Below are 144,179 nucleotides of genomic sequence, written 5' to 3' on the forward strand. Positions count from 1 at the left end.
TTCCTCTAATGGCAAAGCTGAATTTTCAGCATCAAGCTTCAGTGTCGCATAATCCTTCAGAAATAATTGTAATATGCTGATTTGGTGCTCATTAAACATTTGTTATTATTATCAGTGTTGAAAACTTTCATAAATTAATTTAAAGATACAGTAAACCCATGTATAATATTACAAAATATTTCTATTTCAAATAAATTGATAATAATTTACAATTTCAAATACAACCCGAATTCCGGAAATGTTGGGACTTTTTAAAAATTTGAATAAAATTAAAACTAAAAGACTTTCAAATAACATGAGCCAATATTTTGTTCACAATAGAACATAACAAATGTTTAAACTAATTTTACACTTTTATCCACTAACTGAGCTCATTTCAAATTTGATGCCTGCTACAGGTTTCAAAATAGTTGGCATGGGGGCTGAAAAATTAAGAAATTTTGAAAAGATTCAGCTGGGAGAACATCTAGCAACTAATTAAGTTAATTGACATCAGTTCTGTAACATGATTATCTATAAAAGGGATGTCTTAGAGAGGCAGAGTCTCTCAGAAGTAAAGATGGGAAGAGGCTCTCCAATCTGTGAAAGAGTGCGTAAAAAGATTGTGGAATACTTTAAAAACAACGTTCCTCAACGTCAAATTGCAAAGGCTTTACAAATCTCATCATCTATAGTGCATAACATCATCAAAAGATTCAGAGAGACTGGAGAAATCTCTGTGCGTGAAGGACAAGGCCGAAGACCTTTGTTGGATGCCTGTGGTCTTCGGGCCCTCAGACGACACTGCATCACTCATCGACATGATTCTGTCATTGACATTACTAAATGGGCCCAGGAATACTTCCAGAAACCATTGTCGGTAAACACAATCCGCCGTGCCATCTGCAGATGCCAACTAAAGCTCTATCATGCAAAAAGGAAGCCATATGTGAACATGGTCCAGAAGCACCGTCGTGTCCTGTGGGCCAAGGCTCATTTAAAATGGACTGATTCAAAGTGGAAAAGTGTTCTATGGTCAGACGAGTCCAAATGTGACTTTCTTGTTGGAAATCACGGACGCCGTGTCCTCCGGGCTAAAGAGGAGGGAGACCTTCCAGCGTGTTATCAGTGTTCAGTTCAAAAGCCAGCATCTCTGATGGTATGGGGGTGCATAAGTGCATATGGTATGGACAGCTTGTATGTTTTGGAAGACACTACAAATGCTGAAAGGTATATAAAGGTTTTAGAGCAACATATGCTCCCCTCCAGATGACTTCTACTTCAGGGAAGGCCTTGTGTATTTCAGCAGGACAATGCAAAACCACATACTGCAGCTATTACAACAGCATGGCTTCGTAGTAGAAGAGTCCGGGTGCTGAATTGGCCTGCCTGCAGTCCAGATCTTTCACCTTGTAGCATATTTGCTCAAAAGGGAAATGTATATAAATAATTACAATTAATTATGATTAATTACAATTATTTATATCGGCTGACAGTAATAACTGTAGCAAAATTAAATTGCCAACTGATCTGTTCGTCCAGCGAACATTCAATGTAAGATCATATCAAATCTAAGAAAGGATATTTCCGTGGCCACAGAAAATATTTTCCTATTAATGCATTAGAGCATGTAGCGAGGGTCAAAATCGTAAAGAGACATTAATTTGTAAGGCAGAAACAGAAACTCATGTAATTTGCACACACAACTTTTATTAACTAAACGCTAACACACATAACTAATCTAAACAAACAAACGAATAAACATACACTCATGCGTATATACAAAGGGGAGCTAAAGTGGATGAATGAAGCCATTAGAGAAACCAGAGAATGCAGTTATGGAAAGAGTCAGTTAACCACCTGAGTAAAAGCATCAGTGCCATTTATAACGGGGTCTATAGCTTATACTAAACCTCTGTTTCGTTTAGTTAAATGTACAATACTTGCATTGCCTTTGTCGTTGACGAGTGTCCGGATGAAGTCTCGGATGAAAATCTTGATGATTTCAAGGTTTTGGACTCGCGATCACGTTCTTCCGGGTTGAAGAGTGATGAATTCCAAAGATGTCCTGACTCGATGGTGATTGGGAGATTCTTCCCAGGCAGAAAGTGAAAAAGAGCTAAGAAACATCCAAGGATTTTTTGTTTAGTGGAAAGTCAAGACCGCAAGGCCTAGCGCAAAAACTTAAGGGTTGCTGAGGAGCTCACATCCTCCTCATCCTCTTGGGATCTAAAAGAACCGCAGACTGAGAGCGGGTCACTGATGTGAGAGCTTTATCTGATATAGAGGTCACTCTTTTCTGGTGTCAAAGTGCCAATGGTGTCTTGAACTTTTGGAGGGAAAGTTTACGAATCTTTGTCTCCTAGCATGGTAATTTGCATATGTAACTGGATCAGAAGTTGACATGCAAACTAGTAAAGATTCTTAGGACACTAATATGTTGCATAGGTATCAACATGTAATATTCACTCTCAATTAGATCATTCGAAGACGAATTGATAGTAAAGATGATATAAGTGAGGTGATATTAACTAGTGATCTATCATAAGCATGTATAAAACAGTATACAATACGCAACATATACAATAACAGTAATAATATACACAATGACCTGAAGGATATGTGTGTTCATTCAAAGAAATTTTTTTCTATGAATTAATTAGAGAAGAGTGCATTTTATGGGCATTATGTGTCTTTCCTAAGGGGAAATGAAGTGAGTGTTGCTCTGCCCGCATTCCTTTGAGCAATAAAACTAGTGTTATCAGATTGGTTGCCATGGGACCGGGGGCCTGGAGTCATTGACAGACATGCTGTCACCCAGTATGTGTATTGGGTGAGGGGTCTGTGGTTATTTGTTAATCTAATGACTAATTGATTTGTTAAATCTAATGAACAATTGTGTGTCTGATTGGTCCAAATGCTACAACCTATAGAGAACATTTGGCGCATCATTAAACAAAAAATACGTCAAAGACAACCACGAACTCTTCAACAGCTGCAAAGATATATCAGGCAAGAATGGGACCAAATTCCAAAACCAAAACTCCAGAAACTCATAACCTCAATGCCCAGACGTCTTCAAATTGTTTTGAAAAGAAGAGGAGATCCTACACCATGGTAAACATGCCCCCATCCCAACTATTTTGAGACCTGCAGCAGGCATCAAATTTGAAACGAGCACATTTTGTGCATATAATTGTAAAATTTCTCAGTTTAAACATTTGTTATGTTATCTATGTTCTATTGTGAATAAAATATTGTCTTGTGTGATTTGAAATTTCTTTCCTATGGCTGTCCTGTAGCTCAAATAGTAGAGCATGGCGCTAGCAACGCCAAGATCATGGGTTTGATTCCCAGGGAAAGCAAGAGCTGATAAACTGTAACTTGAATGCAATGTAAGTTGCTTTGGATAAAAGCGTCTGCTAAATGCGTAAATGTAAATTCTTTTAGTTTTCATTTTATTCAAAGTTTAAAAACATCCCAACATTTCCGGAATTCGGGTTGTAAATTCATAGTAATTGAGCACCAAATCAACATATTAGAATCATGTGACACTGAAGAATGGAGTAATGATGCTAAAATTTCAACTTTGCCATCACAGAATAAATTACATTTTTAAAATATATTAAATTAGAAAAACGTTATTTTAAATGACAAAAATATTTCACATTATTGCTGTTTTTTTTTTTTTTTTACTAATGCAGTCTTAGTGAGCATAAGAGACTTATTTAAAACCTTTTCACGGTACACACTCGTGTAACACATGTGGCGTAAATGTATTTAATGCAGTTGTTTCTGATGCTCTTTTTAAATCTGAGAATGTGGTTGTTTTACACTGCTTCATTCAGAATACATTGGTGTTTGATTTGCTGTATGCTAGGATATGTAGCTTTTCCAGGAGCTTATCATGTGACAGACGGGATGCTTTTGATGCAAGATGCTTCATAATGAGGGATGCAGTCAAAAGACAGGAGCTGTCACAAGTGTAGCTGTTAGAAAAAGGCAAAGGAAAAAAACAACAACAACAAAAAACCCTTTCCCTCCAGAGAAGTCGCTTCTAACACTGCTTTGTGTGATTTTGTGAGGCTATCTAAAATGGTTGATGGAACTTTGTGTTGTCTCTCACCGCCTGAAAAACACTGGTGACCTTTCATTCATACAGCATGATGACTACTGAAGCCCCTTTTTATAAGCGGGGGTGTACCTTTGCTGACAAAACTCCCATTTTCCCAATGCATTCTCTTTGTACCAGTATATTTTATTGCTCACAGGCTGATTGGTGGCAGGTAATCAGGCAGTTTGCGTTGGTCCCAGAGCTGCTAATATTGCTGACCACTAATGCTTTATTTTAAAGTTTCAAGCAGCTGAATAAAAACAAAGGCAGGAAAGGTTAATGTATTCAATTTTCTTACATTGTCCGTTTTAAGGGGAGTGTGTGGTGCAGGGGTTTACTCATCTCACACTCACCTCTACGGCGCATTTGCATTAAAATACAATGGACTGTTAAACAGTTTCATTATTATACAAATGAAATCTGGTCCACAACAAATTATCGAAATCCAAATAGCACTGGATATACAATGCAGTCCTGTTGGACAATCTCAGAGGACTGTCCGTGTTTCATTCAGCTCTCCGTACCAGATTGTCAATGCATTTGTGCTGTCCATTTTTATTTTATAGAAAAAATGTACAATGTAGCCATAAACAGATGCTTTAATGATGCCATATAGTCTTCAGGATATATATATTCGAAAAAGTAAAGACAAAAACATATTCTTTGTTTTTTGTCAGCAGAAATCTTAATGCTTCAGCAGTAAATCTTCAGAGCAACTGCAACATTCTCATTATATAAAAATATTAAATGTAACTATTCCATAAACAGTTGCTTTAAAGATATAACATTGTGTCAGGATATGGATATCCAAATAAGATAAGAGAATATACCCGCTTCAGCTATTCAAAACAATAACATCTGTTAAATTGATCATATTTGTGGTTTAAATCCTTGAACCAGTCATTCCATGGCAGTTCCACAAACATTTTGAGGGATGCTCCCTGTTTTTGTCAGCATAAATCTTAATGCTTCAGCAGTAAATCTTCAGAGCAACTGCAACAATTCCAGCTGACTCAATAGACCAATTTAGCATCTACAACAACACAATCAACTGCAACAGCAACAACAACATATCATACAATTAAAGCACTATTGTGATGTGCTCAGCTGTCATTGCTGATGAACTATTAATATGTTTTGAAAATGAATCATGCATGCATGGACTCAGGGACGCGGTAACGGGGGTGGGTGGGTTTGGGGATGCATTGTAAATGAACAGGGACATGCAGAGAGTTCCTCAGGGGCAGGGGCTCAAATGTAAAAAGGGGCAATATGAGGGGAAAAATATAAATATAGTCATCAAGCCTGCATTTATTTGATCAAAACTGTAATATACTTTATTAATTTACTTTATTTACTTAATACATTTTATGCAATACTGATTTATTAGCAATGTTGAAAAGCTGTGATACTTTTTTCAGGATTCTTTGATGAATAAAAAGTTAAATAAGAACAGCGTTTATTTAAAATATAACTTTTGTAACAATATATAGCCTACATTACCGTTCAAAAGCTTGAGGCCAGTATTTTTTTTACATTTTTTTTAAAGAAATGAGTTTTTATTCAGCAAGGATTTGTTAAATTGATTGAAACAGTGATAGTAAAGATTGATATTGTTAGAAAACATCTCTATTTTGAATAAATGCTGTTCTTTTTAACTTTTTATTCATCAATGAACCCCAAAAAAGTACCACAGGTTCCAATAAATAAATAAAATAAATAAAAATACAACACAATTAAGCAGCACAACTGTTTCCAACATTGATAATAAATCAGCATATTAGAATGATTTCTGAAGGACCATGCATTGAAGACTGGAGTAATGATGCTGAAAATTCAGCTTTGAATAACAGAAATAAATTATATTTTATTAAAATAGTATAAATGTATATTAAAATAGAAAAACATTCTTTTAAATTGTAATAATATTTCACAATATTAGGCTACAGTTTTTTTCTGTATCAAATAAATGCAGGCTTGATGAGCATAAGACACATTCATAATGCTGCATAATTATCAAAAATGGTAACATCATAAAGTCATTTCATGTCACCAGCCTACAGGGCTTAAATAACTATGATAGTTTCATCAAATAGTAAACGGTGTACGCCTATATCATACATAAATATAAGTGAATTGAATACTGATTACCATTATTGCGACTTTTGGCGCTGCACGGTTTTGTGCAGTGCTTTTGTAGTCGTTTAGCATCCATTTTCCCAGCGATGTTTTGATTTATAAAATGAGACAAACCGCAGACCCAGATCGCTCCACAAATAAGCTTATCTGTCTCATGTCATTTTCAACCGCTTTATGAATAAGAACAGAAAATAACCGCTCCGCTTCACATATTGTCCAATGAAATTTGAACTTCTTGAGCCAGATCATGATTGGTTGGTGTATTATACACGACAAACGGGCATAGATGAATTATGTAATATTCTAAAATACATAGGCCTAATATGTGGATTTTTAATTAAATCGACACAGCTTTGATTATTCATGAAAAATGTTTAAAATATTGTTTGGTTTATTTTTTCCTTCCGTCGACCCACTCACTGAAAGAACCATATATGGCTCGAGAGCCTCGGTTTCCGAACAGACTGGAATCAGTCAGACGAGCAAAACCATACAGTCTATGAGCAAAACGCACGAAACCCATAGCAACGCCTCAGATTGACAGATATGTAAACATAAACAGGAATTTCCCGACTTTTGAGCAATTAGTTACTATTTTGTACAAATTGTCATGTTAATTAGAATTTGTACAAAATAGTAACTATTGAGCAAACTATTAGTAACTATTAAATAGACTTTTGAGCAATTAGTTACTATTAGAATTCAAATGCATTTTGTTTTATTGACCGAGAGGTGCACTTTTGAATAATTTTTTTGTTCTTTCTGCCATTTTGATGTTTTTCTCTGTGCTTGTTTGTGTTCACAGCAAAGCAGACTATAGTAGGTGAGAACAGTGAGAAATGTAACACTATTTGTTAATTTATTCATAATCTGTTTAGCCTCAGACATCTTGACATTAAAAGTCATTACCCTTTAAATTTAAAGGCTGTTAAATTAAATATAGATTACTTCTAACCTAATAATATAATTCTAACCACTATAATTGTACTGATTGTATGTGATAAATGTAACAGTAAATGAAAAAGGTCTGTAATGCAATTAGTTATATTTTATGTGTACATACTCATGTTAGTCAATACAAAACACATGCTCAAACACAAGGCATATTTTAATAATAACAAGGACACCTGCTGTGTTTACTACAGTATATGTAAACACACAGCAAGACAAACAAGCCAATATGGAAATACATGTTTTAATCAAATTCAGCCCTCAAAGAGACACTTTATGTAAATGGAAAGCAACAGAATTAGTTACCCCTCATCCACAATGTAATGTGAACAGTTATGCCAAATGTATGTTTAGTGCATTGTTTCCATTGAATTGTACATGCTCGACGACCATGCCTTTAACTAAATATATAGTTTTGTGCATATTATCTGTAGTGGATGGAGTAGTAAAGTAGTTTTGTGGCCACAGGAGATCTACAAAGTGCCTCTGAGCTGTGTGCAATATTCCCCTTGGAAATTACAGTGCATAGACTGCCTTTAATTGTGTGTTTTAGTTCATTTTAAACTCCATCTGAGAGGATCTCCAGCACCCTCACTGCTCTAATTAGTGTACAGTGAATGATAATTTACTGTTAATTTAAAAAAAAAAAAAAAAAACATTCATTTTTGGTTTTTCTCCCTTTTCCTTTTGATTTTCCTTCCATTCCTTTTGACATGTTTCAGTGGCAAAGGATCATGAAAAACAATGCAATAGTGTTTTTTTTAATTTATTTATATGTACCATTTATTTTATTTTGCTTCTTGTGATAAACCCAAACCACCGCATTTTTAACGTAATTGCAGACACGGCAATTTTGACCTTGAATGTACAAAGCTGTCACCCGCTTCCATTTATTTTAGTTGTACAATAACAGTCTGTTATGCTGCTTGATGTTGCAATCTGGTACTTGTTATCATATTAATTCATTATGGTAATCATAAACACATTGGTTTGTAGCACAAATAATAGTTTTACCATTTACTACATTTTGCTATTCCTCTAGTTATCGCTAATGAATAAGAAGTCGCAGACATTCACAGAAAATAGCTTTTGCCAGCAGTACTCTGTGTGATTTTTTTCCATCAAAAGAAATTGTGTCAATCATTGACACTCATTTGGTCACAGCTCGCATCATGTGAGAGGATTTATGAGCTGAGTTCCTTACAAGCTAAATTTTTTAACAGTATGAAAAAATGTCGAATTTGACCACTCTCCACTATTCCCAAATCATACACAAATACATTGCATAAGCCACTAGCATCTCTATACAGAAAAAGGTCAAATCATCTTTTTTTCTTTTTTTTTTCGTTTCTCTATAGCAGCAACATTGAAAATGCCAATGTCTACTGGCTTGCCATGCAATATAGTTGTCACAAACAGAGACGTGAACCAAGAGTGAGAGGTGAACAGAGATGTTTATTTGCAGAAGGTATGATCAGGATAATAATGAACGTGAGTGCAGAGAGAGTTATGTCCATAAAGGGGATGAACTGGGTCTTCGGGTAACAGATGATATTCCAATAGATATCCAAGGGGCTTAGTAGTCCGTCGCGGGAATCGCTGGAGAGACAAGGGAGAATCACTGCTGAGTAGATGGAGAGTAAACACGCATAGATTAGCGTGAGGGAGAGCCAGGTTACTGCTCCGCATGTGAACCGTAGACCGGACGATGACTGTGAGAGAGCGTGGGTGCTTTATGGGAGTACTGATGAGGGTGAGCAGGTGCAGGTGATTAGAAGTCAGGTGACTGTGATCTGGTGATTGCTGGTGACGACGGTGACAGTGACTCTGACAATAGTCTTGCTATGTACCAGTTACTTTGACATGAATATCTTGTAATGTGTGCAAGGGTTCACGACCTCCTGAGTGTCCAAACTTGCACAGTCTTTGCCCATCTGTACATCCATGTTGCAAAATAAGGTGGATACCCAACTCAAACTCGTGTGCCCCTGCCCTTTTTCAATTATAACGAATAATATTGTGGTCAGTAATATTATTAAAATGTATTTGAATTATAATTGCATAAAAAAATGTGTACAAAAATCTCTCAAATGTTGGAAAATTCCCCTTTATTTTCATGTATCTGTCAGTCTGAGACGTTGTTGCCATAGGTTGCGTGTCTTACTTTGAACTTGACTGACTGACAGGCATCTGACACCACAACCTTGCTTTCTAACATTATGTCCCATAGTTTTTTCTTTTCTGCTATAAAACAAAATACAATACATTTATATCAGTATTTCCATATTTATAATTATTACCACACTGTCTATTTACAACAGCAGATGGGAACCTAGGCACATAAGCCATATGGCTCTTTCAGTGGTTGCCTATGGCTCGACAGCAGGAAAAAATAAAGCGAACAATCACAATTTTTCATCAGTACCTTCAATTTCTCATCACATCTTTTTTCATCAATAATCAAAGCTAGTATTTCAATTGACCCTTTACTGGGTCAGATTGACAGGTTGTCTGACAAACAAACCAGACAGGAGAGTAGATTAAAGTCGGTGGACTGTAAAAATGGTGTGTATTGATGTCTTTCTGCGGTTGAAACAAGACACCTTTTGATGTTCATTCATGTTTATTTATTGCTATAACTTGTAAAGAAGAAGAGATGACCGGTTCACGTGCCGCTTAAACTGAGGCACTAAAGCGATCTGTCACGACACATTAAAGAGCCACAAAATGGTATTTATTGTTTGAATTTCTTAAAAAATGACAAAATTTGAAAGCTTTCATATCAAAAGTAACCTGCTACATCTTGTCTGTCGACGTATCAGTTTCCTCTTTGCTCCGCGATGTATTTTTCAGAACATGAGAACATGATGTGTGGCGTGAGAGCGGTATGGCTTGTCAGACGTAGAGACATAGTAACTAAGGAGGGAGGGTCTTTGTGAAGGGTCAGTTCAATTAAAAATCCACAAATTAGATATTTTGAATTGTTACATAATTAATCAATGCCCGTTTGTGATGTATACACCAACCAAACAAGCTCAAATGTCATAAGACAATGAGAAGTGAAACGGTAAATTCCCTGCCTTATTCATAAATCCATACAGTTCCTACTGTCTGGTTTCATTTTTTTACAAACATAAAATGGCTAAAAGAAAAAGATGACGAGCATCGCTCTTTACAGTCAGACTGGACAGGCGAATTTGCATTCGTGGAGCGATCTGTATCTGCGGTTTGTCTTTTTTACATTTGAACCCCTGCCCCTGAAGAACTCTCTGCACATCACTGCTCAAACTATCATCTGTCATAAATCCCAGACACCCTGACTACTGCTTTTTGGCACATTCAGACAATCCCAACAAAAGTGTTGGTGATTGCTCTTGTAGAAAGTCACAGCAGCTGGCATTTTGGTATCGTAGTCCTCCTAATCATACCCAAGCTGGCATCAGAGGCCTGTCATCTCCGTATGCAGCACAGACACAGCTGGCAGCACCTATCAGAGAGGAAAAGCATATGAATTACTTGATTACTTACTGCTGTTAGCCACATGGGAGCGGTTCCATTAATTCATATTTCGCCTCCTCACTTAGTACTCTGCAATGGTTAAATGCCACTTCAGCATGTTGATGGTTGGCAGTATCTCACCCTGTAATCTAATATAAGTGCCAATGTGCCACCTGTCTCCACTGGTCAATCGGGATGAAAACTGCTCTGCACTCAAGAATATAAGCACACTGAAAGTGCATTTGATGGAAATTATGGCCAGTGCATTACTGTGGAATGAGCTGTGTGATTCAAAAGTCTGTTCCAGTGAGGTGACATTAGGGCTTCACACTGTGACAATAGGCTAATCTAAAAATCTAAAGTTTGTGTGCATCCATATCCAAATGCGGATGTACAGATATCATCTCACGAGGTGGTGTTAGTTAATTACTGTAGAGTGCACTTTTTGCACACAACTGTGAATGTAGTGCAAACTGTGAAGGCCAATTACTCACTGCAAGCATTTTTGTTATGTCCAATTTAAAATAACCTGCGTGACGTAGTATTAAGGTTCGATTGTAACATAATAAATTATATGGGAAACATTGTACGAGAGTAAAACTGAGATTTATGTATTTATTTACAAAAATGCAAAAATCTTCTTGGTTGAACTTCATTTTAATAGTCTACTTTAGACATTTTACTAATAAGTAACTACATGTTAACTAATTTATTGAGGTTAGGAATAGTGGAATAAGTTGACGTAATTGCAAAGTTACTTACAGTCCGTAGAATATCTTTTGGGGGACCATCGTATAAAGTGTTAACAATATTACAGACAGTAAATACTCTGATGACTGGTAGTTGACATTAGCAGAGTTACTAGTTAGTAATTGGACTATCAAAATAAAGTGTTACCATATTCTTAAAAAAAACCAGAGTGACATTTATGTGATTAATACAATGAGGATCACTACAATGAGAGCTTTTGTCTCTTAAGGCGTTCCTGACTGTAAAGTATTATGTAAAGAGAATGTACGGGGAAGTGAGCCCATGTGGTGAGCCTGTGAGACCCTGATGAGTGCCATCCTCCTCCATCACACAGACGCTTTGTGTCATTGGCTCTCAGCAGTGGCCAATCTGCCTGTAATTACTCTCCTCTGCTGCAGGGCTCTCTTCCTGCTTCACCATGGCTAAACTGATTAGTAATCTAAGAGCTAAGTTTGATCGGTGAAGTTAATTGAAAAGAAATGATCATGCGTCATTATTGAATACAACGGCTGTATAGAGAGTTTACACTGGGGGCTTAGCTCTAAAAGACACCAAACAGTGCAACGTCCATTATGTGACTCGTAGGTAATGCCTCAAGAAAAGTAACACCATTGTGCCCTTATGTTATTTAAGAGATGGCAGCTTCTGGCTGTTTGCGAACATTACAGAATTACTCCACTTGATCCCAGCAGAGCAGCTGCATTACAAATAAAACTATTCTGTGAGTGAGCCATTCTCCTGGCTGCTTTATGCATGAAGAGCAAGACCACAATGCCAGAATAATTCACTCTCCATATATATACTCTTCCAAGGTTGATTTATTCTGTTAGCTGCTCAAAGAAGTGAATAGCGACAGAAAATCACACTGTCATTCCGTAATCTATATGTTTTGGCTGAGCTTTATCTGATATTATGTCTTTATAATAGTTCATGCAGCATCCCTTCTACAGTTTATTATGATTTCTTGAGATGTAGTAAACACTTAATGGTAGCCTACAATGTTTTATTGTGCTGTATGCTGTTGCTCGGTGACTGCATGCCAACAGTTAAACAGACTGAAAAAAAAAAGCCTAATTTAAAATGACCTTGACCAACACCTCCATATTTGATAAATGCATATTGCTGATAGCCTAGAATGAAGAGAGGAAAGCCTGCTCATGAGTGAAATGCCAAGCATTTTTATATTTTAAACTGTAAAAAAATTTAATTTTTGAATGAGCTTTTTTATTTTTTATTTTATTGTAATCTTTAAAGTTTAAGTTTAGACAACTTTGCAATGATCGAATTGCAACTTAATTTAAACAGTCTTCTGTTTATCTTATTTTTTACCTTCATGTCATCATCTATAAGTCATAAACAATCTATATGAATATATCAGTGGCACACAGTGGCACTATCAACCACAACATTATTTTGAATAGACTAGAAAATTATGTTGGCATTAGTGGAATTGCATTGGCATGGTTCAAATCATACTTATCTGACTGTCATCAGTTCGTAGCAGTGAATGAAGAGGTATCATATCAATCACAAGTGCAGTATGGAGTACCACAAGGCTCAGTACTAGGACCGTTGCAACATGGTGTTAGCTTTCACTGTTATGCTGATGATACTCAGCCCTATATTTCATCTCGGCCCGACGAAACATACCAATTTGAAAAATTAACAGAATGCATAGTTGATATAAATAACTGTATGATTATTAATTTCCTGCTGCTAAATTCTGAAATGTTCATTTTCAGACAAAAAAAAACCTCTGCATGTAATAACCTAGAGCACTGTCTAACACTTGATGGCTGCTCTGTCAATTCTTTGTCATCAGTTAGGAATCTAGGTGTGCTATTTGATAGCCATCTTTCCTTTGAAAGCCATGTTTCTAGCATTTGTAAAACCGCATTTTTCCATCCTAAAAATATCTAAATTAAGACCTATGCTTTCAATGTCAAATGCAGCAACATTAATTCATGCATTCATATACCATAAAGATTCAACTTGCTATGTGTATGTAAAAACCATTAAAGGAGAATGCTATAATTTAATTCGAGAAGGTTACTTTTAACCTTATAAGAAATTACATATTCCCACCTCAGGCCCAAAGTATTTAATATTATACTTTTTTCTTCAATGGACAATTCTTAAATACAAGGAAGTAGTAGCTCCCTAAAACAATAATGCATTGTTACTGTCTTACCCCTAAGCTCTACATTATTTCAGTCCCATCACAGAACTGCAGAATTTATGTACTTAGGTAGTAGGAAATATCACTCTGTGTTTATCACACTGAATCACACATTGAAAAACAGAAATTAATAACCCATGACATTTCCCTTTCAAAACATGTTTTGTGCAACACCATTTAACCTTGTTACAGAAATAGAGGTTGAAGGTGACCAAAAAACTGAATAATGTTGGGCCTTAACAGTAAATATCATTGCACATTATTCACAGTCAATAGTTCTGTATCTTTTTGTGCAAAAACTGATTTCTGGTGTGAGGTTGAAAAGACAATAGAAAGACAAATTCTGCATTTTCTCAGAAAATGTCTGTTATATTTTATAGAAAAATCCATTAGGAAAATAACAGCAAGTCTAGTATATAAAAGATCTTCATATGTGTTACTAACTCAAATGTGTTACCCACTTTTTAACAAATCATGTCATGATGCTTCAAACATTATACGAACAGATGAACAAGTTCTTTATAAGTCAGAGGCTAAATACACTCCTCAAGATGAATGAAGTGGCATAATCTGACATAATTAAAGACTGGGCAGTTCACTTCCACTGTATAACAGAAACACTTACCTCACAGACGTCACAGCTAATCAGTGTTAGTTTATCCATATAGCCTGTAGGATTAACAAACTGCATGACCATTTTGTGTAACAGTAATCTACAAATTACAGTGGCAGAAAGATTCATTATGATTAATTACAGTCAGACATGCACATTTGTTTTAAAATATGTTGGTGTCTAAGACTATTAATTCAATAACTACTATACACTATAAAAATTATTGAAGCTCTAAATAAAATAAAGAGTACATTTTACAGGAAAATACTATTTCAGTCTTTCTACTTGAAAAATGTTATGTTTAATTTAGTGTATTACTTGCCATTTATTTGTAAAAAAACAAAAACAAACAAAAAACAAAAACAAAATGTAAACGTGAAAACTTAATTAATTAATCGTACAACATTTTTTTTTTTTTAATTCCGAAAATGGAACTAAAACCTCCAGACGCAAGGCCAAGGAGGCAGAACATATGAATAGCAAAAATACAAAATAGTACTTAAAGCAATCCAACAGAGAGGAAATATGCCTCCTCATCTTTTACACTTAAATTCATATTGTAGTTGCTGATAGTTACTAAATATTTTAGCCAACTTTGTATTAACCTGAATAAATCATTTTCGAATAACACAGCCTCTATTACCAGATATTGGCTTTGTTTTTAATGGTCTTACCTCACTAAATATTAATCATCTCTATTCTTTCATTTTTGCCTTTCTTCTCTCTGGCATCTGGATGCTCCACTTCCTCTCTCATTAATGTTCACCACTCCCTCCCTTGCTGTTGTATTTGCTCAGTATTAAAGAGCTGTGCGGGTTTGCCAACTGTTTGTGAGTCATCTCAGTAGAAAAAGGGCAGAAAGACAATCTTACACAACCATCACTTCCCATTTAAACATGAGGTCTCTGTGCTTAGACTCCAGCTGACACGTTTTCCATTATGCCCCTGTGAGAGATGATGGGTTGTCAGATTGGTCCTATCCTGATATGCGCGGTGGCTTTGTCCCTGGTAGCTTTGTCTAAACGAGTGCATTCAAAAACTAAAGGATCTCTGAATATTTGGGGATTTGTTACAGCATGTTATGGATTACTTTAGAAGGCAAAACTGTGAGTGTGTGTGAGTATTGGGAGTTGCATAGAGCTCAAAACTACTGAAGAGCAAATAAAATGCATAACAGTCTACTGTTGTAAACTAGTCCGAGTAGATCATGCAATTATCCGTAATGACTGCTTCTATTTTTATCATTTTAACTGCAGATTGACATTTTTCAGACATAATGGCACATAGTAAACCAGTGTACAGAGCTATAATATTACTAAAAGCTGCTATTTATCACCCCTATTGTAGAGATTCAATCTCTTAGAATAATGTGACATAAGGACTTTTAATAATTTTTCCCCATTGCTTAATTTTCTTTATGATCAAAAAAAAGAAGAAGAGTCAAGCATATAGGGACTCCACACAACCTATAATCTTAGGTTGATTTAACACTTCAAATCCATTTTCACTAACGTTATGATGTGATCTACCCACTAACACTGAAATGTGTATTTACAGAGAAAAGATGTTTTTCAGAAAATGTTGAATAGTAAAATGAGGGACAGCGAGGGTTTTAGCAGTACATTAGCGCAGCGTCTCTATCTTCCTGTGTACCTCACCAGCTCTCAAGGTTTAATTCACGGAGCAGAGCAAAAGAAATGAGCAAAGACATTGAAGTATAAAAGCTTGTCATTTTAATATGTTTTACAGCCATCCATTGTCCCAAAATCAGCACTGTAATTGTTTCAAGGGTTGTAGAACACATTTACCTACCGAGCAACACCTGCCTCGTGAGAGTGGTAGAAAATGCATCATAGCATGGCAAATTGACGACATTTTGATGACTAAATCAATAAAATTGTAAACTTTTCACCGGTAGGTGAATAAAAACAGATCTGTCAGATGGAATAGTACTTTAGTGTGAGTACAACCACAGGTCCAATAGTTTTGTCACATGTTCAGTCAAAGCAAATGGCTTTAAATTCAAAGCTACATCTGGCTTTATGATACTATGTAAGGTGTCAAAATTGAAATTGCACCATCAAACCATATTTAATGATTAATACTTGACCTTTGTGATATTGATGATTGTCAAGCCTAATCAATAAATCATTTTAAACAAATTGATCTCTTATAAAGAGTTGGTAATGGACATTTACAGTGATTTAATTAGACCTATACACTTTGCATGTATCTAGATATAGCACATGCACTCCAGTAGGCTCAACAACCCATAACCTCTGATTGGCTGCATTCAACCACTGTATTGCCCAATGTACATCGAAATAGTTATGTACAGAAAAGAAGACAAAGAGGACAGGTATGAATTCCTACCGGTCCTCCTGATTCTGGCTTTCGCACAAATTTCAACAGGACTATGTTTTCAACACTTACCCGAACAAGTACACATATTTTTGAAACCCTCAAATGACCTGTCTGCTTCCCCTTTGAGGACACAATCCCTGTGTGATTGATCTGTACAGTCTGTAAAAAAATGTAAAAGGCTTTTTTTCCGGAACATTGTTCTTTTCACAATTCCGCAAGGGGTGCAAAGATTACTCCCTTATTCCTCCCTCAAGGTAAGTCTGTTGTCAAGAACACCTATTCACGTAATTCACACACAATGGCGATTAGTCTTTTAAATCATCTTCATACTGATCTTGTGAGATCCCTCGTTCGGGCTGCTTTCTCCATCTACTTTCCGTGGCACATACTCAATCTCGATGTTTGGCTTGGCATTGCCTTTCCCTCGGCTCCAGAGGAACAAGAGCACCAGGCAGAACAGCACCACTCCCAGGAAAGAGATAAACCCCATGGTGGTAGCGATAATGAGAGTCTTCATATCAAAGGGAAAGGGATTCGTTGCACCAGTTCCATTGGCACCGTTATCATTGGGCTGGTTCGAGATGAAGGCAAAGGTCTTATTGGGCTGATGGGGCCAATTGGGAGAGTAGCTATGAACGTGTAGGTGAGCCAAACGGGTGTCGTTTCCTCCTGCATTGGCGGCAATGCAGGTGTATGTGCCATTGTCTTGTATTTGGGCGTATCTAACCTCTAGGGTGCCATCCGGAGACACTGACAGCCGTCCGATGCTTTTAGTAGTGATGAATTGCTTTTTTGGAGACTGCCACATAATCATGGGAGCGGGGTCTCCATCTGCTTGGCAAGGGAATTGGACAGTGGTCCCCTCATCCACAAATCTATGAATGGCTTTGTGATCCCGGATCTTGGATTTCTGACAGGTGAAATAATTTGGTGGGAGAACATCCGGGAAGTCTTTGAATTCTTTACCCTGCAAAAACTCTGGTGATTCACAAGATGGCTGCTGGCGGTTGAAGTTAAGACGCCATCGACGGCGAAAGACCCAGAGGAGACGACAGTCGCATGCCAGGGGGTTGTCGTGAAGAGCCAGTGTCTCCAGGTTGCCGACCGAGTGGAAGGCAGACTCCTCTAAAGTGCTTAGACTATTGCTGGATACATTGAGAACCCGAAGGTAGTTGAGTCCTCTGAAGGAATAAGGCTCAATGCTGACTAGCCGGCCCCCTACCAAGTGAAATGCCTGGAGCCTCAGCAAATTGTGCATTTTGTTGCCCTCCACAACCTCGATCGGATTGAAGGACAGGTTGAAAAATCGAAGGTACACCAGGTGCTGAATGGCCTCGTAAGGGACAGCAGTGAGATTGCAGTTTGTGATGCTCAAGGTTGTGATATTAAGTCCATGGAGGGACTTTATGGTCAAGGTTTCTAAAAGAGGCCAGTTTGCTATCTCTAATACTTTGAGTCGATAGAGCCTCCTGAAGGAAAAGTCTCGAATGATGTTGATGTTGAGATGCCGCAGCCTGAGGGTCAGCAGGTTGTGAAGATGACTGAATGCCTCTGTTGGCACAGAGGTCAAGTTGCATCTTTCCATAGTGAGTTGCTCTAGGCTGCTGAGGCCATGAAAAGCTCTGTGAGAGATGAACACCAGGTCATTGTCCCCCACCTCCAGTTCTTTCAGGTTGTAGAGATCTTGAAACATGTAGTCCAACAAAATGACAATTTTATTCTCACTAATATCTAATCGAGTGAGGTTACTGAGGCCAGTGAAAACACCCAGCTGAATCAACTTCAGCTTGTTGTTGCGTAGCCCCAGTATTCGCAAGCCAAGGAGGTTGCTGAAGGCCCCTGGTTCAATGACGGAAATGATGTTCTCGTTGAGCTGTAGCTCCTCCAGGTGTTGATAGTTGAGGAATTCTTCCGGGTTGATGGCTTTCAGGCGGTTCTTGCTGAGATCTAACAGTCGCGTGTCAGTGGGAATTCCCTCGGGGAGGGCGATCAGCTTCCGCCGATGGCACACGACCGAGCGCTCTTGGGCACTGCACTCGCAGCGAGAGGGGCAGCCAGTGGCAGAGCCAGACAGCACGGTACCCAGCATCAGGATGAGAATGGGCTGCCAGCACGCCACCAGGTAGCTGTGCCCACTTGCCTCTCTGGCCACCATTTTGATGGTAACCTGCTGAGAAAAAGGATAGAGAGAGATTGGGTTTCATTCCACGGCAGAAGAAAGGCAAAAGAACTGAGAGACAATCATATTGCTCCTGTTCTTAAAATAGCAAGAGATGGTCTTGGAGAAAATGCTGACACTTGAAAAACGTAACAGACTACCGCACTGGAACATGCTGTGTAAAGGCAACTCAGAGCTTTGATTAATGATATAACAGAGACATTAAAAAGTAAAAGACTGTATGACAAAAAGAAAACAACCATAAACAATGCTGGCCATGAAGAAGTATATCCAAGTTATAAGTCTTATATAGCCTATACTCTGCAGGATCTTTTTGAAATATAAAAACATATCTTGGATGTTTATCTTTTAACAAAGGAAATGTATTTTCAATAATGACCAAATCAGTAATGATTTAAGCATGCCAAAACAAAATATTTTTTTCTTTAAACTACATAAATCATAGATGATATATACACTATACTATTGCAAAAACTGAGAGCAAGGGGCATATAAATCAGGAACATGACCCTACAATGACTTGCACTAACTAAAAAAATTTAAAATCCTTTACAAACCCTAACCCTTTTATATTATAATAATTATATTATTATAATATTATGTTATTTTGTATTATTATTATTATTATTATTATTATTACTTTGATCATGATTTATGGCTACGTTTTAGAGTAGAACAATTTAGCTCTTAAGGGGTTATATCCAAATCAACTTTGACTCGCACTATTTTACTGTGCAAAAGCCCTGAACCTTCAAACTTTACTTCCCAAATTGATCGAGCAAGTTCAATTTCAATCTCACAGCCACTTTCAGCTGTGTGCTTTGATGGAGATCTTGGTTTAGGGCTTGTGAAAAGACTTGTGAAAAATTGACATGAAGGAATTCAAGACACACAAAAATGACACATGAGTTACATTCCATGAGACACGAGGTTGCTAATTGGACTAGTCAAATACAAATCATGTTAAGTAGACAGGCCAGCTTTAATAATTGATTAGGTAAACTTTAAGTAGCTCCCATTTGTAAAGCAAGTGAAAGTGACCCAGAATTAAATACTTCTTGCATCAGTGAATTCAAATACATTTATGCAAACTCAGAGGATGCATTATGATATTATGTAGGTTCAAGAGTACAGTGCGCATTTTAACACAACTTGTATTTACACATTCATATCTCAAGGGTAGCTATGATTTTCGACTATATTTTACTTAAAAATATAATTTCTCCAAACTCAAAACCTACGAGATGCAGAAAGAGTGTTCTCTCAGAGAAAAGTACAACACAACTCAAAGCAAATGTGAAGCTGGGGGGACTTTTGAGGTCTGGTACAAATATGATATACAATAATACATGCTGTAAGCTCACATGAATGCATGATCAATCATTAAAAGATCATGATTCCGATTCAGAAACAATCTTATTCCTAATTTACGATGATTCCGCTATGTCTTAACCTTTGAAATCACAATCAAATTGGAATATTTATACCTGATCCAGAGAGAGCAGTGCTCATCGTATAGCCTAAGCTTTATATTTGAAACAGCTTTACAAACAGTCTACACCAGGGGTTGGCAAGTAAGTTTGGCATCAGGCCCAAAAAAAAATTTCACCACTGGATGGCGGGCCAGAACATAGTCAAAGGATAATTTAAGAAATTACTTGATGAAAAATGCAACTAGAATTGCCTGTGACAGACGGTTACAGTGTCTTTTGTAACTGGTAGTGAGCTGTTACTCTGTGTTAAATCCTGTAGTAGGACAGTCATTAACAAAAAGCCACATTTATGTGGCGGTGTCCGGCAGAGTATGTGAGCGGAGTGGAGCGTCAGCAATTTCCCCTCCACGCTCCAGCTCCGCTCCGGGTTCATCATTTCCTGCTCCCGCTCCACTCCTCGCTCGCTGATATCAGAATCACCGCTCCGCGGTTACCTATTTCAGTAGTTTTGAAATATCACTTCTGTTCATAACGTATAGCCTATTAAAAAATAAAATAAATAAAATAGGACACTCTCAAAGTGGCTTATTGGAACACTAGTGTGTAAACTTTTTTCCTACCACATGACAAGCTAATAACATGGTTGTCAGCATTAAAAGGTATAACTGCTGTTTTTTGCGGTGCAAATTTTGCTTATGATGAAAATAACAGTACGTGTTCCTCAGTTATTTTTACCTACGGATTGATCCATTTCTTACAGATTTCTGCTCATTCAAAATCGGATACAGATGAAGTAGCCTAGCACTGTAAGATTACATTTGTTTGAATGCATTATTGAGAGAGCGATTGCGTGTGAATAAGTGTTGTACTTGTTTAAATCATGCTTTCAGCTGAAAATATTCAGTATCTAGAAGGAACAAACAAATTCCTTGAGAACTATCGTAGCCTTCACATTCTTTCTGATTTGAGTGATCCTTCTCTATCAAACTAGCTAAATATGTTTAACGTGAATTCTTGCTAAATATGCAGTTATGTTATGGGCTGTTGGCATGAATTGTACTCGTGATGGAGCGGTGGTGAAGAGTGGAGAGAGTGAAAACCACTACGCTCCTACTTTTAAAAAATCCAGTCAAAATCACACTGGTCCACTCACATATTCTGATTGTGAGTAACTGTTGCTGTCATGACAGATGTATTTCAGAACCAGCCGCTATCAAAATAATCTGGCTGCGGGTGCGGGCCAGATATTATTCCGACCACTGGCCTACACAGTAGGCCACATTTCTGCACTGCAAACCTTAAATAATAATGAAAGGATTGCGATAAAAGTTTATAATTCGGATAATTTTCATTTAAATTAATAAATATTTTTAAATAGACTTATTTATAGCATTGAATAAAACATCTTGTCAGAAGAAAATTAGCCTACATATTATTTTGTTTGGTTGTATGTCTTGTTTTCAAAATCATGGGAGAACTATGATCTCTATTCTAAAAATAAATGATTCAGAGTCATAGCTTAAATTATAATGCATTATTAATTATTCTCACCCAGTGTGCCAAGTTCTGCAAACCACACCCCTCTAGCACCAATCGCCACCTCCATACCCACACACACACCCGGGCCCCCCTTTCTTTTGGTCCGTTCCGCGATCCATGGCCCAGACTATTATGATCGAATGAAACTGCAAAGAGAGGTGAAAGAAAAGGCCAACATGCATGCAGCCATCTGTTCAATGCATAGATTTGCCGATTCCATTTCCGAGTGTCTTCAGGTGTGTCAGAAATGTGTAACAAAAGAAAATATTCTTTTGAGTTCTGGCGTGAAATAAGGTGAGTAGTTTCAGCGATAACAATTTCATATTAGTGCTCCTCAGCTAGATCAAAAGGGCCGTTATTGTCAAGGGTGCTTATCCCTCGTTTATCTATCGAGTGTGATCTGCATACAGTCGGGGAGCAGAGCGATCAGGGTACTGTGAGAATTACTACATCGATTAAACGACTCGTGTGGCATGAGGAGGTGTGAGGGTGAAGGTCATGACGTAAACAGAGCTGCCAAGAATGGGATGTTTTAATCACGCTGAATCTATCACGATCTTCCCCGGCTGAGCAAGCATCAAGCCTCCGGAGACATAGCAGGGTTGTTTAAACTGTTATTATGTGTGACATCTCCTGCGATGCAAATTTCTGTTCAATATGCATGTCTCCCAAATATCTGCCAAACAACCACCTTTGACCTTTAACTATAATTGGGAGAATTTGTCTGAAGAGAGAACAGGTCAAAGGTGTTGGCTCATTAAAATTATTGACAAATTTGCTTGGTGGTTTTAAACAAGCAAAGAAAAGCAGATGGAAATCACTTTAAAATTACAGTAGGTCTACATGGTGTGATCACAGTTTCCCTAATTAAACATGGCCGTTGCTTCCAATATCAAAAAATCGTATTTTGTTCACTGTTGTGGTGTCGCATAGTACTCCCACAGGAAGAAAATAGCTCGGCGCAATAGCAGAAATTTGTACCTGTTTTACCACTGATAAAAAGCGAACTGTAAACATTTATGCTGTTATTTCTTGGCCTGCAACTTGCAAATGCTTGCCAATGGGCAAAGTGAAAATTATGATAGTTTAAATAAAAAAGAAAAGCCAAAAAGCCTAATTATCATTTAGCACAAATGGTTTGGCTGATTTTTTTTCTTCTTCCAGATCTAAATGATGGATTGCATATATACACACACACACACACACTTCCATCTTTGTTCCTAATAACTGTAACCTTTGTTTTAGCCCAAATGCTAAGGTATGCAAATGCTTTAAAACTAATTTGGCCTCGGTGGTCAACTGATGGCAATTGAAAAGCCACTACACAAAGTGTTGGATTTATTATCCAATTAAATGATTAAATCATCGCTCAGGAAGCCCCCATTCTGTAAACATACAAATCAAAGTCTGTCAGGCGACTATGAATAATGTATGAAGGAGGAAAAAACTGCTTCTCTCTGTTGCATTGCCAGAATATTGCATTGACGGAGTAATTCTCAATATAGTGAACTCACTCACATGGTCAATAGCTCATCTTATTAGTCAACACCCCCGCATGCATTTCCATGCTGAGAATTGTGTCTTTAAAGGCATATCTACCTCAGGGCACTTTAGTGTAACCAGCCGTTACTGGCATGCAATATATTCCGACAGAAATGCACTCCTTTAGCCTGATTGATTTGAAGAAATATACTGTAGTCAATGAGATCTGCATATGGGAGGAGGTAGCAGTGCACTTGTATTAGATTCTTACATTCGAGCCAGTTCTGTAACAAGCAAGCACGTCGCTATTAAAAGGCCATCTATTGTCATAAATTTTCCGTTCCCTCAAAAAGCGAGTTAAATGTGCAGTTGTTTATATTAAAAGCGTGACGTGTTGAGTATGCATCAACATTCCCGTTTTAGAACGGCACTAAGCATTCTCTTTGTTTAATAATTACTACCCAACATTCAGTCACACGACAGGTTGCGTGCCGTCTAAAGCAACTTGCTCTCCCAAGATTTTTGCGGTGGAAATTACATTTTCTCCTCTGTTCTTTTCCCTCAGTAACAAGGGAAGGTCATACCCATTCAACCCTGCCCGCTAGCTCGAAGGTAAGAAATAAAGTGTCAACCACAAGTTTATTTTAATATAGTGCTCCTCTGAGAGCGGGACCCTCAAATGTAATGCCCTATTTTGCCATATTGCAACATCCACTGTAACTCAAACTCAACATGGCATGGGCTCGCAGAGGAGAAATTCAGAAGACTGTTGATCAGTCGAGTTTAATCAGGCAATGAAATATGAGCAAGTTAATTGACAAGTCCATATCCGGTTCATACTCAAAGGGTCTGCAGACTCGCTTCTCAATTATCTGTTGTCAGCAGGTGGGAGGAATTAGCAAGGCTTCTTTTTCAAAAGGTGTCTGCCGGCTGATGCCTACTTCCTCTCCTAATGGAGGACTAGATCTCTTTTAGATTACTGCACCTTCCCAACACTCATGAAGTTAATAAGTGTTGCGCTTCAAAGATTTGTTCTCTTCTTTGCTATTTGTTACTTTCAGGGCTATCTGTCAAGCTAGAGGGCAGAATCAATTCTGCCTCCAACGTTGGAAAACCGAGCTATTTATCTGTTTAAGCTAGAGACCCTCACGGAGAAATGAATGTTTAAGGTTGAAGCTCTTAACAAATATGAGGATTTACCTTTGTCAACAAAAAAACAATTGTTTTTCACGGATGTTTTGTGTCGAGGCAAATTACACAGACGAAACCAACCACGCCCGTCACAGCGGTATCGAGATTCATTGTCATCTGAAACCACAGAGGACGGCTATCATTTGAATTGATTTTATATTTTCATGTTACACCGCTCATGTGTTTGAGTGCTCACTGGATGATATTCTGTCTCTCCCACTCATGTACAAATGTAATTCAACCCAAAGGTCCATCTTCCTGCTCTCTCTCCCACTCCATCCCCTCCGTTTCATCCTGGCGATAACCTTGAGAAAAAATATCACGTCGGACCATCTACGCAGTCTCCTTATTTTCTCTCCCTGTTCACCATCATACTCCTGACCTTGCCGGTGAGCCTCGGCTTGACCAAACAAGACAAATAAGCAAAGCTCGGGAGTGACCCACTTGCACATTCTTGTTTATTTGGGTTTTACAGGCTCAAATAAGGGTTTCAATTGACAAAAGATATATTAAATTGTACTCTTTGCTCAATACATTCAAATCACAACAGTGTTTAACTAGAGAATATAACTCCTTCCTACATTTGTGCTTATGTGTTTAAAGTGCACTGGGTTTACTGTGTATTCCAGTTGGAACTGTTTTCTCTCTATATGCACATTAAACACACTCCTGCAAATGTGTGCTTCAGTCAGGGATTTAACTTCAAGTTTAGATAAAACAGTCATGAAACAACATGTTTTACATAGTAATTAATAACCCGTTTTGATCTCCAGAGAGTTATACTTTTGGGAAGAAAAACCATTTATAGTAAACAGCAGGGCTTTTGTGCTTTTTATTAACAATATTATATCAAAGAAAGACTAATTTGTTAATGGTGGGGTGATTCATCATTGTGTAATTTTTCAAATAAAAAGCGTTATTTATTGTACCATAGTGAATGAAAACAGATTAAATACTTTTACTCTGTTTTGGAGTGCTGAAAACCGTTTCTAGGCTTTATAAACTTTAATTAAATACAAATTCATGAATCATAAATCATAACACCAAATTACAATCATATTTCTAATATTTCACAAAGGAAGATTTTTTTTTTTTTTTTTGAGTAATATTGAAAATGAGCATCGTTTTGAGGATAGTCTAATGTTAACCACAAGTAAAAACTATTTGCAGTCACAATTAGAAAATGTTTCATTTTACTTTGATTTTTATTACAGTCTTTCAGAGAAGGATTAAATAATGATTAATTTGTGCCGGAAAATGATACCACTAAGCATAATGTTTTATAATAGGCACAACAGTCTAATAGAAAGCTACTGTGAGTTGAAAGTAAAGCGAATATAGAGTGCAGCAACTAATTGGCTATACTGGCCTGAGGGAGTTCATTTTGTTCCTTCTTCCAATCTATTTATTCATCATCCCGTTCCTTCTGCCTGTCGCTCTCTCTTTTTCTCCCTCTCTGGCATCCCTGATCACACTGCACACATTTCACAGTATGAAGCGAATCAGTGGTTAACAGCTATCTAAATATTCCCAATACATAAATAGTTATCTGCTAAATTGCTGGTAATTGGCTGTCTGCTCTCATGCAGTCTGGTTGTGAAATGGCATGGGTCACCCATTCACTCTGTGTCTGTAATGTTCAATTCATTTATACCCTGATCATTAAAATTTTTTATGTAAAGAAATGTTTTATGGATACAGTTGTGACAGCTGGAGTCACATTCATGGGATCATTGTGTTGTTTTATTTGCTTCAAACTATATGTTGATCAGTAATTGCTATAGGTACAACCGATAAGCAAAGCGGAGTGAAAATGAGATGTTTACAAATATATCTGGATGCTAGGTCATTGAAAATAGTGTAAAGGCCGCCCAAGTTGTGGGTGGCAAATCAAGCTGCTACCATTCATCACAACATAAGCAGGTGTCTTTATCGGTATTTACAACAGCAGTTAATCAGTGAGGACCTGAGCCAAATCAATAATCAGCCCTGCTTGCCCCATACATTTGTCTTTTTCCTACCCCACACAAACAACTTTGTATACCAAATCAGCTTGGGTTTTAAGCCTACGGATGCAGCATTCAGAGCAGAGACATTTCTTCCAACTGTTTGCTTCCATTTGACTCCTCTCTTTTGATCTTGTTTTTTTGATGACAGTAAGATTTAGATCAAAGCCCAAGGTTTGGAAAGCTACATTCCACTAAAGGAAAAACTAACATGAACCTTGATGTCGAAACATAGGGAACTCTAGACTTATCGAAGCGAAAATGTCAAGCACTGCACTGAAATTTATACCATTCAAACAAAAGCTATGACTAAACTGTCAAAGTGAGGCTTTTGCATGAAGAGGAGTATTATATGGACACTATATGGAATTGAGAGTAGCATGATGAAACAAGACTATAGCTTGTCTTTTTTATCTGAATACATATTCCCCATGATTTCCCCTCACAGCTTGCCACACTTGTACTCTAAATGCATTTAAATCCAAAGAGAAAATTAAAATCGGCATTAAAAGAAGACTGGGAGCAACACCCTTCTTTGTGCCGACTGGTGGCCTAGAAGTTTCATGCTATCATAAATTGAGTAAACGACATGAATGTTTCAACTCCAAGCATGGTTGAGATTGAAATTAGTTACGACCTGTCACCCGAATATTGGTCTTCTGACTAACTGCCGATGGAGCAATATGTGATGCTTGCAGTTTAAATAAGCTTCCTTCAAGGGCTGGAAATGAAACAGATGCACTGCATTTCTGTCTCTTACTCTTGACAATAAAACACATCCATTCCTTGTAAGCGGCATTAAGCACGTGCCCACCCATCAGCCAGCTGAAGCATTATGGGTTATTTCAGCCCATGGTCTGGCTAAATTTGCAAAGCTACGGCTTCTGTCAGGTTCCTTGTCAAGGCGCAAAGTCTAATTGGGCCCAGTCCCATGTCAATCCTCCCCTCAGCTTTCCGGCAATGGTTAATAATAATTCCATAAAGTGTTTTTCATTCCTCATTAATGCTCTTGAGATTCACTTTAAATTCACCGCTACCAGCAGGCAAAGCTGGTAATTACTCCAACCGCTCTTCCTCTTTTAAACACAGGGCTCTTTGTTTTGGGTTTAATTGAAACAAAAGAAGAGAGAAAATGTGGAGAGAATATAGGACGACCGTAATCCCAAAAGCAATCTAGCTCAAACCGAGCTCCTTGGAGTTCTTTATCAATAGTTCTATTAGGAAGGAGCTTATCTCACGAAATTAGCCACGGGATAATCACTCTCGAGCTTCCTGAATTATGCTAGCATTGTTCCTCTGACCAGCACTCCATCCGAAGCTAATAATTTGATTAGTCTGACTGATACAATCAATGATATCTTCCTCTCGTCTTTCACAAGGCGCAAATTTAGCCATCAGCAGCCACCCAGATGATCGGTGGAGATACGGCGCCAAGTTCTCCGAAACGACAGAAAGCGTCACTTCAAACACATAAACATCAATTTCATTCACGTAACCCTTAGAAACGGGATAGCAAGAAAGTAAGGCATAGGCCCGGTCTCGTATTTTTGACTTTTTACATAAAGCTGTTATGATTAAATTTTAATGGGAGAGTCTGCTGCAGTGAAGCGACTCTGTGACCTTCTGAATACATTTGTGGGAGGCTGGAGTGAGTGTGCGCTGTCTGATATGGCACTTGGTCGCCTCTCACAGCAGCCCCTCGCTGGCTTTCCTGCTATGTACAGCCCATTTCAATAGTCCCTCATTTTGTGTGACAGAAACGAGCCGCTGCGCTGATGGCGTCCGATTCTCGCATCCCTCCACAATGAGGACAAACGCACGCCTGGTCTATCTATCTATGCCACCGCGGCCAAAAGCAGGCCCTCACTGACTGCTTTAAAAAGCTAATAGAAGAGAATGAATAGGGAGGCAGAGAGGGATGTGGCGGGTTTGCAATCGGAAAGGATCTGAATTTCAATGATTTTTGGGATTTGGTCCCTTTTTTGTGCTCAGGCTGCATCATTCACAAAAGCTGTGAAAACACGAGGTCTGACAGGCACAGGCTCTAATCTATGTGTGAACGCACGGCACAAGAGCGTGAGGTGATGCAGTTCTCCTGTAGCACTGCCTTATCTTGTTTCATCTGCTGTTTGTTATCAGACTGCAGCATTATCATAATGGCTATTACCACCAGCTGAAAATCTGCTCAATGAGGAGATTGCCTTTTAACACAATCGTCAGCATACCGAAACATATCTCAATTTATAAGCTGTTTTATTTGTATCACTATTCGGTGCTAGATTTTCAGCCACGGCTCTTGTGTTTTGGCCTGGATTTCTCCGCTGGCAGCCACATCATCTTCAGAATGTGGCCAGGATACTGTTGCCATGCAGTTGTTTCATGTTCCCATCTTCCTACCCAACACAAGCCTATATGCATATTGCAGATGCATTGTGTTTTGATGGATAACCCTGTGTTCAGGAGGGAGAAAAAACAGCAGAAGGAGGTTTTTGCAGAGCACATGGTGTCTTGGATTTGAATCTGAGAATTAGCTCACACCTCATGTGAATATTATTGGCCTGTGTATATATGATGGTGGTGAAAAAAAAAAAAAAAAGATTCTTGGTTTTATAGATGTGTACTGACAATGCACCTTTACATAAGAAACTATGGATCTGACAGCTGTAAAGGATGTACCATTGAGAACACTGAGATAGCATGAATCTTTGATGTATCCAGTAAGACTCCTCTTAATGTATTTTTGACAGCCTGCCAAGATTAAGAAATGAAGTGTAATGTTGTTATTCCTTTAAACGCCACATTAGCTGCGGAGGAAGTTGCTTCCAAGCAGTAAAACAGGGAGAGAGGAAAAAGAGAGCAAGAAAGAGAGAAAATGAGTGAGTGAGTGAGTGAGTGTGTGTGAGAGAGAGAGTGAGTGAGAGGGAGAGAGAGAGAGAGGAAAAAAAGCAGAGAAAAGAGGCTCTATAATGAGGACTGTGAATTAAAGACTCAAACACGTCAAAAGCAATACATTATTTTCTTCCATAATGCATCTTGCAAAAAATAAAAAAGCCTTGAGCAATAAACCATGACAACAGCACCAAAAATACACTTAGAAGTCTCGCCGATATTCAAACCTGCACCATAGACAGCATGTATCCTAACCTGGCCATAGAGAAATACTCAGAAAAAGAAGAGAAGGGGGGTGGGGTGAAATTTTCCTTCTTTCTTTTTTTTTTTTTTAGAAACATAGTGCAGGTGAAAACATTCATGAAAGCCCACACAGCCAGATATTCATTTGTAGCAAATGACCCCTTCCCTGTGCAATGACAGTCCACAGTATTAGGTCCCGTGTCCGGTTCAGAAGCATTATTCAGCATCTTTCCCTCCTGAGCCTGTGCCCTATCCCTCTCGGACACATTTCCCCCTGAAAATCCCAGTCTCGTCTCCCCCCCTTCAGACCTTTGCAGAATCTCAGAGTTCTCGAAACGCTTATCTGGCACTGAATGCAAACTACTCTTACCAGAAACGTCATGCGGTGGTGTCTAAATTTGGCAATTCCATTCTGCCGGGGTGCAGCTTAGATCCGAATCGCTCCAGAGTGGCAGGGTGGCACACAGGAGGCCTTTGAAGAATTTCATGAGTGAGAGGGAAAACAAAAACGCCACACAATTCCTCAAAGCAAGCAAGGGGTCCAGAAATTTCTTAGAGTGTGAAGCACGAGCAGCTACAGTCCACAGAATGCATGAAAGTCTGTCCCAGATGCAGGCATGCATGTAAACAGGAGTGCACCCGCTCACATACATGCCATACCCAGCAGAGCGAGAGCGAGAGCGGGAGCGCGAGTGAGGGAAGAAAGATGGAGAGGGAGGAGTCGACGCTGTGCAAGGTGGAGGGAGGAGCTGTGGCGCATTGAGATGGAGAGATGGAGGAGACGGAGGGAGCGAGGGAGGGGGAGAGAAAGCCTAAGACTGGCAGGCAGAGAGGGAAAAGAAGTGAGAAGGAGGGGGGGAGGAAAAGAGAAGCGGCACAAAGCTCAAAACAGGGACAATGTAACTAATGAAATTCAATTCTGCTGTTCATCAGACCGACTGCAGCGGGAAACAGGAGCAGGGACAGAGGGATGCCGGTATGTGGGGTGGGGGGTTGTCCCAGAAATTTGAGTATACCTTTGTGAAATCTGTCTCTACCTCTCCGTCATCCTGTCAGAACACAGCGATTAATGCCGGGCTTTTATGCAAAAGGCAGCGTTCGTCAAAAGCAGCCGGGAGCTGCAATGTGACAAATGGATGACTCATGGAGGTAAACAGGCAGGGTGGATAAACAACAGCCAATGGAGAGAGAGTGAGCGAGAGCCGGAGACAAAAAACGGAGAGAGAGAGAGAGAGAGAGAGAGAGATGAGGAATTTGGCCGAATGGGCTGAGTCTGCTTAGCCAATCGCAATAGTGAACTGCAAGGTCAGTCTATGGGGGATTCGCCCTGCGGGATATAATCAGGTGTAAATCCTTGTAAGTCCCCACACCATTATACTAAACAATAAGCGAGAGGCGGTGGCGCGGCAGGTAGAGAGACGAGCGAGATTACCGAGGGGGGGATAATCAAATGCAGATTTGATGGGGGTGGAGGGGAAGGGTGAGCACGAGGCGCAGGGGTTGTTAAGCTGCACAAACAGACTGAAGAGGTGCCTCGATATTCCTCTGAGTTAGAGGGCAGAGGAGGAAGACGGAGAGCAGCAGAACCGGCCCTATACGTGTGTGAGGGATTTATCTCAGCACAGTACAACCAGATCAAGGCACGATGTGGGAGAGGGAGTGTGTGCATGTGTGTGTGTGATCCGTTGTGGATCTGTCCTAGACGTTTTGTTAACGCTCTAATCTTCCCATGGAACACCAACGCAGAGCTGGCGATGGTGTGACTTATTAGATGAGCTGTTTTGTGGTATATGGCACCAGTCGAGGTTCTTGTGATAGAATTATCACTACATATTACAGAGCTGTGCATTACATCAATGGCACTTCCAAAGTGGCTCTTTGCATGGATCCTCTGAGCAAGCTGCTTTTTCAAGCAGACAGACAATAAAAGAGTCTAAAAAGAATGAAAATCGGATAATCATACCACAAAAGCATTAGTACTTTGTGGGTGTGATGCTGCAAGCTGCAGAGCAAAATCTCAATAATGGTGTAAGTGTAAGTAGACTTTTGTATAACTAACTCCATTTCTGCTTTATGCTTTTTTACACAATTAGTTCACAGAAATAACCTGATTTGACCTGGCAAGACAAATCTCAAGAGCCCGAATCCCAAAGAAAGTCTCAAGAGCCAGAATCTCTCCTGTGTTGTCGTGTTTTCTATTTAGAGCAGGAAGTTCCGACGGGACCTCTTGAATAGCCTTTGAACCATGATTTGCTAGATAGATGCGTGGTATTAGCGGGAGGGAGAGCATTGATCTGAAAAACATTATACACCCTTTAAAGCGGTCATGAACTGAGAAATAAGAATTCCCTTGATCTTTTGATACATAAGAGGTCATTGTATAGAAGCCCGCTTCCGGCATACAAAAATAAAAAAGGTTGCGACTTTGCGAAATTGCGACTTTTTGTTTCACAATTCTGACTTTTTTTCACAATTGCGAGTTTACATCTCAGAATTGCATCATATAAACTCGCAATTCTGACTTTTTTCTCAGAATAGTTCAGAATAGTTCCATAACTAACTCATAATTGCGAGTTATAAAGTCAGAATTGCAAGATATAAAGTCAGAATTGCGAGATATAAACTTGCAATTCTGACTTTTTTTTCTCGCAATTGCGAGTTAGTAAAGTCAGAATTGCAAATTATAATATCCAGTTCTAAGGAGAAAAAAAAAGACTGATATATTCTCAGAATTGTTTATATCTCACAATTCTGACGACATTTCTCAGAATTGCAAGTTTATATCTCAAAATTCTGGCTTTATAACTGGCAATTGCGAGTTTACATCTCAGAATTGCATCATATAAACTCGCAATTCTGACTTTTTCTCAGAATAGTTCAGAATAGTTCCATAACTAACTCATAATTGCGAGTTATAAAGTCAGAATTGCAAGATATAAAGTCAGAATTGCGAGATATAAACTCGCAATTCTGACTTTTTCTCGCAATTGCGAGTTAGTAAAGTCAGAATTGCAAATTATAATATCCAGTTCTAAGGAGAAAAAAGACTGATATATTCTCAGAATTGTTTACATCTCACAATTCTGACGACATTTCTCAGAATTGCAAGTTTATATCTCAAAATTCTGGCTTTATAACTGGCAATTGCGAGTTTACATCTCAGAATTGCATCATATAAACTCGCAATTCTGACTTTTTTCTCAGAATAGTTCAGAATAGTTCCATAACTAACTCATAATTGCGAGTTATAAAGTCAGAATTGCAAGATATAAAGTCAGAATTGCGAGATATAAACTCGCAATTCTGACTTTTTTTTCTCGCAATTGCGAGTTAGTAAAGTCAGAATTGCAAATTATAATATCCAGTTCTAAGGAGAAAAAAAAAGACTGATATATTCTCAGAATTGTTTACATCTCACAATTCTGACGACATTTCTCAGAATTGCAAGTTTATATCTCAAAATTCTGGCTTTATAACTGGCAATTGCGAGTTTATATCACGCAATTCTGAGAAGAAAAACATTTCAGAATTGGCCATTTATATCTCGCAATTCTGACTTCATTTCTCACAATTGCGAGAAAAAAAGTCAGAATTGCGAGTTTGTATCAGGCAATTGTGAGATGTAAACTCACAATTGTGGGGGAAAAAAGTCAGAATTGTGAGATAAAAAGTCGCTATTACCTTTTTTTTTTTTTCAGTGTTGGAAATGGGCTTCCATAACATTGTACTATAAAAGCATCCTGAAAGTTTAAGAACTCAAAAACTTTCTTGTTATTCTAAAATAAGCCTATATTGAAGCCAATCTGCCAAAATGACAGGTTTTGGAATGTGCCACTTTATGATGTATTAGTGTGGCTAAACACTGCCTCCACAGAAGATCAACGCCTGCTTCTACATCAGTACCTGTTTAGCCCCGCCCACCGATTTACACATGTAGTAGGTAAATGACAAGAGTGGCAAATGCAGGTCTACGCAGAAACCAAACGATAAACTTTATTTGATGAACTTTATTTTTAATGAAGTGCCAGACCACATCAGTAAGAACTTGGACTTGTGTTAACTTAATTTTACCACAGATTTGTTTACAAACAAGGCACAATTTGATTCAGGATTTTTTGAAAGACCGAAATTAAAAGACGATGCTGTGCCGACTATATTGGATCTGACAGTAATGTCACATCACCCAAGTGTGAGTAACTTTTTATTACGTGGTCACTATTGTTTTGTCTGTTATTGCAGATTGTTTGATATGTACTGAGTATTTATGCATTTTTTAATCACAGCAGCGTCCATCTGTGAAGGATGTAGGCTGTCAAACATAGGAACTGTTAGCCAATCAAAACAGTGGGCGTTTATTTCAGAGTCTACAATCCACCATGCCTATTCAAACAAAGCGTTCAGATAAGGTGGGTTAAAAACAGGACAGAAAATAGCTTATTACTTCTAAATTATGATGTTTTTTGATGTAAAAATCTTGATAACATTATAAGTGGACCTCAGAGAACAGTACAAAATAAAAAACAAAGGCAGTTCATGACCCCTTTAATGCAAGATGAATCATGTGTTTTGCTCCATATTCCCTAAAACAGCAAGACTCGCAGTGGTGGATCTCAAATAGTTTTGCTGCAGGATCCAGATTTTACATCTGACAGCGATTCATGGCCCAACCCAGCACCAAAATATTTAACAGGTAAACAAATTTATAAGTATATAACATATAACAATTTATTATATATATATATATTACTTTGCTTTTTTTATGCCCTTCCCTCTGTCTCATTAGCCAGGTTTCCATCCAAAGTTGCGGATTTAACTTATGCGCAAAATTGGAATATCCCATAAAACATTTGCGAACGAGCACCGTTTCCATCCAACGAGTCAAAGAGAACAAAATCGTCACTTCCTGGTAAAATGGCACTAAATAGCCTATAGAAAACTAGGATAAACTATTGAATATATATGAAAAATTAATTGCGCCTCAGAGCGAGCAGACGAAACACAATAAATGCTGTCATTGCTTTCGGAGGTGAATGCTGCTGTTTGGGAGCACAGTCGTGTAATACAATTATACAGAAATACTTTGATGACAGACTTTGCTCAGGCATATCAGAACGACCATAACAACATTTCAGATGCTGTGGAACGAGATTGGTCCGCTGCTAGTCAAGTTATCCCATCTCATAGCGCAAAGTCACATGACTTTTTTGATGTGCTTGGAGGAATTTATTCGCAAAATGCATTTCCATCTCCCATTATTCGCATTAACCCTTTTTCGCACAAGTCGAAAACCAAGGGTGCAATAGGTTGAATTGTAATGTCCTCCAGATCACTTGGAATCTGCTGTGGAGCTGATTTATTATTTGTTTAAATTTTTTTGATGCCTATAGGTATTCTTGGGTTGTTGGATAAAATATATACAATGACACAAACAAATAAAATATTGATACAATAAACTATGACTGTGTTACAAATAGCCAGCAACAAGTATTATGTTGTCAAATCTCAAAATAATTAATATATCATACACAAGAGTTATGGGGTGGTGGAAAATTAAATGTGATCTGCTGTGACATCACAATCGTTGTATTGTGGTACATGGAGCTGCCTGAAGTCTACATATGAGTAGACTCCCTCAGTCTCTGTCCACATAAATTTCCCTCATCCAGTTGATGAAGTTTAACACATTTTAAAATGGTGGCAGAAGTTCACCTGAGGGGAAGTGCTTAGCAAAGTTAGCGAATGTCTCTAAAAGCCATGATCTCCAGTCTGGTATAATACACAGTTTAAAGAGTTTAATTTAAAAGCTTAATTTAATGGCTGCAACTGTGATCTCCTAAAAACTTGTGTTTAACTTCAGAGTGGCTCGGAAGTAGAGGCGGACCACTGAGAATCTCTCTTTTTTTCTGCAATATTTCTCAGTGTCCCTCTCTTTTAAATAATGCAGGGAACAGAAATCAGATGAATGGCATTATGGATGTCAGTAGTGCAGTAGAGGCCATTTTGACATAGGACATTTTGACATTTAAGGAATAAGCTCATTCTCCTGAGAGTCCCTGGAATGCTGTATACCCTGCAAATGTGTAATAAGAACAAAAAAGTCCTGCAGCTGAAAATGTCCTGAAGTATTCACACCTGACAGTGAAAGTGATGGAAGAAAATAGGCTTACTTTGGGGATGTGGTCGGTACAGATGTGCTTCAAAGGGAAATGCCATCTTCCTTGCCGCTCTCTCAATTGTCTCCTGAACCTCTCGGGTAGGGACACACAACCACAGGTGGCAAATGACTACATCAAAGTCTGGCTTTAATCAAACTTGGCTTTTTGATCCTGCCATTTATTTTAATGAGTCTTGGCTGAAGAAAAGGAAATCAATTTCTCTCGTTCTTGATGTCTCTAAGAAACAGTCTTCATGATGCTCATGGGTTCATTTTGGGTGTATTTGTTCTATTTTGCGTGCACTCCAAAGAATTCCTATTTTCAGAGCAGCTGTTTCATGGTTTGGGGCAATCTAATTTTAAAATACATAACGCTTGCGGTGTATGTAATACCCAGCGCCATCATAAAACAAATCTACTCTGTCTACAGGGGCATCAGGTGATGACAAGCATATGAAAACATTACGTATGCTATTTTTAGCTTTCCACAGTTCAGAAACACAATGTAAACCCATTTTAGACCATGAAATATAAACAAGCATCACTACCTTCATATCTTACAAAAATCTGTATGTGTCATCAGCGTTAGATACGCAACACAGTTCTATCAGTACTTGAGGCTGATAAAGCACAAACGCATCAAGTATGTGCCAGCTAAATAGATGTGTAAGTATTTTCCCCAGTGTCTTTTACAAGTGGAACATGCCATGTGGGATCATCATGGTTTTGAAAAAAAAAAATGGCTTGCAAATCCTAAAAATAGATTTGAGCATGTTTCGATTAATTAAAAACATCTATTAACACATAAGAATTAAGAACTAAAAAAAGTGTTTTTATGTACAGTATTAGTAATTCATGTTCTTTATAAGACTAAATCATATTCATTTATATAATCCTGAAATTAACATTAACCTAGATTAATAAAAAATAATGCATTAAAGGAATAGTTCACCCCAAAATTTTGTCATCATTTACTCACCCTCATGTCGTTCCAAACCTGTATAAGTTTCTTTCTTATGTTGAACACAAAAGACGATATTTTGAAGAACCAAACAGTTGTCGGTCCCCATTGACTTCCATAGTAGGGAAATAAATACTATGGACATCAATAGGGACCATCAACTGTTTGATTACAAGCATTCTTCAAAATTTCTTTTATGTTCAGCATAAGAAAGAAACTCATACAGGTTTGGAACGACATGAGGGTGAGTAAATGATGACAATATTTTCATTTTTGGGAGAACTATCCCTTTAACTAAAGCTAACACACTTAACTGTAAAGTGTCACATAGGATTCAAACAATCAGACATTTAGCCAGATCACAGACTCACATTTTGCCCCGGTTCCATGTGTTTAGTCTTTTAACACCCCAGTGTTTATAAAAACAGATGGATTTTTACCACGCAGCAAAATCTCTTCCAACTTGTAGGGAGTTTCACAAGTCCATGAATTATTAAACACCACCTGCAGCAAATTCTGTTCTTTTGTCCAAGTGTCCGAGAGTCACAAGTACTGCTCTTCAGGCTTTATTTATGCCCATAATGAAGTTGTATGCAGCGCAGGGCTATTCTCTGAAAGCGTCATATCCCACTGGTCAAACACGACAACAGTTGTTATACCCAATTGAGTCCTTGGCCAGTGAAGCATATGCCTGACAGTCTGTGGGAGCTGTGAGCATGATCTTCAGGCCAGACGGATGATTTACTATTCAGTAGCCTGACTTCTGTATGTGATCTATAAACATTTTCACTCAAAAGTGTCATATAATCAACAAAGACATTATTTTTCATTTGAATACTTAAAGCGTCTCTTACTCTAAACTGGGGCTCTGTAATATTTCAGTTAAGATTATTAAAAATGGAAAGGTTTGAGTAAAAAAAAAAAGAGTAAATGAGTAAAACGGTAAATGTTGTCTCAAACTGCCAGAAACCTTCCGGCTTGCCTGGCGGGCGTGCTTCGTTTTACATTAGAATTTCATTTCAGGAAATCAGAACAAAATAACAGTGGTGTCTACAAAATTACAGAAGAGAAAAGAGATGCTCTAGCATATGTCACACTCAGTCATTCACATTCTGGTAGGTAAAAAAGCAAAACAACAACATGTGATCCATCAGAAATGCATTCAGCACTTCATCATGCAGACAAACTGCTCAGGGACAAAACCAGTAAAATAGAGCTGCAGAAATCATCAGAATCATGACAGGCTGCCATTAGCCGAGACGACTCTGTCTGTTCTGTCATTATGAGTCAGGTTTGCCGCCAGCCACCTTTTGTTCCCAGGCCGCCCAGCTCTACTGCATCAAAGGACGATGAATGACCTCATTACACACAGACTGCAATATCAGTATCACCAAACAAAGGTTGCTTCCAACATCCCGGCTTCTTACATCACCGGTAATTTATGGATGATACAGGTAAGTGGGGCTTCTGGTTGGTTTGATTTTAAAAAGCGAATGTAGGACAGGATTTGGAAATGTTGATCCAGAGGCCAAAATTTACATTTCAATGAAAAGACGTATTGCTAGATATCGCTGTTTTCCTCTGGCCTAGATCCAACTGCCCCCCAAAGCGGCCCTCAGTAGATCTCCCAGTCTCTAGAAGTCTACATTAAGGACAGCTAAATGTTGCAGAACATTAATATTTTTAACCGCACATACACTGTGGGTTTGAGAAACATGTCAGGGGAAAACAAGACTAGACTAACATAAAAGCAATGCAGGTCACCTTAGGCAAAACTTAGTCATTTTCTCCTGAAAAGATTTTAAGTGCACTAATAGAATAAAATAAAGACATGTTGGTATAACTAGAGAGAAATGCCCATGGCAGAGCACAGTGGAAACAGTTTTAAAGTTGGCCAATTGGTATGCTTAAGACTGAGATGGTTTGTAACTTTGTGCGAGACCCAAGGGGCATATGAAAACTAGAGCTCCGCTGTCACAGATGTTGTGTGTTTAGGGCACTATTAAACCTGCAGGGGAATAGATTTGCATAGATGGAAAGATAAATAATAATGTATAGCCTATTACCTGTCCTTTTTGGGGGAGATTGTAAATGTTAGTACATACAATAGTAGCATTTGGCACACAGCTCTCCAGAAAACTTGTCAGATATTTCCTAATATTCATTGTCAGTGGCAACTCTGTATCAGACCACACATTTTGGTAACTAAAACCAGCACTACTTTCATGTCTCTCATATCACATCACATATCATTTCAAATGCAACTGCGTCTATCTTGTATCTCAGTAGTGAAAATGACCTTGGAGGACTTATAATATTACTCCATGTATTCTTCTTGTTGCTAGGCCAGTTGCTTTCTACACTGTAGTGGTGTATTTTTTTTTTCTGAGAGGAATAAGGCAAAATTTTAAGATCAGTATTTCATTCCCACTTATTTGGTGAGCAGCTATGTAACAAGCAGGGCAATGTACAGTTAGCAGGTCATTACTGCAAAATAAACCTTTTCAGGCTGATACAAGACCCTTGTGCTCAACGCTAGGTTCCTGACCACGTCCAGGGCCGGTGTTCTGACGATTTGTGCTACCTCCCATTAAAAAGATAGGTAGCACAAATCGATAGCGAAAAATGCTATCTATCAGATTGTGCTACCAGCATCTTATTCATGTGGTTTGAGGCTTTTTAAAATGTCCATACCCCTACCCTAAACCTACCGGTTCACACCTACCTTTACCCTAAACATACCCTTAAAACAATGCAAATATATTATTGGTAGCACAATCTGACAGGTAGCATGTTTTGTCAGTACACCGGCGCTACTATAGGCAGAGCAGGCGATTGTCTAGGGCCTCGGGCTTTGAGGAGGGGCCTCCAAACCGTAACATCCCCTATACTGCAGTTCATGGACAGCAAAATACTAGCCTCATTGTTCATTGGATATTGTTGAATTGTCACTCACCTGCAATTAAACCAGTTAATGTTGCCGTTTCAAAGCGGGTCCCACCTTCTGAATGTTTGCCGTAACGAACGCATCCTTCAGGTGCTGAAGGAAAAGGCTAAATAGGCTCGCAAAGAAGCACAGCTCCTAATGCAGGTGTGTGAGTTGTCATCATTGCAATGCATTCTAAATATAAACTTGTTCTTTCTATCAGCGTCGTTTCTGGACCGATCATTCACCAATTTATTACGAGTTTAAAAGAGCGCGAGCCTCGCTGCGCTGACGCGCCCAAAGGCGACGCTTTGAATTTGCGCGTACAGTAAATGACAAAGCGTCGGGACCTGACTAGCAAAATAGCTACAAAAGTAAAAACAAATAACTTTGTATTCAAATTCAAAAAGCAAACACACTAGACCATTTTTTAATGTTTCAAAAAAAAAGTAGGCTACCTCAGATGTGTGTAACTTCTCAATTGTGCTGATGTATAGCCTTAAGGTAGCAATACAATACGTAGGCTAAAATCATATTTATTAATATTAATAATATGGCAATAGCATAGTTAATATTGGTTAAATGGGAGGGAGAAACCTTGTCCATACCCAGCTAGAAAAAAAAAAAAAAAATATATATATATATATATATATATATATATATATATATATATATATATAAGCACTGATGTTCATTTACTGAAGTGGTATTCAGGGACTGTGAATAAATTACTGAAAAAAAAAATACTGAAAAATAATCATAATTTTATCATGGCTATAATAACATCCTCAACAAACAAAAAATAAATTACCTTAGATAAAGTTTGATTAATATGAACGTACAGTACCGGTCAAAAGTTTGGACACATTACGGTTTTTAATGTTTTTGAAATAAGTCTCTTATGCTTATCAAGCTATACATTTATTTGATCAAAAATGCAGAAAAAAAGAAGAGAAAAGTAAAAAAAAAAAGAAAATAAATAAATAAATATCATTTATTGTAGAATTTATAGCATTTATTTAAAATAGAAATCCTTTGTAACAATACCGTTCAAAAGTTTGCAATTCAATGGGTCAGTATTTGTTCTTAAAAATAAATTAATACTTTTATTCACAAGGATGTGTTAAAATGATGCTGAAAATTCAGCTATGACTCACAGAAATAGATATTTTAAAGTATGGTAAAAATAGAACTCCATTATTTAAAATTTCACAATATTATATTTCTTTCTGTATTTCTGATCAAATAAATGCAGACTTGATGATCATAAGTGACTTCTTTCGAAAACATAAAAAATAGTAATGTGTCCAAACTTTTGACTGTTACTAAGTAAAAATATACAAATTTAAAATGAAATGTTGTATAAATAAAAAGGTTTGGAATCACATTTGTTTTTATTGGGGGTGGGGGGCCTCCAACATGAATTTTGCCTAGGGCCTCTAAATGTCTAGAACCGGCCACGACCGCGTCACAGTTTATTTTGGAACAATACTCGACAGTGTGTACCGTACATACCCTATATTGCAGGAATATCTGCACTGTTGCTTTTCTATTGGTGTATGATTAAGGGTTAAGGTCAGATCCATTCCGTGTCACCTCATTTAGCTGTATAGCGTCAAACTAATGACCTCCATGACACTTGATAAGTACTGAATCAAATTCAGCTACTAAATTAAATTTCTTCCTTTATTGACTGAGTTGTAACAGAATTAACCTCAATGGAAAGGACCCATGACAAGGTATATAGCCTTTTACTGACAAAGTAGTCATGATTAACTGGCAATGTGCAACTTAGTGTGACCTACACAAGACCGCAAATATACAAAGGCCTAAATGTTCGGAATCTCTCTTCACTGTGAGAGAACACAGCAAGCCGTCAAAGCTCAATGCAAACCTCAGGAGGAAAGGACTAATATGTGTCAAGCAGCAGCAGCCACTCACCCATGCCCTCCTCCAGAAGTAAACAGCATGATGCCAAATAGCATGGCAAGCTGGAAGACAGCACTGAGTGAGTCAAAACAAATGAGGTGTTTCACTCCATGAGACCATGGGAGGATGAAGATAAGCCTAGGCAATTCAAACATAGCCATCTGGAAAGCTTTCTTGTCATTTGAGTATTTTGGCTGTAATAAATTACTCATTAGTGCTTTAATCCATCACCTTGTTTCACTGAATGCAAATTGATGGTTTATTTTCAGGAGTCAACAAGCTCTGCATTGTGAAGAATCCAAATTGTTAAAAATCTTCCCAACAAAAGGAAGCTGAGCAAAGGTGAAACTCCCAACTAATAACAGTTGTGCTTATTACATGCAATATCATGTAAGGTACTTCATCTTACTACTGCTGGCTCAGACAGCAGGGTCGTTTGTAGCTTTTCATCATTACTGGGGCACAAGCCCTCGATCAAAAATGTATGCCTATATTTTGATACTATTTATCTGATACTATTATGGATATAAATTGTCATTGACTGCAGTAGAGTCATTCACAAGCTGCATGTGCAATAAAGAGCTGCTTCATCATTTACAACCAATAGAAGACATTAGCAAGTATTGTTTCCTGGATTGCGGTCCACCTCATTCTGCGCTCTTTTTGTATTCTGTTACCATTTCGGTGTGAGAAGCCTCTGCAAATGATTCAGTGCATGAGTAAACTGCCTGAATGCATCAACTGGAAAAGTGAACAATTTTAGACCATTTAGCAAACCTGTTTGACCAATTACATCAGTAGTGTTGTCACAGTACCAACATTTCTGGAGAAAATTCATATAAAAAAGCACCAACGGCAGTTTAATACCATATAGTAAAAACTATTGGAACCCTCTAATTTTAGCGATATCAGTTTTTGAAACATATATAAATGTATTAACTACTTACTTAAGCACTTATTAGAATTCTAAGTAAATAATTTGCACATTAGCATATAGCTTTCAAGTATTTATCAATTAAGTAAGCATCGGTATATAAGAGTCAGTAATAAAATGAAGAACATAAACACATTACAAGTAATAGAACAATGAGTTTTAATAGTATTTTACTGTAGAGGCTTTGCGGTTTTGAAAGCATTTGTCAATCCCAACACTTTTCAGTGTGTATGTGGCCGTTGGTCATCTTAGCAACATATAAAACAAAACTGATTCATATTACATACAGAAAGTGATCAAAATAGCGCTCTCTTAAGGAAAATGACTCTCAGGTCAGTAAACGGTAATCTCTTCATCAAGTATTTATCAGTCATTTTTTACTGGGGGATTTCACAGGGGATCTTGCTCCAGTAAAAGGGTCAAGCAACACCCCTGTCAGACGGTAAGTACTTTCGAGAACTTCAACCTATAAAGCAGCAGCATAGAGAAATCATTAGTGTTTCTGAAGAATTTTCTCCATTCTCCGTGTCAGTGCTGTCTCTGACATATCAGCACTGCACAACAATTGTTCACCAGGAGATTCAGCTTATTGAGGCATCTCGATGGATATGTCCATCCTCAGATCTGACTGCCTCAGCAAAGGCAGAGGAACAATAAAGGAAAACACAATCTCATTCAGAGCTGTCTGACAGCGCTGGGCACCATTATACATCACATTTAGAATGGGCACATTTACAGGAAGAGCCTGAAGAGGGGGAAATGGGGAGTCGGGCCTGATGCACAGGGCCATTTGTCAAATCCCTGTGATGCTGGCAGAAATCTGATTACCCGAGATAATAATGGAGGTATCATGCTTGGACCAAAGTGCACAGAACAGAGAAAGGTCTCGGACTGTAAGTTGCTAAATGTGTGTTGTGGATGACGCTTGCCCAGAGGCATTGCTGCTCGGCTGGACTTCTGTTCTCGCACCTTGCTGAGCCGTCGAACAGGTCTTGTTTCTGTTGTCAGAGGTCTCCAGTCTGAAGCATAGACACAGCACAGGGGACCTGAGGGGAGTCTGATTTGCCAAGTGGACACGGAATGGGGACAAGCCACGGAAAATCACCACAGGAACTCTCAGCTTGAAAGGAGAATGAGACACAGCATGTGTCATTGAAAGGACAGAATAAATTGAAATCTCCCACCTCTGAAGGTTTCGCAATCGGGCGATTAAGAAACAGTTTTGAGGATACCTTTGCTGGGGTTTTTAAACCTGATTTTGATCTTAGAGGGGTCCTCCTTGTTAATTGCAGACTTTAATGATAACTTTTCCTTTTTCCACATGCCTCATTGATACAAGTGGTTGTCTCTCTTTTAAAGGATTGTGGCTTTACGATAAAATCAGATTTTTCTTTGTGCAATTTACAGATCTCGTGAGATTGTTAATGGAGCTTCAAAAGACACGCTGACAGAGTCTGAAATGGAGATCAAGATGTGACAACCATATGTATGGGTCATCACCACAGCTGAGGGCTCATTTGACCTCCACCACGTTAAATGGATATTAAGCAGAACGACTACTTGAATTTGCATTAATCTGTCGTTTCTGATCATCATGCAATTTCTGAAGCCCTCATGGGCATATGTCACGCTGAGGGTGAAGTCGCAATGAGACAGAGAAACGTTTGAGCTACTGAAATCACATTACCATATGTAGAATATTGCCTACATATTGCAGCATTGCAAAAGCAATCCGACTAAATGCTTTAGAAATACTTCAAAGCTGTTTTCTTAACATCGTGCCACAATATTTAGTCAATACATAAAAGGAAGAGGTCACAATGGCAAAAATTACAGAGAACCAGAGTTACTGGACTGTTGCAAAGCATCTGTTGTGTGGCCATAAATAATTTATGCACCATTCAGTAAATCTACTCTGTCATCTTTATTTTCATGCAATCTTTCACTTATGTATTCACTTTACGCCTGCAGCCTTTCAAATTGCCTTACTTTCACATAATGTTCACATGTAACACCTGCAACCTCTGCCTAAACTGTTTAATAAAATGTGTGTTGCTGTTATATTTCACCTATTTTGATACAGTCACACAAGAGAGGATTTTCAAGGCTTATAATGCTTCATTTTTATGGAGTATCATGCCCAATTTAAGATCTATCACAAGGAGTCATCATGAAGGGCAATAAAGTAATTGACATGGGGGATTCATTGCTATAGATGTCTGTGGGTTATGTTCATATTTTAATGAATTTTGTCAAGAAAGTGCAAAGAGTACGGACACAAAACACTGACAATATACAGAAAAAAAACACAAATGCATAATAATAGAACACATTTTATGGAGAATCATGCACAATTTAAGATCTATCACAGCATTATGTTTACTGCTCGCAAAAAAAAGGTACTAAATTGCTCTGAAGGCACTAAAGTCTAGATGTATTTGTGTTATTATATATGCTGCCTGTACACTAACAACAATAAAAATAGCCTCCACTTTCTTTGGAACTTTGGAATACTTCCCAGCTGAAGTATATAACCTGCCCACCCTTAGACCAAGTTAAGAAATAATTGGAATATTTGACAGCACATGTCTTTTTTTGTGTGCAATACTAATCAGACAACCCTTTAGAGAATATTCAAAACATTAGTTGCTTTCATAGAACCACCCTGATATGGGAATCAAGTCAATATCATTCCTGAACAAATTGTGAATTGATTGTGCTGGCCTGCCTGACAGCATCCAATAAGCATGATGCCATAACACTTTCAAGTCCACATCAGGGCCATTGCCAGTTCATTCAAGTAGTCTATCTCAGGTAATCAGATATCTTGAGATGAGCCAGCATCCATCCCTCACACTGCTTGGCTTAACGTAATCAAGACAACTTGTTTCCCTCAACCACAGAAAGCTGTGCAGCACCTCTTGCTTTACATTTGTATGTGCTATATGTACCTCGCCATTGCATCTACTCAATACGGCCAACATCTATTCAACAAGCAAAGACCAGAGGGAAGCACAAAAAAGCACATTTAATTCAGACGGTCAGAGGCAGGCTGAAACAAACATTATATACATTCATAATCAAAAAACAAACAGAAAATCCCACAACAATACATCTAAATTAGTAGGCTTTTTATTTCCAGGAAGCAGTGAGTATTGTGGCTCACTAATTACCTCTGAATATACAAGGTCAATGGCCCTCTACAGACCACAGAATTTCTTCATTACAAACTTCTAGAACAGTGGATTGGGACTTGTCCCAAATAAATCTGTGCCAGTCTCACCTAGAAGACCCTCAGTGAACTGACCTCTCAGAATCAACATCTCATTAGCTAAACCCCCTTAAAAACAGAGCTGAAGTAATGTGTGAAGATAATTACAGGAGTTTTAGTCTTTTCAAGAGTAAAAATCCACAATGACTTTGTTTAATTGTGCCACTGCTCCAAAATAACCCTGACTACAATTTGCTGAAGAATAGTTTACCAAAAATCTTGTGAATGGAGGTTTGGGACAATGTGAGGCTGAGGTAATAACAAAATGCTAAATGTTAGGAAGAAATATTTCTTCAAGGTGATGGAAAAAGGTCAATAGACTGCACTGGGTCTAGAAGATCCTCTCAAAAGTGACTCTTCTTGGATGAAAACATTGCTAGGGCAAAATCAAACCCAACTGTTCTGCTGACCTCCCATCTGATGGTTTCCCTAAAGGCCATGATATCATTCCTCCATCTGCCAGTCTTCTAAATTTGCCTCAGTGATTGTTTTTAAAATTTTAAAACACAATAGTTAAATTCTTAATGTCTAAAAACATGTTTTAATAACAGCTTCTTGAGGGTGCAAATGTCACTTCTGGAGCAGAATGTTTCTCTCACAGTCAGCAACTGTTGTCTTTGGTGCTCTGGAACAGCACCAACACTCACACGCCAACAACTGTTCCTGCACCAGACTGGCCGCTATAACCGGCTTCACTCGCTTGCCCTAGAAACTTCCACAGTGCCATATTGCACTCACTGCTGAAACCTCTCAGCTCACCACTAATTAAAAATGACAATGTATTTTGGTACCCCTGTTTTTTTGAGGATGAAGCATTTGTGATTTTACAATTTTAAACCAAATTGTAAAGATGACATAAGGAAGGGCCAAGACAACAAAAACAACAAAAAAGGCAACACAAAGCAACAGAACTAGAAATAATATGGTGACTAATAATGATAAATTTAGCAGCAATTACCAATGTCATTGTAAGTATATTCGTTCATTGTTTGGTTATAGCATAGAATTTATTACACTTCATTTACTAAAATGAAAAGGCGGCACTATTGCCACAGTGATATGATAATGTAAGGATAATGTAATGACACATTAATGACACTTAAAGTCACTATGAAATAAAAATGGACCTTTACTTTTTTGATGGAATATTGCAGTATCCATGCACAATTATTTGTTTTAAATGTATGTACCCTATACGTTACCCCTCTCGTTTATACTCACGACAATATTCTCTTCCCTCCAACAACCTGTAAGTCACAGAAATTCAACAATCCAATCGATTCCAGGACAAAAAGTCCTGTCTTACATTTTTGTTTTACAATTTCCGCTTTGTGCCCACTTTAAGTTCTCTGTAAATACGCCAAACTATTGCGAAAATACATCCTCACATTCAGTTTGGCAAATTATTACCATAGACTCTAAGCCAGACAAGAAATAAAAAAGAAATACACACCACATGCTGGTTGCCTACACATTGTGTTTGGCCTCAAAATAATGTGACAGTGAGCGTACCATAAGTAAATAAAAATATAAAAGTACATTCACATAACCCACTAGATACACCATGCATAATATATGAGTGTCTGGTGCAATAGTAGAAATATTTTTTTAAAGGAAAGTTGACTTATTCCGAAGTAGCATTTTTTTTTTTTTACAGAGCATTTATTATGTGTGGAGTAATATTAATTGTAAAATTGTTAAATGTAATTAATAAACACTGTTGACGTCTTTGCAGTTTATGCTGGACCAGATCTTCTTACTTAGAAAGGGACCCAAGCAACCATCCACAGATTGTTTCGTATTTTATGTAGTTATATTTCATCTAAATGAAATTTTAACTTCAAAAGGCTTACAATGCCATCCACACACACTTTATCATAAAAAGTGTTAAAATATTACTTAAAAATATTACTCAAAAAAAAAAAAAAAAGCAAAATGAGAAAAAAAAAGACTGTATAAGAATGTGACATCTCAGTTATCCCGAATCAGCATTTTGTCTGTGCCACATCAGAGAATCTCATCTACACCACAGTAAATGTTACAGCACTGTAGCTATAGCAGTGGTGGGAAGTAGCCTCGCTAGGCCTTATAAACTTCAGCAAGACTCCAATGTAACATTCTTCTGAACAACCTCTATTACTTGCAAAATGATTTCCTGCTCATTCAGATTTCTGTCATATACCTTGCAATCTTACACAGAGAAGGACATGGTCAACTAGCACAAATCTCGTCAGAGACAAAATGTTCTCATTGCCTTTCCTGCTGCTCACCCGCCTCCTCTCCCTTGAGCATATTTTCCATTGTTTGTGTAATTCCAAGAACTCACCTGTGACACTAGATCTTGAGGTCCTGAGTGGTGTGTGAAAAATTGAGCTTTTCTGACGTTCCCATGGTGAGAATTGTGATGATTAATGCATGCTAGAGCTTTCTACAATAGCTGAATGTGTAATTATAATTGTAATAAAAAAAAAGTAAAAAAAAAAAAACCTTGCAGTTTGACTTAATCAGGAATAGTGTTTATAGTTTTGAGAAATTAGTCCTGGTGTTAGAAAATGAAATTATGGTTTGTTTGACTAACACAATGAGTTTAGTGTGTGAGCAATTGAGAAAAATTGCCAGAGCTGATTGTGAACAAGTATAAATTTAGACCTACTGCACCAGTTGAAAATGCCCCTTTGTGCAAATCATTATTGTTGATTCAATAACATGGAAGGAAGCTCATTTTATTTACTCCGTCCTTAAAGAGAGATTAACAACACAGAAATTACTCTGTCTCCCTCTGCTGTTGTGGGTCCCCCCGTACAGCACTGTTCATCACAACTTTACCAGAATCACCACTGTTCTCTGTCATGTCAAAATAAAATCATAATATATATATATATATATATATATATATATATATATATTTTTTTTTACAATGGCAAATATTTCATTGTACAATACTAAATTCTATGTTTTAACAGTGAGAGGGCAAGAAATATGTTAAGAAAATAATTCTAGTCTACAACTTTTGAATTTTGTGCAGTAAACATTGAATGTGTACAATGTATATGCATATGTACACTGCATAAGTGAAACTAGGTGTTATACCACAATAAATGTCACTTGAGTCATGACCTTTTATCATGCCTTTTGTCATATCATCCTATCACATATGTAAAGATGTCTAGGATATAATAATTGGAGAAATCTATTTGTTGGCACACATTAATCTCATTACTCTCACAATGCCTATAGAGTGAAAACTAATGAGCATGCGGACGTTGTCACCGTTTTCACAACTTTTCAATGATTTCGATGAAATCGTAGAATAAAATCTGAAATCAGCCTTCTTTGCTCATGACGGCTCATAGTTCTGCTGCCAGGTTGTTCTGAGTCAATCACCTTGAGCCATAAATGCCATGTGACTAATTACATTGGAGCCACACAAAGCCATGATGGGACCGCAAAAATGTGCACAGTCCCAAAACCTTCACAAGCAACTATTCTGAGAATTGGAAACTATTGTAAAACATCTACTATAATATCATGAAATAATTTTTTTTCAGATGTTGCAGAACACCATCGATGTTAAAAATGCTTCTGAGTCCAGATGGTGTAGTTGTGTCATCTTCGAACCTGAGCTAAGAGAGTCATGCTAACCAGGCAAATCTTTCACCCCTTGGTTTAATTCAGCAAGTTGCATCCATTTTTCATCTTCGTAATAAAATGTTTGTTTTGCATTTTTATGGCCTAGTTTATGTAAAAATGTCTTCACATTTAGCAGTCAGATCAAATGATGACTCGAAGAATACATTTAAAATGACTTCTGGCTCATCCATCATAATGAAAATGCAGAGTCAAGTCAAGTGGACTGTATTGTTGGATACAGTGCCCCATGCATACAGACAAACTGCATAATGTACATACTGTAGCAATAGTATGTATGGCAGTATGCTATTCCAAATAGAGCCTTGTATTTCTCAATGTCTGCTGTATTGTTTACACTGATCAGTCACAACACTAAAACCACCTACCTAATATCATGCAGGTCCCCCTCATGTTGCCAAAACAGCTCTGATGTATTGAGACGTGGCCTTCACAAGACCTTTAAACATGTCATGTGGTGTCTGACACCAAGACAGCAGATCCTTTGAGTCCTGCATGTTGGAGAATGGGGCCTCAATGGATTGGATATGTTGGTCCAGCACATCCCATAGTTTTCGGCTGTGGAAAGGGGTCTGAATGGGCACTCTAATCAGTCTGCGGCTACACAGCCCAATACACAGCAAACTGCAATGCACTGCATTGGTGTTCTAACACCTTTCTATCATGGCCAGCATTATGTTTTTCAGCAATTTGAGCAACATTAGCTCTTCTGTGTGATTGGAAAGGGCTAGCCCAGGGGCGCAACTGCACATGTGCTAAGGGGTATGCATGATCAGTATTTTTTTCAGTCAAAACATATATATTGCTTACATTTTAGTTAAGCAGTTTTGGAGGAATTTATGGTATTTTTAAATTTTGTTTGCCTTATGCATATTTTTGTAAAATTCACTATAAAGAAGATAATTCATGCAAAATTTGCCAAGTTTAAGTGGAAGATTTCTGCCGCCTGGTGGAAAACAAAAACTTTAAAAAAAAAATTACGATAATGAAAATCACTTTTTGTCAAAGTTTAGCACTGTTTTCAAAAACTCATTGCATCTACACGAATCACATAAATTACTCATTTTGAATTCAAAATTTGTACATGTACATCAGTGAGCCTTGGGCACCCATGACCCTGAGGTTGGTTCACCGATTGTCCTTCCTTGCATCATGTAAGGAAGCACAGCACCTTCTGTTTTTGGTAAGTCCTAACCACTGCATACCTGAAACACCCCACAAGACTTACAGTTTTGGAGATGCTCTGACCCAGTCGTCTAACCATCACTATGTGGCCCTCATCAAAATCACTTGCCCATTTTTCCTGCTTCCAACGTGTTTTGTTTTCCCATTTTTAAAAAAAAAAATTTTAGAAACCATGGACCCCCGCTAAATAGATTATCCTAGTGCGCATATAGATTCTTCTACAAATACCCAATTTATACTGTGATAAATTGTTATATTAAATTATAAATTAATATCATAAATGTCTAAAAAATACTTTAGAGTACTGTGTTTATTTAATGGTTTGATTAATCATTTTTAACTTATGTTTGTTTATTTATTTATACATTTTTACACTTTTTCAAACGTTTCTAAAGACTCTTCTTGAAAACTCCTGGTTTATAAGAGCCTGAGATTGTTGACCATTTATAAAATAAAACTAAACCGCTTCGTTATTGTTATGTGTTTCTGCTAGAAGCCCTAGTTCTACTACTAGCTAGAATTTCGCAATGAATTCTCAGAAACAGATATTTTTAATTCACTAAGTTCTTTCCCATTTTCGTCACGTGACTGTTTTTCTGCTTTGAGTTTGAAAAGTAGCTGCAGCACAAGTAAACAGGATTCGTCCTCGGTCTGTTATGGAGCATTTCATTGGTTGGACATAGTGAATGAATACGCCCACTTCACCAAATGAGTCTGAAAGAGACTTAGAGCAGAACAGAAGAGGTGTAACATTCCTTCTGTTCAACATGTGAAAATTCTCGTTTACAAAAAGTCCAATAAACTGATGGGAATTTGTAAAAAATGTTGTAAGGGCATTGTTTTAACTCTTAATTTAGCCATTTAAAATAGTTATAACAGACAGCTGACAAAATGACTAAGGCTGATGACACACGGGGCAACTTTTTTGGAGCAATGCTGCTTGGGCACTTTTCCATTGAGAGTGGGTAACAAATTTCTATATGGATAATTTAGATCAGTCTTGGGCCTGTGTCTCACATGGTGGCCCGTTGACAGCAACATTGCCCAAAAAGTTGCCCGGTGCATCATCAGCCTCAAATGATTCAATGACTCACTCTGAACACACAGAATACTTATTGTGGCCGCATTACCATGATTTAACATTCAATTCTAACCGTCTGCAAATAAAAAGGAAATGTTTGTTAAATGTTTGTAGACAAAAGATGCTTTCCAGGTGAAGAGCTATTTAACAGGTCACCCATCTGACTTCTCGGCCCTTGTTGAAGTGAGTTTTTCATATCACTGAACGTATTTCTTGCATACTACATGGCAGTGTTTGGGAAGGTTACTTTGGAAATGTAATGGGTTACAGATTACAAGTTACCTTATTTAAAATGTTATAAGTAGTGTAACTATTTTAATTACTTTATTAAAGTAATGTAACTGATTACATTTTATTACATTTCTAAATTTCTAATGAATGTTTTCAACTGTTAATCATTTTGAAACATTTAAACCAGGCAGGGTTAACCTTACAGACAGTAGCCTAGTACTCAACACTGATTAAGTTACTGCCAGACTTTCAAAATCCTTCATGACTTTAATTAAGATTATTTAATTTTAGACTACGGGGGTCGCTGAATGCTTGAATCTGATTGGCTGACGAACGTTCTAATCTAAGGTGTGCAATTATTTTCAGGGAAACACACGGCGAACGTAGTTCCAGGCAGCTCTTGACCGCATTACATTACCATATCACTTCGCCAAATGATTTCTGTTATTTCAAAGGTCTTACAACATCAAAATAACTAAAACCCACAACAACACTGGCAAGGCTTAATTTGTGCGGAACAAGCCGGATCCGGGATCCCCCTCCTCACGCACCAATATGAAAGAAGTTTGTGCTGACCTATAGTGTGCCTATATGAAAAATCCTTTATAATGACCGCGCTTGCGGCACATCTACATTTGAAATAAAGAACCTGAGCGCGCAAAAGACACGACATGTGAACTGCTCTGCTCTCACAAGACATAATGCACGTCTGCATAATGCATTTCTCAACTGTTCACATTTACTTAAGAAAAAACCTGGATATTCGCCAGAACGGCCATTTTTTATGTTTATTTGGCCACTTAGGCTCAACAACAAACTACGAAAAATAACTTAATATGATACTCGCTATAGGCTTTGGATGTAACTGTGAGCACTGTGAGCGCTCAGACCGCCTCTGGAGCGCGCGAGTACCGATAGTTTTAAAAGACGTGCATTTTTGTGACGATGCAACAATGACCCGATTAAGCAAGTGACAATTCTGCCAACTGTCCCGAAATGCGAGCGAAAGTCTTGGATCAGCGACAGCGTGCAGCAGCTCGTTGTATTGCAGACGAGATGCGCTGATGTCGCTTTGAGAGAGTCAAAGCTGAATCACTCACGCTGTTTAAATGACTGATTTAATCTGCTAGTTTGTGTGGAGTTATTTACTCATATAACCTACTTGCTATATTGAATAAATGTTTGCAGGAATTTCCCTCATTATAAATTTGAAAGCTGCGGGGATGAGTAAAACTATGTGATATAACACAATCCCCCACGAAATTGGACAGGATTAATTATAACTCTATTACAGAGATTTGTGAAATAAAATTCCATTATCATTATTATTATTATTATTATTTTTTTTTCATGTGCGAACCCTAATAAAAGCAACGGATGCACGCTGTTAATCACTTAAAATGGCCCACCAATGTGATCTGCTGAACGCTCAGTTACCTCTGCCTCCTCTAATCACATGCCGGATCCGTTGTACCGACAAAACATGCTACCTATCAGATTGTGCTACCAATAATATATTTGCATTAATGTTGTTAGCGCTACTCTGACGATTTTATCAGTAGTTTAACAACTTAAAAAGTACATGACTTCTCACAAGCGAGGTAACAACAACGGCGCTGTTCGTGAACAAAAGGAACTAAGTTTAACTATAATTAGAGACATTGCTGCTGAACACTATATAGAGAATGAGGATTACGTCACAGTCTTTTCACTCCGCGTTGCATTTCGGGAAGGCGCCGCCATATTAGCAGGATACGCTGTCCGTTCCCATGGTTACTTCTCATTCTTATCTTTTGTTTTGGTTTTGCCTTTAAGTTAAACAATAATTCATTCTTCATTGTATCGTTTGCAGGGAAGAGAAGCTCATTTATCGCATTGCATGATAATTAGATTTTTTTTTCTCTTAGGTTTTGTAGAATTTCATTTACAATGTTGATCTGATTACCGTGAAAACAGTGTCACCCGCTGGACGCTCGCTGCTGCTTCAGCCGTCATATTAAATTATCCAAATAAAGTGTTTGTTCAACAAGCTGACAGAAGTCGATCCATTTCTTTGTTGGAAACTTTTTTTTTAAATGATAAAGTATAATTGTTGTCATTATAAATATTCATTTTTCCACACCACGGAGGAGAATCAGAGATTATGGGTCACATTCAGCGAACAGTCACAAACTCACTGTACTTTGTATATTTATTTCAGCAAATGACAAGCAAAATCAAATCCCTAGGAGCTTGTGAACAGTTTTGTAGCATTTTTAAATGCTGGTTTAATGTACTAAGACAGTGATGCAAAAAGACATGCAGGTGAGCCAGAATATGAACGCGACATGTTTAAACATTAAGCGTTTCCCTCAGAAAACCGTAATGTAGAAAGCGCTTATTAAGACAGTGATATTTAATGTTCATATTTTGGGGCTCATCTGTTTTTCTGCACATATTATGATTTATTAGTAACAAGGTGTGTACAGAAAGTTTTCTTTTACTATCACTGTCTCAGTGCATTTGTTCTTATGAGAGGAAAATGCTTAACGCAAATAAAGGCGTTGCGTTCACATTTGAGCTTATATGCGTATCTGCATATAGTATATGCTTTACAATTTTGTCTTTATCACTGTTTTGGTACATTAAGCCACTTTAAGCAGTTTAGAAAGACCCCTGTTCAAGTTCTGCTAATTCACAAGCTACTTGCAAAGAAGGTAACGTAGCGTTAATTATTAAACCAACAAAATCAAATCTTTCAAAAACACACATAAATGTGATTATTTTATTGAGTGGGTTTAATCAGTGACATTAACAGCTTTACCATTAGGCGTCTTCTCTGCGACCTGCTTCCTTTGGTATTTTTACACATAGAAAAAAGGCGAAAACTATACTGTTTTATCCAGTTTTCTCTCAGAACGATGATCTGAGTTACTATTGCAATTCTCGATGCAGCATGAATGACATACAATGGTGACATTTTTCACAATCACGACAAAATAAAATAAAATACTGCCCTAAACTCAATAGCGGAAACGCAGCGCTGTCCTGCAAATATGGCGGATAAACAAAGCAGTTTCCCAGAACTCTACGCGGCGTTACGTCACATTCTCATACAAGGTAATCTCTCTCTCTCTCTCTCTCATAATTTACTTATTAACTGTATTAACTGCATTAGTCTGCTATCAACGGCTGAAGCCTCCGTTACTAGGTTTAAAATCACGTTTTGGAATTAACGTTAGCAACGGAGGCGGAAGAAATAATCCTACTCACAATAGCGATTTAAGTAGAAAAACCGGACGAATGCCTTGAAATATATAATCTGATCGATGTCTCGAGGTGTGGCAACCGTAGTATAAACGGAATAATTGACTTCGGTGCGTCGTGGCCGCATCACCACCTCGGGTGTGGATTATTTTTCTAATAATTCAACGGCCCGTCGTCAATTATTCCTTAGTTAAAGCAGACACCACTGCCTTTGTAATAGTTAACATTACCATATGGAACTGTAATTTAATTACAATTTTTGTAGTTTACATAATGTTTTATAGTTACATTGATATTGTAATTAAATTACGTAATTCCGTTACATGTAACTAGTTACTCCAAAACACTGCTACATAGTAGAGAAGAATGCAATTGCAAGGAACCATTAGCCATGTAACCTGCAAAAGAAATCAATGAATGCTACAGCGAACAGATCAGTATGAATCTTTAGTGAACGGATTCAAAAGAATCGAGTCCTTAAAATGAATCAAAATCGCCATTACTATTCCTTTTGTCAGAGGAGGCGGGAGGGTAAATCCTGCAGAAACCTGATATATTCGAATTTTACCAGCGCTCCACCAATCGCTGTTTTCGGTTGGAGTTTGTTGGTACCGCCTCCTGCAAGACCACGCCCCCGACAGAGAGGATCCTCCTGCTGAGGTTGTTTTCCCATGTTAGCCAATTAGCAACCTAGCATGCAATTTGAGGTCTGGCGCCTTGACTGAATGGTGCTTACGTGTATTTTAATTTGCCATTCAAATCCGAACCTTACACGATTCAACGTTTGAGAGCGCTGTTACCAGGCTTCATAGGCTTTGATTTCTCGGCGGAGCAGAAAGAAGTGATCCGGAGTCTGTTGCGGGGTGAGTTGGCTCTGCGTGCTAGCGGACGCTCGCTAGCTGTCGTCGTCGCAGTGCTTCATTCAGGCTAAAAGTAGCTAACTCTCACAGTTAATGACGCTTAAACCGCTATCCTCTCCAAATGGCCAGTAAATCACCCGGGTGACGTGAAATTCAAAGATAGCGACATTAAATCATGTATTTTTTTTTTAAAGTGATGCATGTCAAGCTAGTGATTATATAAGAGTATTTGTCGAGGCGCTAGCTAGCCGCACTTAGCCTGAATGGCTACACAAGGTTTTTAAGCTCTGCTCTGTTGATCAACTGCTCATCCTGAAGGTCTAACTATCATTCTCTGCGTTTGACCTGTCAGCAATCAGTACTGGCTTATTGGTGTCTTCTGAACTAACGTTACCGTATAACAGTGCTGCTTTGATCACTGAGCAGTTGTATGTTTACCGGTAGAAACCATTCAGTAGGACTTCCTGATTTGTAGCTAGAAACAGTTGGCAACATCGAGTGCTAACCAAACTGCCTTATCGCATGTCCTCGTTGTTTGGTGGGTTATTAGATGTTATTTGCCGTTTTTCATCGATTAGGGACGCGATAGTGGTCGGATCGTGTTTTTATTGTATTGTGATCAGTTTGTGTTGGTCTGAACTCTGCATCGGACAGAGGCGGTTACTGCTCGCCGCCTCTTTTTACGCCTCGTAGAGGTTCAAGAAGGTTTACTGGTTTGATCAAGCGCGTTTTGATGTCCAGAACACTAGTAAGCATGCATACGTACATATTTAAATGCACAATAACTTACGTGTATCCGAGCATGTTTTACGATGCATTACAGTTTGTTGTGAAGTGTGTGGGTCATATAGTCTCAGGCCTGACACACACACACACACACATTCAGACGACGCGAAACTGTCCGGTTGGATAAAACAGATTTTAGCCATTCAAATAAAAGTGAGACAGCGCACATGCCCTAGCATGTTTTCCTTACAGTGTAACTGTTTACACACCACTCTCCGCCTACACAGGTTCATAGAAAACTGTAACATTGTTTAAAGTTTTGTTGCAGTCTCATGTGAGTAATGGCAACGCTCATAACATCGCGGTAGCTGTTAGCCGATCAGCCGATCAGCCGATCTGGGGGGGGGGCGGGGGAATGACCAGTTTAAAACCAAGTCGATCAGACATCGAGTGAGCGTCGTTATTTGGCAGTCGAGTGCATCTGACAGGTGTCACTATAACTTTACACGAAGCTATAAAGTGGAGCTTCACTCACCAGGCTGCTGATACGTTGCGTTTTTCAAGACATTGTGGGTTAAACGCTTTCGGGTTATTATGCATCAATAAACGGTACTAAATGTCATTAGCCAAACCAGTTATAAACTGATTTGTAGACAAAAAAATGAAAAAAACTTTGGACACGCCTGTAGTAGTAAGGAATGAATAAGCCTTATTCATCCAAAAAATGAGTATGTCCATTATTTATGCAGTCATTGTGGGCACATTTCGGAATATTAGTGAAGTCATTGAAACTATGAAATTGCACACATGGAAGTTTGAAAATTGTCCAGTGACAAAATAGTGAACAAATTAAAACTATCCTGTTTTAGAGTCTGCATAGTAACGCTCAGGGCTTTTCTCAACCAAACTTCATGAAGTGCCACCTGACACTTTGTTTGATTTCACTATCCAGTCCAATTCACACATTAAAATAATTCTTATTGGTTTTGTCGATTTTATATATGACTACATGTATTTGTCAAAAATTTTTGGTTTTTAAAGGAATAGTTAACCCAGACCTTTGGTATTTTGTTGTTCCAAACTGTTTAAGATCATAAGAAACTGTCTAACTTTTTGTCTGGTAGTGTATGTACACTGTAAAAAAAAAAAAAAAAAAGTTGAGCCAACTTAAAATTTTAAGGCAACCAGCTTCAGCAGATTTTTGAGTTTTCTCAACTTGTTGTTTTAAGGTTATACAACAAAAAGTTGAGACAATTCAAAAATCTCCTACAAAAATAAGTTGAGAACTCAAAAATCAGCTGAAGCTGGTTGCCTTAATTTTAAGTTGGCTCAACTTTTTATTTTTATTTTTTTTTACTGTGTATTTTTAGCGTTAACTTTCATATGAATATTTGCTGGGGTTTTTTTTTTTTGTAGGTTCCGCCGCAGTGAGGAGCATGAGTACATAATGAAGCGGCGCTTGGAGGATCAGGACACAGTGATCGGCTCTCAGCGGCGGCTCCCCGGGGGTGTGGACAGCTTTCAGCACCGCGTCCTCAACTCTGCTTCCTCCCTCTACGAGACTGCACCAGACAACATGCAGCCATCGTCCAGCATGCAGTACTCTGTCTCACAGACCTATCAGGTACAAAAGTATTTTTATGTATTAAATATTATAAATAAACATAAATATAAAATAGTAGAGTGTTAACTTTATTTACAGAATATGTATATACAGAATATATATATATATATATATATATATTACATGCATGCATGCGCACACACACACACACACACACACACACACAGTAGACGAAATTCTAAGAACACTTGGAATATTTAAAAGATTTCAGTTGTTTTTGTTGAATTGCCCATTACAATGCCCATAAAACAAACTATTGCCGGAACTACCTGCGATGGAAGGACTCTGCTGGAACATTGAAAATGACGATCTGTCCAGACCTCAACCCCATCGAGCAAATTTGGGGCGAGTTGGAAAATAAACTGGACAGCTCTATTGTACATTCAAAGGAAAGCCTTTGGCTTGAGTTGCAGAAGGCAAATTACATTAGTGTTGAAGTTCTCAGGAAATATATTGACACTATGCCAGAGAGATGTGCTGCTGTAATTGCTGAAAAAGGTGGACATACCAAATATTTAAGTTAAAAGTGGATAAAAAAAATAACTTTATCTGATATTTGTTGTGCTCAGAGCAACCATCTGCATGTTTCATGAACATTATGAAAATAAATCATATTTTCAGATCTGTCAGGTGTTCTAACAATTTTTGCCACCACTGTATGTGTGTGTGTGTTTGTTTTCGAGTTCCACTCTGCTTTTTAAAGATTTAACTGGCAAGACATTGTGGTTTGAGTGCAACTTCTGTAAAGAAATAGTAAAATCACTTATCCAGTAATTATGAATGACTGGAAGCCTTGCTATGAGTGAGTGAGGTTTTTTTTTTTTTTTTTTTTTTATATATAAAGTGTTCCTTTGGCCCAAAAGCTGGCAAAACTATGTGCATTTCATTTATTTAAAGCACATTCTGGGATATATTGAAATTTGTAAGAATGAGAATTCATCACATATTGTTAAAGGGAAATGACATTTCACTTTATGTAAGCAGGCCTGATAATTAACCATTTCTCCTTCTGCTCTAACAGTTGTCAATGACCCAGAGTTCTGGTGGACATGGACATACCAGCAATTCAACTGTGCATAGTGGGCCTCATCACCATGGGCCAGCTGTCCAGCCTGTGGGCCAGGGTCACTCTCATGCTACCCCTAACCCTGCCCCTGCTCCTGCCCCTGTCCCTGCCCCTGCCCCAACACTGGGTCAGCAGCAGTTTCAAAGGCTCAAGGTAAGAGATCTGTTTAGAAGAGCATGGGAATTATATGCGTTAGTTGAGATGAATTGCTGGAGAGCTGAGATGTATGTAATTTCAGGTAGAAGATGCTCTTTCCTATTTGGATCAAGTTAAGCTTCAGTTTGGCAATCAGCCGCAGGTCTACAATGACTTCCTGGATATCATGAAGGAGTTCAAATCTCAAAGGTCAGTTTGAGTTTTGTTTTTGTTAGATTTTTTTGTTTTGTTTTTCTTGTTTTGTTTCTGTCCCTGCTAGTTCTGTCTAGCTCCACACCTCGAATGGGTTGGTCTAGTTTTGGTGAGCGCCCTTGGACCTTTATCCTCGGCCAAGGTAGCTGAGATGATACGAGTATCGATACAGCTGGCCCTGTATCGATATTGTGGCACGTAGTGTTGTCACGGTACCAAAATTTCAGTATTCGGTACCGATACCAGTCAAAATCCACGGTTCTCGGTACCAATTTCGGTACCACATGCTAATGAAAAAAACACACTATTTTTAATAAAGTCAAACAAAAATAAAAATGTACAAAAATCAATGCCATTCTTTATACTTTATTTAAATTGTGTTTCAAGTTTTTCCGCAAGTAATAAAAGTATGAAAAACAGTAAACAAGTTTCACCCAAATTTAATTTGTCTTTTAATTAATTAAATTTAAACGCATTGTATTATTTTGGTAAATAAAGGGGATTTACTATTAAAATTTAAATATGGAAGAAATATTGTGACTTCTTTAAAAAAAAAAAAAAAATTATATATATATAAAATTATATTTCTGGCACAATGTCTTTAAGATGAACTTTTTTTTTGACGGGTTGCCGTGAATACCTTTACATTTCTGTGTAGCTATATGATATGACGCTGGTTTTACTCAATGAAACGGTAAAATGCTCGCGAGGGGACTCTCAGAGCAGTTCTGTAGATATTGTTTATGTATTTATGTCCTCATTGAGACGGCAGATGATGAATCACCGCGAGCGTCACGCGCTTCAGTGTATGTAGTAAAAAAAAAAAGAAAAAACCACGCGTCTCTGCCATTCATTCACTCACACAGAGACTCGCAGAACATGCGGGATTCATATCTGAATCGACTTTTGCAGCTTAATATTTACAGATACTAGTCCACGTCGCGATTTGATTTAAGTGCAATGACCTACTTTTGATTAATTCATCCAAACTTTGACAAATTCCGTGACATTCCGTGCTAAACTGTAAATTCCGTTTTTATAACTGGATTCCGAGATTCCGTCCGCGTTTTCTGCATCGCGAAATCATCGGGCCGTCTGGCGTCAAGAACCGGGTTGACGGGTACTCGGTACCACCGGTACTTAAAAAAACCTGGTACCGTGACGTTTTCACTTTTTTAGTACCGACTTGGTACCGAAGTACCGGGTCTTTTGACAACACTAGTGGCACATGTGCAGCAGTGGACCACGCTTAATTTGAATTCAAGAACACCGTTTATAATGGAGTAGAAAAGTATGAGGTTTCTAAAAAATAATGAATAGAGCATAATATATAGGCCACAACAAGGTTTAACCTGGGTTTCACAACTGGGTTGCCTGATACAAAGAGATGAAATCCCCAAAACAGAGCTTCCCACTTGAGCAATACGGAAATATCTGCTAAGTGTGCTACTTATCTTTGTCAACCTGGCAACCATGTGCACAAGCTCTCTCTCCACTGTGGATAAACGCACTTGCTTTCTGAAAACACTGGTTAGCTTTTAGTTTAGCTATCTTCGCTTTGATATTCAACAACTGTTCATTTACGAGAGAGAGGGAGAGGCTGTGTATGTATAAATTACGATGGTTTTGCCGTGTTTCTTGAAACAGTGAAGCTGTGGCTTAAATTCCTTTAGAAACAATGATGTTACCAGCTCCTTGTTGAGAAAGATAATGTAGCTCTTGAGCGATTAAGCTATATTACTGATAAAATTGTAGGGCAGCGCTAAAAAGTTTGTGTTGCTGAATGTCTGTGTGGGGCCGCAATGTGATCTGTTTGAGTGCACGTGTGTGAGAGATACAGTGAAGACAGCGCATTAGTTTAGAACTCTTCTAATTCTTATATTTATTTTTTTAAATGTAGAGAGTGCGTTAATTTGTGCAATGATAACCTACCAGCTATGTTAAGTAGAGGTCGACCGATTCATCGGTTTTGCCGATTAATCGGCACCGATAGTTGATTGCCACAACTATTGGTTATCGGCAAAAATCCATGCCGATAGTTTTCCGGTTTGCAACCGTTGCTGGAGTGGCTGAGAAGGGTCCGCTGCCATTATACAGTACGAGAGCAGCCTCGAGAGGCGGAAATCACTGACAGCACGTGTTGTTTACTGACACTGTGACCAACTGCGCGCTGCACAGAGCGGGAAACTCCAGACTCGCATTTAAATACAGCCGACAGAAAAGCCTACCGCTAACAGAGCGTCATTCACATAGTTTTCTATTAAATTACATTATATTTGTCCCAAATCGTTGTGAATGTACATAATGACTTCACCCTAGGCTATAAATTATGTATTGTGCATTTTTCAGCAAAACGTTTGTCTTTCTGTGGCTCTAATAAAGCCTTTATGCTTCATGTAGAAAGCTGTAATACAGATCGCGCGTTCTCTTTCCGCTTGCTGGTTTTTTTTTTTTTTTAAACACCAAACTTCAAACTCATTTATGCCACATTGTTCATTCTTGAAGCAAACTTATGTCCGTTTGGTTATTAAATAAATAGTTTTAGACCGCCACTTGATTTGAACGCAAAGCGTCTGGTGTGTGTGTGATACCTCTGAGTTCTCCTAGACGCAGCGCTGCGCTTTTTTTTTTTTTTGATTAGATAATTATCAAGTGTTAAAAAATAGAAGCAAATAAAGCGTGTGAGTACACATACAATATCCATATGTATGTAATTTTAATGCTATGGCCTTGTGTAGGTATTTAAAGATGGCCATCTTTAAGCATGACTGTTGAAATTAAATGGTAACACTTAACAATAAGAGTCAATTTGTAGCATTAGTGAAAACTGTAGAACTATTGTTCCTTGTTAGTGTTTTCATTTCAACATTTACTATTAGCTACTAATAGGCTACATTTTAAAATTTTAAAGTTTCTTCTTTTAACATTAGCAAACTATGAAGTAACTTTAATGATCAATATAGTAAATAATATTAATATTTTTATTCTACAACAAAGCACAACAGTTTTTTGAGACAGTGATGAGAAACTCTGCAGAGCTGTGGCCCTCCAGGAATTGAGTTTGAGACCACTGCGCCATGCACTTCTCATCCGTGCTTGTTTACATCAGAGTGTGCACACGCAGCAGTGTTGTGAATTGTGACCAGTTGATGGGAAAAATTATTCTTAAAATGCATTCAAAAAATCGGAATAATTTGTAATAAATAATTATTCATGGTATTTTTAATTGCCCACGATAACAATATCGTTCATATTCATTACCGTGATATCACATTACCGAATATTGGCACATGTCTACTGAAGACACGTTATAAAGACTGTGAACTGTGTAGATTGTAGAGTTAGACTATTAAACAATTTTTCACCATTTTATTTTATTTTATTTTATTTAATTTTGTCTTTTTTTGGGAGGGCCTGAAATCACGTCTCTGTGCATGGCCCTCCTCTAATACTATAAGTAACTGGAGCGCATTAGCATCAGTGGTTTGCCCGCTCAGTTGTGAGTTACTGTCATTACTGTTAGTTACTACAGCCTACAGTTTGCTAGCTAGCTGTGCCTTCATCATATAAACGTCAGTGTTTCCCACAGGATTTTGTGAGACTTGTGGCGGCAGGTGATGTCACACATTATAATTTGCATATTTGTGACGTCATTGCGTCAAGTTTGCGTTCAGACAAGTTTTGGCACTTCAGATCTGTTCTACTCTATGAACTGTCACATACTGTAAAACAGCTGAATGCCCAATAAAGCTTTTCACATTTACATTTTCTGTTGTCATACATAAAACAAGTATAGTAACTAAACGTCACGGCCCATTTGTAAATGTTAACCAGGAATCACTCACTATACTCCTTAAATCCTGATTTATTTTTGATTTATCGCGATCAAAAAATCAACATACATCTACACTAACAAGCGACTATATATGGTGGTTTTGGCTATATTACTGTTTTGCCTCATTCAGCGCACTGCCTGCGTCTGAGTAACAAATTATGAGCATATTAACAGACTAATTATGTTCATATTTAAAAGTCCAAACAGTCATTAAGCGACAAGCGTGCTTTAAGCGACATTAAGCGTGCTTGGAAACGCTGTTTTGTAATCATTTATTGACGAGTCTGCTGCATTACGGCCAACTGAAATCGCTGCTTCACTGCACAGAACAGACGCCGAGAGAGGTGAAACTGTGCCGGGAGAGTCAAACCTCGCGCTCGCGAGGCAACATCTTCCAACTGAATGAAAGCTAAGGTTTTTTTTTTCAAAAAAGTCACTAGGTTTGTCAGTATGTAACCTTTATGGGAAAAAAAGCCGCTAAAATGGTCTGAAAGTTGCTAAATATTGTGCTAAAGTCGCGCTCGAGTGTGTGTGAGACGCGGGAAATGATGGCAGGGGGGGGCGGTGGGTATTTGTGGCGGTCGATGTGGATATTGTGGCGGTCCGCCACAAATAAATCAACGTGTGGGAAACACTGAATGTATATTATAAACATTTATGGCTGTGTAAATCCAATTGAGCTACTAGAGGGAGTCTGCATTCAGGTTGTAGCGGTATTTGACAGTTGAGAGAGGTGGCAAATTTCCCGCAAGTGGGCGTGGTTTCTGTGCAGACAGTGGACATAATGGAGAATGTCACGGAATTTGTCAAAGCTTGGATGAATTAATCAAAAGTAGGTCATTACACTTAAATCAAATCGCGATATGGACTAGTATCTGTAAATTTTAAGCCACAAAAAGAATATGAATATGAATCCTACATGTTCTGCATGCCTCTGTGTGAATGAATGGTGCAGATGAGAGGTTTTGTTTACTAAGCAAATACTGAAGCTTCTGCCGTCTCTACTACAAAAATTAAAACTTTTTTTAAAGGGCACCTATTACGCAAAATCCACTTTGCACATAAATGTGTATTGGCAGTGTGTGAACACAACCACCCTACGATGATAAAATCCCACCCACTCCTCATTTTTTAATCCCCTTTAAACCAAATCAGTCTCACTAGGCCTGCCATTTTGATTCTCTATGCAATGTGACATCACATTGCATAGGGCCAGGCCACTGAGGACTTCTGAGGGTTACTTCTATTTTTCAAGGTAATGCGCCTTAAAATCTACCTAAAATACGTTTATCGCTCCAGACTCCTTTGTGAATGTCATGTCGTTATAGTGCTTAGCATTTTAACCGTTATTGTGTGCATACGTTATCGAAGTATTTTAATTAATCAGCACCGCACTTGTGAGAAACAGCTCTTTTTTTAGACACACCCCAAAAATGACATTTTCTAGTAGTTATAATAAATGATCTGTGGGGTAGTTTGGAAACTTCACAGACACATTCTGGGGACACCAAAGACCAATTTTAAAGGAAAGGACGTGACGTGTGGCCAAGTGTCCCATACTTGGAATTTGTGCTCTGCATTTAACCCATCCAAGTGCACACTCACAGCAGTGAGTAGTGAACAAACACACACTCACCATGAACACACACCAGGAGCAGTGGGCAGCCAATGCTGCGACACGCGGGGAGCAGTTGGGGGTTCGGTGCCTTGCTCAAGGGTCTCACCTCAGTCGTTGTATTGAGGGTGGAGAGAGCGCTGGACATTCACTCCCCCCACCTACAATCCCTGCCGGACCTGAGACTCGAACTCGGGTTACAAGTCCGACTCTCTAACCATTAGGCCACCATTAGGTGCCCTTTAAAAGAATAACAATAGGCCATTTCGTCCGTGTTTTAATTTAAATAGTAAAACCCTTTGTCGCCAAAAAAATAAAGAATTTGTTTAACTTTAATTTGATTAAAAGATCAATTAAATAAATGTTTTATGCCTTCATTTGATAACCAGAAAAATCTAAATATACACAAAACATTTTTTAATAGGGCTATTGTAAAAATACACTTTTATAAATTGAGTTGTTTTTATGCATTCAAATAGTGCTTAAACAGATATTGATAACAAATAACGTGAGGAAAAAATAAAAAATTGCATAGGCCTCTAAAAAAATGTTTTTTTTGTTAAGTTTCAATAAATTGATGTTAAATTGTATAAGTTTCCTGATTTGTAATTGATTAGGCATGCTTTTTGATTAATACAACTTAATTTAACCATTAAAAACTGGTTCAAGAAAATTAAAACAGAATCCAGAAAAATTAAAACAGAATCAGAATTTGGAAAAAAATAAAACAGAATTTGGGGAAAAAATAAAAGCGATTTCATAGGGTCCTAAAATAGGTCCAAGGAAATCTAATCAATATGCACAAAGATGTAAGAGAGTCACAAATCGCTATGCATGCCATCGCTGCTGTTGGTTAGATTTGAATGGCCAGTAATCGTTCTGTGTTAGTAAATGGGAGATTTTGTAATTTTCAGCATTAAATTTCTATAGTATAAAGTATAAAAAACTAAACTTATCATGTTAAAATTAAATAATAACATGATTACAAATGTTTTAATGGAGTGGTTTTAATTGCAGATCTTTAATGCTTGGTGTTAAGAATTTAGGAGAAAGGACTATCCATACAGTGCTTTTCTTGCAAGCACTTTTATGATCACGTGTTCTTGGACTCAAGGATACTGCAGATCAAATACCATAAATGTTCCGTCCTTGTGTTGTCAGCATTGATACACCAGGTGTGATCAGCAGAGTCTCCCAGCTCTTCAAGGGCCATCCAGACCTCATCATGGGCTTCAACACCTTCCTGCCTCCTGGCTACAAGATTGAGGTTCAGACCAATGATCTGGTTAATGTGACCACTCCCGGTCAGATCCACCACATCACCCCGCATGGTATCTCTGTTCAAAACCTTCCCATAACACAGCCAGCGCAGCACCAGACCCAAACAGCAGCTCCCACCAGCACTGCAGCCTTGGTCATCCCTAGCCAGCCAACCCCTGCCAAGATCAGCAAGGTAAAACGTTGTTTTAACCCTCTGCACTTGGGTTGTACATTTGCAAAGTTGTCTAAATTAATTTTTTTTTCTACAGCCAATGCAGTCTCCTGCACTTACCCCAACCAGCCAGCCTAATCCGTCCATTCCCTCGTACGCCTCCCCGCGCTCGCCCTCAGTCCAGTCCCACACTCCCATCAGCAGCAGCACTGCCGGTTCAACCCCGCTGCAGAACAACCAGCCTGTGGAGTTCAACCATGCTATCAACTACGTGAACAAAATCAAGAACCGCTTTCAGGGCCAGCCAGAGGTCTACAAATCCTTCTTGGAAATTCTGCACACATACCAGGTGAGAGCTGAGGCACTGAGGACAATATCTGTATGTCAGAATGCTCTGTACCGCTGTGTAGTACAACCAACCTTTTTATTCACCCAAGTATGCTATCAAAATTTTGAGCCAGAAAGACTAATACCATTACTGTTTTTACTGTATTTTTGTTCAAAAACATTTAATAAATCTTACCGACTTCAAATTTTGAAACGGTAGTGTGTAGGGATGCACCGAAATGAACATTTTTGGCCGAAGCCGAACAAAGTAAAACACGGGGCCGAAGTCCAAATACCGAACACGGTTTTTCACCAATGTATTTTGCCAGTTTTTTCACCATTGCATAAATTAAATAGCCAAAACATGCGTTTTACTGTTTTGTCTGCTTTTCAAAGAAAAAAAAAAAATCAATAACAAAACAACAATTTAAAAATATTTACTTAACACTAAACATTTTTCATTCTAGTAGACATTATACCAACAAAGCACAATTTAACTTAAAATTATAGATTAGTAAAATAATATTTGGCCATATTTGAGACCCCCTTCTTGAATCAGGCTTGTATTTTTTACTGGACAAATAAATGCAGCCTTGCTGAGCAGAAGAGACTTCTTTTAAAACTAAAAATATTACAGATCCCAATTTGAACACTATGTGTGAATGTATAATGTATTATAATAAATGTAGTAATAGAGCTGTTGTAATTACTATCATTAGGGCTGTTCGATAAATTGAAATAAAATTGCAAAAGCTGCGATTGTCATGCACATTTTGTCAGTGAAGCAAGGTTCTGAGCAGTAAATCTCCATCCGAAGGCCAAAGGGCGCTCTCGCACGGAAACTCCAAATACACCCCACAGACGATATCTATAATGCTAGCTGAATAAACAAAAGATTTAACTGCTTTCATTGATTCAACGTGACTAATAAACACATGACTACGACAATATATGGTTTATCTTATTAGTTCTTCCTTTTTTATAATTATCCTTATTATAAAGTATATAATAATGCAATGCCTTTATCACTGCTTAGAATACTATGAAATATGTTGCGTGTCTTATTCTGTGTAAGAAGCCACATCATCTCACAGAAGGATTTATTGCAAACACTCAACTGGCGTTATGTAGTGAGTAAAAACATGTTATTAAATGTGGTATTTTCACATGCTTTCAGATGTAGCAGCATTTACTACACAGAGCCGTAGTTCACTGAGAAGCTACGCAAACAGCTGTCATTATCGCAGAACGATATCTTCGATTTCATTATTGCGCGATTTAGGGATGCAACGAAATCTTTTTTTTTTACCACAAATCTGTGCGTTCATTTAGTTCTAAACAGTTCTAAACCTCAGTTACTGTGTGGTCTTGAAGAGAGTTTGACTGTCGTAACCGAAGGCAATGCACAGTTTGGATGCTGAATGGAGGATGACAGACAGCCGCAGCGGAGAGAAGAGTTTATGTGAACTTGAATTTAACGACTTAAATATTAATCTGTACCTCAGATTAAACTATGGAACAGCTTTGGAACTTGAAATATAGGACTTTATGGTGCTTTATAATGTTCTGTGCCTTTCGTGTGGCTCAACAATAGTATACGCACAATATCGGATTTGGATCGGTCTCGTCTGACCGATACCCGATCCGGCAGGAAATGCCAGTATCGGAGCTGATACCGATACTGAGTATCAGATTGATGCATCCCTAGCACGGTTAAATCGTCTTTGATAATGAACACGACATTGTGTAGCTTGTCAGTGAACTAAGGCTCTGTGTAGTAAATGCTGCTCAATCTGAAAGCACATGCTGGAGATTTGCTACTGATTACAGAACCGGTATTTTTCCGAATTCTGACCCCCCGCCAGATTATTACCCTCCTAGTATTGGTAGGTTTAGGGTTAGGTGTGGGGGAGGGGTTAGGATTAGGCAATCAGGTAGCGATTTCAACGAGGGGGTAATAATTTGGCAGGGAGTCGAAAATGGGCACAACACCGGCTTTACCGACAAAATGCACATGACAATCGCCTGTGATTAATCATGCAGCCCCAATTATTATTATCATTAATATTGTCTTACTTTATTTTATTTTACAGAACAACAGTAATATTACAATACTAACATTTATGAATGTTGATGGAATTCTTGCTTTTTCTCAGCTATTATTTTGGCAGAAACCCACAGGAAGAGTTCTTGTTTTTGTTGACAACCGGAGATTTATAAATGATGTTTGTCGCACATATCACAGTCACATGCCTTTTAAAAAAAACTCATAAAAATGTTACTGAGCAACTGACGAGTAACACTTTCAGCGCAATTGAACTTTAACTTGGACTTTAAACCCTGGCTAGCAAGCAAATAGCGCTGTGAGCTCGTGCCGTGCTGTCAGAATAGATGCAATTTGTGCATGGATTACAAAACATAACATTCTGCAGTCTATTTATTCATTTGTATAAGGCCATTTCGCGATTTCAGTCATCGTACAGTAACCAGCAACAACCACCCCTTCTCATCAGAAACATGAGATGCAGCACTAAGCAGTCTCTCGCTGTCGGTGCTTGTAATGATTTTTGCATCTTTCTCAGACAGTTTTAAATGCTTCCACGCTGCCGACTTGTTAGCTGCGTTAGTGTGCACGTCTATTTGATCGCGTCATGTTATTGTTCGGTACAATTTATTCGGTCTTTTCACACCGAAAGAGCTTTTTTGCTATTTTCGGCCAAACAATTTCAGTTACCAAGCATTCGGTGCATCGCAAGTAGTGTGTATTTATAGCCCTTTATGCTGCATGCTTACTGTAAATTCGTGTTTTGTTTGTTGTATAGAAGGAGCAGCGTAATGCTAAGGAGGCAGGGGGAAACTACACACCCACTCTCACAGAGCAGCAGGTCTATGCTCAGGTGGCCCAGCTCTTTAAAAATCAAGAGGACCTTCTTTCAGAATTCGGCCAGTTCCTGCCAGATGCTAACAATTCAGTGGTAGGTTTTGAGATCTGGTCTGTTGAGATCTGTGGTAATATCTAAAAATCATGGAGCTGAACTCACTTTGCTTTTTTCTCTTATCCTCAGTTATTGAGTAAGACTACAGCTGAGAAGGCTGAATCTGTGCGTATTGATCATGGGGTGACAGTAAAGAGACCCCAACTGAACAGTAAGCAGAGGTTTAATCAGAATGGCTGTCAAATCCGCAGACACCCAGGGCCACCCACTACGCCCCCTGTTAAGGTCATTTTGAATAAAACTTTAAATTAAAACATTAAAAATTGCTGTTTGTTTTTTTTGTTGTTGTTTTAACATTGTATTATCAACCAGCATTATTCATCCTCTTTTAACTCTTCAACAGAAAAAGCAAAAATTTATGGGAAAAGACCATTCAATGGCTGAAGCCAGCAAACTTGGAATTGGTGCTGAATCTCTCTTTTTTGAAAAGGTGATTGCTTTTAATATAGACTTGCGGTAATTACAATGGAATACAAAAATAATTGCATGAAGTTTGTACAGTAAATATTACAAGGATTATAGTGAGTTATGTGGCTTATACACTGTGTTCCCTTTTCAGGTGCGGAAAGCTCTGCGGAGTTCAGAGGCTTATGACAATTTCTTACGCTGTTTGGTCATCTTCAATCAAGAAGTAATCTCACGGGCTGAACTTGTGCAGCTGGTCTTACCATTTTTGGGGTGAGTGGAATTCAAGTTAATTTCATACTGACATACTTTCAGTCTGATTTAAAGGCTTTTATGTAGCCATTATTTCATTTAATTAATTATAAATCAGAAATCAATAAAACTATTAGTTTCATTAGTTCTGACATTTTGTTATTGCTTTTTGTCATTATCAGGAAATTCCCTGAGCTTTTTACATGGTTCAAGAACTTCCTCGGCTATAGAGAGTGTGCCCATATTGAGAGCTTTCCCAAAGAGCGAGCCACCGAAGGCATTGCAATGGAAATTGATTATGCGTCCTGCAAAAGATTAGGCTCCAGTTACAGAGCCCTTCCCAAGAGCTTCCAGCAGCCTCGATGTACAGGCAGGACTCCACTGTGCAAAGAGGTGAGTTCACCATCCTTTCACGCCTAGTACAACTTTAATTGATTTCTTTTGCACACTTAACACTCAAGCTAAAGATTTTGCAGCTTCTGTTGGTTGATGGTATACTGGTACTATGGGGTACCCATTTTATTAGGGTGTGATGTTTTTACACAATTTCAGCTCTTTGAATTTAGTTTTCAGTTGTTAGGAATTATGCTGTAGGGAGAGTTTTGTTTCTCTTTTTCATTGATACATATAGTGTTATTAAAGAATGATTGACGGCTCATTTGGCACTGATATTAATTCTGTTACAAGAATACACCATGCTAAAGCAGATTAATGCAATTAAATGGGGAATAGTAGCAAAGGTTCTAATGTAGGGGTATACTAATATACTGGCATTGATGATAATTGTGATTTAAAAAATTAAATATTTATATAATGTTAAAGGGATAGTTCACCCAAAAAAGAAAATCATGTCATTTAATCACCACACCTGTATGATTTTCTTTCTTCTGTTGAACACAAAAGAAGAGATTTTGAAGAATGCTGGTAATCAAACATTTGCTGACATTGACTTCCATAGTATCCATAGTACCATTGACTTCCATAGTACCTCAATGGTTACCAGCAACTGTTTAAATGAGTAAATGATTACAAAATTTTCATTTTTGGGTCAACTATCCCTTTAATACTATGCAAATAATAATACTGTACACAATCCATCAGGTTGGCAGTACAACCTAGTATTGTACCTTCCATCACAAAACAGAAAAAAAATGCAATTGTAGCTGCTTTGTCTGCAATCATGTTGGATTTTTCACAACCAAAAATAAAAAAAATGTAGGTTTCCAATGTGGGAGAAGTTTGGCTCACAATAATCATGTAGTGAAAATATAATGTTGTGACAGACCTATGCTAATGTTAAATAATTTTTCAGGTGTTAAATGATACGTGGGTGTCATTTCCATCCTGGTCTGAGGACTCAACCTTCGTCAGCTCCAAAAAGACCCAGTATGAAGAGCATATATATAGATGTGAAGATGAGCGCTTTGAGGTAAGCAAAAAAGAGATATGACATGTTTCTATTATTTTAGTTTACCAAAGCTTCATTGTCTTCAGTGTAATAGGATATTCAGTTCAGTGTTTGATCAAACATGTTGTGTCGTGCAGCTTGATGTGGTTCTGGAGACAAACCTCGCCACCATCCGTGTTCTGGAGGCTGTTCAAAAGAGGCTCTCGCGCATGTCTGCTGAGGAACAGGCCAAGTTCCGGCTGGACAACACCATCGGAGGCTCCTCTGAGGTCATCCACCGTAAAGCTATTCAGAGGATATATGGTGATAAAGCTCCAGACATCATAGATGGACTTAAGACGAACCCTGCTGTCTCTGTACCTATTGTACTCAAAAGGTCAGCATAAATGTTATTGTCTGAAGGTGACTCCTTCCTAGCAAATTCATAAAACTATAAAAATGTCATGCACTGTGGTGAGAAAAGGCTTTAAAACTTTTTTCTTTTTTGTATTCTTTGTAGGACAATTTAAATAGCATAGTACATGGTTATGGAAATGATTCAAAAGCATATAGGGCTGCACAGTTTTTCAAATTAAAATCAAAATTGTGATTTGGCCTAAAGCAATTTTTAAAACACAAACTTCTCCAGGTTCACTTTCAGGGTTTCTGTGGGTCCATAAAAAGTCTTAAATGGTACAAGAAAGTCTTAAGTATGATTTCAAGATTTCTTAAATTTGGGGGCGGTAAGAAAATTTCAGAACTTCAAAAGACTTTTTAAGGACCCGCAGAGAATAAATGTGCATTTTCTGTCAGCTTTTTTTGTTCAGACCATTGTGAAAATCAACCCATATTTTTATGCAGTAAACACTGGATTTACAAGAAACGGATACATTATACAAATCTAAACCGTTGAGACACTAAGCTATATAATTTTATGTTAGGCTATTTGATTAATATAATGAATGATAATTGTTTAAATTAATATAATAATTGATACTAGGGCTGCACGATTAATAGAATATGATTAATCGAATGCGATTGTCATGCAAATCTCGTCAGTAAAGCCAGTTCTGTGATTAGTAGTAAATCTCCATCACCTGCTTTCAGATGGAGCAGCATTTACTACAAAGAGCCGTAGTTCTCTGACAAGCTACGTAAAAAAATCGCAGACGATATAATCATACGATTATGAAATCGTTCACGATAATGACAGCTGTTTGCTTAGCTTCTCAGTGAACTATGGCTCTGTGTAGTAAATGCTGCTCCATGTGAAAACACCACATTTAATAACATGTTTTTGCTCCAAACTCACTTCATAACGTCAGCCGAGTGTTTGAAATAAATCCTTCTGTGAGATGATGTGGCTTCTTACACAGAATAAGACACGCAATATATTTCATAGTATTCTAAGCAGTGATAAATGCTATGTCGATTAGCATTGCATTATAGATGTACTTTATTATAATGAAAATTATATTAATAAGAACTCAGAGAAACCATATATTGCCGTAGTCGTGTGTTTATTTGTCAGGTTGAATCAATGAAAGCATTTAAATCTGTTTATTTAGCTGAAGCGATAGGCATTTCCTGGATTTCTTCTGCGGGTGTTTCCGCACGAGAGCGCCCTTTGGCCTTCGGATGGAGATTTACTGCTGATCACAGAACCGTTCTTCACTGAAAGATACGCATGACAATCGCAGCTTCTGTCTAATCGCGATTTCAATTTATCGTGCAGCCCTAATTTACAGTCCGTATGTTATCATAGATATTGTCCTACCCTGCTCATATGGAAATAATTTTATTTGTGCAGGTCTTAAAAAGGCCTTAAAGAGTCTTAAATTAGATTTTTAAAAGTCTGCAGATACCCTGACTTTATTTGAAGGAAGAACTGATAGCTATAAAAATATTTTAGTTTCTGACCACAGTAAAAACTAGAGACTTTAATGTGAATGCAAAGAGAACCATATTATGTCTCACATTTGGGTCAACTAAAGGATGTCTGAATTTTGCTCTCTTAAAGAAAACAAAACATGAATGCCCTTATAGAGTAACTTTTCCTCTTCCCTTCCACTTTGTTAAACATAGAATGTGTGATTTCTATGTGATTTTTATGACTCTTGTTATTTAATCACTAACATCTAATCAGCCTAAGTTAAATTGCAAACAAAAAAAACAAATGCAGTCCTAATACCCAAATAATTTACCATATTATTGCTATCCAATAGCATCATTGTGTTTTCTAATAATCTCAAATATTTTTATTTTCTTTTTTTCAGATAGAGAGAGCTCTATCTTAAACAGTTCTTTTCATGTCAAGTTTTCTTCACAGAATTCATTATGTTTGTCTTCTTAGGCTGAAAACTAAAGAAGAAGAGTGGCGAGAGGCTCAGCGTGGCTTCAATAAGATCTGGAGGGAACAGAATGAGAAGTATTACCTGAAGTCTTTAGATCACCAAGGTATTAACTTCAAACAGAACGACACAAAGGTGTTTCGCTCCAAGATGTTGCTCAATGAAATCGAGACTCTTTATGATGAGGTATGAAATGTTCAAAATGTTCTTTTTGCATCCAGAAATTAAAGATATTTTAAATGTTGTCTGGTTGCACATAATGGCCTTTTCATCCACTTAGCGGCAAGAGCAGGCTTCAGAAGACAATGCCGCCCCTCCCTCCGGCCCTCACATGACCCTCATGTACGAGGACAGCCAGATCCAGGAAGACGCGGCCGCTCTCATCATCCACCACGTCAAGAGGCAGTCTGGTATCCACAAAGACGACAAGTACAAAATCAAACAGATCATATACCATTTCATTTCCGACATGCTGTTCGCCCGACGCGGTGAGCTTTCTGATGTGGAGGAGGAGGAAGAAGAGGAGACCGAACCAGATGAAGACGGGACTAAAAAGCACAATGGGACGACGTCAACAAAGTCTAAGCTCCTCTTCAGCCATACAGCAGCTACCCAGCAGAAGCTGAGTAACTGTGACGATGCCTACAACCTCTTCTATGTCAACAATAACTGGTACATCTTTCTACGGCTGCATCAGATCCTGTGCTCCCGACTGCTACGGATCTACACGCAGGCGGAAAAACAGATAGAGGAAGATTCCAGAGAGAGAGAGTGGGAAAGAAACATGTTGGGACTGAAAAGAGAGAAGAACGACAGCCCTGCCATCCAGCTGCGTTTGAAGGAACCCAGTAAGTTTCAGATTTCACTCAGGTTTTAAGCAGGTAGTCATTGTGTCTGCACGGTTCACACCAAAGATGAGAACTTGAGTGAGTGACGTCCTAAATTTGTGAAGACAAGTGGATGTTTTACCACCAGTCGCTCTCAAGGGTCTTAACACATGTTAGAGCTAATGTTATTTCTCTCAGATTTAGCTGCAACCCTTAAGGCGCTGTTACCATGGAAACTACTTTAGCGACTCGTAGATTAAGGCTGTAATTTGCTTATTTATAATGCTGTCGTTGGAGATTGATGAATTAAAAATGCCCTGTTTATTTTTGCAGTGGACATCGATGTTGAAGACTACTACTCTGCCTTCTTAGAGATGGTGCGAAACATCCTGGATGGCAACATGGAGACATCCCAATATGAGGACCAGCTGAGGGAAATGTTTACCATCCATGCCTACATTGCCTTCACCATGGACAAACTCATCCAGAGTATAGTGAGACAGGTAGGGATTTTTTATTAGATTCAGCGAGCATATTCAGTGTTTCGGAAACTCTTCTTACAATTTGATCTTTCTTTTCTTTTTTTCTTTCCCACAGCTGCAGCATATAGTAAGCGATGAGATCTGTGTGCAAGTGACTGATCTTTACCTTAGCGAGTTTGCCAACAAAGCCACCGGTGGGTCCCTGTCCACCCAAGCTTCTAGAGGAAGTGCCGAATCAGCCTACCAGCGCAAAGCTGAGCAGCTGATGTCCGACGAGAACTGTTTTAAGGTACGGCTATCTCTTTTAATTTCCCAAGACACACTTGCTACTTCTGAAATCGCATACTGACTGAGTAGGTACTACATTTGAATTTGAACTTGCTTTGCGACCATTTAAAAACTAAGGTTCTATATAGTATGAATATGAAATTTGGACATAATACATCTGCCATGTTACTGTCACGTGACTTACTAGTGTTGCTTCACTGCCATTCATAATCTCTCTCATGGCCTTGTGGGATAGTAAAGTTTCCATCAAAATTTTCACTGGAAGTAGAAGGTCATATGTGCACTTTACACCTACTGTTTTTCAAATACCCTAAATTTGGATACATTGCTATCTTGGCGTACTGGTTTTCCACATACTATAGTGGGGAAGTATTCGATTTCAGATTCGGCAACTGTGTACTTCTCTCTTTATAATAGAATAGGTATGGTATGGATAAAACTACTAAAGATGTACATTTAAAGCTGAAAGTTTACTGTAGTTTTTATGCATATTCTAGATCAATATCGTCATCAACATAGTGTTGTACACACGTAGCCTGATTTTCCTTACCTGTACAAACGGAGTGTACAGAGTGTATGCGCCTTGAGTTTTTTTTTTTTCACAAGGTGGCAACGCTGGCCTAGACCACTGTTTCAAGTCCAAAAAAAGATGGCGGACACAGAACAACAACTAGAGGGTACTAGAAGTACTAGAGACGGCGGCAACAGCAATGGATGTCTTTGTTGACGAGTACTAGTATGAGGGTGTTAAGAGTTCTAGTTTAAATGAGTACAAAGACATGTTTATAACTTCAGGAGATAAATAGCGCAGACATTAGACAAGGACAATACTTTATAGTGTGCATTAAACTATAATATTTAGTCAGTATGCTTTGAGGTTTCACATTTGTTTGTATGGATACACTAAACATTTGTGTCAAAACTGAAGCATACTTTGGCCTTGAAGTTTTACACATTCCCTTATGGAAAGCAGTTTACAAAAAAGTGTTGAAGTAGTATCAGTGGTATAACATGGTTATGTATATATTGTGCCATTCCTGTCAAATATCTTTCAATAAAAATCTGTTTGCAAAGCTTGTCAAATTGCAAACAATTCTGTTTGGAGACATTTACATACATTTACAATAAAAAGCTGTTTTCCTAATATTAGGGTTCTTTGGAAGGTAATGTTATTTTTAGTCCAGTGATCCTGTTGTAGTATTTCTTCTGTCTGTATAACAAATGAGTGGGTGGGGCTTAATAGGCAATGATGAAGTAGTAGGCGTTGATCTGTTTGTGCAGATAGTCTTGTGCTGATGTTTTCATCTCAATTATGTAATAATAACCTGGAAGCAGAAAACGAGTCATTTTGGCAGCTTGGATTCAATATACTTGTGTATACGTGTTCAGGTGTATGCATATGCCAAGTGTTCACATCAAAACTGAAGTTTACTTTTGGACTTACATTTTTAGGCTGTCACTTTTGAGAAAAGTAAAAAGGATTAGAGCTTTATCAGTAGTGTAGAGGAGATATTATGGTGTGTTAAAAGAAATAATGTGCTTTTTTTTGTACTACAATTGCGTTCACAGTTACAAAGTTGAAGTCACAGTAAAGGATGGTTGTATAGGAAATGCTGATAAGACTTTTCTGTTGGTTTTTCAAGCAAACCAATTGACCATCCATCAAGCTATCGGTCAAAGTGGCTTAATCGGCTAAAATCACTGCTTTTTGTTTTAATGACCACATTTTTCAATGTCACGCTGTTATCTGCTAACTCTTTTCACCTCCTTCTCTTTATTTAACTGCTTTGTTTAACCACAGTTTCATCTGTGTAGATAGATAACGTATCTAGTGTCTTTTTTTTTCTCAACATTTTAGGTTAAATCCTGTGAATTTGTAAGGGAAAATGTACAGCTTAGATTGTATACCTATCATGACTCCTTAACTATTTTTTACAAATGAAAATGTTGTTCAGATTCCATTTAGTCTCTCTATTTATATGAGACCATAGGAGCTGAATGTATAAGTATTATAGTTAGTAAAATGCAGTCTACAGATAGTTTTAGAGTATGGGTCTGCTACCCATGCATATTTAAACAGGACTTTTTTTTTTGTTATTTTCTTTGCAGTTATTGTTCCAGAAGTCTAAAGGGACTGTGCAGCTGGCTGTGGAGCTGTTGGACACAGAGGAGGAGAACTCGGATGGACCTGTGGATACTGAGGTACATGCCTGAAACTTGGCTAAAAATTCTTGAGTGTTAACCTTTTAATCCAACCTGCACTGCTGGCGAAGTGATGCGGCAACTTTTGACTTTGGGCTTATTCAGCCCAAGAACCCACTCACAGTGTCAGAATGCTGCATAACAGTGAAAATTGTTCATCTACGCGTAGACCAACAATTACAAAAAATAGCACTGTGAAATGCAAGGACGCATCCGGTTTCAATCCAAGGCTGAGACTGTTGGTGGCGGGACAGTAGTGTGATTGTCTTCAGTTGATTTTGACAAACCAAGTATGTTGTTTTAAAGCTCAAAGTCTGAAAACTGGTTTAAAATCAGGATGTTAGTGCTAATCCTACTTTTTTCTGGGAGCGGCATGGGCCACATAGAGTATGACATCAAAACCAGAATCATTAAACCCACCTGCAATGCACAGCCCAGTTATGCTAACTTCATTATAGCTGTCTCTGCAAATTTAGTACTTGCGCTATTCCATTGCGCTACTTTCTGTGCTGTGCAATAGGCCTTCTGCTGACTCGTTTCTTGAAGGCTGAGATCCATCCTTCAGAGGAACAGATTTTGTCATTCTGCTGCATCGCTGTATCCAACAACATCTGCTACATCTGTGCCACCTGCTACTGCAAGACTTGTTGAGGGGAAATGAAGAAAATGGTGTAGTTTCCTTATTGCTCTTTCCTGTAGTACCTCAGAAGAGAGGTGACAATGTTCATGAACCAGATATTAAGCCACCAGATGTTTCTGACCTGTAAGAACAGCTGGGAACACACTAATGTCTAAATGGCCCAAATATCAGAAAGAAATTATGTGCCACGGCAAGACTTTGCATTGAGCCAGTTCTACTCAACTAAGCATGGTATGGGATTCTGACGGTATGATAACCTTAGATAAAAATATCACGGTATTGCGATTACAGCTCTAAAATATGTTATTTTTAAATGTCTGGGTAAAAAACAACAAAATTTTTCCACTGAACACAATATATTTTATTTTTAAGAAACGTATAGAACATTTTGGAACATGTAAGGCTAAATTATTAAAATAAATAATTGAATTCTTGTTAATTAAATTAAGTGCAGTCACTTAAGTGAGCCTAAACCTGCAGCTCAACAATAATCAGAACATAAATAAATGTTGTTTAAACAAATAAAAAAATCTTTCTAAATGGGAAAAAAAAAAAAATGCAGTCAATTAACCTAAACCTACAGCTCAATAATCAAAAACATAAATCAAAACATAATTTCTGTTAAAAAAAAAATGCAATCATTAAGCCTGCAGCTCAACAAGGTTTTTGGAGATATGCTCACTTTCTACACATTCATCTTTCGGTCCAAGTTATGAGCGGTGAGGTACAAAGATGTATGCACATACACATAAGGAGAACACGCGAGTGTGTCTCACACACACACACACACACACACACACACACACACACACGGTCTCTCCAAACAGTGGCAAAGACACCTGAGAGCCAGCAGTTTTTTTGAAATGATGAGATTTTGAACAGATGTAAACAATGGTAGGAGGCTTAAAATTATAGACGTGATACCAGCTAAATTTAATTAGATAGATATTAGAATCTTTAAATAGATTCCCATACGGCAGACTTCGTGTTTTTCGACGGGGGGAAAAGTTCCAGGGATTCACCTCCTTCGGCCATCATCCTACACACAGGTTACTCTCACTGACCGCTCGCACCAGCCTGAGGAGGAGGGGTCCTGTGACTCCTCCTCTCTTCACTGCTCACAACTGAGGGAGTCCTGCACTTTCCATGACACGTAAAAAACAGCGCATACTGCAGGAACGGGAAATTTGAGTGGTTTTGAAACCGTGAATCTTCCAAACTGCGGTATACCTTGAAGCCGGTTATCGTCCCATGCCTATACTCAACAGACTATTGTAAGTGAAGTGATGTGTGGCCAAGTATGGTGACCCATACTCGGAATTTGTGCTCTGCATTTAAAGGTGCCATAGAATGCATTGATACGATATTTTAAATTGTTCTCTGATATCTACATAGAAGGTATGTGGCTTAGGTAAGGGCAAAAATTCTCCAGAAACGGTTATACATGTGCATTTACAACCTTAGGATTTCTCCCTAGAATGAAATGGTCTATTATTGGCTTATTTGGAAGGGTCATGAATATTAATGTTGAGCTCTGCGCTGATTGGCTGTTTCACAGTGCGGCTCATTTCAGTAGCTCACAGCAGGAAGGAAACACAGGGAGGAAAATATTTCAATACTTTCTCTCGCGGTTATATCATCAGGTAATTATTCTGTAAATAAAATGCGGGCATTAGGGAGCCGCTATTAATATGATGGGCACTGAAACTGCTTTCGAATGCACGATCGCTTTTTACTTTCGCTTTTGAGATTCGCGATCACACGAACTCTATTTATACTATGTAGCGGCAGTACTTACCACACATTTTACAAGATCAGATGCTTGTCAGTGGTGCTCAGGATCTGTAAATCATTCGCCATCATCCTCGATCATCTCTCCTTACTCTGTTTATGTGGTAAGTGAAATCTTATGTACTGTACTGTAACAGGCTACAGCTAGCAAGGAGCTAACCATGTCCCTTTAGTGGCTCGCGTTATTTTATTAGAACGCATAATTTACTTTCCGTGCCTTTCTGAATACAGACACCAACCCATCCCTGCACTTCACATCCCCTGCACAGCCTGGAACATAACATTTATTTCCATGATCTGCCATTTTCACTGTTGTCCTCGCTTGTTTCTTCACAATACCTGCAGAACTTCTGATGGTTCGGCTGGCGGCTGGCCTAGAACATGGGCAGGTATATGCAAATGTTGGGCACGTAACTATTAGTGATCCCGACTGTTATGTCACAGTCGGTGTTACTGTATGTTCTGATTCACCTATTTTTCAGTGGTCTTTTTTTATTCACGAGATTTACATAAGGAGGAGAAAACAATGGTGTTTGAGGCGCACGGTATGTCATGTACAGAACTCTTATTATTCAATTATGCCAAGGTAAATACAGTTTTCCATTCTATGGCACCTTTAACCCATCCAAGTGCACACATACAGTAGTGAGAACACACACACACCCGGAGTAGTGTGCAGCCAATGCTGCGGCGTCTGGGGAGCAGTTGGGGGTTTGGTGCCTTGCTCAAGGTCTCACCTCAGTCGTGGTATTGAAGGTGGAGAAGAGCGCTGGTTAATCACTCCCCCCACCGACAATTCCTGTTAAAGTCTGGTGGCGGGACAGTAGTGTGATTTGTCTTCAGTTGAAGTTTAATGTAGGTCTCTTATAGCACAAATCATGTCCTGCACAAAATTCCTGTCTGGTTTTGTTATGGTCTATATATCAGTATTCTGAAGATGGACTCCATGAGGAATGTAGGGATGCCTGCAAGACGACTTTGTGCTTTACAGATCATTGCTGTTGATGAATAAATGGTCGAGAGCTGTACTTCAACCAGCATCTGAAAAAAAAAACACAAAAGCGAACAAAAAACATTTGTCCTGGCAGACTCTATTTGTGCTTGGGATTTTGAAAGGAACATATCTTTGAGAACAGTCCATTTTGAGTTATTACTCTGTTACAGCCCTTGTGGATGAAAAATTGTTGGACACTGACTACAAGCTTTTTGTTGACGACTCTTACACCAGTTCTTCACTCTTCAGGGACTTCCTTCATAAATTGATTCGGGCTTGTGGCACTGTTTGGCATGCAGGATAAGTGTGTCCCGAACAGCTGAACATATTGCCAAGGAACATTCCCTGCGGCAATATCTGCTGGATCAGAAACAGCAAGGTGCTGTTTGATGAATGGAGGAATATGTGGGAAATACTGATCCTTCCATAAAGCCTACAGACAGTGGACCTTTATGGATTGGATGCTGTGAAGTTCTACATGAAATCCATTATGGATGCCACAGTATTCTAGGGGACACTGGTTGTGGGTCCTGCAGAAATATGTTGTCAAAGTACATCCGCTTCTGCTTCAGCTCCCACAGTTCCTCAGGACTTCTCTATATTCTGAAGCCCATCAGTCAGTAGCACCACTGGAAGGCAAAGGTGCAGTCTCTCAACCACCAGAAAAAAACAATTGTGTGTGTGTGCTCTCAGCCAAAGTAGCACTGTGTAACATTTGATTTATCTGTACATGTTGTTGAAAAAAGACGTTTGACTTGATTGTAAAAATTGTATTGTAAAAAAACCAAAAAACAAATTGGTGACTTTTGTTGAACCAATTTTTAGTTTCTGCAATTTATGTTGCTTTTTCAAATATGTAAAGTACGGTAATTATAAACACCTATTCTGGCCTATTATTGTGTGTTTAGTATATATTTTTTTAATAATATTTAATGTTTTATTATTTTTGCTATTGTTGTTAACCTAATGAATTAAACAATAACAAAAATATTTTATGCAAATTATGAAGACATTTCTACTTCATGATTTATTTGCTCTTTCTGCAGTACTATAATTTAATTCTGTTCTTTATTCTGCTCATTTTACATTTGACTGTCGATTTTGGTCTTGTGCTCCAAAAAGAGACCATTTTTCAAGAGGTAAAATACACGAACAGCGCTTCTGCATTATATATGAGATTCATATAAAACAACACATTAAACTGCCATGCAGAGCATATCCTGAAGGTGATATTCATGTATTCAGTAGTTCCAGACAGTAATGCTATTAACAGTGACTCTTAATTCTGTAAAAGTAACCTTGAATGTCTGCCTGTGTGTTTCAGCGCTGGCCCGACTACGTGGAGCGATATCTGAACACCAGCTCGGCCTCTCCAGAGCTGCGAGAGCACCTCTCCCAGAAGCCTGTGTTTCTACCCAGGTGAGGCTCAGCCAAGTACACCCATCTTTAGAGCCGTGAGTCCTTTAAACTTCCCATGAAGCATCAGCTCAAGACAGGAACATCCCAGGAATGCTTTCGGTAGTCTTTGGAAATGTCTGGGAGTCACACTGTACAAGTGCTGCCTGTTTGTAATCACCTGTTTTTTATTTCTACCCAAACACACAAGCTCTCTGCTTGCTTGCATTTGCACTTTATTGAGAATTTATTTAATGAAAACTCATTGTTAGGCTGTTTATCTTTGCTCAGATGTGGCCACAGTACAGGCATATTGGTTCTTTTACGCTTATTTATAAACTGTTAGTATGGTGTGTTTGTGGGGAATGTGTGCAGAGGTGTTATCTAAAATTATGTGCACCATTTTTTATTTTTTTTTATTTTAGGGAAAAATCGCGGTTGAGACTTATAACACGTTTAATGAGGTGGAAATTTCATTTCATTTTTAATATTTGTTTTTCATCTAAGAATATGGAGGATGTTTTTATATGCCTGCTCTTAACAGGGTTCGGTTGAGTCACCATGTCCTTTGGAAGGGCAACTTTCTAAAGAGGCTGAAGACTGTGCATTTAGATAAGATGAGCCTGTTTTCAAAAAAAAAAAGAAGAAAAATGAAAAAAAAAAAAAAAAAAAAAGCAGAGTGCTTTGTTCAGATCTGTACTTTCTTTTGAATAGATTTTCATAATCTTTTTAAAGTAGCCCACTTTTGGGTTTCAGAAAACTTCTTTGCTTTCTCACATAAAGTGTGCTGTGGTCTGTTTGTGTAATTCTATTCACAGATACATTTCTGTATGTGACTTGATTTCATGATTGTGTATAAATGTTTTTATAGTCTGTAAGATTTGAGTGAGTAGACCTTGTACGCTGAGATCTCAGAGACAATGTGTCCTCCCATTGCTGACTCTCTCTTGAGTTTGATTGGGGATGTCAGTTTACAAAGTGGTGTTATGACTCGAACTTGAACTTAAACTCACCGCGGTCTGACGGCTGTATTTCAGAGAGGGGCTTGTCAATAAAACTCTGGTCTGAATTTTATCCTCAAATGTGCGTGTATTTCTTTCCAACTGACGTTTGAGCTCTAGCATGGGAGGATGATTGATTTGCTTGTTCTTTCAGTTTTCGTAATGCATGTTTTATGTGCAGTGCTGGAGAGATGCTCTTGATGTCTCCATGTTCATCCACAAACTGACAGTCAAATTATGATTTATTTTTGGATTGATTCATTTCTGTTTATGTGCAGTGTGAGGTTGAGTAGCTGACATTTGCACCACTGTTTTTGTTTAGAAAATTAATGCAACAAACACTTCTAGTGCATGGTCATGCAATGCATAATGCACAATGTCAACCCATATCCTGGCCATTTAACCTTATTCCCTACCTGGTTTCTTTTTTTTGTGACGATTGGCTAGTTTCTTTAAGTGAAGTCCTGAATTCAAAATAAGAGTCATGGTTTCTATGCCCATTCACATCTGTAACCTTTGGTAAGTACACTTCTAATTTTAGTCTTTAATTGAAGCAGGGAAATTACATCTTTGTTTTTGTTTTTTTTGTTTTTTTTGTTGTTTTTTTTCCATCCAGTACCTTGATTTGGCACTTGATCAATACGGTTTTGCCATGGATATGAGTTTTCAGTGGAGATTATAAATTTTGTTGATAATTTATCATATCTGTTGAGACCCAGGTGCACTGTAGACAGTTGCATTGGTGCATAATTTTTCTTTTTGATTAGGATGTTCCTCTCCTTAGGCTGTCAGATGCTGAGCCTTAACATGTTTGATAGCATTTGTACAAAATTTAAGAAAGATTTAGGTTTTTTGGAAATTAAACAATGTGCATTTTTTCTTTTGAAGGAACCTAAGGCGAATCAGGAAGTGCCAGAGAGGTCAGGAGATGCAAGTGAGAGAGGCCAAAGAAACAGCCAAGAAATCCTCGGAGGGTGGCGAGGACTCAAAAATGGAGTGCATGTTTAAGCTCAACTCCTACAAGATGGTGTACGTCTTCAAGTCGGAGGACTACATGTACCGACGCACTGCACAGCTGAGAGCGCATCAGGTATATAGACGATAGATCAATGGTTCTCAAACGTTTTGATTCAAGAGCCACCTGTTGTCCGACACAATATTTGAAGCCCCACCCTCTACTGATATTTCTACTGTAATTATTATGGTTTAAATTAAATAATTATTTTTTATGAACAGAAACCCAGGAGTGTTGATATATTGAAGGGATAGTCCACACAAAAATGAAAATTATTTCAGTATTTATTCATACTCAAGTCATTCCAAACCTGTATGACCTGTAATTTCTATTGAAGAAACTTAAGATATTTTGAAGAATATTGATAAATTGTAAATTAAATTTTTTTTTATTACCAATATTTTTCAAAACATGATCTTTTATGTTCCACAGTAGAAAGTAAGATAGTTTGAAGAATACTTGTAATAAAACCGTTTTGGTCCCCATTGACTTTCCTCGTATGGACAAAATACCAAATGGCAATTGGAAATGTTTGGTTGCCAATATTCTTCAAAATATCATTTTATGCTCCACTGAAGAATGTAAGCCATAGAAGAGGGTGAGTAAATGATGACAGAATAAATTTTTTATTATTAACAATCCACAATTAATTTTGTGAACCAGAATATTCATGATTCTACTTCTCATCAGTAACAATATTTTTTTTTTTTAAGGGGAAAGTGTGATTTCAGCTTGCATCTTTTTTTTTTTTTTTTTTTTTTGCATGTATTAGCATTTTAATAAAAATTATTTACCCCACTTATTAACTTACTAAATAATACGTCACCACTGTGATAGAGGAATATGTTTTGAGATCAAGATGCTTCACAATTGATTGATTTTCTGTTTATCTTGATGATTTTCAGTCACACCAGCGAGTGAGCACTCGTCTGCATCAGCGCTTTCAGTCGTGGCTAGACAGGTGGCGGAAAGAGCATGTGACCAGCGACATGGCAGCCACCACTCACAAGTGGCTGATGGGAGAGGGCCAGGAGGAGCTACTGCCCTGCAGGACCATCCGTGAGCCCAAGATCGTCCACTTCCAGAATATCAACAAATACAAAGTTACCTACAGCACTACGTTGTAAAGCTCAAGTTTTCAAGAGAAGGGAGGGCTTTTCCCTCCATTTTATGTTGTTTTTACGATGACTGAAGTAGCACTGAAATTAAAATCTGACCGCCATTCAGTTCTCTGAAGATTGCTCACTTTTTTTTTATTTTTACCTTTTTAAATTTTTAGATTGGAGTCTTTTTTCCCCCCACTGGACTTTATACTCAGTTGGTTAGTGACCTTCAATCATGAGGGCAAGAAAACACTTCTTGCAAATGCTGCAGCTCTAGTCAGACTTTTATTCGATTTTCAAGACAATAAGAATTGGTCTTTTTGTGAAAAGGATGGTTTACAAATACAGGTCAAGTTCATGCCCATTTGTATATCGTTTTTTTTTTTTTTTTTTCATCTCTTCGAGGTGAATAGTAGGTTATTAGCAATATGTCTTTTGTGGTTCACTACAACCACACGTTCAGAAAATGAGAGAAAATCTCGAATCGGTTTTTAAAAAAGCCTCCATGTTTGGGGCTATGCAGCTAAACCAGGACTGATGATGTGAATTTCCCAAGTGTATTGTTCGCAATATACATGAAATGTAATCAAGGTCTCTTTTCACAGGTTAATTACAGCACCATTAATGAAGGCATTACCGTTAATTAATAGACATCTAAGATACCAGATACCAGCCACAATGTGTCAATCAGGAACACCAGAATGAGTACAGTCACAAAAGCTCTTGTAATGTAAATACGATGTATATATGCCAGACTGTTTATATTCTGACAACCTTCACTGTTACGTAGTTCAGTTCTTAGGCTTCCTTATCAGCTTAGTGGAGGAGGCTAATGCTGGGAGGTTTAAGAAAACACTTTATGACTATTCTTACCAAAGGGAGTACTTGTTTAAAGTGTTTTGTCTGGTCAGTCTGTCTCCTCTCGTTATGTAGTCATGAAAATGTTCATTTTCGACAGCTTCAAGTTTGTCCAGAACCTGAGATGTTGAATAGGATGGTTTTTCATGACGCTATATTTGGCCCCTATCTGAACTTGTATTCAAATTTGTGATATCACTGCCTGTGTTCTGAGTAGAACTTAGAAACAATCCTGTTTGGTCCCATTTTGCCCTCTTGTACCGAGAAGTCTGGAAATGTAACTTGGGGCACATTTGTATGTGCTTTAAGGCTTTGGTTTATGCTGACAAATATGTAAAACATATTTAAAGAAGGCAATGACAGCATGTTTCTATGTTCTCATGTACAGCCCTTTTATATTATTCATTATTGTTTTAAAGATTGAAATAAAACAGAATTGTAGTAGATTACCCTGCTGTGTGTCGAGCTGCCTGGAACTATAAGGATCAATAATGCATGCGTGTTTTCTCACTGAATTGCGCTCATGTACTCTGAATACTGAGAATGCATAATTCATGTGCGCTGAAACCCACTGTGTAGTTTTTCCACACTGGCAGCAGAGGGAGTGTTTGGACATTCTCCTGGGGCGTAGTGTAATGTTTTACACTCAAATGTGACTATAGAGTTAACGTAAAACATTAGTCAAACTCTCATGATCACATTGAGGCATGCAGTTATTAATTTGCAACGCTGAAGTTCTTACACTAATTCTCTACCATTTTTTATTAGGAAATGCAATTAACTCTTTTAACAGTCTTTACAGTTTAAATAGTTTGTGTACCTTTTTTTTTTTTTTTAAGAAATATTTTTTTTTTTATTCTATGAACAAATTTTTCTAGTTTTTTGCCCAAAAAAGGCAAGAGCGTTTAAACACCAAAGAGTAATAAAAGTGTACAGTGACATTTAACTCACCAGAAGAAAAAAAGGTGTTGGTTCGATATGGCTCATTATTTAATTAGGATTTGGCCCCATATTATTGTTAAGCAGTCCCTGGAGAAATGGGTCATTAAAAGGCTCTCCAAGTCCATAACTCACAGAGCATAAAATGGAGACGGATGACGGCTTTTACTCACAGATGGAGAGAAGAATGCCAACACTTTCTTTTGACCCTGTTGATTCTTTTACAACACGTACAGATATTTATCTTTTTTGCATAATGGCTGCTTAAAATTCAGTTTTGCCACTACAGGAATAAATTGCATTTTAAAATGTATAAAAATAGAAAACCGTTGTTTTAAGTTGTAAAAATATTTCAATTATTTTTTTTATTTTTTTGACCAAATAAAAGCAGCCTTGGTGAGCTTATCTTTAAAAAAAAAAAAAAAACATTACTGACCCTCAAATATTTGTCTTCTGGAAAACAACTTCTGGTAAGTATTTTATGCATCTTCTGGGCAGTACCAAATAATACATGTATAAGATAAAATACTTGCATGTATTGCATATATACATACGTGTGTGTATGTATGTATATATATATATATATATATATACGTACATATGTATATATGATCATTAAACAAAATAAAAGCTTTTAATACATTGTGTTGCTTTTTTAAGCATCAGTAAATGTTTTCACCTTTTATAACAGTTGCATATGAGTCCCCCTGACCTCATTGTGAAAAGGTGGATTTCAAAATCATACAGTCATTGCAGGACTTTTCCTAAGAACAGTGAATTGGAATATTCTATGGTGTGTTTCTCAAAAGCATCGTTAGCTAACTATGGTCGCAAGCTCTATTGAACTCTATTGGTAACGACGGAACTTGCGACCATAGATGCTTTTGGGAAACACCCCAGGACAAACAAGGGTCTCTTGAACAATGTATAAAATATAAAAACAGGGTAACACTTTAGTATAAGGACCAGTTCTCACTGTTAACTAGTTGCTTATTAGCATGCCTATTATTAACATATAGGCTGTTTATTAGTGCTTATAAAGCGCATATTCTGCATGACCGTATTCTACATCCCTAATCCTACCCAATAATCAACTTAACAACTACCTTACTATTTATAATCAGTAAATTAAGAGTTTATTATGAAATAAAGTGTGACCAAAAACAGTTGTGGAACATTCAACAACATACAATATTAAGATTCAAGGGTATATAAACTTATGAATGGGATCAACGGGGTGTTCCAGTGAAATATGCTGGTTAAAGAGATTTAAAAATGTACAATCATATCATTAACAATTGTATGTCTTTATTATTTCATGCACAGTCAATGACTACAAAAAAAAAGTTAATAAAGATCATTAGATACGGCTGCAGTAAACCAGAGGGTTTGTCAGATATAACCGTGAATATAACTAACACCAGGCCTGCACAATTCCCCAAATGTCCAGCCCACCCTGAGAGTCCTGCGGCCCTCCTTAAATCATCTTAGAGCTTGAGCCAGGCCCGACTAACACTGTACATTAAACACATTATAAAAGTGAATCTAATGATTAAATTGAACAAACATAAATGGTGATGAAGTCAGAACAGAAGAAAGTATCAACGAACACGCAACAGTGCAAGTTAATCACAGACGAAATGTTATTCCTCCAAAGCTGCAAGTGCTGGAATATCCCTCCATCCAGTGCTCATTCCCGTACATAAATCCGTGTGCACACCACATCATCGGCCCCAAAGGTCTGAGCAATGAAAATAAATAGAGAGAGAACTCCATTAACTCATTCATTCTTTCAGTGTTATTCACAGTTCATTTTGTTCACCATGCTTTATTTGCAGTCATAGATCGATTATACATGACACTCCTGAAATGAAGACATTTTGCTCTGATGTAAACAATTTGTTTGTAGCTCCTTGGAATTGTTTATGACTGAAGTGCTTTGACTGATGTATTGATGGGATTGAGAGGAAGTGCCTCTGACTTCTCAACGCCGAGTTTGGAAATCACATCAAAACAGAACTAGAGCAGCTGACAACACCACAGACCATCTGTGCTCCATGCAGAGCAGGACCACCTCACGCACTCCTTTAAAAACTGGTATTAGCACGGGCCATCTGCTGTGTGCGCCGGTGCCGTGGGACACATTAGAGAGAGGAGTGTCAGGCCCTTACACACCGCCAGCATTCCTACATGTAACATGATCAATTAGACCCATTTGCAAAGTGTTTTCTGGGTCACTGCCAGTAACTTTGCTCTGTGATGCCAGCTTTATGGAAATGTGGCCATTTTCACACAAAGCCACACACATTAATCACTAGAATGAAAAAAACAGGTAAAAATGAAGTAAACTTTATGTAAACCATTTATAATGAAGAGTGCTGCAAAGCACAAGACAAATGGTTTCAAGTGGTTCATAAGAATAATACATTCATTTCAATAAACAAAAATACAGAAAGCAGTTGCCATTATATTAATATGCAATGAGGCAATTTTTTTAAATTAGCTGCAGTTGGTCATGATTATTCAGCTCATGATAAAACAGCTGGTCATGAATGGAGAGACATGCATCACCATCATGCATTCAGAAGTCTCTCCTCCTCGTGAGCCTGAAGGAGTTTCGATGTGAGCCAGCTGCATTACCAGTTCACTGTGATGCATCACATTTTCTGCTGTGCCTAATAAGGCACAGATGTGACTTCAGCATGTCTTGTCCGGCATGCTGTAATGCCACCAACTGTGTCAAGGTCCATGAACACATTAATGTGGACCAAAAATACCACTGAATGCAAGTTGTGCTGTGTTAATGGTTCAGCGTATTTCCCTGTTGAGCTCATTTATTTAGCAATAACTTTCCACGAATAGAGCACATCGGGTCTGAAATGGCCTCATAAATAGCTTTTTCAATGCAACATAAAAGAATAAATAAATAATGAAAAACATAAAATCATGGAAAAAAATATTTCAAAGAACTGCAATTTAAAAATAAAGGCGCTTAAAAGGTTCTTCACAGAGATGCCATAGAAGAAAGAACCATCTCTTACCTTTTTATAATCTGAAGAACCTTCTTTTCTCCTTTTGTGAAACAGAAAGGTTCTTCGGATGTTAAAGGTTCTTTATGGAACCATTCGACAAAAAGGTTCTTTATTTTTAAGAGTGTAGCTATCACTCAGTAGCAGCTAATGCTAATTTGGAACCAAATGTTGGTTTGTTATCATTGATGTAGTTATATTTCCCAAAAAAAGAAGATGAATATTTGTTTGGTCAAAAACTTGAGTAACCAGGTTGAATGTTTGATGATGATGGATGCCATCAGTGAAAATGAAACAGAATAATATGTATTTATTTCCTGTCAATGTGTATAAAGTGTCGACCTAAGAAAAACGACCTAAGAAAAAGTCTGACAGGGCTCTGGGTTGCACACAAAATTGGTAATAGAAACTTGTTAATTAATATATATATATATATATATATATATTTAATTTTATTTATTTAATCAAGTATATCAGTTTAATAGATAATATCAAATTAATGTTATTTGTTGTACATAGATGTAGCTACACAAGTAACATCATCTCCACACGGATACGTCTTCTACGTTTATTTACGCTTTGATTTGAACGAAAACAGCGTATCTGTGTGGCGCGGCTGACACAGAACAGCGTATGCTATTTGCGTCCAGTGGATATTCTCCAAAATGGCGCTGCGGTAACGCAGATGAGACGAATTGTTCACTAAATTCGTTAGTTTTATTTTATTTGCGTAAAAAAAGTATTCGCCGCTTCATAACAGTCAGATTGAACCACTGATGGCAGATGGACTATTTTGATGATGCCTTTCATACTTTTCTGGGCCTTGACAGTGGAATTTACTCGGCAGTCAATGGGACAGTCACAAGCCTCCCGGTTTTCATCCAAAATATCTTAAATTGTGTTCCGAAGACGAACAAAGCTTTTACGGGTTTGGAACGACATGGGAATAAGTGATTAATGACAAAATTTTCATTTTGGGGTGGAGTAACCCTTTACGTCTTCTCAAGTGGGCAAGTCCAAAATGGGACAGTTGAATGCGTTTGCTATTTCTTTTGAACTAGTGACATTTCATGCTAGGCCAATTTCATGCAAGATAACGCTTAGTTCTTATAGTAAAAAAACATGGTGTTTGTGTTTCCAATGCTTTAAAAAAAAAAAAAAAAAAAAAGTGCATTTTGCACAAGTGGTTACTGAACACTGCAGGGCAAGCAATTTCAGAATTGGACCTTGGTTTTAACTTGTGTTATATAGAGCCTCTATAAACTTTTACATACAGCCTACACATCATGCTATTTATAAAGAGCATGAACTTTATCAGGATGCATGCGATCTACAAATGAGTGTCACACAACGTTAGGTGCTACTGTAGGTTGTATTCGCTTGTTATGCACCAGTTACCTTCACTGAATGCTCATAAACTACTTTTTATGGCACATATTTTCAGTGACCCATGTGAAGAATGGTGAAAATCATTTCACTGCGTGAGTTTCACCATTATAAGTCTTTCCCAAATCCGCTTTAAAGATTACAACAGATACTTGAACGAGAGAGGAAGACATTTGATGTCCCTCAGGGGCAGCAAAGCCAGTGAATAAAGCCAGTAATAAAACCTCCTCAGTTATAAGGCCAGTTTACTGTTGTCCATCTGGCCTATAAAACGGAGCAGGCCAGATGTTTTTCTAAAAATTCCAAACAAATCCAAGCGATCAGTTTCTCATGGGAGTTAGCAATCACAAAGCAGACTGAAACATGTCACACTCAGGGAAATTCAGCACAAAACACACAATGACAGACACAAAAATGTTTTTAAAAGGACCTATCAAGTGATGGACAAGCTCCTCACCAGAATGAGTTCGTTCCCTTTCAGCTCTCGTGTCCAGTATGTCTTAGGGCCGTTACCATCCAGAAGGGTTTGCCTGCAGGTCATCTTATTCTCTGTCTCCCATGTGACCAGGCTCTGTGGACAATTACAGGCAATCTCACAACAGCCTTTTGAAGATGAACATCTGTATCTACATGTACTGCACACTAGAAGAACATTTATATTTTCTCAGAGGAATTCTTCTGTCCATTTGCACTTGAATTATGATGTCCATTGAATGGTAAAGCTTTTAGGACATTGATTTGAGTGAATAAATCAAAAGTAATGGACTGAGGACAGATGACCACCTCAGGTGACCTGCTATACGTCATGCCGATGAGTCACAGCTATATATTTTACCACCCTTTCATATATTTCATCACCCTCTCTGCTTAATCTTTTGTGCTGCATTTAACTGAACGACTAAATATACAGGTTTCATTTCGTGATCATTTAATGTTTCCCCTGCCAAATAACTAAATAGCAAAATGAAAAATGCTTGGGTGTCCATTTATGTCAAAAACAGATGTTTATTTTGTGCTAGGCCTGTGGTTGCTTTTATTTGCTTGTAAAAAGGCCGCAGTCATAAAGGTTAGCTTGTTAAAAAGGCTTTCTAGCACATGACAGTTTGGCCTGTCGCCGCCCATTGCCCTTTCAGCAGCCTCTGATGGGTTGACAGGCTCAGAATGAAAACACATCCTGCCATATCAGTGCTCATCAGTTCTTTAGTATGCACACATTATCTTGCACAGTGCTGGATGTGATGAGAGCAGCCGTTTGAGCCGGAATCCCCTCAGATCCATTCAAATCCAGGAGATTAAAGGTGGAAGACTGTAGCTAGTTTAGATAAGCCTGTAGTGTTGCTTTGATGCACTTGTGTGTCATATAATCTAATTTACCAAACCGTCTGTGACCTGGCTTTGAGGTGAAAAAGAGATTAGCACAGTCACAAACTGTCTATGTAGCTTTAGTGATATTCTTCCATTTCGTATTGTGCTCAAACTCAGTTTTTGTTATCATACGACTTAAGAAAACACATTGACAAAATTTTAAAACATCTTGTAATTTCATTAATTTTGCACACCCCTGTGCTGTTACACACACCCACCCACCCCGGCATGTTTTATGGGGACATTCCACAGATGTAATGATTTTTATTATGTACAAAAAAGTATTTATCTCCTTACCCTAAACCTACCCTATCACACAAACTTTCAAAAAAAAAAAAAACATAATTCTGCATGACTTTTTCAAGCTGTTTTTCTCATGGGGACCAAAAATGTTCTCACAAGGTCAAAAATTACTGGTGATACTATCCTTGTGGGGACATTTGGTATACTGTATAGGAAATACAAGGTACACACACACACAAACACGTTCAAAAATTTAGGGTTGGTAAGACTTTTAAAATATTTCTGAAACAAGTCTCTTTTGCTCAGCATTGTGGAATTTAAAATTAAAATAAAGCAAAATTACTAATATTGTGAAATATTACTAAAAACGAAATAACAGTTTTCTATTTTAATGTTGTAAAAAAGTATTTATTCTTGTGATGTTAAAGCAGAATTTTCCGCAGGCATTTCTCCAGTCCTCAATGTCATTTTATTTTTATTTTATTATTATAATTATTATTATGTATTTTTTATTTCTTTTTCACTTTCTTTCTTTTTTTTTTTTTTTGTAGAAGCTATGATACATTTTTTTAGGATTCTTTGATGAACAGACTGCAACTTGTAATCAATTTATTGAGTCCTTTCTGAATAAATATATTCATTTCTGTAAATATATATATATATATATATACTGTATATGTATATATATATATATATATATATATATATTTATATTAAATTAATAAAATAAATTAATGATAAATATATAGATAGAAATAAATAGATCTCTGTGTATTCTCATTTCTGAAGAATAAAGATACTGATCAAGAAAAGAGAAACCTTCTAAGACGTATTACCTTGCACTTGCGCCCATCTACGGTCTCCTCGTTGAACTCTTGTCCTATCTGGAAGTTAATTTCTGTGGTCCTCACAGTGGTGGAGGTTTTGATGTAGAACTGTTCGCCGTTCTGGCGGATCTCCACGTGGGGTTTAGAGGCTGCAGCACAGGCCACCTTTCTCAGCATAGCGTTCACCCCTACATTACACAAAACATCTAATTACGCCACATGAGTTATGTCAAATTCGCCACTTTGCTTCTGTAAATGTTTTCAGTTTTATGTCACTGAGGCAGAATGGAGCAAACAAAAGTCTCTAAATGAAAATATTATTATATACAATAAATGATCGAATAACTCCATGAGCATTCATCGCTCTTGACTGTGCTGTAATTATCCACTTGTATATCTCGCTCTAATTCCCTCAAGATGGCATACTTACATCATTTATTTGAATCTGCTGCAATAGATATTGGGGCAAAGGGAATAGCTGACCTGCTTTCACTTGTGTGGCTTTCATGTTTTTTAATGTGACTGACGTTCATTTTTCCTAGTCATAACTGGGGCAAGTTAAGCATTCATACAGCCGTGGTATGCTATATTTTCTGCATAAATAGTTATCAAGTGACCACAGAGTAGATTGTTATCAGCAGATGTTGAGCTGCAATGACAGGGTGTTGACTGGAAGGAATGCCACGGCTCTTGGTCTTGTGTAGTGCCTACAGCATGGACACTGCTGAAACTACAAGGGCTAATTGCACATTTTTGGCACAGCATTGTAGTGTAAACAATTAGGGTGAGTAACTGTCTGATCACTTTCATAAACATTTCAGTTCTCAGAAATGTCTCTCTTTATGCTTAGCAGTTTTCTGGAGAATTGTAGGCGTCAGTTTTACTCACCATTAATTTTTTTGTTTTTTTTTTATATCAGAAAAAAAACGCTCACTACCATTTAAAAGTATGGGATCAGTAAAAAAAAAAAAAAAACTTTTATATTTGAAATAAATGCTGTTCTTTTGAACTCTCATCAAAGAATACTGAAATCATGTATCACCGCTACAAAAATATGAAATAGCACAGTTGTTTTCAACATTGATAATAATAAGTAATGTTTCAAATCAGCATATTAAAATGATTTCCGAAGGATCGTATGACACTGAAGACTGGTGTAAATTCAGCTTTGCCATTACAGAAATTAATTATATTTCATAGAAATTAACATAGCAAACTTATTTTATATGAGAATATTTCACAATATTACCTTTTTTTTTTTTTACTGTATTTTGATCAAATAAGTGAAGCCTTCTTTGGAGACTTTGTTCAAAAACAAAAATCTTACCCCAGACTTTTGAACCTTAATGTTAAATAAATAAATCTAATTCTTCAGACAGTATGATCAAATCATATAATTTCTGGTCTGCACAAAATGTTTCATTATTATTATTCTTGGTATGAAACAATTACATTTAATAAAAAAATAAATAAAATCCACTTTGTTGGTGCATTTTTGTGCCCTTGCGAAATCTCTGTAGCTTTGAGAATTTGAATAAGAATCTAAGCAACTCATGCTGCCAAAGAAACAAAAGAGACTGAAGACGCAGTCCAACAGCCCGAAAATAATAGTGATTTACTCTTCACACTAGTTAATCCATGAATATGCTATTGAAGACTAAACAGCAGACGAAGGGAGGATTCTGGATGGGGCCTAAACAACAGGATAAAACAGTCTATAGTAATCACATACTACACACTTATGAAGGATGAAGTGAGTGAATCACTTACCGAGCGCTTTGAGGAGTTCTTCAAAATTTTCACTGCTCCTCATCTTCCAGGTTCCAGCAAAATTAGGCATCTTGACCTGTTCCTTTTTTATCACTCTGGCTTTAAAAAACTTTAGTTAACCCAGTAAACAGATCTTCGACCACTTATTAGATCTAAGAGGCTGTCAGTTTCGTGTTCTCTTTCTCACCCTGTCTCTTCTAGAGTGTCACCCTCTCTTTCTTTCTGTCTCTGTGTTACGCCTTCTGGACCACTGCTGATAGCAAGCATCTGTGACGTACGTCAGTGGTCCCTCCCTCCCACCCAGATGGATGTAATGGCTTACAGGAGCACCCATTCTCTAACACTTCTTATTCATCTCACACCCTTGAATTCATTGCTTTAATACTATCCGGGCTGTCACATTTATTATCATATAAAGCTCATGAAGACTTTAAGTAGTCAGTTCATACTCTTCTATGGTCTCTTTTATCACTTCTTCAGTTCTTCAACTTTTGGATTAAAGTGAATGTAAATTATAGTTTTCATTTTCTTCCAGTGCACTTTTTAAATCTGTTCAGCAGTGCTGTTACTATGACACGCAATATGAATTATTTTTTACAAATACATCCGGTTGATGAAATTGGAAGAATGATTATTGGAGTATATTTTATAAGAAAATACTTTTCCAGTCTTTCTACTTCAAAATTTCATCTTTAATTCAGTGTTGCTTCTTTGTAATTATTTGTTACTTCTAGCAGCAATTTCTGACTGAAAAGTGTTTCAAAGTAAATTACACCATTTTTTTTTCAGTCTGTATGCACTCTAGATATAAATTATATCAATTTGAGTCGATTTTCTTGTCTTTCAAACAACCCACAGCACATTTTAAAAACAGCCCTCGACACATTTCCCATGAAGACCCATTCATCCTGGATCCTGCCTCCCAAGAGGAGAAGGACAGGAGCCTCAGGAGAGAAAGAGGGGCCCCAGGCTGGACCCCCTAGGCAGTCTGATTTGTTCCTGTCCCGATGTTGTTTCATTTATCTCTTTGACAAAGTGCCTTTGAGACAGCAGTTGATAATTAATGTAGAGAGAGGGCAGAGAGCACTTTGTCATTTCTCCAGGAAGTATCCAGGAGATGGAACAGACCCATCCACTCGCTTGCGCACCCTCATCAGCCACCGTTTGTCCCATCAATCAATTGATTTGGTATGGGCCTTCAGATGTTGCTGTGTGTGAATGTATCTTTTCTCTCCTTTGTTTTTATAAGGCCCTGGTGAATGTGCCAATGTGTGGTCCATGAAATAGACTGTGCTATGCCAAGACCATGATGTGGAGGACCATTGTTCCTCAAGAACATGCAGAAAGGTTGCATTAACATACTGTATTGTATTGCATATAGTTATTGCATTAACAATGGAATAGAAAATGTAATGTTGCATTTATGGAATGTTGCCTAAATGCCTAAATCAAACCCTATATGTGTCCCTGGACCAAAAAACCAGTCATAAGGGTATTTTTTTTAAATTGAGTGTTATGCATCAATAAATAAGCTTTCCATTGGTGTATGGTTTGTTAGGATCGGACAATATTTGGCCGAGATACAACTATGTGAAAATCTGGAATCTGAGGGTGCAAAAAAATCCAAATATTGAAAAAATCACCTTTAATGTTGTCCGAATTAAGTCCTTAGCAATGCATATTACTAATCAAAAATTAGGTTTTGATATGTTTATGGTAGGAAATTTACAAAATATCTTCATGGAACATGATCTTTACTTAATATCCCTAATGATTTTTGGCATAAAAAAAAATCCATAATTTTGACCCATACAGTGTATTGTTGGCTATTGCTACAAATATACCCCAGCGACTTAAGACTGGTGTTGTGGTCCAGGGTCACATATAGTACTCAGTACATAATTGTGTAATTACACAGTAACAAAGACACCTTGAAGTGTAACACTTTTTTTTTTCTTCTTCTTTTTTTTTTTGTAGGCCTATGGGTAATACTTTACAATTTTTAACAGGTAATGCATTAACTAACATGAATTAACAATGCGTAATACATTCTTAACTTAAGGCACTTATTAACCTTTGTTAAATGTTTAGTTAAAACTGTTCATCAGTTCACAAAACACAACATTTGATCTGAAAAATGTATTACTAAATATTGAAATTAAGATTAAGTGCTGTTCAGTGTTAGTTCATGTTAACAAATCAAATCTTATTATAATATATTACCATTATGCATCTTTCTATTAGTCTTTCTACGAACACTCAGATTTTAAAAGCTTCCCATCAGTGCTTGCACTATTAAAAACAGAGGTTCTTCATTGGCATTATGTTTCCAAAAAGAATGTTTGACATCCATGGAATCGTTCCATTCCACAAAAGATTATTTATAGTGGAAAATGGTTCTTTAGATTTTTAGAACTTTCTTCACACTATGTTTTTTTAAAGAACCATTCACTGCAAGACTGCAAGAACCAGAAAAGACTGTTCTATGACATTGCTGAGAAACCCCCTTTAGGAACCTTTACTTTCAAGAGCGCAGATGGACCTGGTTTGAGGTCATACCAGATTAAATCACAAATCACCAATCGACATACACTAATGGAGAACATCCATCAACGTCCAGCTCTGCAAAAGAGACACGGCCCAGAGTGACAACACCCTGTCCACTGATACCACAGATATAGAGAACCCCAGACTCGTTAGTGCATCTATTATGCTCAGTCATTTTTCACTCAGAAATGTACCTAATGGAAGTCACTCCCAGTGGGACGACATGCGTCAATGCCCTGAGCGTCTGACTATGAAGAGCAGAGCTTCAAACTCCAGTCCATCTGATCTTTTCTTGATCATTTATCTGCATTGACCTCAAACTAATCAGCGATTGAGTCATCAGACCTCAGCTCGCAAGCTTCCCATTTTCCCATCTGCTTATCACTGATCACTTAATTTTCCATGATGCTTATCACTTAATTAATCTTTAATTAAAAATTTGTTAGGTTTCATATGTTAGCATTTACTAGTAACCATGGATGAACACTGAACAATACTTCAACTCTATTTGTTAAACTTAGACTGCATACGAAGTTGCACAATTCTCCAAATTCACAATATTCATACAACGGTAGGTGAAAAACACCCAGATGATGCACTACTTCCAAGTGCGCATCAAATAGAAACTTTACCATCCCATGAGGTCACGATGACAGCAACACAACTGAAGCTGGTAGGTCACATGACAATGACATCATGGTGAATGTATAGCACGTCCAGATTTTAATCATACTACTTGTGTTCTACTATAGAACAAAATAATTAGCTATTCAAAAAACTACCTAATCAGAGAGTATATGCGATTTTGGACGCAACCCCTTTTTGTTTTGTAACATTTAATAATGCATTTTTAAAATCAAATGTTGTATCTGGTAACATTAGTTATTGCACTAACTTGAACAAACAATGAAGAAATGTATTTTTTATTAACTAACGTTAACAAAGCTTAATGAATACTGTAAATTGTACTGCTCATTGTTAGTTCATGTTAGCTAATGTTAACTAATGGGGCCATATAAATATAAATTATACATTAAGTTTTTTTCTCAATAAATGTAAATAAATATAACATTATATGACAACATATATAATTAAATAATAATAAAAATGTGTTTTAGACAAACCTAAGAAAAACAAATAATGTATTTTCATAAAATGTGAGTTTTATGGGAAAGGACAGTAATGCTCTTTTCAGCGGACCATAGCTGTTGTGGGTGTAAGATAGTGGTTTTGGCGGCAGTGATGAAGTCTGTGCCATTGTGTTCTGGCTGAGACATGGATCATTGGCAGCACTTTCCTGGCCTGAGGGCTGAGGCCCTATCACAGCTGCACATCACACCCCCAATCACAAAATATTGCCACAAACACACTGATAACAGGCCATTGTTCTGTTATGATTGAATTATGTTGCTTAAAATCTTGGGCTGCGTGAATTATGTAAGAGAAGCAATGGCATATGTTGTGTGTTTTATTTATTCTCTGTGCATATAAACTGTCCCAGTTTATATTTATTTGGATTGTTCTGTGGTTTTTCTCAGTTATATTATGGCATTCGGTATAAAAACAGAAACTATTTCACCTGCATACTAACTGAGTTAATCAATTTTGAACTTTTTAAGTTTAAACCTAAATACTATAGATTATTTTTCTGATTTGGAAGTTGTTTTTCCCTTTAGATTAGATCACGCTTCAGCAGATTCATCAAAATTTCAAAGCTTTCCTACTGACAGAAAAGGAATGATGATATCTTGCAAACTTGAGATTTGAAATGTAAAGTTTGAATGAGTAATATCTTCCCCTCCCTAAAGTTTTGAAGCGCAACTAACCATCATATGAATGTAGCTACAGGGAAACATTTGTCTCATCTCTAACCTCGGGCTTTACAGAAGCACTGCTCTGGCACTAATCATTAAATCAGAGCAGAAAGAATCTCCGCTGCCTAAAGACAAACACACTGTAGGGGGCAGCGCACTTGCCCTGAAATGTAACTAGTGAATATACTCTTGTGAAAGTTTTTTTTTTGTCACGTTTCATCTTTTGCTGCAGTGTTGAAGACATATCAGTATAATTCCTGCCACTGCTTTTGAATTTATAGCCACTATATAATTTTATAGATATTATGTTGTATGTTTTCTACAAACACACAGAAGTCTCCCCTAAGCACCTTTTTGACTCCAAGCCCCCATTAAGATTACATGACTTTTACGGTTGTTCCAGTTGCTGTACTAGCTTTTTAAAAACATTTTATTTGGCAAAAATATTAGCATATTAGAGAGTGTTAAAGAACTAGAGAAATGTATATTCATTATAAAAATGCCCACATAAATGTATGATTATATTACATTCACTGACTTCTCCGCATCTAGAAATCACACTATTAAAATGAGGCTTACTTATATCTCCAGATTATTCATGGCATTTGTTTAGGAGGTAAATTAAAAAGAACAAATATCTTGTTTTTAATTGTTTTGTCTTATCATTTTAATCATTTTGAGGGCAACTTGGGCCCTTACCCCTGATTGAGTATAAAATGTATAATTTTACTATGTACTTCATAAGCTACAAACGTGCACCAGTGTTTCAAAAATTTACATCAATTAGCTGTTGACCTTGAGAGTCATAACACACCATATGTGGCATTTTATTTATACACACACACACACACATATATATATATATATATATATATATATATATATGTCTTATTTTGTACTTATTTGTGGAGTAAGTTCTCAATTCTTGATTCAAGTTGTTTCTGTATTCATTTTTCATTCCCATGAACTATTAATTTGTTGATGCTCACGAAAATAAAAACAGATTCCTCTATATACAAGCTTAAATTATCCAAAGCTAAACTACTGATTTGCTGTCCATCCTGTTGTTCTAAAGTAGCCGGGATGAGGTTAAAGTGAAAATGCTTCAGAACAGCAGCAGTTGCTTAATATATATTTAGTATGACTGGAATAAATGTATCTGGCTTATCTATGACTGAGCAAAACAAAACTTTTTATAAGTGGCTGCTCCCTAGTGGTGACAAGTAGAATCACACAGCACAGAATCTATGAGCGCCAAAAGCTTTCCCTCAGGATACACTTACACTGTCGACGCAATATTTACAGGTACATTTTCCATATAAGATCTCACAGCTGCTTCACAGACAGCTAATATAAAGGGTATGGTTTAAAAACTTGTTTATACTTCAACAGTTCACTCCAATTGCATCATAAGATGTTCTCACAGGGACACTTTACCCAAAAATTAACATTGCGTCATAATTTCTCTCATTTCTTCTGAAAAAAACTAGCAGAATGTCCAAAATGGTACACTGCACAGAATGAAAGAACATTTGCAGAAGTTTGCATTTCTGTTGGATGACTTGAGAAAATGTTGACCTTTGTGCACAAGTTGTACGGATATTTCGACGCACATTATAATGCTAAGTTGTCCTTTTTAGAGCATGACCACCCCTCATCCCCATTTACTTTCATTGTATGGTAAAAAGCAGCTTATACATTCTGCTAAACACCAGCTCATGAGTCTCACTTATGGAAGAAAATTTTGAAAGACAGTCAGTCAGTAAAAATTGAAGGGCACACACACAAATATATAACTTGATATATTTACAATCAGTTTTGAGTTGTCATTATTCATTGACAGCAACAGATGAACCTTGAATATTCACTCAGCTTTGGCAACTTAAAACATCCCAACACCCCACAAAAACAACGCAAAACACATTCAGAGGTGAACATGAAAGACCTAGTCATATAAACTATACTACTACTGATAAAATGCCATTGTGGGGATAGTTGAATAAAGTGAGTTCTCTAAATAAAATATATTAAAGGAAATATTGTTTATATCCTAGATAAAATCAATGAATGAAGACATTTAAAACACCACTTATACAACGAGTAATAAATTAAAGTCACAAATACTTTTTCTAAAACAGTCAACCTGTTAGATCACATACTTTTTAAACAAAGTAGAAAAACTTTTGTGCCTCTTAAACAATTACAAACCTCAGCAGCATTTCCCCTCATTGACAGACAGTAACACAGAGTTCAAAAGCTGCAGTGTTACTATCAGCTAAAAAAATTATTTCAGAATCACCCGAAAGCAATCAGCACTGTCACACTGAACCACCACAAGGCAGGAGATTTAAAAGGCAAAAATGGAAAATAAGGTGGAGTGAAGGAGTCATAAGGGAGACGACAGACACCATTTTTTTTACCAATGTCGGGAGTCAACCAGCTCTGGACGTAAGCTGAGCTTTTTGAGAGTTTCATAACCAACCACCATGACTATTGCTGTGGGCGCTGAGGATATAATGCGAGCAGAGAGGCCTTTGGTCATCCCCCAGAATCCTTCCTCTCTGATCAGCTGGTTAAAGGTCTCAATGACCGATGTCCTGCCCTCCACCTGCCCAAAAAAAATATTTGGTTATTAGGTTTTCTGGGGTCCTAATAACTCAAAAATGAGAGAATTGGGGAAAGCACACATCAGAAAAATAAAAATATACAAAGAATTACACATATACGTCAAACCAGTTCTGTTGTGTTGCTGTTTGCATTTGCATTTGTTAACCTTATTTTTTGATAGTCATCTGTGTTTTGTTGTACATGTAAACACACTCATGCCAGCTATACATATCGGTTGTCTGATTTTTGACTGTTTAATGGAAATCACCTGAACCCGGGCCCTGATGACATCCATGGGGTTGGTGACAGTGGAGGCAGTGGCAGCTGCCAGAGGTCCAGCCATTGCCTGCAGCACTAGATGAGGGCAGTTACTGGGAGCCATCTTAGATAACTGTTCTGTGGAGCCAATAAGAGCAAATTAAATTTCAAATGTTTCAGAATCAGCTGACATTATATCAGTCTCAGTAATTATATGAGATGGACAGATTGCCAATCAAGACAACTTCTGTCCATGTGACTCTGAAGAGTATTTTATCAATCAAAACATGAAGATTCAAAGTACATAAAACTGCCATTGCCACTTCTGCCACTAAACTGAGCAAATGATTTGAATTGTTACACTAAAAAAAAAAAAAGAACTACACATTTTGTAAAGTCTTTTATGATCATCAAGGCTGCATTTGTTTGATCAAAACTACAGTAAAAACAGTAATACAGCTAAATATTATTATAATAAAAAATCTGTTTTCTATTTTACTGTTTTAAAAATGCTGAATTTGAAGTAGTTATCAGTGACACATGATGCTTTAGAAATCATTCTAATATGCTGATTTTGTGCTCAAGAAAGACACTTTATTATTTTTAATGTTGAAAACCATTGTGACGCTTAATTTTTTGTTGAAACCCTGACAGCATTTATTTGAAATAGAAAATTTGTAACAATGCAAAATTCTTTACTGTCACTTTTGATCAATATAATGCATTATTAAAATAAAAAACGGTGTATATTTATCAAAAAAAGTTATGCTGAGGGTCATTATAACATCTCTTACCTGCATAGAAGTGGTAAAACGGCCACCAAACGGCACTGTTGGGGATGTATGTGAGGAGAGATGCCACATATCCTCGATAGAAGCCACGAATGCCATCCGCAGCAAATATCTGCCCAATAATGCCTCTTGTCTGGCCGAAAAATACAGAGTTCTTTGCTCCCATTTTGGGTTTCACTTTAAAGCGGGTCAGATGCTCCCCTTGGCCCTGCATCATGAGCTGCTGTGATATGACGTCTATAGGAACAGTAATGCTCTGGGCCACCAGTGACGCCGAGCCTCCCGCCACCAATGACTTCAGCGTATTGTCTTTAGAATAGTTGGAGACATATTTCCTTACCAGTTCATAAGTGGTTATGTATGCCTGCCCTGATATGAGTGTGAACGTGGTCACCATGAAGCCCCTGTACAGTCCTCTCAGACCCTCAGCTCTCAGAATCTTTCGGAAGGCATCGTAGGTCCCAGTGTAGAGAGACTTGCCCTTCTGAACCTGCAGCCTGGTGCGGATCAGTGTGGCAGGATAGACTGTGGCGCGGATAGCCATAGTCATGAAGACTCCAAAGGAGTAGAACTTGCGTTTGTCCAAGTCCTCCCATTCTATGATCTGAATGTTGCGCTTCTGCTGCATGTTTCCTGCCTGTAGTACCCGGCATTAGTCCCAGCCCACCTGGAAAATAACAGGGGATGAATACACATGTTAATGGCATGGCTGACCCAAAATGAACATTCTGTTATCATTTTCTCACCCTCACGTTGAAACTGAACCTGTTGAACTTTCTTGCTTCAGTGGAACACAGAAATAGATGTTAGGCAGCATCTTTTGTGTTCCACTAAAAACAGTCATACAGGTTTAGAACAACAAGAATGATTGAATTTGATGAGTGAATGAGATGAGTGAATTATAACTTTGATTAATAGTAATAAATCGAGAATGTTCTGGGGGAAAAAGTAGTACACTTCAGAATTTGAGTTAACATGAATATCATTAGATTTATATTAAATGTGTAGTTCTTAAAGCAATTAAGTTATGCATATTAAAATGATTGATCATTAAGCCAAAAATGAGATTTCTTTCATCATTAGTCCTTCTTATCCGGATGTCATTATATGATTTCTTCTACTGAACTCAAAAGATAGTATTTTGAAGAATGTTGGTAAATTTACTTTTATTGAATGGCCAAAAACCACTATGACATTTCTCAAATATATTTTATGTTCCAGTGAAGAAAGAAAATAGATTGACATTAAAGTAAGTACATGATGACAGAATTTTTACTTTCATTTTGGGGTGAACTAAGTTATTCTTTTAAGACTTATTGTTTGTTTTTTTTGATGCAGGAAACTAGTAGTTTTCACTATTAGCTCCTAAAACATCTAGTAAGTGCACCGGTTCATTATAAAGTCGCACTGCTTGCTAGTGTCCTTCATTAGCTTTCAGTCTACATGCCTGTGCTAACTGGCTCTCTGTAACTTACACCGGTGCTGGTGCTCACACCGTCTCCGTAACATAATACTGCTGTCTCAAATCATGTTCAGATAAACACGGCCAGGGTCGAAGATTCAGAGAGTTCAGCTGCTTTGTAAATGCACACAGAAGTGATAGTCTGCTCGCTGTGATAGCACGATATGTAGTGGCTAACGTTAGTTAGCACAGCTCTCATGCGGCTGAATGGACAGCCGGCTCCGCTTTATCATCTATGATCTCAGCTCCGTTACACTTGAGCAACAGCAGTGAACGTCTTACCGTACAGCAGAGAAGAATCAGGGATAGGCCATATTTAGGTTGACATTAGTGTGTATGGACAGGACAGGACAGTAGCTACAGCCGCTCACTGGGTAGTGAACATGGTAGGGATCGGTGGCGATGGGGATGACGCTGTCTGTGTCACTCAGCTGAACCGACCAATCACAGCTCTCTGATCCGACTTTCTATTAAAGGTTAAAGTTCATCGACCGGGGTCAAAATTCACACCAATTTAATTTAATTTGTAATTTAATTTCATTGTAATAAAAGCATGCCAGCTAACTGAACGTGCGTATAGGTGAGAGTCTATTATGTTGCAACATATGTCTGTCTTCCATAAAACCATTGTGCTGCTACAAATAACCTTGCTATGTATGCATTTGACATTCAGTTTGTTTATTTCTACGTGGTTTTGACATTTTTTGAGATTTAAAAAACTGACACGATTTTGTGTAAAGTTTCAAATACTTAAAAAATGAAGTAGAAAAACAGAAAACTTATGCTCTTTTGTCAAAATATTTACTAAGATTTCAACTCTTGTTTTTTGTTGTTGTTTGTTTTTTGCAGTAAGTGTGCCTTATAAAAGTTGGTAGCTATATGTTGGTATATATGGCTATATTCCCTGTCTTGCATTGTAAATGTGTATAATAATGAAAGAAAGTAGTCTATTACTGCCTTTGAAATAAATTCTCCAGTCACACACATACCTTTCCACAATGTGATATGAATAAATGTTCCTGTTGTTATATCACCAGATATTGTAGCTAGAGTGGAAAATTATTAACAATGTATCTATTTGTGAAGAGTAAACTGGCCTTAATTAAATTTCCAGTTTGTTCAATTATTAAACTTGGTTTTATTTGTAGTTTTACTGAGATACCATGTCAATTACTGATTCACTGAGTGCAATAAAAGTTCACATTACAGCATGCAGGTGTTGCTATAATTCAGATTACATACTTTTCTTTTGCCATAAAAAGTGTTAGATAAAACTCATCCACAGAGAACACAAGAATCACTCTTCAATGCATATATCACTGCCATGATATTTGAGCCATTGTCAGCTTTATACACACACACAACAAACCAGATATATTGCTATTTTGATACTTAAACATTTAAATGCTCAGTGTCAAAAGGTGTGTCTCTTTAAATTATCAGTAAGGTTAACATTACTCTATTACTTTTTTCAGTTACTGAGTTACCCGGAATGCCCCTCTACAATGTTAGTTTTGAACAATGTACTGTTTACTGATTTTGCATTTAGTGGACTTAGCAACAGTCTACAAGAATGCTGTGTGTTTTAAAGGCCTCGTAGTCATTCTTCTGATGAGTGAGTTTGTTGTATAGTGTAGACCATAAGACGCAAATCTCCTGCAATGGATGCTATTAGATGATCTTGTTTTACAAGCTCAAAGCCAAGGTAGCAGAATGTTCTGGTGAGGAGCACTGTGGAAGAAACAAGAAGAAGTCAAAACTTCGCAAAAATGCATCAGATTTCATAGGCTAGAAGATTTATGTCAACCCCTCTGGTGAAATGTGAGTCATGTTGTCACGATAATGTCTTAAAACACAGTTGATAATTAAGAATGGTGTAATGTATTTTGATTCTTTGTAACTGTAAGATCCAACCCAACCCATTTCCAGCAAATCAAAACCTCTCATCCTGAACTTACATTTATCAGGCCTGTTCTTCATAAACCACACAAATACATGATTGATCTTCAGTTTCTCCTCTGCAAACTCCAAAACAGCAGTGAGCCTTCGGGATTAAGGAAAAAAGAAAACATACTTACTAATTCCCTTTTAAGGAAAGTCAGTTCAATCTGACACCATATTTGCAATGCCTCCTGGCTATTTTGGACATGTAAGACTAACTCCTATCTCGAATGGGGAAATACTGAGATCTCTAAAAGTGCTGGCCAAACTCATGTTTTAAAAACATATTTCAAATCAGTAATAAAACCTGACAAACTGTCCAATAAATGTTGCTTCTTTTGCTCAAATATTGTTAAAAAGTGTGTATTTCAGTTTGGTCCAGCCAGGCATAAGCACACGTCTCAGGACACTGCCTGTTTCTATGGGAACTGGAGCTTCTAATGGTCCTGCAGTGACGCAATTGGCGATTTTATTTAGAAAGCGGAACTTATTATCCCATATTGTGCATTGCACTTTCTTGCAATCTTATGAGTGAACTGTCCTGGTACAGTTGTTGACACTTCCACTTGTATCATCAAATGTGTCTGGTTGTGAAGAATCTGTCCCTTTTAGGATACAGTGAGAGTGCAGAAAGTAGTTACGCAAGACCTTTTAGGCCAGGATTAGAAAGTTTTGAAAAATGTATAACCTCTATTAATGTGACAGTAGTGGGGCTTAGTGATCCATTCACAGTGTCTTTTCGCTAAAATAGGTCTTATAGTTCAGTCCATACTAATCACTTACCCTTCTTTGGTGCCTTTGAGAAGTTCTCCATTTGGTAAACCAACAAAGAGGCTATGGCCAGAGAGCACAGTCTGCATGCTCCATGACAACTGCTCACTTAGCTGATACTGAAAAAGCAGAATAGATGATTCGCTGTCCAGTGAGGTCACCTGCTGTTTCACCGTTAACTTCCCATCCTGCATGAAAGGATGACATAAACAATCTATTAGCAAATTACTTTACATTCATCTGTGCTTAAATAAAGTCACATTCATCTCACAAACCTGAACAGAGGTAGCTTATAGTTTGGACCACTGAAGCATTACATTAGATAATATATTTTTATATGTAGCTTTAGTAAATAAGCATCTCCATTGTGAGGTTGTGATGACCTCACCTTATAAAGGAGCACATCTTGAGTCAGATCCCTGCTCGTGCTTTGCCCAGCTGTGTTCATCCTCTGTGGGTGAGGGGCATCAGGAGCACCACTGAGGCCCTGGAGCCTGCTGCCTGACCCAGCGGAGCACACAAGCTGAATCCACAAGCACAGCTCTGCACAGACACAAGACAGAAGTTTGAACTTTGAGTTTATGGTCAGAGTAATTCATGTTAAACAAACAAACAAAACAAAAAAACACAAGATATGGCCAGTGTGACGCAAACTCTCATTTGGCTGCATATGGCATAGACCTATAGGCATATATGGCATATATTTGATTTCATAATAGTCTTAATGAATGGTGTTATATGGGTACTTTAAGTGCATAATTACAATGAATTTTTAATTATACGTTTACAGATTTATCAGTACTACCCTAAAGATATTTTACTATTGATTGCATGTTAGATTTTGTGAACCTTAACCCGAACCCTCACCTTAGGCTATTTGGTCCTCAAAATCTAGACAAACTGAGTTTAAACACCTAGTTTAAATTATCAATAAAATAAATTTTAATTGATTAAAAAATAAAATAGCGTCATGAGTAATATGCATTTGCAGTATATAAAATAGGCTGTGCATTCTTTTAATTATTTTACTTTTTTTATATTTATTTATTGCGTAACGCGCGCGCTTGTCTAATCGTGCAAACTGCTTGACACCGGAGGAGCAGTGCTGCATTACAAACTTAAAAAATAAAAATACAGAAAATGAACGTAAAGATCAGACACCACAATGATAGAGAAAAGATCTGATAGGACAAATGTGCGGTCCGGGGCATGAACTACTGATAATGTAAGAACATGATGTACTCTACACCGATCACGACTCTAAATACGGAACACACTGAGTCTTAAACAGCAATAGCGACGGATGATAGCTGTTTTACTTGCAGACACTGTAAATCAAATATGAATCATTGCGTATTATTCACCTGAATCCTGAATTCCAGGTTACAGGTTTTCCTGTAGCGTATTTACAGGTGGCAGCTCATCTGCAGATCAGTGTATTTTCAGTTGGACGTAATGCACATATTACATTTTAATGCAATAATAATAATAATAAAATAAAACAAAACGGGTATTAAGAGACAATAATTGAGTCTTATCCAGCACTGTTTCTATGAACGCCAAATCATGCAGGGACTGTCTTTGAGCTGATGCTCGAGTAGTTACTGACCTAACCAAAGAAAAAGAAAGAAAGAATGAAACGCGACTATTACTTACCTTGCTTGGGTGTTGATCATTTCTTCTCTACGCAATAGATTGGGGTGAGTTGCCCTGATGAGTGTTGGGTTTAAATAGACGTTATGATGCTGCGTCCTCTCGCGCGCGCCCTCTCCAGTGGCTCGAGTGCTGCTTCATCATCATTTCAAGAGGTTACATCTCGTTTTGCTCCAGTGCCCAAATTCATTTACTGATTGGAGGAGGGAACTGTGATTCCCCCCTCCTTGTCTTTCTTCCATATATCTACAAATAACAAAATTACATCATAAAAAAAAAAAAAAAAACATAAAGCGTTTTGGAGCGTCATTTTGTGTTAAAGACACGTTAAATTTACACAATCATATTTATTTAGTCCAAACGTCTACAGAGGGATTGCAATTAAAGGCAATTACAATGAAAGTGGAATTTATGAATGCAGTTTGACCAAAATGTTCCCTTCACTGTGGACAACGGAAAGCCAGTCAGTCTTAGTCACTTGTTATGTCATAACATCACCACTAGATGAAGCAATAATACTAATATCTCAATCCTGTCCTCCATTGTCACCTTATGATTCCTTGTTTATCGCTCCTCTCTCTAGTGCAAATAATGTCAGTACAGGAATTTTGCCTGTTTTGAAATAAACATATTGAATAATATTTTTGCAATATTTCAGCATTTAAAATTACTATACCAACACAGAACTATATATATATATATATATATATATATATATATATATATATATATATATATACACACACATATAGTGCACTCTAAAAAATGCTGGGTTAAATACAACCCAGCACTGGGTAAAATATGGACGAACCCAGCGATTGGGTTGTTTAACCCAACTGTTGATTGAAAACAACCCAGCATGCCTACTGTCCAATATTTACCCTTCAAAACCTTTCATCAAAATTGTCCTAAAATCAAAATGCATTCTTGTTTTAGGACAACTTTGATGAACTTTTTGATCCACTTTATATATATATATATATATATATATATATATATATATATATATATATATCATAAAAAACTATAAAACCATATATAAACTGCACATAAATGTCAATGACGTTGAATACAAGAACAAGTAAACAAATTTTGCAAGCAGTGTCAGTAAATTATGAAAATCAATATTTTTATACTGCTTTGGTGACTGTTGTGCATTAACAGAATTGGGTTTATTATTTGCTTTGACTTTCTAAGGTTATTTCATGTTTGAATGGCATTTCATGTTGAAATTCATATTTTAAATCATTATTGTAAATTACAAAAAGACGTTTTAGGCAACCTCAAGCAAGGAAAAATGTGTATCAAATGTCATTCATGCCAACTGCTGTTAGAATTTTAAATACTGGGATCTGAGTGTGAGTTTGGGTGATTGTGTTTCTTGTGTGAAGATGTTAAATGTATTTGTGTGGTGAAGCCAAAGACAGATTTCCACTTGTGGACAATAAAGTGATTTTTTTTTTTTATTATTATTATTCTGACATGGGCCAGTGTCTTCATTCATCTGTAAAATGACCAGAGTGAAATTAACAAGACGTGACATATTATTAACACACTTTATTGATCTCTCACTACTAAAACTACAACTCCTCAAAACTACATAAAAAATATATATTATTTACCTTAAGAAAATACAAATAACGCAATGTTTAAAACAATGTCCTGAATGAAGGCAGAGGTTAAAATATACCTTATTTAATCAGCTTCACAGCGGTCTGTACTTTTTGTCAGTAAATTCAGGCAAAATCACAGTTTTCACACTAAAGGTCATGAAAAAGTCTTGGACACTGTATATTTGTTCCTGATGGTGTTGATCCATATTGAGTGACTGAATGTTGCACCAAAATGACAGAAGTGAATTCCTCTGAACATGTTGATTATCCAAAATAATACACAAACTTTTATTTGTTCTTTTTTATGATGTCTCAACTCAACTGCAACACAGTTTTTAAAAAGAGAGAAATGGTTTATACAAAATATGATACTAATGTTGTTCTTGTGTTGAAGGGGTTACATGTTTGCTTTCACAATAATTTATCTTAAATCAAATTATGAATCTTCCAAATGGAACTCATCAACAAATGAACAGCAAATATGCTGTTTGAGTTTTTGGAGATGCGTGGGGAGGTAATGACGGCCATAGGGGTGTTTGTCTTCTTTGCTTACTGGAGGTTTGCTGAGTAGGTTTAGTTTCTCTTACATAAGACACGTTAATCAAATCATTTGGTGACTATATTATATATATCAGTATAAGAACACAACCCTGTCTAATATTTCAAAATTATATGACCTCACAAAATGACTCAACACAATAACATGATCCTGCTGCTAGTGTGGCAGTGAGAAAGAGGCTCTTGGCAGCACAGACTGGCCTCCCTCACTTTGCCTCATTAGATAAAGAGGCATGAAGCGGAGGCTGGTCATTTGCGCAGCTCAGTCTAAGGGGAGGGTTGTCTAATCTTCCTCAGTACAAACATGACTCTGGAAGGTTGTGGAATGCCGCTGCTGTGGGGGCGGCAGAGGGTCAGGCTGAGGCCAAGGCAGGTGGTATACATCAGCCGACGGATGACATCTCCTGCCCCCACCAGCCTCGAAACACTGCCAAATACTGCCCGCTGAGGAAGAGGAGACGGGGGACACGATTGAGGCTGTATGTCTATACATTAGACTTGTTTGAAAAGGACAAGTTAAACAAAACTTTGGATGAGCCTGAATTTAGTGTGCCCGTGTCAAAAGCTCTGTCCTTTCGATTTTATTGATAAACATACACTGCAAAAAATCTAGGAAACCATTTTCACTTTGTGAGTAAATTTCACAAATATTTATAAAGAAATGGCAAGAAATAAACATGTCATATTTAAGTAGAAATAATATAAAAATAGTGTAACATACAAGTTCGAAAAATCTTTTTTTTTTTTTACAGTGATGTAAATATAAACTCAGATGTGCCATTGGAGAGATCATAATCTGAAAGCTATTTGTTTTTAAAAATATATGTATTATTACATTTTACGAAAATATTACAGTAATTCTGACAGTAGTTTTATGTAAAAATAACAAAATCAAAATAAATTCAAATAAAGGTTATTATCTCAAACTAAAAGTATATAGACAAAATAATAATAATACAAATAAATAATAATAATTTTTATTACTATAACAAAACAAACATCAACTAAATTGTTATTTATTATTATTATTATTTTTTTTTTTACAGTGATGTAAATGTAAACTCAGATATGCCACTGGAGAGATCATAATCTGAAAGCTACATTTACGGAAATATTACAGTAATTCTGACTGTAGTTTTAAACAATATCAAGACCTTATATATATATAAAAAATTTACGAAATTACAATAAAGGTTATTATCTTAAACTAAAACTATATAGACAAAATAATAATAATAAAAATAAATAAATAATAAAAAAATTATCAACCAAATTGTTTTTTTTTTTTTTACAGTGATGTAAATGTAAACTCAGATGTGCCACTGGAGAGATCATAATCTGAAAGCTAATTTTTATATATATAATTACATTTTACAAAAATATTACAGTAATTCTGACTGTAGTTTTAAACATTACCAAGACCTTATATATATATAAAAATGTAAATTAAAAGAAAAAAAATCTAAAGAAATTTCAATAAAGGGTATTTCTTAAACTAAAAGTATATAGACAAAATAATAATAATACATTTGTAAACAAACATCAACTACAAAAATGTAACTTATTTTTATCGCCTAGTTATCAAAGAATCACTTCTCATTTTCAATTAGCTTAACTAATAAAAATTTTAAAAACCACAACAAAATTACTAAAACATTAACAAAAACTAAAAATGAAAACTAATTAAAACCATAACAGTCTGAGCTGATACTAAAAATGTTCTTCATAATGATATTTTACCATATCTAGCGGAAAAACAAATGTGTAGACAATAATTATAGGATGAATAACTATTTTGTTTCCATTTACTCTCAGTGACGTTTATATTAGCTTAATTTTATTATTATTATCATTATTACATTGATTAATACTGCTTGACCTGAGCAAGCAGCTGTCCTCCTGGCGGCCTGTCAACCATTTGATGTCAATAGGCCTTTTGTTCCTCATTCTTAATCCTACCACTCCACACACACTGTGTCCACTTCTCTGGGCATAACTGTGTCCCATATTATGTAAACAACAAAGGGCGAGCGAGGTTGTGTTTGAAAAACTTTTACCACTTGCAGTTTTCCTCTCTGCGGCTGAGTCAACACTGAGTCTTGTACAAGCGCAAAGTTTCAAAGCTGTTCAGGCAATAGAGCAAGATGCACATTTCTGATCTCGTACATGTATGCTTACATTTAGGCTGCTTTATTTATCATCCCATATGGCCCCGTTTTTTTTAAAGCGACAGAAAGTGCACAGCATGGAGCGTCTGAATAATGCAAACTGTACCGTCCTCTTAAGTCCAGAGAGAGTGTGTTGTGCAGTTGTGGAAAGAACAGGAGCTGACAGGCCCATACAGGAGGGAGGGTCATTATGAAATATTCATCTTTCTTAGAGGCTGAGACAGACTTTAGTAGATGTGATGGACAGCTGCGTAGTGCCCAGTCCCTTACTGTAATTAAGTCTGACTTACAGCGATTCCGTGATTGTCCTCACTGTCTACAAAAACACTGCTTAAACAGAGATAGACTGATGTTGAGAAGATATTAGAACAGTTTCAAGAGAATATGTGGTGTAATTTTATTACATATGCAATACTGAACTATGAAAGTAAGTCTTCACAACATGTTCACATTTCTGGAATACCAAATGATGAGTCAATACCAAAACATTTGTGACCATTTTCATTTTCAAAACCTTTACTATTGCTCTCATATCTCTTATTGAGAAGGTAAATCTTAACATATGCATATTGGCTCACTTTAGCGCCATCATGCACGCCCCTTATCCAGCCCTTAACAGTCCCATGCATCACTGAATCACTCCCCCGACTTCTGTTTAATATTTGATGAGATCAGTTCCTCTTGACTGGTTTTTCTGTGTTTCTGTATTTCTACTTTGCAGTCTGTGCTATGTGAGAGGTTTAAAATGGCTATATGCAGTTCTGCTTGGGCCACCGGGAAAGTGGGTCTCAAAAGCTGTTTGGGCTTGATGGTAAGTCTTAAAAAAGCCTTGCCGATGATGACCATCCCCTAAAATCAAGTTTCAAAAACTTTAATTTGTGCACTCAGACTTTAAGATTTTAGACTTTAATATGCGCACATTTTTAGACTGTGCACATAGACTTTTGGGTAGTAGCATATCGAACTTTATGTGAGGCTGTGAAGGACAGAAGTGCAGCATTTTCAATGGATTGTAGTAGTAGTTTAACAACATACTGTTAGGCTGATGAAACGTCTTTTCAAAAAAAAAAAAAAAAACCTTCCAGCAGACAAATCTACATAAAACTGATTTGAAAGTTGTGAGTTTTATATAGTGAGTATCATTGAAAAGACTTTAAGCCTGTCCCTCACAGCCGTGTTTTAATCCCCGTAAAATTCATATGGCATCTTCCCTGACTAAGATCTATACAATGATGTTGTACATATGACCTAAAATATGATTAATTATTTCATAAATTAAAATAACCCAAATTTTGTTGAGGCTCAGCATAGCACACTTCCAAAACCCTTAAGAAGTTTTATTCTTGTGCATTTTGTCTTGTAGACTCAAATTGTCCTTAGTTTACTGAATAATTTGAATAATAATTTTAATAACTATCATCTATTTATTAGTATTATTAAATATAGTCATCCTGTGTTTTCACATTGGACGGCTTCAGTTCAAATTGTCATTTGTCTGAATACACAGTAGCTCATGTTTGCTTCTCTGTATGAGCTAAGACCAATTATTTGAGATGGAGCACTGAAGAGCCTCATTGGGAGTTTGTTGTAATTTGTCCTGTTTGGCAGCCAGACTAGGCACAAGGAACAGGGCCAATTTTTGATGTTCCCATCCAGTTTCCAGAGTATTTACTATTTCAGTTCTTGTTTTTTACATTATACATAGTCTTCATGAGATGTTCCTTATTTAACAAAGAGTTTGGCTGGGATTGTATTTCCTAAATACATGGAATGTTTATGTAAGACAGCGTCAAAACGCCAGAGTTCCGTGGTATCAGATCCCAATTTGTCTCTCTGGGAATGTGTTGCCCTTTGTTTTAACAGCATAACCTTTTATGTGCATTTTCCAAATTTAAACAGGAAACATGGGATCACTTGTGAAAATATGAGGGAGGACATAAAATAAATAGATCTTTAATCAAGAAAATATAGTAAAACTTGAACTAATATGCGAACAAAAGAAAAAAAATACATTTTTAAATATATTCTAACAGCTTGAAAGAAACAAACAACAACAACAACAAAAAAATAAAATAAATAAAAAAGATAATTTGCGGGTGTCTTCATAGAGTTGTTTGCTTTAATATAAGACAGATGGCAACAGATAGAGGAAATGACAGATTAGCACAAGAGCTTTTGTCAACTCTGACTTGGCAGTCCAAGAGAATACATGCTAATATCCTTCGGTCACAAGGTCTCATTGCTTCAAGAAGCAAAAGAGGCCATCAAGAAGTAAACAGGAAATAGACTGTATTGATGCAAGCAGCACTTACCATTATTCTGTTTGTGTTTGTTTAACCCAGCTCTGCATCAACAATTATTCCAGAGATTCTACGCCAATGGTTTGTTTTTATAGTGGCAAAAATGTCCCTGATCATGAGGCAATGAACTGTGGTGATTTTTTGCTTTAGGGGTTCGGTGGCCGAGTAGGAAGGTTTCTTGAGACTGAGAGCAGTTTGAATCCCAGTTGGGCATCAATCTGATGTTACAACGAGGAGACATGGTGACCAATGTCTGTGTGTGCTGCCTGTTTAGTGAAGGAGTTAAAACCAGAGTATTTCAGTCTGATGGAGAAATCCCCGGCTGGAATACACTACACAACTTTTAAAATCGTAACAGATTTTAAAACACTCGGCATCATACACTTGTCGACTCTGCAAATGATTAGAAAGAAAACTGAACAACTAAGGACCACACTCTACCAGACTTTAAAATCATTCCGAATGCAACAAACTCATGAAGAAACGTTTGCCTCATTACTCAGAGAAGCATTACAAACGAAAACAATGTGTTCCAATTGTCTTAAAATACCAAACATGTTTCATCTCCTCCGACTGGATTGAATCATATTCTGAAGCTAAAAAAATTCATTCTGCGGACTTTTGACAACTAGTGACTCACCCAGACTGTAAACTGGGGCAAAAATCAAAAATGAAAACGTTGTGTAGTGTATTCCAGCCTTTACATCAGTGCAATCCTGCTGACTTGATGGAAAAAAGCAAAAAATTACATGTGGCCTATTAATGTGGATGTATCACCGAGGGTCATCACTCACAGCATAATGTCACCACTTATGTACATCTAAAGTGATAAAGCCTTTCCAAAAGGAATATTTTTCCTCAATCACACTTGAACGTCTCTTCTGAGCTGAAAGAAGGAGCGCTGGAGTAAATGTTGGATATGCAGTGAGGCACAGAGGACACAGGGAACACAAGCTAAGTGCTGTGGAGCTCTATGACGCTGATGCAATGGGACAAGGCCAGTGAGGCGTAAGGAGGAGGAGTGTGGATTGAGGTGGCTTTTGGGACAATGGGCCTGCTCTTCTCCAATAAAACATGAAGGCCTCATCCCAGCATTCTGGCCCCACTGTACAGGCTTTGTGTTGGGGAGCTCACCGCTAACAAGGAGATAACACACGAAACGGGATGTCGATTAACAACACGCTAAGAATTTGCAGGGTCACTTTTATGATACTATGTTTCTTTGATTTATAAAGTACTAGAAGGAGATGAAATATTTTAAAAACCATTGGTCTGAATGTCACTTTGCAGTGTAACATGTCAGAGATGAATGCCAGCACCCTTCTGGATATGGCATGTCTGCACTCAGCCAATCTGTACACTTGTCATTCTTTAAGAGCCTGGCACTGATATGTCTATCAGTCTGTCTACTGTATAATCATCTTTGGCTCTGTGTACCTCTGTGCTATGTTTGACTTATTTTTAAACCCCTGAGAAAAAGACAAGAGGCATAGGTTACTATTAGAATGAGTGTTAATGGAAAAACTGACATCAGGGCGGTCAACCTTTCATTTGATGTTGTTGGCAAATGTTTTCCCAAACTATTTGTTAGTACATTAAAGCTTTAAACACATCCAGTTTGGAGCTTGTAACCGAATTAAGCAGTCACTATAAGACAGGCCCTCAAACAAACTGCAAGTCTGTGTATAAACATCTGTAGGATTTATAAATAGTTCATAGTTCCCTTATGTACAATGGAATTAGAGAGGCCTGGCAAGAAAAAAATTTGTCTATATTTAGATAGATTGTACAAAACAACACTAGGTCAATCGCTACAAAAAAAACAAAACGACATGTTCTCAACCCCCACGCACCCCGCCGGCTTCAACAAGCTCCTTTACTTTGTGCAACCACACAATGTCAGGAAACGGGACAGAAGACCAGCTGAAGGTGCAAACAGTCTAACATAAAATTTATGAGCTTTACAGTACAGGCCCATTTTTAATAGACGGTTCCCTGTATTGTTTGTGTCTCGCCACGTTTAAAGACAAGTAGCTTTCCTTTTAAACAGATGTTCCCATAATTAAATGCACTCAAATGTCAGGGTTATTTTTAGAATAGCTCAGTTTTTCAACAAACAAACAGAGGATGTATAGGCTACACACTGACCCTTTCACAACTGCCACCCATAAAGAAACTTTCAAGTTAGTTTTACAAAGTTTTTATATCTCTTGAGTAAACGAATTAATATGCCATTTCTCTCTTTTATTTACTTACTCCCCTCCCTCCTCCTGATACAGCTGATATGAGATGTCTCCAATAATAAAATGAGCGGTTCCAATTGGTCCGTACTTTCCCATGAAGGCGATGATTCACTAATGGGGGGGTTGGCTTATCCACCAGCTGCAACACCGCTCTCGAGCCTGCCCCATCTCATTGATGACCTAATTGGCGAGCAGGTCAACTATGGAACAGGTTTTACCCATGAGCTCTGCTTTCTTTGAAATCTAACATTTAAAACGAGGTAAATGTGAAGTAGCATCGCCATTTCTCTTTTTTCTCTTCCCCCCACCACCACGCACTGCACTTCTTTTCACCGAGGCACCTTCGCGTCTTCAGTTCACCTGGCACTTTTGACACGACCTCAGTGTCCCGCACAAGTTCTGCTGAGTCCCGCACGGATCGCCATCAGGATCCAGTCGCACTTTAGGACGCGGAAAACCCCGAAACTTCTGCCGGTCCTTCTGGGTGTCTCAAGTTTACGCACAAGATGAGTATCAAGTCTGACTCCGAGCCAAACAACAACGTCTCTATTGAAGAGGAGGTGAGATTTTGGCGTTTTAAATTAGTCCCTGAGGCGTTGTAATGAGTAAATATGTCTAGGTCCGTATAAATTTGTTTCAAACTTTTGAAGTGTGAAGGGGAGCCTCAGCGCCTCTCCGAGAAGTTTTTGCTCTCAGGGAAAAGTAAGGAAATGATCACTCGAGAATTAAAAGACGGTGGTTTGAAATTAATAATTCAGAATGAAATTGAATTGTTTTTCGGTAAATTAATGACCACCTATTTATCTTGATGATTTTTTTTATTTTTTGAGCGGTATGTTAATGGCGCTTCCTTCAAACATTTAGGGAGTTAAATTGCGCCATGTGTGAAGTTTGTCTTTTTGTTTCCCTTTTGGCCAAAGTCTCAATGAATAAAATGCATATCTATTCAGGTTCTTGTTTGGAAGCCTCTCAGTCGATGTAGAGATTTATTCTCAAATTGTCACGTAAACAGGCGCAAATCACCGAATTGTTTGAAATTGGCTTCAGCTTCACTGACCCTGAATGATTCTGAAATTTTATAATTGTCGTATTGCAGCATGGTGTAACGATTTAGTGGTTTCTTCATAAACCATGCTTTTAAAAATGCAAAAAGTTAAAAATAAATGGCTAACTAAAGCATATTTCACAGATTTATTGGTGTTTATAGAGGGAGAAAAAATATAGCTTTTTTTTTTTTTACTCTTTGCTTATATTTATTAGGCTATTATATATTCCGTTTTATTAAAACGCCATTATGCTGGCCATTTTTATCCATTCATGAATGGCATCTCAAATAAGACACTATAATCACTGCACAACTTCAAAAACTCTATTTTGGATTGTGGATGTCTATCACTTGCAGCTGTTGGAATAATCAATTTTCCTAAACATGAAGCTATTAACTACTTTAAATGAAGCCTTTATATTATGATTATTAGACTGTACAGGTGACGCACAGCATTAAGGTGTAGAGGTGAGGGGTTGTGGAGCTGTGGTTGAGAGCCGAGGAATGGTGTTGCGCTGTGGGTCAGAGGAAGGAAGTGCTGTCACGCTGTGCAATGTTGTCCATTGCTGTTCCACTGCCAGTCCATTGTGGCTTTGAATCTCCCACCAAGTCATAGCGAGTGGATGCGCTTTTTCTTATTTCTGTAGCCATTTAGCTAAATATGGCCACACTAAATGCGTTTCTTGAATTTTTGTACTGAGAATTTCTGTTTTGAGTGTGAAGTTGCCAAGCTTTTTAAAATGCTATTCCTGTCTTTTTCAGTTCATTGCAAACCATGTATTTTTATTTAGTTTTTTTACTTTTATTTGATTAAATTCATGCTGACTTTGTATACCAAGGGTCCTTAATCACTTCATTTGTTCGGTGTCGAAGGTCATCTCCTTTTGTGTCATCTAGTATTTTTCACATTTAAAATATATTGGGTATTTGATTTTATTTCTTGTATTTTACAGGTACGAACTCTGTTTGTCAGTGGTCTGCCAACAGATATCAAACCTCGTGAGCTCTATCTGCTGTTTCGACCATTTAAGGTAAAAACAGGTTTTAAATAGTAAGTCTCATTGACCGTATGTCTTAGTAACTGTTATGGTCACCCAACCAAAAATTCTCTCAATTCTCACTGAAACGATGAACTAACTGGAAGGGTATAATCAAGTTTAGAAATTGAGTTTTAGAATTGTAATAATGCTTAGCAGCAGAGATGTCCCAGTGGCACAGGTTAGCAGTGCGGTAAAGTGCATCCCCTGTAAATGTCTCTCTCTGACAGAGTTGGCCTCTTATGGGGAGTGCAGCAGGAATTTCTTCCTTTTCAAGCATGTGACTACATTGCTGCTAATTGGATTTCTTTTCCTTTTCAGGGTTATGAGGGTTCACTTATCAAGTTAACATCAAAGCAGGTGAGACATTGTTGGCTATTACAGCTGACCAGGCCTGTGTTATATTAAAAACATGAACTTTTGCACTTGTGCTGCAGTCATGCCTATTTTTTTCAGTGATTTGTAAACTTAAATTTAGGACTGCATAGTGATCAATCACATTTGTAATAATAATAATAATAAACCATTTCATTACCTTGTCTCTTGTGTTTTTGATAAGTGACACTTTTGCCATTGATTTATTCTTTCTTTCTTTTCCAGCCTGTTGGTTTTGTAACCTTTGATAGTCGTTCCGGCGCTGAAGCGGCAAAAAATGCATTAAACGTAAGAAACCAGCCATCTGTAAGCAATGGCTTGAATTATTGAAAAGCTGTCAGATGATTCCCAGCTGGCTTCATACTTCATGTATATACAGTAGACAATGCATCTAAACCACATTAAGAATATACCTTTTCTACTGTCAATTTATACAACAAATGGCCATAGCTTGCATCCAGTTCTCTCTCATTTAACCATAAAACATGGTGAGCTTAAGGTGTCCCATATTCATTGAGCTGTTCCAATACATTACAAATAAGTGCATAATGTTTATTTCAAAAGTTACTGAGCACCATGATTCGGAGAAGCCACTCTACGGTAGATTACCATTAATGGTTTTTCTTGTCTTTAGCGTGTAGTATGTGTCCACCTCTGTTTAGGTAACCACTAGCTTTGCTGTTCATTCACTAGTAGAAACGTTCACTGCATGTGGGCACCAGCTTAAAACGCACTGCACATTTTGACCAGGGTCTGGCAGGCACAACCCATCCCCATTACTCTGTCCCCCTCCCCCCTTGTGTCTCCAGGGGGTTCGATTTGACCCTGAAAACCCGCAGACCCTCCGGTTAGAGTTTGCTAAGGCCAACACGAAGATGGCAAAGAGTAAGCTGATGGGCACTCCGAATCCCACAAATATCCACCCAGCTCTAGGAGCGCACTTCATAGCACGGGACCCATGTAAGTTCATGGCCGACACGGTAGTTCAAACACTGCAGAGACAGACAGGCACGCACACGCTGTAGCTACACATCTATAGAGTAGATCTTAGGAAAACACAAGAAGAAACTAATCCACCTCCACATGCATGTGTCATTAGCAAATGGCCTTTTCCGTTCTTTTAGTTCGATTACACTTTAAGTTGAGCCTTAGCACTTCACATCTCATTCAACCTCTCTTCTGTTCCAAGTCACAGAAATTACCAGAGATCACACAGGTATCAGTATTTAGTTCCTGCCTCTTTTTTTGCTAATTTTAAAAAGTCTTAATTGTGAGGGCCACTGACTTCAATAATTTGTCAAACACTTGGTTTGGAAGGGATTTCAGTCATGTCTGACATACTGAGCTGGCCTGAGGTGATGGTTTGCTGTGCTTATCCCAATCCTCAGATGACTTAACAGGGGCAACGCTGATCCCAGCATCTCCAGAGGCCTGGTCTCCTTACCCTCTCTATACCCCGGAGCTCAGCCCCGGCCTGCCCCACACGGCTTTCACCTACCCAGCAGCGGCCGCTGCAGCAGCAGCCGCACTTCATGCTCAGGTGAGGCCATCTTTTCCTTTTTCTTTTTTAATTATTTCTTTTTCCCTGTTTCTTGATCGTTCTCCTTTTTTATTTTTTTACACCTCTCGAATTTGGGATCCAAATGCATCTTTATGAATATTATGCACTAATTTATGGAAGGCAATGTTGTTTAACAAATTAAATTCTGTTAGCCATCTTTTCAAAATCGAAGAACTTTTTTCCAGAACGGAAACGATACATTTTAATGTAAAAATGCATGTTGCTTTCTAATTTTATTTTAAAAATTAGACCTCTTATGTAAACTCAAATATAAGTGTTTGTTTTATGCTACAGTAAATCTGATTTGTTGGACAATCTTTTAGTGCACACTTATGAACATTCATTAGAAATGTGAATAAGTTTTAGTTCTTTCTGGGCAATAAAAGCAAATGTAGCAAGCATAACTTAAATAATTTGAGCCATTGAAGTTTTTAAACATCATGCTTTGGTTGCATTATGCATTGTTTACCTAGTTGACAACCTCCGAAAGATAATTTCATGTTTTGTGTGCCATTCATCTTTAAGTTACGTTAGTTGTTACATGACTGAGTGACACTTTTTGCTCAATGCTAACATATTTTCCTATCCCAGATAAGTAGAGGCTATCTAAATGTCGAGTAAAGGCTAATGGTCCTGGCGCAAAAGTGGTGTTATAATTAAGTATTCAAAGAAAGCAACTGTCAGCTGTGACTGCTTGGGTCTCATGCTAATGAATTGTGAAGATCTCTTTGGCTCTGTCACAAAGTCTGAAAGTGTTAATTCATATTTTTATTTTTTTTAGATGCGCTGGTATCCCTCCACATCAGACTCATCCCAGCCTGGATGGAAATCTCGGCAATTCTGTTAAAATAGTAATAGTAAGGCCATTCCATTACCTCTCCCATGCAACATATGATTTATATAATGGCGTTGTTTTTGTTTTTTTAATCTTGTTAACTGCTGTTTTTTCTTTTTCTTTTCAGGTTTCTCTCTTGAAATGGTGTCTTCCAGCTCCTGTTTAAAATCAGTAGAGTTCATTTGAACTTTTGGTTTTTGGATGTAGTAAATCTTTTGGAATTAGGCCATGAAGAGATGAAATTTGAGTTTGTATTGCTCATTGAGCTTGTATTGAAATCATTGCCAACAGCACAAAAAATATGAGGCATATAGATGGTACAGTAGACCTTAGCAGTTCTTAATGGATTGGTCCCTTGAACAATTAAATTTTTTTTTTTTTTTTTTTTTTTTGTATTGAAGAATTTAAGATAAAATACTCTTATTCATTGAGATTTGCTCTGGGTCTGAGTAAAATGAGGCAATCAACTGAAGCTGACATTGAGCATGTTAGTTTTGGCATGAAGTATAGCTCTGTGCGTCATTGTAGTATGTTTGTTGCTTCCTTGACCGGTGTAACCTTGTTCAGTTTGTCTTGTGTTTAGTAGCTTGGTCATTGAAGTTGCTTATGTACAAAACTGTGGCCAACTTATTTTGGGTAATGTGATGTCCAGACAGCCAGATGGTTTCCCCCCGCTAGTTTCCACTGTAACACATCACAGAGGGTCTGATGACTTTACAAAATATGAGACCACCTCAATCTAGAGTGTGTGACTGGGGAGAGAAGAGTTTGTGCAATTGAAATAAGTAATCTGTATAAGTTATTGGTAACTCTTTCTTTGTGTTGACATTTGTTTTTGTATCCATGTCCTTTATAGCAGTTTCAGAGGTTAAGTTGTAATTTTTTTTGGTTTTGACTGTCAGTGCGGCACAAAACTAACAGTATATGGACAGCAAATTTGCTGCTAACATGAAATTGCTGTTTCAAGTTAATACTCTGAATATAAAGATATGCTACAATGGTGCATGATTTTAATGTGGGTATAGTAATGGTTAATTCAGACATTTGAAATGTATTTGTAAAAAAAAGTGTTTGGTGTACAAAAATACTACTGTATGATATAGTAATAAAATGGAATGCATTAATGTTTTGAGTACTTTTTATTGAACTGCACTACATCTGTTCGACTCTCAGCAGCTTGCATGGATACATGCACTCAGATTAAACATCTGGAATTAGGGGCATAATTTAGAGAATTCAGCTAAAAATGTAGTCATCGTCATCTACAAATATGCATGACTTTCTTCCATGTAGAACAAAAAGGGATGTTAGACAGAATGTCAAGAACTGACAGACTCACTTTCAGTTGTTTTTATACGAAAGTCTGACTTTCATTATGCCCAACATATCATTTTGTGTCATTAAAGAATGTCAAACAGGTTTACAACAACACGAAACCTTTACTTTTGAGGTGAACTATCCATTTATGAGAAGACTGTAAGAAATGTAAGTGCTGCCCTCTAGAGGAAGTGAGTCAGTATTCTTTGTAATTTGTTTTTAATAGGCTGCCTGCCCTGAAGTTGCTACTGAGCACTCTAGCAATGTGCCTGTTGTTGATCACTCTTGTATTTATTGAATTATAGAAGTCTTTATTCCAAAACGGTATAATTTGTCTTTGTGAAAGGCCTAATTTATAAATGCTGCTCTCCATGGTCCTGATTTGTCAATAAAATAAATTTACACGCAACATGACTCACTTCAAATAAGACAGTATGTCGCACTCGCGTTGAACAATTTAGATAATGGCAAAATATGTAACCACATTTGTTTTTAGATCTAAATATATCCAAAAATCTCGCAGAAGGCTCTAAAACGCACAACACATCAGACGCCACTACTAACTATATTTGTTGAATAAGAAGAATTAACTTGTATGAGAAAATGAAGGTCAGACAGGAAGCAGAATTATTGTAATATAATATAGATAATTTGGGGGCATTTAAAAGATACGGTAGTTTTTGAAACAGTAAATTAGCCTATGGAAAATGACGTCCACATCAAGTGCCCGCCCCTCATGAATAAATATCAATTTGTAATCAGTGATTGGTTACTCAAGAGGAGAAGTGGATCCCAGGAGAGAAAGAGGTGCTTGACCCGAGCACAGGTGTTGTAAATTAGGCCAAAATTTCCTTCGAAAGGTTTAAGTAGACTTAGGAGAGTTGAATGAGGTGTTGTTTTCGGTAATTTTGGTTGATAGTTCTACCATGGCGTTTTCTCTGGTGAGTTTCGGTGTTAGTTCAGATATTTTTTTAATCTTGCACCACTTTTTTGTGTTTGTGAGCGTGTTAAATATTTATCTTGTGATTGTTTGACCCGCGTTTACTACTTCAATAAAAGTTTGGGGTTATTTGGAAGTGAAAAAGTATTTCATTCCTTGTTGTTTTTGTTGTTGAGCATGCAGAAATGCTAGCTGTTATAATAGTCTGTCCTGTCATCAGTAATGGTAGTTTACAGTGAGGTTAGGGCCCATTAATACAGTTGCCATTGATTGGGCTTGTCAAATGTAATCATTGACTGCTTTGTAGTTCAATTCAACCGCTTACGTGGCAAATTAACTTCTAGGCATATTGTTCACCATCACTCTAGTGAAAGTGAACTAGACTGAATTTCTTCTTAATTTCAAATCTTGGCATCCTAATGTTTTGCTAACTGAACACAAAATGGTGAGGAAAGGGGGCAAGGGAAGAATCAGGCCTATGTTTTACCATTTCTGTAACTCCTATCTGTTTTGTTCTGACAGAGTGATAATCCCAGACTTCTTAACTGCCTGGATTCTGATATTCCAGCCCTGTCAACATGCAGCAATGCAGACACGTTCTCCAGGATGAACACCATGCTGGGAAATTCACTGGATCTGAGCGGGGTTTGCACGACTCCCACTGCCAAATGCAAGCGAGACCCTTTTAATGGTAAACCCTAATTTGTGTTTAAAGAGATGCACTTTTTAATTGAGTGATAGAAGTCTATGAACAAACACAAGCAGACAATTACTTTATATGTGCAGGCACAATAACACCGCTGTAACCTTTTTCCGCTTCCCACGTTCATGTGCGTCTACTGCATTACTGTTTGCACCTTCAGCTTTGGCCCTGCATTTGAGCATCATGTGCACAGGGAATCATTACAGCACTGGTCATGCGACGTATCATGCAGGCGAGACGGAGGATGCTGAATCAGGGCTGGAGCAAGCAGTTGGATGCGGTCCAGCTCTGCATGAGAAGCCCAGATTGCTCATTCTTCAGCTACTTAGCCAGTAGCAACAGTCCTGCGACTCACTGGAGTTTTGTCTCTTAGCCTGCAGCTAGCAGCGAACACTCTCTCTCCCTGCCACCTCGAGTGTCTGAGCCAGAGGTGGGAGGGGGTGCTGCCTCTTTGCAGGAGAATTTGTCAGGAATGCTCGGTGGTGTGGCATCCGAGGAGGCCAGGGACTGATGTCATTAGCAAGGGGCTGTGAGGGCAGCAGCGCCTGGGTCACATGCAGGGTGGGTCGGCTCTGCAGAGACAGCTGCTCCTGTGCAGTTTAGCCAGGCGGAGGGAGGCGAGCTGTGATTTATCAGTTTAGGGAGCCGATGCTTTCTCGACTGTGCATGCCTTTTATTCCCACTGCTGATGCAGAGTCGCCAAAAAGTGTTTTTGTTTCTGGACTCTCTTAACAGGTCGTCCAGACTCGGACCTGTCTGCGGTCCGGAGCAGGATGCTTTTTCCCAGCGGTGGCCAGGACTCATCCAGGGGTCTGCCTGATGTCAATAACTGGGGTCTGGGCCTTCAGTCCCTCAGCTTGTCTGACTGGGAGAGACCATGGAGCAGCCATGACACCGATCACTCTGCACAGACCAACACAGCCTCACGTGAGTGGAATGAATAGCATTTAAAGAAACCGTATGATAATGTTACATGAACATTGAGGTAACACTATAATTTATGCAATATTGGTTCCAAGTGGATCTTCAGTAGGCTCTGGTTCTAAAACCGAGAAGTTTTCTTTCTGGGTCTTTGGCCTTGTCCTGACTAGAGCATGTTTAAAACGTTCTCACTTGGCCTGTAACAGTGAGTCAGAGCCTTTTGTTGACTATAGTCACAGATTCTCGGCCTGCCTCATGCGCTGGTAATTCTCATTAGTAGTGCTGCAATAAGAGCTGTCCTTTTCAGCTGTTCTTGTTTTTGAATCTTGAGGTGTTCACTTTGTTCTGAGGGCTTGGCAAGCAATAAAATATCTATTCTTTGGTTTTCCTTACTACTATGGGGTGTTTTTAGTGTTACTCTGTATTTTAATTTCAGTGCAGGGGATTTTGGGGACTCCCAGCCATCTCTCCAACAAGCTTCCGAGCTACTCCGAGCCTTCCCTTGGTGCCACAGACTTCCTAGAGAAATTTCCCGGCATGGCACGCTTAAACTCTCAATCTTTCCTGGACTCTCACTCCATTAGCCCTGTGGACTCTGAGACCAGCGGCTTCAGCTCTGGTTCTGATCACCTCTCAGACCTGCTGGTAAGTGTTTTGAGATTGTGTCGTTTGGTTTCTGCAAAGGCTTTTTTTCGTCATACCACCAAAATGGATTATTTTTATTTTTTCCTCTCAATTGCATCTGGGTTGTTTGGGGAGTCTAGTCATTATGAAATTATTTTCTAGCAGCTACTTGGTTGTTTATGAGCTATTTTCAGCCATAGTAAGGGTAGACGTCAATAGTAACTGTCTGAAAGTAGCATTGTTTGTATACAGAGCTGTTGCTAATTGAAATGAAAGCCAAATCCTTTGTATCTCATCGCTCAAATTCACATTAGATTCACAATGTTCTGAATAAGCTGTAACCGCTATCTTCCTCTTCTAAAAATAAACTAACTTTATCCCCCCCCCCCCCATTTTAAATTACCTTCATCTTGCCTTGAATAGTTGGGGGGTAATTTCCAAATTGTCTTATCCCCAAGGTAAGCTGTTTAACAAATGTGTTGTGTGTGGGGTTTTTTTTTTTTTTTTTTTTTTTATAAATCCTTGCAATGGGTAATCCTGACAGATTCTACTTAAGTTTCACTGACTAAATTTACTGTGGCACTTGTATAGTTACTGAACTTGCACTAAATGCAGTATCGGCAGATCTCAATTCAGAGTATCATTTTTATACAATTATATTTTGCCCAGCCCTAAAACTGCTGTTAAGCAGTATGACACCGCAGTATGACTTTCTGTAAAGCTGCAGTTGCATATAGTGTATCAAAAGTGCTATACAAATTTGCCTTTATCAATTCAAACAGCAGAGTGTGGAATGGTGTTTTAATGAGGCTAGTTTTAAGGTCGCTCACTATGGTCCTTGAATGTTCTTATTGGCAATGCTAACTCTTCTCTCTTGCCTTTTTGTAGTCGTCTTTGAGGATCTCGCCGTCTGTGCCCTTCCTTATGTCCAGTATGCAAAGGGATCCTCTCAAGCTAGCTCTGGGCTCTCGTATGGACCACAGCAGCTCCCCTCTCACCCCGCCACCCAGTGCTACCCCAAGCGGTGGTCTGTCCCACCGCTGGCCTGGTGCCTCCATCTGGCCCAACTGGGACCTAATGAAGACCCCTGAGAGCCCCTTCAGCATTGAAAGAGAGGCCTGGCTTCACAGACAAGCAGCCTGTATGGCCTATTGCATACTAATGTAGCGCATGAATTCATAGGCTATCCCCTGTCCCTTCACCCTCCCACTGAAATCTTAAATGTTTTTTAATACTTCCATTGAACAGATTTGTGCAACCCTGTTGCTGCTGTTCACTGTACGGTTTTTCATCAATACATTATGTAGGTGTTGCTGTTGTGCTCATCTTGTGAATTTGTGCTCCACAGCTATCAATGAAGCTACTTTCACATGGAGTGGACAGTTGCCCCCCAGACACTACCAGAATCCCATTTATTCCTGCAAGGTCTTTTTAGGAGGAGTTCCCTGGGACATCACTGAAGGTAGAATAACTACATGTTTACAGCAAATACTTAAAATGGTAGTCTGCTGTATTAAATTTAAAGTTGTTTTTTTTTTTTTTTTTTTTAATTACCATGCTTGGAGTAGATTACTAGCCTACTAATTGAAATATTCAAGTTTCAAATGACTACAACTTGATTTAAAATGTTTAGTATGTATGCCAGGTTGATTGATCCCATTGGAGGTGTGGCATCTAGTCTCCTTGAAGTTTTTGCGTTTTAAATGGTTTTTTAAAAATGCTAATTTAATGCTAATCACTTGGTTTGTTCTCCACATTTTACGGTGTGCTATTTATCTGATTTCTGGTTTTCACAATATACACTGCTGTTTAAGAGTTTGTGGTCTGTAAGTTCAGCAAGGATGCATTAAACTGATCAAGTGACAGTAAAAGCACTTGTTACAGAAGATTTACACTATTTTTACTTTGTTCAAAGAGACCTGGAAAAATGTCTTCCCCACAATTTTAGGCGGCACGTTTTTAATGTTGATGTTTAAGCATTAAATGATTGGTTCATCACTGAATATATCCAAGCTGCACCATTAGGAGTAATATTAAATTTGTAGTGCTTTTATTGCTGTAACTAATCAGTGCAACCTTGTTGAACTTAGACTTTTCAGAAACCTAAATCTTACTGTTCCGAAACTTTGAAGGGTAGTGTAGATATGCCATATAGCTGTGTTTGCTTCTAGACTAATGGTTTTTTTTTTTTTTTGTCCCCAGCTGGTTTGATAAACACCTTCAAATGCTATGGCCCTCTCAGTGTAGAGTGGCCGGGTAAGGATGGCAAGCACCCTCGCTGCCCTCCGAAAGGTAATATGCCCAAAGGTAATGCTGAAAGGGTAGGAAGCTTATTTTATTACAGCACTGTGGTGGGATGGTGCGGCTCATGGCACTCAACTTCTTGGTGACTACACAAACCCTTCATACACATGGTATTTGTTTCTGGGAGTTTAAGTTGTTTTAACTCTCTGCAAGATGTTCATACCCTAGTTTGTGCAGTCTACAGTTATGGAAATGGCTGTGAGTTAAACGGAGTAATGTTTTGGTCATGTGACTTTTTCCCTTTTGCTTATAAATTTTTTTATTTAAATGTTCTCTTATTGCCCCCCCCAGGTTATGTGTACTTGGTGTTTGAATCGGACAAGTCTGTGCGAGCCCTGCTACAGGACTGCACGGAGGACCTGCTCCATCCTGAGGGCTACAGCGAGTATTACTTCAAAATGTCCAGCAGAAGGATGCGCTGCAAAGATGTAAGATGGGCTTTAGGAGTGGGTTTAGTAGTTCGTTTTTTTTTTTTGTCCATTTTAACTTGATGGGCTATTATACAGAAGTGATTTTCAACTTCTGAATGGGTGCCTGTTGACCTGCTTCCTGGAAGGTTTTAAGTGGCCCAAAATCTGCATGTGTAATTTGTAGATGGTAAAAAGTGTTCCTTAATCTTGGTGTAAGATGCTGACGTGTGTTTTTATTTATTTTTTCTCTCGACCTTCAGGCACAGGTGATCCCTTGGGTGATTTCAGACAGTAACTATGTGAGTTGCCCCTCTCAAAGGCTGGACCCTAGGAACACTGTGTTTGTAGGAGCCCTGCATGGCATGCTCAACGCTGAGGCCCTAGCCAGCATCATGAATGATTTGTTCGGAGGTGTTGTGTATGCGGGCATCGACACAGACAAGCACAAGTACCCCATTGGTGAGGATGAATGGGTTTGGTTTTTTTTTTTTCTCATTTTGGGTCAGTTATATAGGATAACTGTTGCTTTTATACTGGGGTTTAATTAATTTTTTTTGCCCCCTCTGCCAGGATCTGGACGTGTAACCTTTAACAACCAACGCAGTTATCTGAAAGCTGTGAGTGCTGCATTTGTTGAAATAAAGACGCCCAAATTTACAAAGAAGGTAAAGTGGAACTTTGAAACCCAGTGTTTTACACCGTTATGGTATGTCCCATACAGAGTTTGTGGTAGGGGTTGCGTTACTACTGATTTCTGCTAGTCAATTTCTTATTTAAAAGTTCCTTAAGTTACTTGACTGCTCGTGGTTCATGCTACTGTAAATGAAAAGACATTGAATGGCTCTTTTCAATAGACATTTAGTAATTCATGGCCTAATGCAGCAATTACATGTGTAAATTGTCAGATTTATAATTGACATTTTTAATCATGTAATGGCCAGTATCTGTAACAATCTCAAAATTATTCAGATAAAATGAATTGGAACTTCGCACAGTTGATAAGACAGTTGACTCTTTTTTCATAACTATCACTGAACAAATGCTGTGTTAAACTAAAATTTCTAAGTTTATCATGCAAGCAGAGAGAGGTCATGACAAACGTTTAGTGATCATTTGAACACGACTAAATTCAGTGCGCACATTTTCATTACGCAGAACTCCTAAGAGTTTTTCAATTTCACAACCATGTATCTGATCCAAGTTGACTAGCCTACTCTTGAGAGAGCTGGTTTGGTTTTTGAGGCCGATGCAAACGCAGCTGTTTGAGTGCGCTGTGCTTATTCCATTCATTCGCTTGTCATATCATAGCCTAAGGCTTAAATCATTGCCTCTTAAATATACACAAATAATAGAATGTGTATGCTGTATTAGGTGGTATTACTCTTGCCAAGCTCTGATTTCTGAGAGCTGCATGGAGAGGCAACAGCAATGTGGTGTTTGATTTGCACTCATTTCATAAACTTTCACTTAAAACACATTGTGACTTTAGAGGTCTGTGTGTACTATTGCGCTGATCCCCTGGCTCACCTGTTATCTAGCAAACACCAGACTGTGCCAGCCTCAGCCGAATATTCAGGCAGAATTTGTTTTTGAAGCTATTATCTGTGCCATTCCGAGTGTATTCAGCTTCGGGCACACCCCTAATTACGTTACATGTCTTAACTTTTACATGCAACAGATAGAAAGTAACTGCTCCACGCAATATGTAGACCTAAAATCAGAGCCGGTGTCCCTGACATTTTAATCCTACCCATCAGATTTTTCTACCAGGGCTTACTGCGCATGCCATGCACACATCAATATTGCTTTATTTTTTATTAAATTCATGATTCAGTGGACAGTGGTAATTATGACTGCAATATTAAGTCTCTACATGCCACTTTATTTCCATAGCAATTTTAACCATGTTGGTGATTATGCGCTGGATGCTGCTGTGGATCGGTCAGATTAACATCACGTAAATTCACTTATTTCTCCCGAAATACACAAGTGGCCAATTAGCTGGTGGAAAAACGGTAAACGGTTTCCACTGAACTCTATTGGTAACAACAGAACTTGTGACCATAATTTGGGGAAACTCACCCTGATCAGACCCAGATTTTTATTTTTAAAAGCGGCTGAGAGCTACCATTGTTATACAGAACTAAATCTCTAAAATGTATCGATCTAAACTATTTCCAGCACATTTTAACATTGTATAGCAAAGTACTGATACACACAGAAATTGTACCAAGTTTTGACTAAAGCCAAAAAATAAAATTGGCAGCACTATGCACTTTATTTGCCTAAACCATTAAATAAAACATTTTAAAAATCATGGCCAGACAAGATGTATTTAACAAGATGTATTCATAACATACTACATGTTCAAATAAAGTTGACGTTTTTAAAAAAATAATAAAAAAAGAGAAATTAAAGAGTGAGGTTATAGAGCAAGAATGATAAGTTTGCTCCATAAACAGTTCTACATAGCCTACCTTTTTATCAGAAGTTTTGATTTTTAGAATGCACATTAGGTTATTTTCCATCGACCGGTTAAGATTTACAAAAAATCTGGTCTGATTTTTGCATTGTTCTGAATAAAAAATATGGCAGACTGAATAAATTGTGTAGTTTGACAGCAGAGAGTGCTTATGAACTGCAGAACATCTGTTTCCACGGTAACCTGTAAACACACGTGCTGCTAAATTCCTATTATGCACTCCCAAATAATGAAATCATATATTCTTATTTCCTTCAGCAGTCTGCCTTCAGTGTTTTTTTTTTTTTTTTTTTTTCACGAAACTACGTGTTGCGCCTACGTGAGGCTCTTAATAACTTTGATTCAAAGCTGAACTGTATTTACTGAGTTTCAAATAGTGCAAATCAAATACGGGTTTAATGATGATTAAAATGCATAACGGGATCATTTAAATAACCTCACGGCCGATATGTCTTGATCTACCTCCAATCAGGCTGGGAGCTACTGGTAGACCCCTGGCAAAGCCTATGTAGGTTTTCTTTGTTTTAGGGAAGTTCATGTTTGAACATAACCTCAGCAAATAGACATTATAAGATTTTACTTGTTTTAGGTTAAAGTTTTTGTCTTCTGCTTAACTTTCTCTGGTATAGTTTTGTAAAAAAAAAGCTTTTTTTCCATAAACTGATAACAGCTTAACATTTACCTTTTAGCCTACATTTTGGGTCTTTGCAATTACATTCCAATATCATTATGCCTCAGTTAGCTAGATTAAGAGTTTTTATATGTACAGATGCTCGCTGCTGTTTAATATTTATAAAGTATGACTTGTAAGAGAAATGCAACTTCGATTTTAATTTGTTTATAATCTGTTCTGTAACTGCATTGTCTGCTGGTTTATTTAGCTGCTCTTCAGCACACCACGTTAAGTATTCCATTTAATACTTTAAGACTCTAATGAATGTTAAAGTGCAAATGAACACCGGACCACTCTTGTAAGTTTGCAATTGTTACAATTAAAAATCGCAAGGGTAAAAACATACCAGGCAGAAAATGGTATGATGCAAGCAACACGGCTACAACAAACAAAACTGATAATGGGGTGTTAGATTTTATAGTGTGAATCAAGTTTTCATAACCAGTCATATTGGGGGCACTGAGGGGCCCCCAAATAAAATTCTGCTTGGGGCCCCATAAAGGCTTGGGCCGGCCCTGCCTAAAATTCATGTCATACTTTTTAACTGTGTGCATGGATTATGGTTGGTGCACGATCGCATAGTCTATTTGTTTCCGACAGAGCTGACTTGTGGTTGAAGTAGTTGATCACTCGACTACTTAACTGGTCTATGCAAGCCTTACTATATGGCAATTTGAGTTCAGTTGGCACTTAATTTAGTCACACTTGCTAATGTCTGCCTAGCAGTGTAACTTAAGACTGTTTAGTGTTATGCCACTGTATATTTTTCTTTATGGGAACGGTCTTCCTCCATTAGGTTCAGATTGACCCATACTTGGAGGATGCCATCTGTCAATCATGCAGTCGTGAGCCTGGGCCATTCTTTTGCAGGGACAAGGTGAGGGTTTATTTTTTTTTTTCCCTCTCTTAACTCTGTGCGTGTCTCTGTTCGTAAGTGCACTAATGTGTACCATATCACGATCTTCTCTTCCCCAGACCTGCTTCAAATACTACTGTCGCTCCTGCTGGCATAGGCAGCACTCCATGGACATCCTCAGTAACCACCGCCCTCTGATGCGCAACCAGAAGAAGAGGGACACCAACTGAAACCACGCATGGCAGCACGATGCCTCAGCCTGGATGTCCATTGCGCCTGCTCCCCTCGGGGAACTGCTCGAGTCGGCACCCCTTCAAAAGGCCCTCCCAGGAGTTGGGGCATGGGGAAACACTGTAGAAAGTTCACTGTTGCACTTTCTTTTTAGTTTTGGCTTGTTCACTTTGGCACTGTACACAGTGAGATGGGTTAGCTGGGACCCATGGATGGGAAGACCCAGAGTTTTTGAACTAAGTTGAGATTCAGGCCATGGTTGAAGGGTTTTTTTTTTTTGGTTTTTTTTTCCCCCCTTTATATAGGTTGCTATTTTGTTTTGGTAAATCATTCTAAAGTCTCATTGTTTAACAGAAGGAAGCCATACAGTGCCTTTAATTGGTTTTCCCTTTCCACACTAGCTGCTTTTTTCTGGCACTTTTTTGCCAATGTTTTTTACTTTTTTGAGATGCAACTACAAAAGCCAGATTTTCATCATGACATTTTTCACAGTTTTAGTTTTCATAAATTTTTTACATGAAACAGTTTTAAGGTATGGCATGGAAAAGGTTGAATAGCAATCTACCTGGCGGATTTTTAATTTTGCGCATTTTTTTTTCTTTTGTTTTCCCCTCCATGGTTTTTGGAGTGTATTTTTGCCTTATCAGTGTTCTGTTTGGTAGAACAAGAGGTTTGCGCATAACCCTACAGATCTAATTGCCAATCCAGATCAATTTCAGTGCGTGCCTCCACTAGGCGTTGCTTTTACTGCTCTCGATCAGATTTCAAACCAACTTGATATATTAATCCTGAAATGAGAATGGCCATCGACTGCACGTAGTTTTATTGCACTTTTTAATTTGCACTTTGTAAAGGGGTAGGTTTTTAATCACTTATATTGTACATCAGCAGGTGTTGTGGGTGAGCCCAAATGGCTGCTTGTTGAATTTAAAACCATAGACTTCCCTTGAATGTACCAAGAGCCTTAGCAGACTAAATGCAAATGTCACTTTAATCATCCTCTGCTGAATGTCTGAATGGATAACATTACTTTCAGAACTAAGACTGTCTTTTCTCTTCTCCCCATATGCATTCCATGCAGAGCTATTTCTCAAGCTCCTCTGTCATTCTACCTCATTGTCTGCCAAGTTTGCTTACAAAGGTGAAGTTTGAATTTTTGACTGGGCACAATAAAGGTGTTTAAGCATTACTCGTGCTGTGTGACTAGGTTTCTTTTAAAATACCTGTGTATAGTTGGAATAAATTTAAGTTTAAAGGTATGCAAGTACATTAAGTTGTATTTTGTGTAACTTTAACTATTATAATATCGGTTTTGAAAATTGCTGCTGACTGAGCAAACTGGAGCTTTTTTCAGTATTTCAATGGTACAATTCACTTGAGATCTTCCGTAAGTTTTAACTGTCACTTAAATATATTTTGCAGAGATGCATTAAGTTATTTTAAGCTTGGCACTGACTTTTGAATCATAGTGCATCATACTGACAGAAATAAAGCAGCACAACTCTTAACACTGAAATTCTTGTAGGTTTAGTCTCCAGGTCTGTAAAGCTTATTTTTACAAATTTGTCTTTATAATACAGTATCCTGAAACGGGGACTTAAGTGGAACTGGTGCATTCAATGTTAGGGTTCTCTACTGAGGTTTTATAATGCATTAATTCTACTTGACCAGTAGGTGGAAGTGCTGTACTTGTCAATCAGTGAGGATCCAAGCTGGATTTTTTTTTTTTTTTTTCCTGTCCATTGAAAAATGTATAATTTGGTAGTGCTGTTTAGTGAAGTTAAGACTTATGGTGTTTGATACTATAAATGTGTACTAATGTCAACCTAGTTCTCAAAGTAGACTGTGAATATAAGAGTGTATTTCCACATGGTGTTATGTGGCAGGAGGGATTTCTAAAATGAGGGGCCATTAGTGTCTGGAGGAGCTTATAAATGTTCTTTTCCTCGCTCCATTGACAGGCGGTCACATGCCTTTGCTGTTCTCCAAAGGGTCATAGTTTTGGTTGGTTTGGCTATGACCCCATTAACCCCAACTGGTAGGTTCCATAACTACACCATCTGGCAGCAAAAAGCCTCTTTCCAAAAATTGTGTTCTGACACAGCAGGGCTCTAAAAAGCTGACCCCTATTAAAATATCTATAGCATGATGAAATGGCAATACAGATGTTCCTTGCAAAAAAGGCAAGTGTGTAAATGGTGAAAGATACTTTTTGCTGCCAGATGGTGTGGTTACCACATCTATCGGCAGGGGGCACATGGGGCTCTTCTAACCAGCTAAATGCTATTTAAAGCTAAGTGGATGAAAACCAACCAGGAACTTGACCGCAGTGTAAGGGGCTGGAAGAGTGGTAAAGTGTGTGTGAGCTGGAAAAGGACCTGCCAGCTGAGTCCGTGTGAATCATCCAGGAATCACAGGTGTGTGTGGAAGATGACGAGCGTCTGCATTTACATAACCTCCTGTTTTCCTCCCCCTATACACATCCCACTGACACTGCAAAAATAACACCCCAACACCATCTGAAACTCATCTCCTCATCAGGAGGTAATCTGAACACTTTGGCACGAGAGATTGGTCCTTGGCACGGCTTATTTAAGTGCACACATTAGTGTGAAGTTTCACTCACTGACACTTTATCTACACATTAGTATATTACTACTATCTGAATGGGGTCAATATGAGAAACGTGGGCTTAATGTGTTATAGTAGACTCCCTTCCAGCCATTGAGTAACAGAGAGCTTGACTAAATGGATAAACACTGTCTTGTAAAGAGTGTGTTATAGGTGTGATGTTTTAAGGGATGTTTACCGTAACATATGACCATTTATTTTGTGTCATGTCATGCTGTCATTCTTATATTCTCAGAGTTCATATGTGGTGTTGAAAGTGTTATATTCTGTTGACTTCACAGTGAATAGTATCCATAGCCATAGTATCCATGTGTTTATGACTAATCCCACTAATGCTGGAATCCAGCAATATTAACATTGTTCAGTTCTGTTAAAACAAGCCCATATAAGACTCACCCTGCTGTAACAGATGGACATGTAGTATAAGAAACTGAATTCCACTACTTAAATGTTCCTATTAGAATCAAAGATGAATAAATATTTCCAATGAGCCTAGCTTATATGTGCCTCTACCTACATCTTGCAAAATTCCACAATGTTCCTATAATTCACTGCATTTTCTGGCTAAAATGACCATTAGTAGTACTAAAACCTCAAAACACTTTTGACAGTGCATGATTTGACATTTACTACATATGTGAGGCTTTTCTGACATGGTAAACTTGCTCAGTAGCTCACCTGGTACAGCATTGCACTTTGCAATTAAAAAGCTCTGGTAGAAGTAAGTTAATGGCATGGTTGCTTCAGAAAATGCTTTTTTCTCATGTCTGTTTTTGCTCCCACTGTCGGTTAGGTTTAGGTTATGGTGTGGTGTAGATAGTTCATTATTGTCAAGCAAGAAAGAGCATTAACCTTTTAGCGCCAAATTCACATTCATCGATGAAACTGAACATGCTTTTAACACCACTTACTGGACATTTCACTTTGAAAGTGTCACAAAACCTGCAGCAAGCAATATTCTTTTGTTGAAATGTTGCCACAGGCACGTTTGTTTCCAATGAGATTGGGATAAATAAAGACGACACTAAAATAATTGTATTTATTTATTTTACAATTGAGTATAGTTTAAAAAATGTTCACATAGCCTAGTTGTGGAGAGGCAACTTTATCTATCATCATATCTATCTGTCAGAGGCAAGGAAATGGCAATGGCCTGCTTTTAATTTGTCCACAATTCTCATTTACATCACACTGTATTTCCTCTCTGGTGATACACTTGGGAAACAATGTCTTGGCATGTCTGATCCATCCCTGTCAGCCATGTTAATTAAAAAACAATTAAATGACATGACATTACAAAGATGGCCTCTTTTAAATCGATGATTAAAGAATTGATAAAGCAAAACAGCTTTGTAAAATCGAATTGTTTTTGTTTCTTCATTGTAAAAGATCCAGGAACAAACTATTCTTATGCTCAACATTTAGTTTTTCCTGGACAGTTCTGCTAAATTTAGATTTATAATAATGCTGTCTCTGTGTTTCCTCCTTGAAGTATTGCTGTGTAATGTAACTGTCATGTAGAAGTTCTATTTCATGCTGTATATACTGGACAAAGCTGAATGTGTTTTGCATTGTATCATATTTTTATTAATTTGGATAAAGTACTATTTGTTTAACCTCCACATTATTGCAATGGAGGAGCTGTGTATCATGTGTTGATATAGTGTGAGAAAGAGTAAGTGAGAAACGGAAACATGGCTGAATTGTGGAAGTGTTTCCTACACCTCCTCCATCCCCCTGTGTTTGTAAACTAAAGCTCTTGCAGGAAACAGAGGGTAATGGGGTTAGAGTTCAGTTGTGCCTCTTTGAGGAAACCTCTCCTCAGGACAGAGAGCTGCTAAACGATCGTGGGAAAGGGGGAGGGGCTTCAGCAGAATCTGCCACCACTTTACTCCGTCCTACAAACTTACTAGACCTGAGGGAGTAAAACCCTGCAGCTCTGGAAAACAAAATGAGCTGCTCAACCTTTAAATAGGTAGTTAGCAAACCTAAACCAAAAAACACATGTTCTTGCAGACACCAGAGGATTCCTTTTGGCATTTAAAAATATCAGTCTGAACCACCATGTAAAAATAACACTACCCATCTAGAGTTCAATATAGAATATTACTGTTTAATTTCTCAGACTTCAGACCATGAAGGAGTTCCACTTGGAACATTACTTATAAAAAAATAAAATAGCAATGCCACTGTTACTTTTGTATCAGCGAAGGCATCTTCTTACTACCAAATTGTGGATGATAATTGAGGCTATATAGTTCTAGGATTTCCTTGTTTATTTCTTTGCAGGTGTGCACATTTTAACAGCTGGAACATTTTCAGAATCTACCTTCCTGGCTGTCGCCATGTTCATGTGACGTCATACATTTGCATATACTTTGAATTTGAAAAATCACCTAAAATATACAGGTTTGTGATTTACATCCTGCATTCCAGAGGGCCTGACCCGGACCTCTTTGCCTTCCAGGGTCACAGTGGCCAGTTGGCGATTGAAACATCTCAAGGCACAGGTGCAGCCACAGGTGCAAGCAGTTTTAAACTGTTCCTAAAAAGACACAGTTGCAGATGCATGAAAAATGAAAATGTTTTGGTGACAGTATACGATATATACATACATTGAACTAAATTATAAACGCAACACTTTTGTTTTTGCCCCCATTTTTCATGAGCTGAACTCAAAGATCTAAGACTTTTTCTATGTACACAAAAGGCCTATTTCTCTCAAATATTGTTCACAAATCTGTCTAAATCTGTGTTAGTGAGCACTTCTCCTTTGCCGAGATACTCCATCCACCTCACCGGTGTGGCATATCAAGATGCTGATTAGACAGTATGATTATTGCTCAGGTGTGCCTTAGGCTGGTCACAATAAAAGGCCACTCTAAAATGTGCAGTTTTATCACACAGCACAATGCCACAGATGTCGTAAGTTTTGAGGGAGCGTGCAATTGGCATGCTGACTGCAGGAATGTCCACCAGAGCTGTTGCCCGTGAATTGAATGTGCATTTCTCTACCATAAGCCGTCTCCAAAGGCGTTTCAGAGAATTTGGCAATACATCTAACCGGCCTCACAACCGCAGACCACATGTAACAACACCAGCCCAGGACCTCCACATCCAGCATCTTCACCTCCAAGATCATCTGAGACAAGCCACCCAGACAGCTGCTGCAACAATCGGTTTGCATAACCAAAGAATTTCTGCACAAACTGTCAGAAACCGTCTCAGGGAAGCTCATCTGCATGTAACCGACTTGAGTGGGCAAATGCTCACATTCGATGGCGTCTGGCACTTTGGAGAGGTGTTCTCTTCACAGCATTTCAAGTGGATCAAAAACTTTCATCAAAGTTGTCCTAAAACAAAAACAATACCTGTTCTCTTCTTAGGACAACTTTGATGAACTTTTTTGATCCACTTCAAATGTTGACTACTATATACAGTATATATATATATATATATATATATATATACACACACACACACACACAAATTAATACTTTTATTCAGCAAGGATGCATATACATCATATAATGCATATACATTATAATATTACAAAAGATTTCAATTTGAAAAACAATTTGATGTTCTTTTCAACATTATAATCATAAAAGAATTCTAAAAGAAAATGTATCATGGTTCATGCAACAGTGAGGACTGGAGTTAAGACTGCTGCAAAATCAGCTTCACAGAAATAAACTACATTAAAATAGAAAAAAAAAAAAGCTAAATATTTCAGTATATCTGTTTTTTTTATTTCTGTTTTCATTTTTATAAGTATAAAAAATTTTTATATAATGTGCATAAAGTTTTATTCCTAAATTTTTGTGTTATTTCACATGAAGACTGTTTCCTCCAGACATATCACATGATCTGTTCAACAGATCTTCAACATTCTCCTCTTATACTCATACACTACATCTCTCTGATGTCTGCTGTGCTGCACAGTGTTTCAGAAGAAACATCTTCATCCAGTGGGAGATGAAGAGACTGACAGATCGAGGGAAAGAGATAGTCCAAGAGGAAGCGAGAGAGAGCGGCAGAGAGCAGCAGAGATGTGGACAAGCATGCTGATGCTGATCTCCACATTCTAGGCAGTTGTCATGGAGACAGCACTGTCTCCTTGGCCTCGCTGCTCTTCGTGATGTTTGTGTGAGAATGTATTCCAGTGTGTGTGTGTGGTGTCACACTGTGTTCATAATGTCATACTGTTAGCATGATAGTATAGATTGCATTGATAGACTTAGCCAGTGTTAAAACTTGGCAAGAAAGCTGATATTCTGTGAAATGCTTGTTATTTATGACTATCTGTTTGGCTGTGTTGCCTTATATAAAAGCTATTTGTAGCTCAGTGCAGCTGCGGCCTTTCATTATCATTACTGAGGCTAATGTTCCCATCTCTCTGGCTCTAGTTACGACATGGAATAAAGCGAAAAAAGGCGATTGTCGAAGGAATAGTTTGCTATTGAAGAATCGTCCTGTTCATATTCCACGTCTTTCTAAACCACTTGAATGTTTTGTGTGAATCTTAATTCATTTTTCAGTGAAAATCTACCTTCACAGTGAGCCATTAACTCAAGAACTTACATTCACCCAAAAAAATCTGCTACAATCGGACTGATGGCTCAATCAGATTGAAAACGCTTCATGTAAATAGTTGAATCAATCTGACTGAGCTCCATCTAAATGGAATTTGGATCGGATTGGAAGAGGTGCTGTAGACCTGAAAAAAACCCCGATCAATAGGATAAAAACTAAGCATGTAAATGTTTGAATATTCTCAAACGGATTCAGAAATGTCTAGTGGCACACATGCAGTTCTTTGATGTGTGTGTTTACCAGCAGTGTTGGGGAAAGTTACTTTTAAATGTAATACAACATTGTTTTACTCCACAAAAAGTAACTAAATGCATTAATTTACGTTACTTTTTATGGAAAGTAATGCATCACATTACTTTTGCGTTACTTTTTGTCATCTGGGTTGGGCTGGCTTATTTTTTTTAATAACAAAAAATGCAAAAGTTAGATTTTTGTCAACTGTAAGGGCCCTTTTCTCAAAAATGTGGAATTAATAATTAATCAAGCTGAAGAAAATGTCTCTGCCTTTTCACCTCACTTCCAAAAAATACTCCGATATTTCATTGTAAATTTCAAAGTAATGCGTCACTTTACTAGTTACTTGTTACTAAGTAGTTACTAAGTAATCTGATTATGTAACTAGCGTTATTTGTAATGGGTTTCCCATAAAACGATCTCTGATAACAATTTTTTTGATAAGATCTCCAATTCTGAATGTGATGACTGCGCTCTACATATTCTTTGAAGATTTGTTGGGAATACACATGCACATGTAAACAATATGTGAATAGGATTGCAAAGATTAGGGTACATATAAACAGAACTTTGAGAATCTGAAATCGTATTGGATTCATTCAGATTGATGAAAATGAGTGTATGTAAACATACCTATTGAGTTGAACTTCAATGAACTGAACATTCTTTTGAGCCAGTTCTTTTTAATGAACCAGTTGATCTGATTCAGAAATAGGAATGAACGTTTCATTCTTAAAAAAAAAAAAAAAAGACTAACGATTAATTCTTCAGGTGATTTGGACTAATTTGATACGAATGTTAAACTAACTGAATGTTAAACTAACTGACTCAATGAGTCACGGACACTACAGTCCTCAACTGTAGACCTCTGTGAAAATGATCCAAAATATCTATATTTTTGTTTCACAGAAGAAAAAATGAGTAAAATGGGCTTGGAATTATACACAGATGAGTAAATGATGATGAGAGGAAATCTGGCTTCAGCACAGAACTGCTTGGCCTCAACCCTTCTTCCTGTGTCAGCGGTTGCCCGTTCATATGGGCTGTCTGTGGTTTGTCACGTTCCTCATGAGCAACGAGAGAAAATATGTGTGTGGTTTCATGTGTGCGTCAGCACTGAAGTACGTCAACTAACTACATAAAATAACTACCAAAATGATTTCTGACCACACAGAATAGTTAGA

At 37.7% G+C, this 144,179-nt stretch overlaps 7 protein-coding genes across 16 annotated transcripts; 3 read left to right on the forward strand and 4 right to left on the reverse strand.

Annotated features, from left to right (window-relative positions):
- Window positions 1–15,933: 15,933 nt before the first annotated feature.
- Window positions 15,934–40,061, reverse strand: lingo1b (leucine rich repeat and Ig domain containing 1b). Of its 6 annotated transcripts, none has more exons than XM_058781881.1 (2): window positions 39,621–40,061; window positions 15,934–18,754 (listed from the first exon to the last, which is right to left on the reverse strand). In XM_058781881.1, the coding sequence occupies exon 2, from the start codon at window positions 18,740–18,742 to the stop codon at window positions 16,901–16,903; it is 1,842 nt and encodes a 613-aa protein (XP_058637864.1). In that variant the 5' UTR covers window positions 18,743–18,754; window positions 39,621–40,061; the 3' UTR covers window positions 15,934–16,900. The 6 variants fall into 6 exon arrangements, with proteins under 6 accessions (XP_058637864.1, XP_058637863.1, XP_058637865.1 ...); XM_058781880.1 differs by having other exon boundaries at window positions 15,934–18,757; XM_058781882.1 differs by lacking the exon at window positions 39,621–40,061 and adding an exon at window positions 30,566–30,669 and having other exon boundaries at window positions 15,934–18,757.
- Window positions 40,062–55,781: 15,720 nt separating this feature from the next.
- Window positions 55,782–87,384, forward strand: sin3ab (SIN3 transcription regulator family member Ab). Its single transcript, XM_058781782.1, has 21 exons — window positions 55,782–55,978; window positions 58,118–58,325; window positions 59,347–59,544; window positions 59,630–59,736; window positions 66,351–66,642; window positions 66,719–66,970; window positions 69,771–69,923; window positions 70,014–70,169; window positions 70,288–70,374; window positions 70,504–70,622; window positions 70,784–70,994; window positions 71,914–72,030; window positions 72,147–72,385; window positions 74,342–74,525; window positions 74,620–75,187; window positions 75,500–75,669; window positions 75,764–75,937; window positions 78,046–78,138; window positions 82,888–82,982; window positions 84,848–85,049; window positions 85,880–87,384. Exons 2-21 carry the CDS (start codon window positions 58,149–58,151, stop codon window positions 86,099–86,101), a joined length of 3,816 nt encoding a protein of 1,271 aa, XP_058637765.1. The 5' UTR covers window positions 55,782–55,978; window positions 58,118–58,148; the 3' UTR covers window positions 86,102–87,384.
- A 1,619-nt stretch (window positions 87,385–89,003) lies between these two features.
- crabp1b (cellular retinoic acid binding protein 1b) lies at window positions 89,004–96,707 on the reverse strand. 2 transcript variants are annotated; one of them, XM_058782516.1, is made up of 4 exons: window positions 96,495–96,707; window positions 94,734–94,912; window positions 92,747–92,860; window positions 89,004–89,615 (listed from the first exon to the last, which is right to left on the reverse strand). In XM_058782516.1, the coding sequence occupies exons 1-4, from the start codon at window positions 96,562–96,564 to the stop codon at window positions 89,565–89,567; spliced, it is 414 nt and encodes a 137-aa protein (XP_058638499.1). In that variant the 5' UTR covers window positions 96,565–96,707; the 3' UTR covers window positions 89,004–89,564. The 2 variants fall into 2 exon arrangements, with proteins under 2 accessions (XP_058638499.1, XP_058638498.1); XM_058782515.1 differs by having other exon boundaries at window positions 94,734–94,930.
- Window positions 96,708–102,644: 5,937 nt separating this feature from the next.
- slc25a44b (solute carrier family 25 member 44b) lies at window positions 102,645–106,422 on the reverse strand. 2 transcript variants are annotated; one of them, XM_058783623.1, is made up of 4 exons: window positions 106,256–106,422; window positions 104,515–105,178; window positions 103,731–103,858; window positions 102,645–103,463 (listed from the first exon to the last, which is right to left on the reverse strand). In XM_058783623.1, the coding sequence occupies exons 2-4, from the start codon at window positions 105,137–105,139 to the stop codon at window positions 103,272–103,274; spliced, it is 945 nt and encodes a 314-aa protein (XP_058639606.1). In that variant the 5' UTR covers window positions 105,140–105,178; window positions 106,256–106,422; the 3' UTR covers window positions 102,645–103,271. The 2 variants fall into 2 exon arrangements, with proteins under 2 accessions (XP_058639606.1, XP_058639608.1); XM_058783625.1 differs by lacking the exon at window positions 106,256–106,422 and adding an exon at window positions 105,987–106,150.
- Window positions 106,423–106,782: 360 nt separating this feature from the next.
- oaz2b (ornithine decarboxylase antizyme 2b) lies at window positions 106,783–110,376 on the reverse strand. Its single transcript, XM_058783626.1, is given in 6 exon segments — window positions 106,783–107,704; window positions 107,932–108,017; window positions 108,698–108,873; window positions 109,074–109,154; window positions 109,156–109,228; window positions 110,342–110,376. Coding segments are annotated over 6 exon segments (567 nt in total). The 5' UTR covers window positions 110,362–110,376; the 3' UTR covers window positions 106,783–107,573.
- Window positions 110,377–119,297: 8,921 nt separating this feature from the next.
- Window positions 119,298–124,488, forward strand: rbpms2b (RNA binding protein, mRNA processing factor 2b). Of its 2 annotated transcripts, XM_058783372.1 has the most exons (9): window positions 119,298–119,431; window positions 119,558–119,780; window positions 121,219–121,296; window positions 121,624–121,662; window positions 121,903–121,965; window positions 122,487–122,637; window positions 123,066–123,217; window positions 124,020–124,095; window positions 124,201–124,488. In XM_058783372.1, exons 2-8 carry the CDS (start codon window positions 119,727–119,729, stop codon window positions 124,083–124,085), a joined length of 603 nt encoding a protein of 200 aa, XP_058639355.1. In that variant the 5' UTR covers window positions 119,298–119,431; window positions 119,558–119,726; the 3' UTR covers window positions 124,086–124,095; window positions 124,201–124,488. The 2 variants fall into 2 exon arrangements, with proteins under 2 accessions (XP_058639355.1, XP_058639354.1); XM_058783371.1 differs by having other exon boundaries at window positions 119,350–119,780.
- A 1,685-nt stretch (window positions 124,489–126,173) lies between these two features.
- On the forward strand, window positions 126,174–136,717 carry cpeb1b (cytoplasmic polyadenylation element binding protein 1b). 2 transcript variants are annotated; one of them, XM_058783422.1, is made up of 12 exons: window positions 126,174–126,331; window positions 126,853–127,021; window positions 127,769–127,960; window positions 128,391–128,599; window positions 129,467–129,719; window positions 129,927–130,040; window positions 130,781–130,885; window positions 131,174–131,310; window positions 131,553–131,751; window positions 131,863–131,957; window positions 135,244–135,324; window positions 135,423–136,717. In XM_058783422.1, exons 1-12 carry the CDS (start codon window positions 126,317–126,319, stop codon window positions 135,531–135,533), a joined length of 1,680 nt encoding a protein of 559 aa, XP_058639405.1. In that variant the 5' UTR covers window positions 126,174–126,316; the 3' UTR covers window positions 135,534–136,717. The 2 variants fall into 2 exon arrangements, with proteins under 2 accessions (XP_058639405.1, XP_058639406.1); XM_058783423.1 differs by having other exon boundaries at window positions 130,781–130,870.
- Window positions 136,718–144,179: the final 7,462 nt, after the last annotated feature.

Source organism: Onychostoma macrolepis, chromosome 07 (genome assembly GCF_012432095.1).
Source record: "Onychostoma macrolepis isolate SWU-2019 chromosome 07, ASM1243209v1, whole genome shotgun sequence".
In the NCBI taxonomy this organism is placed as follows: domain Eukaryota; kingdom Metazoa; phylum Chordata; class Actinopteri; order Cypriniformes; family Cyprinidae; genus Onychostoma; species Onychostoma macrolepis.

Excerpts from the sequence above, each read along its gene's own strand:
- cpeb1b (XM_058783422.1), top strand. Across the intron at positions 131,311-131,552 it reads GAAGGATGCGCTGCAAAGAT|GCACAGGTGATCCCTTGGGT; the intron begins GTAAGATGGGCT and ends CTCGACCTTCAG. Across the intron at positions 131,752-131,862 it reads CAAGCACAAGTACCCCATTG|GATCTGGACGTGTAACCTTT; the intron begins GTGAGGATGAAT and ends CCCCTCTGCCAG.
- sin3ab (XM_058781782.1), top strand. The coding sequence starts at position 58,149 with ATGAAGCGGCGCTTGGAGGATCAGGACACAGTGATCGGCTCTCAGCGG. Across the intron at positions 59,545-59,629 it reads AGCAGTTTCAAAGGCTCAAG|GTAGAAGATGCTCTTTCCTA; the intron begins GTAAGAGATCTG and ends ATGTAATTTCAG. Across the intron at positions 75,938-78,045 it reads CCGACGAGAACTGTTTTAAG|TTATTGTTCCAGAAGTCTAA; the intron begins GTACGGCTATCT and ends TTTTCTTTGCAG.
- rbpms2b (XM_058783372.1), top strand. The coding sequence starts at position 119,727 with ATGAGTATCAAGTCTGACTCCGAGCCAAACAACAACGTCTCTATTGAA. Across the intron at positions 121,663-121,902 it reads TCAAGTTAACATCAAAGCAG|CCTGTTGGTTTTGTAACCTT; the intron begins GTGAGACATTGT and ends TTTCTTTTCCAG. Across the intron at positions 121,966-122,486 it reads CGGCAAAAAATGCATTAAAC|GGGGTTCGATTTGACCCTGA; the intron begins GTAAGAAACCAG and ends TTGTGTCTCCAG.
- crabp1b (XM_058782515.1), bottom strand. The coding sequence starts at position 96,564 with ATGCCTAATTTTGCTGGAACCTGGAAGATGAGGAGCAGTGAAAATTTT. Across the intron at positions 92,861-94,733 it reads TAGATGGGCGCAAGTGCAAG|AGCCTGGTCACATGGGAGAC; the intron begins GTAATACGTCTT and ends AATTGTCCACAG. Across the intron at positions 89,616-92,746 it reads AAGGGAACGAACTCATTCTG|ACCTTTGGGGCCGATGATGT; the intron begins GTGAGGAGCTTG and ends TTCATTGCTCAG.
- slc25a44b (XM_058783623.1), bottom strand. The coding sequence starts at position 105,139 with ATGCAGCAGAAGCGCAACATTCAGATCATAGAATGGGAGGACTTGGAC. Across the intron at positions 103,859-104,514 it reads GTTTTACCACTTCTATGCAG|AACAGTTATCTAAGATGGCT; the intron begins GTAAGAGATGTT and ends TTGGCTCCACAG. Across the intron at positions 103,464-103,730 it reads TCATCAGGGCCCGGGTTCAG|GTGGAGGGCAGGACATCGGT; the intron begins GTGATTTCCATT and ends TTTTTTGGGCAG.